The sequence below is a fragment of the Folsomia candida genome, unplaced genomic scaffold (assembly GCF_002217175.1).
Source record: "Folsomia candida strain VU population unplaced genomic scaffold, ASM221717v1 Fcan01_Sc024, whole genome shotgun sequence".
NCBI lineage: Eukaryota > Metazoa > Arthropoda > Collembola > Entomobryomorpha > Isotomidae > Folsomia > Folsomia candida.
The window spans coordinates 2071644-2215822 of record NW_019091216.1 but is presented as its reverse complement, the minus strand read 5'-3'; the positions used below and the strand labels follow the sequence as shown (position 1 = coordinate 2215822).

The 144179-nt window shown below is 34.0% G+C and overlaps 4 protein-coding genes and 3 long non-coding RNA genes across 8 annotated transcripts; 4 read left to right on the top strand and 3 right to left on the bottom strand.

The window, feature by feature from the left end:
- Positions 1-17285: 17285 nt before the first annotated feature.
- LOC118438688 lies at positions 17286-18414 on the bottom strand. Its single transcript, XR_004836996.1, has 2 exons — positions 18324-18414; positions 17286-17635 (listed from the first exon to the last, which is right to left on the bottom strand). It is a non-coding gene; the product is annotated as an uncharacterized LOC118438688 (long non-coding RNA).
- Positions 18415-22273: 3859 nt separating this feature from the next.
- On the top strand, positions 22274-24647 carry LOC118438703. Its single transcript, XR_004837006.1, has 6 exons — positions 22274-22339; positions 22598-22741; positions 22827-22928; positions 23005-23193; positions 23288-23347; positions 23420-24647. It is a non-coding gene; the product is annotated as an uncharacterized LOC118438703 (long non-coding RNA).
- LOC110859124 lies at positions 24468-27221 on the bottom strand. The gene is made up of 3 exons (XM_022107996.2): positions 27001-27221; positions 26017-26352; positions 24468-24760 (listed from the first exon to the last, which is right to left on the bottom strand). Exons 1-3 carry the CDS (start codon positions 27077-27079, stop codon positions 24567-24569), a joined length of 609 nt encoding a protein of 202 aa, XP_021963688.1. The 5' UTR covers positions 27080-27221; the 3' UTR covers positions 24468-24566.
- Positions 27222-50654: 23433 nt separating this feature from the next.
- LOC118438646 lies at positions 50655-50927 on the top strand. The gene is made up of 2 exons (XR_004836966.1): positions 50655-50743; positions 50868-50927. It is a non-coding gene; the product is annotated as an uncharacterized LOC118438646 (long non-coding RNA).
- A 6369-nt stretch (positions 50928-57296) lies between these two features.
- Positions 57297-59661, bottom strand: LOC110859148. 2 transcript variants are annotated; one of them, XM_035859214.1, is made up of 7 exons: positions 59525-59661; positions 59309-59377; positions 59092-59182; positions 58882-58967; positions 58663-58776; positions 58137-58330; positions 57297-57698 (listed from the first exon to the last, which is right to left on the bottom strand). In XM_035859214.1, the coding sequence occupies exons 5-7, from the start codon at positions 58758-58760 to the stop codon at positions 57466-57468; spliced, it is 525 nt and encodes a 174-aa protein (XP_035715107.1). In that variant the 5' UTR covers positions 58761-58776; positions 58882-58967; positions 59092-59182; positions 59309-59377; positions 59525-59661; the 3' UTR covers positions 57297-57465. The 2 variants fall into 2 exon arrangements, with proteins under 2 accessions (XP_035715107.1, XP_035715108.1); XM_035859215.1 differs by lacking the exon at positions 59092-59182.
- A 745-nt stretch (positions 59662-60406) lies between these two features.
- On the top strand, positions 60407-92388 carry LOC110859108 (membralin). The gene is made up of 14 exons (XM_022107978.2): positions 60407-60618; positions 60703-61393; positions 65244-65719; positions 66371-66493; positions 66919-67118; positions 67191-67237; positions 67665-67698; positions 67779-67835; positions 67915-67972; positions 68676-68762; positions 74296-74428; positions 77963-78062; positions 84397-85207; positions 90803-92388. The coding sequence occupies exons 2-14, from the start codon at positions 60771-60773 to the stop codon at positions 90862-90864; spliced, it is 2811 nt and encodes a 936-aa protein (XP_021963670.1). The 5' UTR covers positions 60407-60618; positions 60703-60770; the 3' UTR covers positions 90865-92388.
- A 35353-nt stretch (positions 92389-127741) lies between these two features.
- Positions 127742-128374, top strand: LOC110859079. The gene is made up of 2 exons (XM_022107942.2): positions 127742-127946; positions 128019-128374. Exons 1-2 carry the CDS (start codon positions 127776-127778, stop codon positions 128244-128246), a joined length of 399 nt encoding a protein of 132 aa, XP_021963634.2. The 5' UTR covers positions 127742-127775; the 3' UTR covers positions 128247-128374.
- The last annotated feature ends 15805 nt before the right edge of the window (positions 128375-144179 follow it).

Genomic DNA, 144179 nt, shown 5'->3' with positions numbered 1-144179 from the left:
TTCGATGCCCTCATCATCCTCCCATCTTATTTAAACCCGTCTCTCCCCTATCCTACAGTGCTAATATCTCCATATGTCCCCACGGCATCCGCAGCCACTGGGTGAATTGTGAATTCAGACTACTCAGATGTATAAACAAGGTACAGTGGCCGCACAAGCGGGGGGCATAGGGACAATGTCCCACCATCTGCTCATGTCATATAGATTCCTCCCTCACAATGTCCCCAGATGTCCCCATGGCTTCCGCGGGTACTGCATATGAGATAACGTTAGACCGGTCGTCGAATTTGCGTTATGTTTTATTATATCCTTATTTCCATTAATTGTCGTAAATGACGTGCAACTCCTACGGGAAAAAAAATTCTTAACATTTTTCAACATGTTAAAAAAACGAAATTATATTTTATGCAATTTTTTTCAGCTAATTAATCCAGGAAATTTTAACCCTTAATTTTGCAGTTAAAAAAAATATTTTATGTATAGTTCAAATTATTTATTTTAGTTGTGCATGTCCGAAAATATTTTATGCAAGCCCGATTTTTGCCAGAATTTCTATATAAATTAATATCCTTGTCCAAATTTTGTGCAAATAAGATTTGTAAACGGGAAATTTGTATTCAAAATTCTTTAAATCTTTTCCGATCTATATACAAAAAAACACAAATATACAAAATGTATAAACAAAGTATAAAAATTCAATATTTTGACCAAGTTGACAATTGAAATTTTGAATATTACCTGCAGATTTGTCATCCGTAATTCATTGATTTCCATAAAAATCTTCTGAAATATCTGGTAGATTACTTGTTGAACTGAAACTGAAATTATCGAAATTTTAAAAATATGATTCTTCCTCGCTAATCTCCAACTTAAGAATTACATTATTACTTTTGGCAAAATTTTATTTCCGACGTTTTAATGGTAGAATACTAAAAATATGTAAATATTTCCGCTATTTTTTCAAAATTATATAAAGTTATTAATTATTCACTGATTAAAAAAAACAATTATGAAGTTCCAAAATATTTTGAGCATTAGTCTTATAACAAAAAACAATTTTGAGAAAAGTACGTCCCAATACATTCAGTTTCTTTATTTCGTAAACATTTCTTAAAAATTTGATCATTTTGTCACAAATATTAAAGATAAATACAAAATTCCTCTAGTTTTCATAAAAATCTGCATAGTTCCTTGTAGAATTTAAATTGCAAAATTACAAAATATGATTTATGACTTTTTGGTCATACATACAAAATTATCCATTTTTTCGAAACTACGTAATTTCTGTCAATACTTTGACGATTGAAGTTTTGAACATTAAATATATTGAAATATAATGTAAAAATGCTCGGAATATTCATATTACTGTTTTCTTTCGTAAATATTTCTTAAAAAAAGTTTCAAATTTGAACTACAAAACCATTCCCGAATAAATTTACTCAAAGTCATTGAATTAATGAATCTCAAATTTGATTTTTCAACTATTTTTTCGCAAAATTTTGTTTCTGACGGTTTAGTCATACAATATTAAACCTATTATTTCAAAAATTTGCAAATATAATTACTATTTAATTATTTATTTTTAATAATATATAACTTTTGGTAATGTTTCAAAGATTTTAAGCAAACAAAAAGATTTTAAGCAAACAAATGTCTAACTTAAACTGCAAGACCTTTTAGTTAAATAAATTTACTGTTTACTTACTGTTTTATTTCGTAAATATTTCTTACAAATTTAACAATGTTCTTAGTAAACATTACAAATATGTATGTAGCGGGTTGGTTTTCATAAAAGCATTCCTAACGAAGTTTGTATCATGCAAAATTTAAATTCTCAAAGTTTCCAAGCGAAATCCAAATCGAAATCCAAAGGACACCTTAGGACTTGACCTAGTTACTGGCCCAAAAAATGCATAAGTTTGGAAATTTATTTCAGGAAAAGTCCATCGAGCTCCCCTTCAAAATTTTGCATAATTATGTATTAAGTCTTTCTAATCACAATTTAAAAAATCTGGAGGGGAGCTCGTTGGACTTTCCGAGGTATGGCCAAAATCCCGAGGGGGTTTTTTATGAAAATTTACGCCAAAATGTGCTCACCACGTCGTTGCTAACAACAAAATCATGCACAAATTAAAAATCAAAATATCTCCCAAAATAGCTTCGCGTAGCCCGAACCAAGATTTATTAGGAAATAAACCGTAGGAACAAAATGTAGCACTAGGGTGAAACAAATAATTCCAAGTAAATTCTGCTTCGACCGAACCAATTTAACTGGACAGAAACAAGCACTTTTATGCACTGGATTAAAAAATCTCAACTTACAGACCTACAGTACGTAGTTGTACACAGAGGTCAAAAGTATCTGCCGACAATTTCCTCGTTAGTCGTTGGTAATTTTTAATGTCTCAGATAGGTCAGAATTATTTTTTTGAAAAAATTTGGTGTCAAAAAAATTGTGGATAACTTTTTTAAAACTTTACAGTGAGGGTATTCATTATTTCTTCGCATCCTTATCTTTAGTATTCTTGGTATTGCAAAATAAATTACGACGGTTACGAGATTTTGCAAGTATTGTAAGATTTTGTCATAAAAATCGCGTCACAATTTTTACGAAGCTTGACTACATAATACAAGGTTACGACAGTTGCTCCCGTGACCTCAAAAACCTCTATTGTTCACTCTCAATAATTTTTTGAAGATATTGCTACCGGCGGAGGTACTATGCAACTCTTCCGCTCGGGTAATAATTTATCACCGAAGGGTAGCATATATACAGAGGCTAAATCCTGCGCGACCCCCATTGTCAACGCTCAGGTAATAAAAATATTACCGATACCGGAGACAATTTCTTACCCCCAGAAGACAATTTGTTACCATAGTGTTACCACGCGGTAGAGTTGCATAGTATCTCCGCAGGTAACAATTTTGTCAAAAAATTATTGAGAGTGTTGAAGTGCTAATACTCCAGGCATTTTGGCCGTCGCTAACGATAAAAAAGCACACACATTTCTGCTGGAGCGCCGAAATAACCGGCTTTACATTTACAAGTGCATTAATTCTTGTGCCCATGGTGAAAAAATTAATTCAAACGAACGAAATGTGAGTGTTGGCAATTTTTGGGCGTTTTATTTTGTGGGTGAAAATTTGTGCGGCGCACATTAGAGTCAAAAGACTCCAGGCTTTTCGAAAATTAGGGTTTTCTAAGAAATTGTCTCAACCTTGGAAGTATTGTTAAAGTTGTCAAGCATCCTTGACTTGACCCCTTGTTTTTTCTTCGTTTCGTATTTTACCATTGCAAAAAATAATCAAAACACTAACAATGAGTTGTTTTTAATGGATGCGACATGTATTTAGAAGAAAAAATGAGCAATCGTACGACGGTGTACGATTTTTCCGACGGCCACTGGATTTTTTTCTAAGAACAGGTTTCGGGTCAAAAATCCCTACCACGGCGAAAAATCGAACACTTAAATACATATTTGCATATACATATTTAATCTGTGGTCACACTTTGCTCACTTTTAACTTCATAATCGTCCATGAGAAGCCATTAGGTATCACGGTACCGAATTTCGGCTTTTTAAGATAATGTCTGAAAATCGGTATGGGTCGGGTACCTCCAATAAAAAAACTCTTGATGCCCCTTACGTTACGACATTATATTTACATTAGGACAATTGTACCGAATTCTAGAATTCGAATTTTCGAATATGCCTCATATGACTATTTGGAAAACTATGCATCAACGACCCCACCTGACATGTATGTATGTATTTGACCCCCATCGGTCCAATTACTTTTTGATCGACCCCATCTTTTAACTTGGTTGTTGCATTATGCAGACAAATGTTGTTACCAAATTTGGTTTAAATCGGTCAATGTATTAAAGTTATCGAAATACAGACAGACAAACAGACATGACGACATATAAAGCCATGGTTCGGGCTAAAATCTAAACCTTTGATTATTTAGCTGTAAATCACCAAGTTACTATATTTAAATACTCGAAAAATTGAGCAAATAAAGGGGCCGGGGATTTTGGAGCGAAATCGTCTCTAAGGGGCCGTAAAAAAGGGGAAGTTCGTAGGTGTCCTTTGTAATTAAATGCAAATTTAGGTAAACAGTCAAAATAATCTCTAATCTGCAATTGCACAATTGTTTTGTTTCTTTTCACAAAATTAAATTTACGACTTTTTGGTCATACAAAATTACCCATCTTGTAAAAATATATAAGCTCTGTGAATATTTTTACGATTGAAGTTTTGAGCATTAAATCTATTGAAATATAATGTAAAAATGCTGGGAAATTAGTTTATTTACTGTTTACTCATACCTGTTCAAAAAACTTTTTTCATTCAAAGTTCAGTCATCCCGATTTTTGACTTAAGGGTTTCATTCAGATTCAGTCAGTTTCTTTCAAACTCATTTTATTTAACTTCATCTGGCTTCATTTCTTACTTCTCCCCATATGTATTGAGCATAGGGTGAAAAATAAAATGAGTGATAAATTCTTCATTCACAGTTATTCATCCGAAATGACGGAATCTTTTACTCATTTTCATTCAAATGACAGTAAATTCATTTTCATTCACCATCATAATCAGTCATATGAATGAAAGTGAACAGGTATATGTTTGCTTACTGTTTTCTTTCCTAACTATTTCTTAAAAATTTAATAATGTTTTTATCAAATATTACAAATATGTATGCAATTCATACCGGTTTGGTTTTCATAAATTTATTTCTAACCAAATTTGGACAATGCAGAATCTGAATTTTTGGTCATACATACAAAATTACCAATTTTTTCGAAAATACGTAATTTCTGTCAATATTTTGACGATTGAAGTTTTGAACATTAAATATATTGAAATCTAATGTAAAAATGCTCGGAATTTCATATTACTTTGTTTGCTTTCGTAAATATTTCTTAAAAATTTAATAATGTTTTTAGTAAATATTACAGACATGTAGGTATTAATTTATAGTGGTTTGGTTTTCATAAAAGCATGACAAAATTTCAAAAAATTTCAAAAATCAAAATCAAAATTTGCTAACGAAATTTGAACGATGCAGAATTTAAATTCCCAAAGCATTACGAAATCAAAATCTGGAATTAAATTCAAATTTTAGGAAGATGGAACGATATCTAGAATTAAACAATAAACTTGCTTCATTTGACAAAATTTAATTTAGGACTTTTTGGTCATACAAAATTTGAAATCTTTCAAAAATACGTGAATACTTGACAATTGAAGTTTTGACCAATTGAAAAATAACGAAAAAATCTTCGAAAATTTCTACTCTTACTGTTATCTTTCGTAAATATTTCTCAACAATTGGTAATTCTCTAGCACACATTACAGATATGTGTAAATGTTCAAAAATTTAGTTTTCATTCATATGTCAGTCATTCATCCGGATTTTTGACTGAAAATTTTCGTTCACATTCAGTCATTTTCGTTCAAATTCAATTCATTTCACTTCATTCAACTTCATTTCATACTTCGCCCTATGTATTAAGCATAGGGTGAAAAATGAACGGAGTGAAAATCCTTTCATTCACAGTCATTCATCTGAAATGACGGACGGAATCCTTCAGTCATTTTTATTCAAATTAAAGGAAACTCATTTTCACTCATTATCATTCACTATCATAATTAGTCAAATGAATGAAAGTGAACAGGTATGCAGATATGTACGTAATTCGTGGATTTTTCATAAAAATTTTGTCAATGTAATGTTTCGATGATTTTGAAAAAAAGCGACATTAAATCCATGCTGATATTTAGCTTGCAGAATTTTAATTCTAAATTTTTTACTAACGTCAAATCAAAAATTACACAACCATAATGTCCGACAGAGAGTAAGTACGAGTCAGTGGGTGGCATCTTTAATTAAATAATGGTTGATTTCTTTTAATAAAATTTTATTTGTGCATTTTTTTAAATCATACAATGAGGGATTTCTTTCGTCAAGTTCGTAACTGCGTTTGTAAGTTTACGTCAGGGTATGTTACCCAGGGTTTTTGGGGTTTTGAGGGTTTTCGTGGATTTTTGGTAGCAAAAACGAGTAATACCCACGGGTAGTCGAGGTTTTCAAATTTTATAAAGTATTATAGCAGGGCTTTACTAACAATTTAATAATAAAACAAGTTAATAAAATTGAATTAATAAGCAGCTTTGTTATTGTTTGTTATTGTTATGATTTGTTAAATTGCTGAAAAAGCAGACTTCCTTCACAACTTAAGACATGAGGTCGTGACTCAGTTTGCCCCAAAACTCCGACTACCCCGGGCACCCCGACTACCCCGGGCACCCCGACTACCCGCAAAACCCAGGTAAAACCCCGGGGTATGGGTTTTCAAGAGCAAAATCCCGTGGTTCTCCTTGCCCTGGTTGACCTGAGTTGACTTTGTAAACATATTTTGCTAAAAAAAAGTATCGTAGGCGTAACTGTGATTTCAACTGAAAATGCAAATATCAAACACTCAAATATCAAACTCATTCCTGTTCACTTTCACTCATTTAAGTGATTATGATAGTGAATGATAGTGAATGAAAATGAATTCCCGGTGATTTCAATGGAAATGATTGAAAAATTCCGTCATTTCAGATGAATGACTGTGAATGAAAGATTTTTCACTCATTTCATTTTTCACCCTATGCTGAATACAGGGGCGAAGTAAGAAATGAAGTGGGATTAAGTGAAATGATATGTATTTGAAAGAAAATGACTGAATGTGAATGAAAATATTCAGTAAAAATAGCAATGACTGACTTTTGAATGAAAACTAAATTTTTGAACAGGTATGATTATGGCATTACTAATTTGTGAATCAAATGATTGAGTCAATTTTCAATGTCAGTCAATTATGATTCACATGATCATACCCAATTATTATAAACGATACGTCACTCGTAATTTATTCATAGAAATGTACGTGGTCAAATTTTAGTCACCAGAATGTAAATTTAAAAAATTGTACGAAATTTAAATCTTACGTAAAATAAAATTTTCCGAAATCCTACGTGATTAAACGGCATTTATCTTGAATTAAATAAGTGCCTTATTGCATTTAAATAAATTTTAATTTTTAGCTTTTTTTAGTCAGACATACAAAATTGCAAATTTTTCAAAAAACTACGGAAGTTCTTTCAATATTTTGACCGTTTGGATGTAAATATTTGTTGAATATTTCTACGATTTTTTAAAAAATGTATACAATTCTGTAAATATTTCGACGATTTAAGTTTTTTTCTAATTGAGGTACACAAGATAACAAAGTAAGCACAATAATTTTGTGCAAAAATAACGGGAAATTACATATATTTCTATCCTTTTATTTCGTAAATATTTCTTAAAAATTTGTCATTTTTCGTAAATGTTATATAGATAAAGAAGTAATTCGTTGATTTTTAGAATACAAATTTGCCTAATAAGATTTGCAGGGTTGAGACTGCTAAATTGAAATTAAAAAATTGTAAGTTTTTTCTTTACTAAATATGGAATTTTACGATCGCGTTATTTACTTCGATTAAATTTTATTTTCAATTACTAAATCATACAACCTTGCCCATTTTTCAAAAAGGCGGAAATTCTCTCACAATTTTTGTCATTTTGACGAATGAAAATTTGGACATTTAAATCAGTTTAACAAAATTACGTAAAAACGCCTTAAAATTTATATTTGACGATTTTACGTTCAGGTTTCTTCTAATTGAAATACGCAAAATTTTAGTATTAAATGTTTAAAAATACGAATTTTATGAAACAAAAACAGTCACTTTTCAAAAATATTACCCATAAATTGAGTAATTCGTCGATCTTTCGTAAAAATCAAATTTTTAGGTTGCCAAATTTGAATTTTAAAGAATTTTATTCAATCCACCCAGAGATAGAGATCTTGATCTTTTATTAGTTAATCTATTATTGCATTTAACAAAATTTTCATTCGACTTTTAAATCATACACATTATTAATTTTTAAAAAAAGTACCAAAATTTCGCCAATATTCTGACCAACTTGACGATTGATATTTTGAACATGCATATCTGTCATCCGTAATTCGCCCCGAGTTTTCATAAAAATCTGAATCAATTTGTACCTGGTGGAATATGTTGAATTGAAAGTTTATTTCTGGCTTTTTTATTCTACAATTTGCGGCCTAAATTTTATTTTAAAAATGTGTAAATATTTCCCATATTTTTGTTTTAAATTATATAAAGTTATCAATTATTTGCCGATTTTAAACAAAAACATTTGCTAATTGAGCTCCAAAATGTTTTGAGCATTGATTCTAACAAAAAAAAAAAACAATTTTGAGACAAGAACTTCCCGATACTTTCAGTTTCTGTATTTCGTAATTAATCAATTGTTCAGAAACATTAATTATAGATAAACACGAATTCTCGAGTTTTCACAAAAATTTACCTAATTAAATTAATACCTTGTAGAATTTAAATTTTGAATCCAAATTTTGCACAAGCAGGAAATCTTGAAGTATTTAAATGCGTTATTCTTTATCAAAATCTTTTTCTGACTTTTTATTGATACATAATTCAACTTATTGTTTCTAAAATATGTAAATAATTCCTGAAGGAAGGGAAACTTGAGACAAAAAAATTAAAATTTAAAAAAATCTACATATAAGTGCACCTTAACGCTCAAAATTTCAATCGGCAAAAAATACTGACAGAACTGACGAATTTTAAAAAAATGTAGAATTTAAAAGTCATAAACATTGTTTTGCTAAACGGCAACATTTAATTTAAGATGATCATTGCCTCTTCTTCCTACATGACGGCTTCGTAAAATTATTAATTTTTAATTTAAGATTTGCATTTCAACATAATTTTAGAATTTAAATTCTACGGAAGCTCAATTAAAATCAAGCACTTTGAGTTGATGGAAATATATTTGAAATTTGAAAACCGGATAATTTTTATAGACAATTAGAATTTTGGGTTCAAACTTGTTGAAAATCGTTGAAAATTCTACATATTTTGGAAACAATTTGTTTATTTAATACTGAATGTTTAAAAAGTCTAAAATAAACTTATGCTACAATCAATAATGCAATTATTTAATTATAAGTTTGTAACTGCCATTTCAGTCTGTCCCACATTACGGCTGGATTTCCTAAAATTTTATTTTAAACTCTAGATTTTGATTTTGTATTTTTTTAAGAATTTAATTAAATTACTCAAGCAAAATTTCTGGATTAATTTATTAGCTGTGAGTAAATATATTTTGAGTTCGTTTAAAATCAAAATTTCTTGTAGGTCAATTAGATTTTTCTTAATCGTCGAAGCATTAACAATATTTATATATTTTTGAGGAAAATTGCCGAAATATTTACATGTTTTTGAAATAATAGGTTTCATAAGGAATAATTAAAAAGTGAAAAATAAAATTTTACTAGCATAAATAACGCAATTATTTAATTCAAGATGCCTATAAAATCCTTCCGCACTTCACGTCATCGTCATTTTCGGCTCAAAATCAAATTTTTTCATTCGTCAAAATATTTTAATTTCCCACAGTGATATTTTCCGTGAACCAATGACAAAATCCGAATGAGCGAATGAAACTTTTTGGCATCTTGAATTAAATAAATGTGTTATTTATTTAAAAAAAAATATTTCTGACTCCTTAGTCATACAGTGTTAAACCTGAATTTCAAAAATAGGTTTAAAAAAATAAAAAAAATAGTTCGAATATTTTTTACGAACAAATAAATGTTTACTTAACTATAAAAGAATTTATAATTGAACCTCGAAAATTTTGATCTAAATGAGTTGCAAATGTACATCGATTAACAGTCGATGTACATTATATATTATATATTGAGCGTACTCACGTCAACCTTCGCATATCTCGTATATCTCGCAAATTGAGCATAGCAACATAACTTGCGAAGTTTTGCGAGATATGCGAGATTTCGCAAAAAATTTGCTGGAAAACCATGGGATTTTTTTTCGCAAATTTACCCAGCAATTGAGCATGTCCTTATTTCGCAAAATTATTTCGCAAACTCATCTCACCATCTCCAGCAGGAGAAATTAAAGAAATCCATGGAAACAATACCAAAATTGGTGGTTTTCAGTAGATTTGCGAGATTGGCGAGATTTGCGAAGTCATATTTTGCGAATCCCCTCACGACAGAAATATTTTGATCTTCACAAGTTTGCTAAATGAGTTGCGATGCGAAATAAGAAGTTGTCGTGAGTACGCCCATTATATAATAATTATATATTGTATATGTGCCGTATACAAATAAAGTCTTGCATATTTTTTTGTTTTTTTTTGTGCAAAAATACTTGCAAATCTTTCAACGGTGTGAGACCAAGTTTTTTTGCTAAAGAAAATTGGACCAAAAAATCCCGAACGTTAAATTCAAAAATTATTTTTTGTGTATTGTTTTTAATTCCGTTACAAAATCAACCGTCCTTCCCTGAATTGTAAGGTTTCGTTAATTTCTATAAAAAATACATAACGAATTTTCTTCTAATTTCCCGGAATGCTGAGTAAATCTTGATCGAAATCTGGCAAAATGAAGGAAAATGTCTCGCCCTGATTACAAAGTTGGATTTCCACAGTGACCCACGCGGAGGATACTCGTTTTTGAAACTGGATCGTAGAAATGGCCTCCTTCAACTCTAAATATCTCGAGTTGGCGTCTGCATAGTCAAAATTTTCAACAATCAAATTCAGAAATTTATATAATTTCCGGTCTTTAGTTTCTTGCACCATGTATTTCTTGCAGGTCAAAATATTTTCCTGCAAGAAAACGCTGCTGGAAATTTTCCGGTGGAAAATTTGACAATCGTTTTTTGCAGGTTTGTCACATTTCTTGCAGTGCAAAGAAAATAATGCAAGAAATGCAAGGTGCAAGAAACTGGGAGAAAGTGCAAGAAACTTGCACTATGAGATATACACTGCAAGAAATATGCACTATACAAATATGCAAATTGAATAATTTTAAGTAGTATTTTAAGTAGGAGGTAGGAGTATTTTAAGTCAGTTAAGCATGTAGACTTTTTTTGTAAGAGCCTATTACAAGTTTTCTGATTTTTAAAATTTTGAATTTAAAAAGTCATTTTCATTTCCCGATCTCAAGTTTTTTATATCCTTCTCTACAAGGTCAAAGGCAGCTATGTTCAGAAATTTGACCTCTGGAAATGGAAACGTTTTGCGCAAATGGACCATCAATTTAGCAGAATTTATCTTTTTTCAAATTTCAAAAAATTTCAAATTTTCAAATTTTGATACATACATTGGATCCTAATGAAAATAGGAATAAAATGATATAAAATAGCATCAGGTTTTGATGAATGGTTGATTCGTAATTTGAAAGCAATAATCAAAAAAACAAAATTGAAAATTCTCCATAATTTCGCTAAAAATTGAAATTTTGAAAAATGGGTTTGGCGTACAGTAGTATGTGTAACCCGATAAAGAATTAGTATAAAATCTTGAGAAAGATCTGAAATTTTGATGCGCTCTCCTTTGTCAGTACTTGAAAAAGACTGAGCAAAAGCCAACGTCACATGAATTTCCAATCTGCAATTTAGTAATTTTGTTATTGATTATAACCAAACTAAATTTCTGACTTTTTAATCATACAAAATTAAACATTATATTTCCATAATAATAGCAGAAATACGAATAAATATTTATATTTCTGAGAAACTAAAGAACGTTATCAGAGGGCTGATTCAACCCTCTGATAACGTTCTTATCGGCTCGATCTTCCTAAACACGAAAGAACAAAGTGACCAATCAAGACTAAAAATGTGCACCCAACGGCATCTCCGGCCAGGGCGATGTACCGCAATTTTATATTGTCGACATCCTCCATGTCCAAATTGGGCGCGTTTTTGCGCTTCAATTGCGCCCCGAGAGCGTTCAAATGGTCCGCGATGCCACCGTCTTTAAGCGATGTGTCAATCGTTTTAAGAAAATATTTCTTAAAAATTTTGCAATTTTTTCGTAAATATTACAAGCAAATAGATAAGTAATTCGTTGATTTTTTAAAATTTGTCGAATCAAATTTGCAGCTTGCAGACTGTGAAATCATAAAATTTAAAATTTATGCATCAGAAAAGATTATTGATCTGTAGTTTAGTAATTATTAAGTTATTATTAAAAATTTTATTTTTAACTTTTTAATCATACTTAATGTTCATATTTCTGAGTAAAAACCTAGAAATAAATCAATATCATATGATCAATATCAATATCAGATCAATATCATAGATCTCTGGCAACGTTCTTATGGGCTGTAATAAATATTTTTTTAGACTGGAATTTTGTATTCAGAATTATTTTAAACTTTTCCTATCCGTATTTCAAAGTAATTTTTTTAATAATATAATTTTCAAAATACAATTTCAAGTGTCAAAAGGATTATGTGCAAGAGTTTCTCTAGAAAAATGCGAAAAGAGTGGATTAGCATAAAATGCGATTTTTTAATCCTCAAAATTTCAATCCTTAGGTTGGTCAAGATATATTTTGGACGACTTAACGTATTTTTGAAAAATGGCTAAATTTTTAATAAATATTTATCAAGGAAAACAATACAAATTTGGATTTTCACACATTTTTACGTACTATTTTTATTTAGATTATATGTTCAAAATTGTAGTGGTCGAAATTACCAAAATATTGACAGGCTTTACATATTTTTGGAAAACGGGTAGTATTGTAAAGTCAAACATAAAATTTTGTTGAAAGAAATAAAACACATTTTTGTACTTTCACATATACATTTAATTCGAGATTTGGATTATATAAAATTTTGATAATTTAAATTCTGCAAGCTAAAAATCTTAATGGATTTCCGACTTAATTACACATTTATGAAAGTCAATTGCAACATGTAACAAAAAATCTGTGTACTGCTTATCTCAAATTAACTATTTCCATTATCTTTTTTAGCAAAATTTCATTTTTTACTTTTTAACCATACCCATTTTTCAAAATCTGCCAAAATTTTGTCAAAATTTTTACCATTTTGATGATTCTAACTTTGGGTATTAATCCATTAAAAAATTAAGTAAGCATGCCCCAAAACATATATTTTTACTGATTTATTATCAAAATAATTCTTAAAAATTTGGTCACTTTTCGTCAGGATTACAGGAAAAATACTCAATTCGTTCGATTCGCCGTGAAGATCTGCATAAGCAAATGTTTACCATGCAGAATTTAAATTCTAAAAATTTTACGAAATTAAAATTGTATTGCATCCAAAAATCGATAATTTTTTAGGTTTACAAAGTTAGACGGTTAGAATTTTGATTTTTTTTCTTCCATGAGCAAGCATTTCATTTGTAATGAATAATTTTTACCTGTTTTATTCCTATTTTCTCATGGAAGAAACGAATCAAAATTATAACCTTCTAACTTTCCAAACTTAAAAATTATCCGTTTTTAGATGCAATAAAATTTCAATTTTGCAAAAAACGCATGTTTCAAAATCGTCATTTGAATCCATGGAAAGTAGTAAAAATTGAGACATCAAATTTTAATTTCAAAACCTGCATACAAGTGCACCTTAATGCTCAAAATGTGAATCATCTCAAAATATTGGTAGAATTGACGTATTTTTTTTTAGAAAATAGCGTAACATTTGTAAATTTTTGTTAAATCCCAAAGTAACAATACACTCTAAATAAATTTGATTAAAATTTACTCAAGGTTGAGTAAAATATGCGATGACACAACTCTGTTGTGTAAAATTTAAATTTATCATATGCATAATAAAATTTACCCAAAGTTGAAGACTTTTCGCTCAATTTCGGGTAAATTTTACCTGTATAAGGTTAATTTTACACAACCAGTTTTACACTACCAGTTGTGTCATCGCATATTTTCCTCAACTTTATTTAGCGTGTAATAATTGCGAAATAATTGTTGAATAATTTCGGAAAGCCAATCAGGACATTGCGATAACGCGAAGATGAAAGAAAGAAACTTAAGGCTACTGTGGATGACACGTTAATCTAACTCAATCCCTGTCCAATGTCTTTAAATGCAAATAAATTTCCAAAATTTCTTTTGAATTGTATCTTGAATTAAATAATTGTCTTTTGCCAAAATTTGATTTCTGCCTTTTCAAAAACTAATAATTTTTAAAAAATACGCTAATTCTACTAATATTTTGATGACCTTGACCATTGAATTTTTAAGCGTTTAATCTATTCGAACATAAAAAGGTTTACTGATTTCTTTCGTAAATATTTCTTAAAAATTTAATAATGTTTTTAGTAAAAATTACAAATATGTATGTAACGGTTTGGTTTTCATAAAAGCCAAATTCCTAACTAAATTTCTACAATACAAAATTTAAGTTTCCAAACGAAATCCAAATTTGGAATTAAATGCAAATTTAGGTTAACCGTCAAAAGGATCTCCAATCTGGAATTAAGCAATTGTTTTGTTTCTTTTCACAAAATTAAATTTCCGACGTTTTAGTCATACAAAATTTCCCAAAAAATGATAAGTTCTGTCAATATTTTGACGATTGAAGGTGTGAACATTAAATCTATTGAAACCATACCTGTTCAACAATTTAGTTTTCATTCAAAAGTTAGTCAGTTCGATTTCTTACTGAAGATTTGCATTCAGATTCAGTCATTTTCGTTAAAATTCATTTCACTTCATCCGACTTCATTTCTTACTTCGCCCCATGTATTAAGTATATAGGGTGAAAATGAATAGAGTGAGAAATTTTTTCATTCACAATCATTCATCTGAAATGACGGAATCCTTCAGTCATTTTCATTCAAATGTAATGAAATTCATTTTCACTCATTATCATTCATTATCAAAATCCGTCAAATGAATGAAAATGAAAAGGTATGCAGATACACGTGTACATAATTTGTAGCTTGTTCATAAAAATCTACCCAATCAAATTTGCACCGTGCAGAAATTGAATTGCAAAATTTTTTATGAAATCCACATCTTGACCTTAACGCAATTTTACTATATCCAATTTAAATTCACAGAATTTTATGAAATCCGAATTCAGTTTTATTTAGAACTTATTTTCGTACCTATATCTTTACGAAATCCGACCGTAAAACATGCGAAGTAAGAATCTTGATTTAAATGATTGCCTTATTTCTATTAACATAATTTTATTTCTGACGTCTTGGTCAAAATTATCAATTTCTCAAAAATACGCAAATTCTATCCATATTTTGACGAACGTTACGATCGAAATTTTGAACATTGTACGTATGTATCTGTCACCCGTAATTTGTTGATTTTTCAATAAATCTGCTTAATCAACTCAGTTTGAACTGACAATGCGATGACGCCAGCGGTCTCGCTCCGATTTTGACGAAACGATTATAATTATGTAGCCTTAGATAAATAATTAGACACGTGTTTTGGGATTTTTCATAATGCTCAGCTTAAACGAAATTATGACGAAATCCGTGAGCGAGAATTGCCATTTTCACGGTGACATTTTTCTCACAAGGGAGAAAAATAAATTCTCCATTACGAATTCCATCATAATTTCGTCTAAACTGAAAATTTGTGGGCACGAAGTGGTTTTCTACGATTTTCGTTTGCTGCATTTTTCGAAACTTTCAGAAATTTTCAAAATTTTCAGAAATTTTCAAAATTTTCAGAAATTTTCAAAAATTTTAAAAATTCCAAAATTTGTGCAAGCAATATAAGTAAAATCGGAAAAAGACATTTCATGCTCACGCATTTTAAGCTTAAACGAAATTATGATGGAGAATCTGTAATTTTCTCCCTTGCGAGTAAAATGTCACCGTGAAAATGGCAATTCTCGTTCACGGATGTGGTCATAATTTTGTTTAAGCTGAGCATTATGAAAAATCTCAAAACACGTGTCTAATTATTTATCTAAGGCTACATAATTAGCGTAGTTTCGTCAAAATTGGGGCGAGACCGCTGGCGTCATCGCATTGTGAGTTGATTAAAGTTCCAAAATTAAAATTCTTCGTTATAACTCTACAATTTAGTAATTAAGATATTTCTGATACCACAATTGTATTTCTGACCTTTTTAATCAGTATTATTTGAAAAGTATGTAAATATTTCCGCTGATTTTTGAAAATTTCCAAAAACACGTAAATTTCGTCAATATTGTGTGACTATTAAAATTTCTTGAAAAAATTTTAAAAAATACAAAATTACACAACAATGCGTAATAATATTCAAAAATAATATTTTGACACTTTTCCCTTGTAATATTATCTTAAATTAACCGCGTTATTCGTTTTAACAAAATTATATTTATGACTTTAAGGCTTACAACATTTCACTTCACCCATTATTAAAAAATTCGTAAATTCTGCGAATCTTTTTTGACGATTAAACTTTGTTGTATTTTTTTTTAAATCACAAAATTACACAAAAATGCGTAAAAACAATCACAAATAATATCTTCACTCTTTTCCCTCGCAAATATTTCATACATGTTTCGATTATTTTGAAAAAAGCAGCTTCTACGAATCTTGAATTAATTAATTGGGTTATTATTATAAGTATGATAACAGGGCTTTACTAACAATTGTACAAATTAATTAGTTAAATTAATTGGTTAATTAATTAGTTAAATTAATTGGTTAATTACAAATTTTTCAAAGATACGTAAGTTCTAAGGTAAATTCTGTGGCTTGATTTTTTGATGTAACTCGCCAGAAAATCCCGGTGTAAAAAACGTTCTATTGTAAGTTTTGTACATTTCGAAAAATTAGTTTTTTAAAGTTCCATATAAAATATAGAGTTGACCGGAATGCTCATCTTCGTACTCAATTCCTAATCTTACATGATTTAAGCATGTGCAAAATTTCCAAAGACAGTTATCACAAGATAGACCGCCAGATAACCACAAGGAAAACGCTGATGCATAAACCTTGTGTCGCGATAAAAAAATATGTCTTCAAATAAACGTGCTTCAACTACTTATGTTGTACAACATTTTGTTTATGCACTCGAAGAAACCCGGTAACTAAGTTATTACCAGGCGGAGTATCTATGTGACTGTACCCCATGGTAATTAATTAATTAATTAATTATTGAGTGGTAGACAGCTTTGTTACCAAACCGGTAATAACCCCAATCACGAAATTTGAAAATATTAACAGCTGGTAACTAATTTTTTCCCACTCAATAATAAATTAACTACCATGCGGTAGTGTCCCATAGATACTCCGGCTGGTAATAACTTAGTTACCGGGTTTCTTAGAGTGTAGTTTAATCCAAAATAAATAATATATTCAATAATATAATAATATTTTCAAAAACAATTTAATTTATTTTCAAAAACAATGACACAGCTATATTTTTAGAGTGCTTTAAAACAAAGTTTTTCGCTTTAAGAATACCTACATAACTACCAATAGGGCAAACGCATGTACTGCAGTCTGTTATTTATAACCTTGTTGGGAACCTTCTTGCACCAGCTTGCAGAGCACGTGACATCTCTCTTGTGCAAATTATTCTGGAATTTGACGACTTCCGGCTCCCAGGCACCATCAGACGCAGGCTTCCCCGAAATGTTTGCAAAAAAAGGAAAAATGCCCAGGAGAGAATGATGAGTCGAAGTTCAAACATTCTGAATCCAGTTGAGTTTTGAGAAGACCTATTGAAAATTATTTTCTGAAAATGAAAAAAAACTAACAATGCGATGGTGCGTGCGAAGTGTAATCCTCTGATTTGTTTGAAATTTTGAAATTATGTGGTCCATGTCAATACAACCAGCGTTTCTTGAGGCAGTTTGTGCGATGGTCGGAATTTGGCAAAATATTTAAGGTCCAAGGTGAAAAACTGGCGATTTTTACCAGGCGGAGGAAGCAAACGCAACTTCCATGCTCTTTCCGTGCTAAAAATTGCACATTTTTCAACTTTAACGTCAAATATTTTGCCAAATTCCGACCATCGCACAAAATGCCTCAAGAAACGTGGGTTTTATTGACTTGGACCACATCATTTTTAAATTTCAACCAAATCCGAGGATTACACTTCACACCATCGCATTGTAAGATGAAACCTAAAAAATCATTTACATAAAACACACACTCTTAGAAATGGGGTTCCGATTAAAACCAAAAAGTAAACGTATGTGACTCTACCGCCGTGGTTATAAATTTGCCATCGAGTGGTTACAATTGTCACCGACTAATTATCAAGTCTCACCGACTAGGTACTAAATTGTCACCAGAGCTAATAAATTTATAACCAGTTAGTGACAAATTCATAACCACGGCGTAGAGTCACATACGTTTACTTTTTGGTTATAATCGTAACCCCATTTCTAAGAGTGTACTTACAACTAAAAAAATGTTTCCCAATTGTTTTCTAGCGATTTTGAGCTCACCGATGAAACCTGATAATGATGAAATAACGCGAGTCGCATCCTTATTTATAACGCGACGCACAAAAATTATATAATCTTTTTTTTTGCCCTAACTTTGCCGAATTAATTACCACTGCCAAGTTTTTTGCTCAATCCACGTCTAAATTAAGTATTACTAATTATGGCCAGATTTTATAGTTATGTACACGATAATTTGTTTGGTAAAGTAGTAAATAAAATCTGAAGTAACCTCGCTTCTTCTGGAATCACCTATGAGTATTACCTTTAAAGAATATATCACCATGTGACACTGGCCATACCTGTTTACTTTCATTCATGTGACTGATTATGAAAAAATGAAAACGAATTTCCTGTTATTTAAATGAAAATGAGTGAAAGATTCCGTCATTTCAGATGAGTGACTGTGAATGAAAGATTTTTCACTCATTTCGTTTTTCACCCTATGCTTAATACATGGGGCGAAGTAAGAAATGAAGTCAGATGAAGTGAAATGAGTTTGCACGAAAATGACTGACAATGAGTGTGAATGGAAATCTTCAATCAGAATTCGGGATGACTGAACTTTGAATGAAAAAAAGTTTTTTTGAGCAGGTATGTCCCTGCCTCGGGCCATAAATTTGTCTTATCTTAATATTCTTAATCTGCATTAATTGCTATTCATTATCAATACTGGGTTGCCAGCTTGGTTAGAGGTTTGATTCAAACCCGAACATTTAGTTGGTCGGGAACGACGACTGCAATGCGGACTCAGCATTTCAGGTTGAACTGGCATACTTAAGTTTCCCATCTACGCATAAAACAATGCTTCAATTGTCGCATACACTCTAATTTAAAAGATAAATATAAAGTGATAATTAATTATGAAGCGAATCTGCCAGTAGAATAAAAAATTGGATAATAATTGGATAATTGGATTAATAATTGGAGTTTAGTGGAAAAATTGAAGAAAAAGTTTGCTTTATTTTGTAAATATTTCGAATGCTATCTGCCATCCATTATCAAGACATTTACAAGAAGATGAGCAATTTTGAAAAAAAAAATTATAAAAAATTCGCACATTTTGGCTTGTATCGCCAAAACTGGCTAAGCGCCGCCCCCCTAATTTTGTTATAGTTCTTTATGTACCCGTATAAAAATGCCTCTGTCTGGTTATGCATAATCCTAAACATTCACCGTGCACAGTCGTCTTGTCATAAAAACATGTGGCATTTTATGCATAAAACTATCCCAAAAACGGCTCTATATTTTGGGCATAAATTATTGTGTACAATTGGTCATAGCATTTCTGTCCAAGGTTTTATGACAATAAAGGCTTGGCTAATTATGCGCATTTTGAACCCCAAAAAAATATGCACGATTTTTCTAACCAGACTTGCCATAAAATATTAAGAAAAACATCCAGAAAAGCATCAAATTAATTTATTGGTTTATTCAAGTTCTACTATATTCATTAATTCAGAAATTATTGACAAATTGTCATTGGTGTCATACATACAAATAAATTTCTTATCTTCTAAATTATTACTAAGCACTATCTTAGTTTTCTTACTTATACGTAGGACGTTAACACTTTTTACAGAATATTTGCCATCAGAAGTGGTACATTTTTTGGTTAAAAATATTGAAAATTGCTGATCGTCCAAATAAATAATTTTTTCAACTATAAAATATTGATTATTTGATTTAATGATATAATTAGCCCTGTTTTTAGTTGAGTTGTAGATTGTGCTATATAATTTACCGGAGACGATACAAGACTTGAATCCTAAACCTTGACAATGCGACAATCCAATTTTAATTAATTCTTTCTTTTCGCTGTCGCTAAAAAAATAAAGTTTTCCCGAACCCAGCAAAGTAGCATTTCCAATTTTAGTGGAGTTTTTTCGAAGACGTTGATTATGAATTAAAGATTGGTAAAAATCTTTTGCTACTAAGCAGTTGAATTGTGAATCTGCTAACGTGTACATTTTTTGGGCGCACAAAATCCGTCGAGAAATTTGTGAAGGAACTTGATTCGTTCCACTGAAGCTGTTGCACAAAAAACCATTATGGTTTTCAAATTGAAAAAGAGAATATCCCCATAAAGGACCCCAATTTTTGACACAATCTACAGCGTGAGTAAAAATATGCAAATTAAATGAACAAAAACTTTCATCATAAAGTTGTGGCATTAGCTTGCAGAATTTCCTTATCAAAGCGGTGGACTTCAATAGGTCTCCTTCAGTGATGGAATCTTGGTTTAAAATTGAAAGAGCACGAACAAACTTGGAGAAATGTTTTAGAAAACAATTGGGTAGTATTCCATTCAATATTGGGACTGCTAAAAGAATCCAATTTTTCCATTCGTTTGCTTTCCAAAACTTAATTTCGCTAATGGCTCGTACAATGCGCTGACATTCCGCAGGAATCTTGCATTTTGAAATTCTACCATTAATTTCGTCCAGCTTATTGCCGATATAATAAGGCTTTTTATTGCTCTTTGAATCCGTCCAGGCAAACAGCATCGTTCTTGCAATTCCCAGCAGGGCAGTGTGCATGTAATCAAAAACGAATCCTTTGACAATATCAAACTTTGGAAGACACAGAAGCTTCGATGCAGATTTAATTCCATAATGCGATGAAGTTGGATAATTACTGTAAAGTTTTTCTCTTAATTCGTTTAAATGTTGAACAAATAAGGTGTGATTTCTAAATTCAATTTTTTCAGACGAGTCAAATATCCACTTGTGGCTTCTTTCAGATATTTTGTAATTTCTTCCTTTACTTAAACACCATGGACAACTGTATGCTCCATTGAATTGATTTATTCCTTGAATTTGACACCTCGCTACAGAATCCGCTGCTAACATTGGAAAGTAAACTTTGCTTTTAAGGGGTTGGTCTTTATATTTCCATGAGATACCATTATTTGCTAAGTTCAAAGCCTGTTCCACAAATCTTCCGAGAAACGTGTCGAAGTTAGGTTTTTTTGTCCAAACCAAAGCGCAGCTAAAACTGTATATTTTCTTCGTAAACGGTAATCCAGTTCGTTTATTGATAGCAATATTGGCCAAATACTGAATTTCGAAGAGTTGAATATTGCGACTCCGTCCGTATTAACGCAGCATGTAATATCATGTTTCTGTAAGTTCAGACTTTTGTACATTTCACCATCCAAAATTGAGGAATATGACGATGGCGTTGGACTTGATCTTTTTTTAATATTTTTCATCAGGGACTTCTGTACATCTTGAATTTGAACTACTTGTTTAATCGATTCTGCAACATCAAAAGAAATGAAGAAGTCCCCGTCATGAATTGCACTTTTTTGGGACACTTCTTCTTTACATGATGAACATTCAGTATGATTTTGGTTGATGACTTCTCCGCAATGTTTACAGTAGGGAATTTTTTGAGCTGCGTTCAGCTTTGTTCCAAGGGACTTTTCTAGTAAATATACCGATGTCGGGATAGATTCACCATTAGGCAAATGGAAGTTGATAAGTGTAAGCAGATCATGTAATAATGTCTTGTTTACATTATGTCGTAAAGCCATGGCAAATATAAGCAAGGAGCTTTCCATCTTTGAGATTCTGGCCCCTGAATATATTGGAGTTGCGCTCTAAAATATTATAGTAAACGAAATTAAAATTTCATGGTAATGAAGGCAAGTTGGTAACTTGTGTATTTGTAATACCTGGCTATCATCAAAATTTTCTCCTTCACTGGAACACTCAGTCGAAGTAGCATCATTGTCGACATTATCATTCTGCGCATTTCCACCTGAAAAATTTTCCTCACTTCTAATTTCAGAAGATTCAGTTTGTGACCTTAATCCTCCCACGAACGCCAATTTCTAAAGGTAAATATAAGGAATAGTTTTAGCCAACGAAATTATTTCAAAAGAATTTTGTTTATTTCTGCCTTTAAATTGATTCGATGCCTTGTTCGTTGAGGAATTCGTCGTTCGCCAACTCCTTGCGGTGAAAAGTAAGATTTATAATTTGTAGACCTTGACATTATTTTACGGTTTTGATAAGTTAATTGGATAAGATAAACTTATTTTATTTATTTCCCACTAATGTGATGCTAAATGCTGCCCAATGAATACGAGTGGAGCGAGCAGTTGGGTTCATTCTCAAATTCTTCCCACATGCTCTTCCTATCTTCTCTTAAAATATTTATAAATTTTTAAACAAAATCTAGTTTATTTCAAAGTGAAATATTTATTAGTTGAATGGGTTAAAGATATTCCGAAGCAATATTCAGTTGTGAGCTTGGACCAATTAGTCGACAATAGTCATCGTTGTCAACCAGAACAAACTGTTGGTAAAATTGTTCAGATCGTATGGACGAGAGGAAAGATATATCCAGGACTAGTGCTGAAAATAGGTAAATTATTGTTTCATAATATATGTATATACATATATCTTGGTTAAGTGAACTCTTCGTTTAATGTTGTGCAACATTTTAATAGGTGATGAAGAGGGTAACCTGTCAGAAGAAGCAGATGGCTTAGCAGAAGCAGCTGCAAAAAATCCAACCAATCGGAAGACGGCGACTGGTGGGAAGAAGAAAGGTAAAGATATGCATGGCATCAATATTTGCTTACGTTAATGATTCGATGCTTAAATAATTGTTCTTTTATATTTTAGGTAAAAAACGTATAAATGAAGAAACCGCCGTAAAAATTGACCAAGTGCTAGCTGGAATTGAAGAAAGAGAAAGAATCGGAAACCAAATCGAAGGCGAGCCCCCAATGGAAATTGAGGAGAATGAAAACACCAATGGTATAGTCAACGAGAATGCTAGTACGGATAACAAGCTGGTGGATGATTATAAAGGTGTGCACTTTTATTTCATAGTAAATTTTTTTTATAACTAATAATATAATTGTCTTTATGATTTTAAGAAAAGTATTTTGCTCTAAAAATTAAGTTTAAGAGGCTCAAAGTCAAATACAGAGACCTGAAGCAACGAATTCCAGAAACTAATGAGGTATGGTGCTTAATTGCATTTAATTGTATAGAGATATTTCAAACCCGTTATTGTGACATATTGTGTTATTAGGTGGAACTGTATCCTGAAAGTGGCGTTACCCTCGCTTCATCAGATTTGGCTTCAATTAAAATGGCGTCGCCGAAGCCAACGATACTGGCGAGAAATTTATTCCGTCGACTTTTTTCAGCAGCCGAGCTATCAGGCCACTCGCTTCAGGGGAAAAAATGCAATGCAAATCAGGACAAAGCAACGCTGCCAGCAATTGACTCTGTCAGACGGGACGCAGTAATAAGTATGTTTGGGAATTAATTAATTACATATGAAAACGATTTAACTTAAAAAAAATTGTAATTATTTTGGTGCTTTTCCAGACTTCATCTTAAAAGAAGAGGGATTCGACGGACCTCCAGCAACAGGAAATCTTGCTGCGGATAAAATATTTTTGAAGTCGAAAAATACCACCAGGAAGGAAATTGTGAAATCTCTCTCCGAATTTCTTCGTGAGGAAAACAAAAAGCTGGTAAATCTTAACTAATGAGGACAAAAATTGTTTACAAAAATTTTCTGAAGCCTAAAATAAAGAAAATTTTTATGTCAAATTTTTTATGCCAAATTTTTTCGCCATGAAAAGCAGCCAAATTACGACATATTCCTTTTATGCATAAAATATTGGACATAAACACTGGCCATAATTAATTATGCATAATTACTTGGGTCAAAATACTTTCTGCATAATATATTTGCCATAAAAACCAGCCAATTTACGACACGCGTTACTAACATAAAATGCCACAATTTTTATGCATAAAATGAGGTAAAATTTTTATACGGGTACACAGAATTAAGGAAATTTTAAGCCATCAAACTCGAAAATCGTTAGAACCCGAGAAAAAAAAACGCTATTTCATTATATATACCGATCTTATCTATCTTAAAAATACAAATTTCGTGTGAATGGTTCCGTTACAAAATAAAACGTCCTTGTTTGAAGGTTTCATAAATTTAAAAAATATTTACAAACATTTTTCGAAAAATACATATTTCTTTTTATTTTCAAAGAAATTCGATCATAAAAAATCCAGAGGGTTATATTCAAAAAACAAATTTTGTTGTATAGTTTTTTTAAATTCCGTTACAAAATAAAGCGTCCTTCTTTGAACTGTAAGGTTTCATAAATTTCCCAAAAAATAAATAATAATTACGAAAAATTTGTTTCTTAAAGCGCCGTATAAAATATAGAATTGCCCGGAATGCTGACTAAATCTTGGTCAAAATCGGGCAAAATGAAGGAAAATGTGTCGTCCTGATTTCGAAGTTGGACTTCCACCGTGAGCCACGAGGAGGATTCACGTTTTTGAAACTGGATCGTGGAAATGGCCTCTTTCAGCTCCAAATATCTCGAGTTGACATCTGCGCACAAAACAATTTTCAAAAATCAAATTCAGAAACTTATATAATTTTCAGCATATTGTTTCGTTTCTTGCGCGTTTGTCACATTTCTTGCAGTGTAAAGCAGGAAACGGAAGAAATTAGAGGTGCACGAAACAGGGAGAAAGTGCAAGAAATAAGGGCCATCTAGCCAATACCTCACTCTCATTCATTTGAGTGATTATGATGGTGAATGATAGTGAATGAAAATGAATTTCTTGTGATTTCAATGAAAATGAATTTCTTGTGATTTGAATGAAAATGAATTTCCTGTGATTTGAATGAAAATGAATTTCCTGTGATTTGAACGAAAATGAATTTCCTGTGATTTGAATGAAAATGAATTTCCTGTGATTTGAATGAAAATGAATTTCCTGTGATTTGAATGAAAATGAATTTCCTGTGATTTGAATGAAAATGAATTTCTTGTGATTTGAATGAAAACGAATTTCCTGTGATTTGAATTAAAATGAATTTCCTGTGATTTGAATGAAAATGAATTTCTTGTGATTTGAATGAAAATGAATTTCCTGTGATTTGAATGAAAATGAATTTCTTGTGATTTGAATGAAAATGAATTTCCTGTGATTTGAATTAAAATGAATTTCCTGTGATTTGAATGAAAATGAATTTCTTGTGATTTGAATGAAAATGAGTGAAAGATGAGTGACTGTGAATGACATACCTGGAATTTCTTAGGTGAATTTGGAAGTCGATTTTATAATTTTTGCAATCTTGGAATTTAAATGTAGTAATAGATTAAGTCTTTCAATTCTGATGAAATTCACGGTGTAAAGAAAAATATTTCAAAATTCACCCCTAACCAATTGTTGATCACTCTAAAATAATTAACTGGAATTGAAACATATATTTATGTCCGTTAAACATATATTTAGGTTATAAGACAGAAGGCGTGTTTCGTTTTTTGGTGAGTTTTCCACATTTCTTGCACGTGTAAAGTAGTTACTTTCGTTCGAAACACTTGTAAAAACGATCAAAATTCGGGAAAAAATCTAGTCCAATTTGCTAAATTTCTGCAAAACAAGAAATATGCGCCATCAAGCCACGCGCCGTATGAATGAAGCATACCGGCGGGGCGGAGTTTCTTGCGCCTTGCATTTCTCCCAGGTCAAAATAAATATTCACCTGCATGCAAGAAACTACTTTCTCCCCGTTATTTCTTGCACGTGGTTACTCGCATCCGACCGAAACACTCATAAGTTCCCCATTTATTTTACCTTTCCCTTCAAAAACCAGGTGAATCGGGAGGATTTTGTCATCTTCTGAAGATATCAGATCCAGTACTTTTTTCGTAATTAAATTACAAGGATTTTTCGGCAGTGCGGAGATCGCTTTTCTGATAAATTTGGTAATATCGTCATCTTCGTCGTCCCCATTTTCCAGAATTTTTTCAAAAACGTCCGCATTTTCGTGGAACAAGTCGTCCAAATTGTAATCGCCTCTTTCCACCTCGCAGCTTAAGTGACCTTGGTCCCCCGGGGTTTCGACGCATTGATAACATTCCATCCCAGTCAGGGCGTCAATGTCGTCGTCGTAGGCGTCATCATCGTCACCTAAAAAACATAGATAAAAAATGCGTTAAAAAATTAGGCCATAATTAACTTAGGACTTAATTAAGCGTCATCAAAATCGTGAAAATTAGCACATTTTAAATAATTTCTCCGCTCTGGAAATATATTTCAAATTTCTGGATGACAAATTTGTAAAGAAGGGAGTTCCCAATTTATGGGCAATAATGATTCTGGTAGAAAATTGCTTGTAGAAATTTCTGTCATACTCGGTATTTTGAATTTTGTACAATTTCTAAAAATTCTAGACGTCCCTTCTCTCATGGAATATAACTCATCGAAATCGTCAAAATCTGCACATTATTAATCATTTCTCGCCTATGAGAATTTATTTTAAAATTCTGATCGACAAATTTGTAGTCAGTGAGTTGATTAATGGAATAGAGGTGAGTTTTAAAGTTTCGAAATGTTCCAATTTTTCTGAAGGTTTCTTAAACTTGAGATCTCCTCCTGCTGATAGTGTCAAAATTTGGAGTGTATATTTTTAAAAAATTAGCAACTCCCTGCTCTATAAATTTGTCGTCCAGAATTTTAAAATAAATTCCCAGAGCCGAAAAATAAAAAAACGTGTTGGTTTTGACGATTTTGGCGTTAAGTCATGGATTTGACTATAATTATATGTATGCAACTCACCACCACCGAACGAGCCATTAGACCCAGTAGAACAAAATAACAGCAAAATTACCAAACTTATCAAGTTAGAACAATTCATACTTAAATTTCTGGAAATATTTTACAAAAATGAGAAATATGACCATGAAATAAAAACTGCACGTTTACAAACACATGTTTCTCCGCTGAATAACTACATATGTACATACACGTCGGGAAGAATTTGTCGTTAAAATGAATTAATGCTTAATTTGCACAATCGCGAATTTCATTTTATCGCATTTTATCATACATTTTATGTACACACAGAGTCAACACTTCCTTCAAGTGCAAAGCGTAGCTGGCTAAATTCTGATAAAAACTGCACCCCATGCAAATTATTTATGCGAACTGAATCTGCACAAATCAATTATGATAACAAATAAATACACGTCTGCGATGTGACAGGTCGAGGGCCGGCTTGTACATATTTTTCATACGTATGTATTTACATATTCATAAAAATAGGAGCACCCAAAAATTAAAGATCTATATAAAAATTAGAGATCTATATAAAAATTAGAGATCTAAAAAAATTTAGAAAATATCTACGTATTCAATATTTATGAAAACGACGTCAAAATTAATAAAAATTTGCCGTTATCTTGTCAATCTGCATATTTCCGGTAAATCTTTTTCACATGTGTTTACCAACATGCATGTACTGTACCCTTATCATTGTTATATGACTTGATATAAAAAAATTAAGAAATTGAAATGTATAAAATAATTAAGAAATTGAACTTCAATATTTTCGAAAATGACGACTCCATTCAAATTATGATTTTACGTTGGTGAAAAACCATAAATTAGAAAAAATAAACCTAAACAAAATCATAAATCAATATGTGTTTTTTACCCAGTTTTTGTGAATCTGTACATTTTGGGACGTTTTTTCATACGTGTCTAAAAACATGAAAAACCTGCATGCACAAGTATCAATTCAATATTTATAAAAAAAATACGAAATTGAATTTTTAAATTTTCGGTAATGACGACCCCATGCAAATTATGATTTGTCTAACAATGCGATGGTGTGAAGTGTAACCCTCCGATTTGGTTAAAATTTTGAAATTGTGTGGTCCATGTCAATACACCCAACGTTTCTTCAGGTAGTTTGTGCGATGGTTGGAATTTGTCAAAATGTTTGAGGTCAAAGTTTGAAAAACTGGCGATTTTTACCAGGCGGAGGAAGCAAACTCAACTTACATTCTCTTCCCGTGTCAAAAATTGCACATTTTCAACTTTGATCTCAAATATTTTGACCAATTCGCACCATCGCACAAACTGCCTGAAGAAGCTTTGGTTGTACACTCTCAGCAAAATTGCCACCAAAATCGTCTCCTCGTGTAGGTACTATGCAACTCTACCGTAGGGTGATAATACACCTCCGCCTGTTGACAAATGTGTTTTGTCTCCCGAGCGGGGGTAAATATTATCGTCACCTGTCCGGATACATTTTGCTACTGCGGATTACAAGATGTATTCAATATGATGGTAAGTTGTCTCTTAGTGGAAATAATTTACCTACTAGTGGTGATAATATGGGTGATGAATTATCTCCGTCTTACACATATTTCTCTCCTTGTGGTGATAGTTTATTTCTCTGAGGAAGCAAATATGTATACAATTTCATGACAATTTATTTATTTATTTAACTGAGGTTTTATTAGAAACTAAATTTTCTCACATGTTTCTACATATTACAAAAACAAATAAGATTTAAATATTTAAATTATGTACATGTTTATATATATTACTTATACAATTATATTGGTTCTTCAATAAGATTAATTTCTAGCGTATTAAGAAATATGCACATCTTTACAAATGATGCCTAGTCGTCACAAACAAACCGTCAACTTTGCAATTTTTTTGAATCTCCATACAATCGTGTACAACTAAATCCTCAACATTAACTAAAATTATATTTTCGCCCATTACGACTTTATAAGCAAAGAAATGAGAATCAAAATAATTGACTGTCATCTCTTTGAGGATAAATAGGCACTTATTATCGTGAATAACAAGAAATTCCGAAATAATCCCAAATTTTGGGAATATTCCAAAACACACTACATAATTTGATCTGTAAGAATGTCCTTTATATTTGATTTTGTTGGTAGAATACACAAAAGTATCAGCCGAACAAAATTCAAACCCCTTAATTAATCTTAATCAGAGGGTTACACTTCACACCATCGCATTGTCATTGTGAATTTATGATAACAAGTAAACACACGTCTCTGAAGTGACAGGTCGACTCCTGTTTCGTACATCTTTTTCACACTTATGAATGTATTTACATAATCACAACAGCAAAGTTAATCTCTTCACCTTTAAAAAAAATTATTAAAATAGGACTATAATATTTACGAAAAAGACGTCAAAATTGATCAAACTATGAGTTTTTTTTAGCTTTTAGCCTTCTTTTTGTCAATCTATATTTTTCGGTGCATCTTTTTAATACGTATGCATGCACACTTATCAATTTAGAAAAATATGTATACAAATTACGAAATTGAATTTCAATATTTACCAAAAATGGCGACCCCATTCAAATTATACTTTGTGTAAGTGAATCCAATTATATTTTTAAAAAAGTAACATCAAATTCTTTAATATAATTTTTTTACAAATATCTACAGATAAGTAAATTTATAATAATTTATAATTTACAAATATTTCTAAGTAAATATTTTGAATAAGAAATAAATATGCTGCTGTTTTGTACAACTTTTTTATAAATTTTTACATTTTCATAAAAACATGCACACGAAACTATTCTGATATCTGTTTAAACATTTGCAAACCTTACGTATAAAATATTTCAGTCAAGGAAAGAGGGTAAGATTTAGCCGAAGAAGAGCTAAATTTAGCTCCGGCTTTATTTAGCCGATCCGGAGCTAATTTTAGCTCCGAAAGGTAAATTTTGCTCCAAATCTTCCGCCAAATTTAAATTATTCAATCTATAACTATGAATTTAAAATGACCTTCACGTTTAAGTTTCTGTAACCACGGTGGGGCCAGATCACACAAAGCTGGGCCATTGCTTATTTGTTAAGTGAAACCTGCTTAATTTACCTAAATTGACAAAAGCAACCGTCAGTGTATAATAAAGGCGGTCGGTCTATTCAAAGTCTGACCAAGCTAAATTTAGCCGAGGATCAGCTAAATTTAGCTCTTTTTCAGAGTAAAATTGAGCTTGAGGAGCTAGATTTAGCTCTCGGAGCTAAATCTAGCTCCAGGTCGGCTAAGCAAAGCCGGAGCTAAATTTAGCTCTTCTTCGGCTAAATCTTACCCTCTTTCCTTGACTGTATTTATGAAACTGGCTTCAAAATGAATCAAATTATGAGTTTTATTTGAGTTATTATTTGTTAACCGGTATGTTTTTCTGGTAGATCTTTGATCTGCACAAATCAATTAGGATAAGCAAAAATATGTACGTCTGTAATGTGACAGACTGTTTTGTACATATTTTTCATGCGTATTTATGCATTCGTAGAAACATGTACACGATTTGAACCAAAACTAGATCTATTTAAAACAATAAGTTAATATGAATTTATTCAATATTTCCGAAAATGACGTCAAAATTAGGGTTTTTGGCCATTTATTTTGCCAAGCTGTATGGTTTTTTTCTAAATCGTGTACATTTGGATTTACACATATCATGCAAACTTATGCATTGAATCCATCTATTAAAAAAAAATGCGAAACTAAATTTCAACATTGACGAACATGACGTCAAAATCAGGGCACGCCACCCCCAGGTTTTTCTGGGTTTTTGGGGTATCGAATCCCCAGAAAGACCCTAATGTTTAATGGGTTTTTGCGGGTTTTTATGGGTTTTTCCGGAGTTTTTGTAAGATTTTTGGGCAGATTGAAACAAACTTCTTTAGAGCACAATTTAAATCAATACTAATTAAATTTTCAAATCCACTATAACATTTTGAGAATCTTTATTTGCGACTTGAATTTCCAGGTATCATTACAGTATTTCATGTTTACTATTCGGTTAACATGTGAAAGATGAACTTTTGAGTTAAAAGTCCAAGACATTGAAAATATTTAAAATTTCATGCTGAATTGGAATCTACTCTAATAAAGTGGTAATATGATCCCTGGGTTCGTCTTCGCAATGCAAGTTGCCCCGTAGAAGAGACAAAGAAGGAAGCGTGCATGAATTTTCATACTGCATGAGTCTCACTTCGCCTGCACGTGACTTTCACGAACGTACGCTTGCACTATGTCCCACGGAGGTTAAAACTGCGAATTAATTATTTGAAGGTCTATAATTGTCCAATGGGAGTAGGAAAGCATAAAAATGCGGTTTATTTTATTTTCGAAAGGGGGTGTGTCCCTATGCGTGTAGGAAAGAGGCAACCATCGGGCAATTCTTCTAATTAGGTTCCTGAGAACAGCATTATTATTGTTCCGAGCAAGGTCATTATTTTAAAATCTAGGCTTAGTTAATTATAGTTTTAATGGAGTTTTTGAATAACTGATTATTGGATTTGTTCGAATCTACTAATAAATCGTTTAATATATTATATCCGTTCAAAATATTCTAAAGTTCTTCATAGAAACTGAAAGAATCATGAAAAAGTTGCAAATAATTCGCATGAAAATCACGGTAGAAATATGTGCAGAAATTGGTTAGGTTAGGTTAGGTGTTCCCGGATCGGGAACATAGGACTATCTTATGACATGACCTCGATCGAATCTGAGGCGATGTTTTTTAGCAAATTGAGGCTAAAGTTGGCTAAAAAAAAACGTCGCGAAAAATGTGGATATGTTGGGGTCTTTGAAGAGCCACTAAATCTTTAAGGGTAAACATTGGCAAGAACTGAACTTTGCACCTTAAGCTATGGTCTTATCACTCTGTAACAGCGTGACCCTTGCTCCAGTCTGGGGAAAAGCGGTCCTATAAATGCGTGTCAAACTTGGCTCATCTGAGCCCCGCAAAAACTCGTGAAAACCGCCCACTTTGAAAGGCGCTCAAATCTTTGAATCTGAAAATGCGCAAATTAGCTTGTATACACTTTGAAGTACTAACATAGGACTATCTTATGACATGACCTCGATCGAATCTGAGGCGATGTTTTTTAGCAAATTGAGGCCAAAGTTGGCGAAAATAGCGTCGACGCGATGATGTCGGGATTTTTTCTAAGTTTTTCGGTTTTTTTGGGGGAAAATTTTTTTATTGTGGATTTGCAGGCGAAGCGAGCCCAGGCGAATTAAAATTCTCTGGGTGGCGGAGGGAGCTTGTTTAATACTTTTAAGTGCACTTCCTCACCTTAGAACTTTTTACTTTTTCAAGCTATATTTTATTTAATTCTTTTTTTAGGTTTGACTTTTAAAGGCAAATATAGAACGTAACCATTATTGTGCACTATGAAGCAACATTTACACCGTTAGTCTTGCGGATATCGTAGCCAATTTAATTCGCTCAAATTTACATATATTTTAGAAGTGTCAGTTGAAAGATATCAAGTTTGATATTCCTAAACCACCCAAATTTGAGCTCGACTTATATGCAAAGATAAGACCATTTGTGACAATTTCTAAAAGGTGTGGGCTTCAAAGGGTTCCTCCACATGAAAATTTTCCCAATTCCAGTTCATATTCCATTAGGTGCGACTAGAAACCGCTGTACCAAATTACAACATCGATGATTTTGTGAAATCAGAATGGGTGACCCCATAGGGTCCCTCCAGATTAAAATTTTTCCAATCTGAATTTATTTTCTACCATTAGGAGCCACTAACAATCTGTATGCCAAATTTCAGCTTTCTATGACAATTTTGAAATCTGGTGCATAGCACCCCATCCACTTAGATGACCCCCACGGATCAACCGTTTGATTTCGCCCACCACCTTCGAGCTCGTTTCCTAACTTTGTCCAATATGCATATTGTAAAATTGCAAGTCTATCGTGCTCACGGACGGACCTCACGGGCATGGGCTAAGACTATAAACTACTCCATAGCGAGGGTGTAACTGTATAGTTACTATATAGCAACCACTCGGAAATTTTCGTTATAGGGAAAAGTCGCTGGTTTCTCACCCAATCGACCCAATTCTTGTTTTCCCTTATAGTAAAGTGGGGGCGATCTTTCATAAATTTAGATACCCAGCTATGTAGGTAGTCCCCTTCATACTTAAATTGCGATATGCAACCATTCACCACCATCAGAACTTTTTTCTGGGAGGTCATATCGAAAAATCTCTTAGGATAGCACTAGATTATGTCCGTAATTGATTTTTCGGTCTCTTTATTTTTTTCTCTAAAACGCACCCCCTTGGCTGTAGGGTGCGGTCAAGGTTTTCGAAGGGGGGTGAATGCATACTAAGGTGTAACTGTAACAAAAGTTTTTTACCTCACCTTAGAATTAGTTTTATACTAATATTTATGCAATTTTAGGAATTTTGCTTCAACCTGCCCCAAAATCTACAAAAAACCCACAAAAACCCCAAAAATCCTCTGGTCAAAATTAGTCTAAATTTTCGTTTTTAGACATTTTTTTTGTAAATCTGTATGTTTTTGGTACATCTTTTACATAATATGGATTCAGAACCACATTCATACTGATCGAGTGAACATATCTGTGAAGAATTGTGAAATCAAATATATTTATATTAACCAAAACGACTTCAAACTTAATCAAAATTTTAGGCATTTCTTTTTCCTAATGTGTATTCTGTGGTACATTATTTTCACACGTATTTACACATTATCATAAAAGTATGCACTCTTATCAATTAAGAATATGCGTGTTTAACCATTCTTTTTTTGCAAATCTGTATGTTTTTTGGTAGATGTTTTTCGTACATACTTTCAATATTTTACATCGTATATAAAAAAATACAAAATAAAACTTGAATATTTACAAAAATGAGGTCAAAATTATTGAAAATTTGCGTATTTTAGCCAATTTTTGTTAGTCTGTATTTATATTTTTTTGTACATCCTTATCACACGCATGAATGCAGACTTATCCATACAAAATCAAGAAATTGAATTTCAATATTTTCGAAAATGATGACCCCATGCAAATAATGATTTTATGTAGGTGAACCTATGATAACAAATAAATATACGTCTGTGATGTTACAGGTCGACTGCTGTTTTGTACGTCTTTTTCATACGGATTTGCATATTTGTAAACACATGACATTACAAAACATCGACTTCATTTTGTATCTACAAAAAAATTATGAAATGCATGTTTTTAATATTTGCAAAAATGGCGTCAAACTTGATCAAAATATTAGTTTTTACACATTTTTTGTCAATCTAAATGATTTTTTGGTACATCCTTTTCATACAACATTTAAATATCTATCTACGTCTGTAATGTGAAAAGCGGACGGCTGTTTTGAACACCTTTTCCATACGTATTTACATATTTATAAGTGCGATTTTAGATATTTTTTGTCAATCTGTGTCTTTCTGGTAAATCTTTTCATACGTGTTTAAAAAAAACGTGCACAATTCAACATAAATTTGACATCCATAAAAAAATACGAAATTTAGGATCAATATTTACGGAAATGACGATTCCGTGCAAATTATGAGTTTACGTAAGTGAATCTATAATATCAAAAAAATATATATGCCTGTGAAATTACAAGTTGACGGCTTGTTTTTTAACACCTTTTTCATAAGAATATACCTATTCATTACCGCATGTTAAAACTTTATATCTTTAAAAAAATCAGGAAATAGAACTTTAGTATTTCCGAAATCAGCGTCAAAATTAATCAAATTTTGAGTTTTTAAGCCTTTTTTGTCAACCTGGGGAAGAATTCAATTTTAATTTGCGCAAAGCGTAAGCACACATTTTGAATAAAAAATGTATGCTTACGCCTTGCGCAAATTACAATTCAATTCTTCCCCTGTAAATTTTTCTGCGGTATTTTTTATATGTCGTTTTAGAAATTTGTCTACACACTTATCAAGAGATATCCATAAAAAAAATGCGAAATTGAATTTGAAAATTTACGAAAATGACGACCCCATGCAAATTATGATTTTATGCGAACTGAATCTGCACAAATCAATTCTGATAAATAAATATACGGCTGTGACGATGAGACAAGTCGATTGCCCATATTTTGTACATAGTTATCATACAGATTTTCATATTCGTGACAGCAACAATTAATTTCTATTTATAAGTAAATACTTAATCATGAATTTCCATATTTGCAAAAATGACATCAAAACTAATCAAAATATGAGTTTTTACGCGTTTTTGTCAATCTGTGCGTTTTTAGTGCATTTATCAACACAGGAACAAAACCATACATATATAAGCAAAACCATAAATAACAAAATTAAAAATAGACAAAATAATAAATTAATATGTGCTTTTCGACCATTTTTTTGTGAATCTGTACATTTTTAGGACATTTTTTTCATACGTGTCTAAAAACATGAAAAACATGCGTGCACAAGTATCAATTCAATATTTATTTTTAAAAAATACGAAATTGAATTTTAAAATTTTCGAGAATGACGACCCCATGCAAATTATGATTTGTGCAAGTGAATTAATGATGACAAATAAATACACGTCTGCGGTGTGACAGGTCTACTCCTGTTTCGTACATCTTTTTCATACTTATGTATTTAATTACGTATTCACAAAAGCCACGTACACTTCATCTTTTAAAAAAATATGAAAACAGAACTTTAATATTTACGAAAATGACGTCAAAATTGATCAAAATATAAGTTTTTAACTTTTTTTTGTCAATCTGTATATTTTTAGTGAATCTTTTTCATACGTAGACATGCCCACTTATCAATTGGGTTTCTATATACAAAAATTACGAAATTGAATTTCAATATTTACGAAAAATGACGTTCTAATTATAATTTGTGTAAGTGAATCCATGATATTAAAAAAGGACATTTTTTTTTACAAATATCTATTGATAAGTAAATTTATAATTATTTATAAATTATAACTATTTATAAATAAATATTTTCAATAAGAAATACATCTACTTCTTGTTTGTACAACTTTTCCCCACATTTTTACATTTTCATCAAAACATGCACACAAAACAAACCATCCTAGTATCTATTTCAAAATTTTATAAAGTTACGAATCAAATATTTATGAAAATGGCTTCAAAATTAATCAAAATATGAGTTTTTAAGCCATTTTTTATTTACCGGTATGTTTTTTGGTAGATCTTTGATCTGTACAAATCAATTATAATAAATAAATATTGTTACACCGTGCTAAACACCGTAATGTACTTCTGTAATGTGGCGGACTGTTTTGTACAAATTTTTCATGCGTAATGCAATTTTTCAATACGAAACATGAATGAAAGTTTTGAAAATGAAAATCAATAAACACGACGATTTTATAACAAAACAAATACTTGTCATTTGTTTGAAATTTTCTTGCCGAATAATAATTCCGCACTACTCGATATGTAACATAACATCATGGAAACTTACGGAGTAAATCTTGAAAAATTGCAAAATTGAATTTCGATATTTATGAAAATTAATGACGTACAAATTAATCAAATATTTTAGCCGAATTTTTTTAAATTTTTATTTTCTGGTACATCATTTTCATAAGGATTTATATCTATACAAGCAACGGTCCCAAAAAGATGGGAATCTTATAGTTAGTGAGGCTTGGTACAACTACAGATATTAAATATATTTTCCGGAAGAGAATTTGCCTCACCAAGATTTCCATCTTTTTGGGACTTTGTTTATTTAATACTTGTAATTAATAGTTTTTTGGATGTTTTGTTGTCAATGGTGTTGCTATTTTATTCATCCAGTTTTTTGCACCTCTCATAGGAAAAACTTTGTCATTTATCAACCGATTTGGATTATTCTACCCTTAAAATTTGCACACAAATTTGCTCTAATTTGTGCAATTGGATTCTCGCTGAGATATGGCAATACACTCTAAATAAAATCATTACCAAATCATTACCAAAATGCACACGTATATGACTCTGCAGAAACGGTAATAATAACCACCGGCTGGTAAAGAAATTGATTGAACCCGAAGTGGTAATAAAGAACACTTTTCGGGATAAAATTAACACCATGATGTATGACAGATGTACTACAACATGTAGTAAAATGTCTACCGCCTGGTAATAATCCATACCACTTTGTACACGGTGTGCTATTCATGCCGGTAATAATGCTTTTTATTACGTATACCCCATTATTACCACATTTTGTGCAGATTTCCACCGAAAAGAATAGATTTTTTTGCTTTTCTTTACAATAATCTTTTAATCAATTATATTTGTTGTAAAATCATTTTGAAACGCTTATATAATTACAAAATTTAAGGTACCAGAAGAAGAAAGTCCCCTAGAAACGGGTTGGGTTTGTCCCCCCGATTTCGACAGTTTATGTAATTTTGAAAATTTTAGTCTTGAAGCAAAGTTGGAGTAAAATAATTAAATATTTTTTTTAAAGACAACACTAACTTGATCAGGTCAATTGTAGTCTGAAAATTTTACTGCAACCGAACAACGACTTAGTTTCGTTCAAAAATTAGCCAGTCATGAACCAATTATCCTAAAATGATGGTTTTGTGCTTAAATTGTGCCCACATAAATTACGCAGACATCGGTGGCAATCTTTTGTCGTGGGAATTAGCTTTAAGCCATTTATATAGCATTAATCATGATTTTTCCTGTTTGAATGTTGTCTTTTTATTTTTCATCGTTAGACTCGATCACCATTCAAAACCAGATTGCCACCGATGTCTGCGTAATTTATCTGGACACAATTTAAGCACAAAACCATAATTTTAGGATAACTGGTTCATGAGTGGCTAATTTTTGAACGAAACTAAATTGTTGTTCGGTTGCAGTAAAATTTTCAGACTACAATTGACCTGATCAAGTTAGTGTTGTCTTTAAAAAAATATTTAATTATTTTACTCCAACTTTGCTTCAAGACTAAAATTTTCAAAATTACATAAACTGTCGAAATCGGGGGGACAAACCCAACCCGTTTCTAGGGGACTTTCTTCTTCTGGTACCTTAAGTATAATGCAAACTATTGAGTTACATACATGCATATACATATTTACATAATTATTCTTCTATTCCCCCTTCAAATTCTGATAAATCGTCGATTTTCGATGAGTCCACATCGGTTGACGTCATCAAATAAAATGTCCTGCAGATTAAAAATTCACAATGTTTAGAAATTCTCAATACAAGAGCAAATTTAAATAATTCACGAAATTTTCACTCACCAGACCGCCCCCTGACTTAGAACATCTCAATGAAGGCAGTAGCTTAATTATTGCAGCTGCTAAGTGTTTCTGGTCGGAGGTTGTAGAAGAAAGTCTGAAATTTAATTTGTCAAATTAAATATATTATTAAATATTAAGAATGCTTAAGCGACTCAAACTTTCACCTCAATTACATAACTATGCTACAAATTCATTAACTAAAGTTGTCGACGACGGTTTATCGATTTTTCTGATTGCACTCTGCTACTAAACGGAAATTTGGCGCTCTCAGTCGTTGCAGCGTTTACTACCTTCAAAAATTAAAATTAATTTTGTAAAATTATTTTCGGATATCCAAGAATATCATTAAATGATTGTAACCTGACCGAAAATATCAACTTCATTGGAAATTTGGGTTTTTCGGAAACCATTACTTGATATCGACGTCTGATCAGGACGTGCAACTAGAAAGATATGATATGTTGTAGACTAGAAATAATTTAAGCTTAATAAATTACTGACCGTAAGTTATTGATGAAACTGGAGAGGCCGGATCCAATTTTACTTCGGTTTGTATTTCGCCTTTGACAAAGAATTCAATATTTTAGGTTATGAGGTTTTCAGCAAGGATAGGGAATACTTCGTCGTCGATCCCCGCCCCCTGCTCGTCTTGCAGAAAAATCTCTGCTCCGATTTCCAATTCAAATTTTCGTTTCACTGAAAAAATAAACATAATGTTCAAGGTTGTTATTTACCCGTTCCTATCAAGATGGTGCTCGATCACCATCTTGATAAGGCACCTACATATGATAATTTTATACTTATCTGTTTCCAAAAATCCTATTTAATTTCCAGAAGTTTTTATCAGTTTTTCCCACATGCAGAATTGGACACGCGGATTATTTCGGCATGTTGACTTGAGCTGAGCGGAAACTAAAACTGAAAAGAGCGCCGCTGCGTAGCGTCTCACAATTCATACAAAATGTATTAAAATTCTTACCACTATGGTAATAAACTACACCAAAATGTAGATCTCATCAGCACCACAACTTGTAGTGCACTTGATTAAAATTATGGTAAAGAGTGTTATATAAGTTTGCACGACATTATTACCGGCTGGTAGAAATTTATTACCAACCTTATAAAGATAACTTAAAATATTGGAAGAAGAGTTAATTTTCCTTTTGTATTGATTCAGTTCCTATACCCGTTGTAAAGAGCTTAAAAATTTTAGGGGTGACTTTTTGCCCAAATCTTAGTTGGGATAGTCATATAAAAAACATTGTTGCGAAAGCAAACTCTAAATTATTTCAGTTAAGAAAATTATTCAATGCTGGCTTCTCCAGTAAAGAATTATTTATAGCTTACGGTGCATATGTTCGGTGTAATCTTGAGTATTGTTCAGTTGTGTTTGGCTCTGCCTTGAACCAGAAATTAGTTTACAAAATTGAAAGTGTTCAGAAACAAGCTTTAAGTATAATTTTCCGAAAACGAGTTGATCATTTAAATTATGTTGAATGCATGCAGGAAGCTGAGTTGATAACTTTAAATGAAAGGAGAGAATTGGCTCTTAATAAATTTGCTTACAAATTATTTTTTGGTAGGTATAGGCACTTTTTGCCGCAATTCCAGCGTGCTTCGTGCAGTGGTGTGTCATTGAGGTCAAACAAGGATTTACTATTTCAACCGGTAATTAAGTCGTCAAAATTTAAAAATTCCCCCATTAATATGATAATCAGCAAAATCAATGACGAATGGAAATCAAAATCCACGGTTTTTGGCTTGTCATTTGAAGCTCTAACAAATTTGATAGATTATAGCTAACTTTGTACAAACTAAGAGTAGATAATATCTTACGTACATATATATTGTTAAGTTAAATATAGTAATTTAGCCCTTAGTTATTGTTATTTAATCATTTAAAGTAAGTTATTTCTGTTTGTAAGCTCACGAAAATAGGCTAGTGTGCTATGCTAAAATTTCATTTTGTGCATTCCCTAGTACTAGTAAATGAGGGTAATAAAGGCTATTATTATTATTATTATTAATATTGCGGTGGAAGGCTAGTTACCCGTTTGGTATTGATACGGTAATAATCCCGTATACTTTTTGTAGGACGAGTAATTACCAAGAGCTCGGTAAAGACGCTTATTAGGAATTCTTTACCAAGTTGCTAAGAGTGTAATTAACTATAAATATAAATGTGTTTCTAAGAGTACATTTTTGATAATAAGTCGGCTGAAAATCAAAAATTCGCTAAGTCGAATCGATAAACTTTTTTAAATTGTCTCAAAATGATCTGTGCAAAATTTCATCCAAATCGGTTGAGAAATGGCTGAGATATCGTAAAATGTCACTTTTTTAACGATATTAACTGCATACTTACAATGCGATGACGCCAGCGGTCTCGCCCCGATTTCGACGAAACGATTATAATTATGTAGCCTTAGATAAATAATTAGACACGTGTTTCAGGATTTTTCATAATGCTCAGGTTAAACGAAATTATGACGAAATCCGTGAGCGAGAATTTCCATTTTCACCGTGACATTTTTCTGGCAAGGGAGAAAAATACAGATTCTCCATTACGGAGTCCATCATAATTTCGTTTAAGCTTAAATTGCGTGGGCATGAAGTGTTTTTTCCGATTTTATGTTGCTTGTACAAATTTTGAAATTTTTGAAAATTTCCAAAGATTTCTGAAAATTTTGAAATTTTTTGAAAATTTCTGAAAATTTCTGAAAATTTTGAAAATTTCTGAAAATTTTGAAAATTTCTGAAAATTTCTGAAATTTTGAAAATTTTCAAAAATGCAACAAACCAAAATCGTAGAAAATCACTTCGTGCCCACCAATTTTAAGTTTAAACGAAATTATGATGGACTTTGTAATGGAGAATCTGTATTTTTCTCCCTTGAGAGAAAAATTTCACGGTGAAAATGGGAATTCTCGCTTACAGATTTCGTCATAATTTCGTTTAACCTGAGCATTATGAAAAATCCTGAAACACGTGTCTAATTATTTATCTAAGGCTACATAATTATCGTCGTTTCGTCAAAATCGGAGCGAGACCGCTGGCGTCATCGCATTGTTAGTAATTTTTTCGTTGTTAGGTATTTGCCTCACTAAGAAAAAACCTCTTCTCAATTAAACACTTTTTTAAATTGCGAAATAGAATATCGATATGAAAGTAATTGACGTCAAAATATGCGTTTTGAACCATTCTTTTCTGCCAATTTGGTACATTTTTGTCAAACGTATTTACATATTCAAAAAAAATACGACACCCCAAATATTTTATCTCTTAAAAAAATTAGCATTAGAACTTCAATATTTACTTAAACGGCGTCAAAATTGATCAAGATATGAATTTTAGCCATGGTTTTTGTCAATCTTTATATATTTTATTGTACACATTTTTTAGACGTGTTTAAACCCATATATGCACACTTATCACTTGGATACCTATGTTTAAAACAAATTACGAAACTTAATTTCAACATTTATAAAAATTACGACTTAATTACGACTAACGAAATTACGACTTAATTACTTAATTACTACTTCATACAATTTATGATTTTATATAAGTGAATCCATGATAACAAATAAATATACATGCGCCTGCGATATTACAGGTCGACGGCTGTACATATGCTTTTTTGAACATCTTTTTCATAAGACTACACATATTCATAAACGCATATTACAATATCTTTTAAAAAAATCATGAAATCGAACTTAATATTTAAGAAAGTAGCGACAAAATTGATCAAATTATGAGTTTTTAAGCCTTCTTTTGTCAACCTGTAAAATTTGTTAGTAATTTTCTGTTATAAATTTTAAATCTTAATTTTGAATTTCTTATGTTTTATGAAATTAATTATTGATTCCACGCCATTGAACATACATTGATATAGAAGATGTAGAGTGATAAGAATGCATAAACCACATTGAGCCCCGGAGAACCAATAACGCTGGACGGCGTGGTTTTCGACCACTCCCATCCGTAGACAGCCAATCAGAAAATTTTTTGTATTTAAATAATATTAATTATGTCTTTTTTTTTAATTTTCGGAGTTCAACTTTGTCAAAAATGCAGTAAATTGTACAGGTTGTACGCCAAAATCGAAGCAAATGTATATTTTTGATTGTTTAACAAGCTGAAAAAACTGAGAGGTTATGGTGGAATAGTGCGAAAACCTCGCCGTCGTCTGCTATTGGCTCTTAACGTGGCTTACACTTCCTTACGGAGTTAAACCTTCTAGGTCTCCTTTATAAGGCTTATCCACTTTTCTCTGATTCCACGCGATTACTGTTATTACCTGTAAAAGCAGTTAAATAATTATTTTTCTGCATAATTAATTTTTGACTTTGAAGCTTTTCAACCTAAAATTTTTTTTGCTGTATTTCTTAAATTCGTCGTTTTAAAAATATGCATGGGCACTGGACAACTAAATTTCGAAAATGACGACCCCATGCAAATTATGAGTTTATGTAAATGAGTCTACGATATTAAAAAAGTAACATGACATTTTGAATAAGATTTTTTTACCGAAAAATAAATACCTAAGTAAAATGACAAATTTATCGTAAATATTAAAAATAAATATACGTTTGCTATCAATGTATTCATTATTTATAAAAACGCATTTTTTTATTTTTTTTCCTCAATGTTTTTTATTAGGTTTTCATGCGTATTTGCGTATTCATAAAAACATGCCCAAAAATTAACTAAAAAGACTTGTTTATAAATGTTATGAAAATGAATTCCATTATTTATGATAATGGCGTCAAAATTTATCAAATTATGAGTTTTTTTAAAGCCTTTTTATGTCAACCTGTATGTTCTTTGGTATATCTTTTTCATACCTGTTTAGAAAACATGCATAGAGCGACTGACGGCTGTTTTGAACATCTTTTTCATATATATTTACATATTCATCAAAACATAGCCACTAAACAGATAAAGTTCATATGTACATGGGCCAATTACTGTAATCTGGTTCTGTTCTTCCAATTGTTTGGATTTGCAAGGCCTTTTAGAGCTGTACAAAGTTGAGAATCTAAGTACATGGAGACTACAATGGTCATGCAAAATTGCAGCTTTATGAACAAACTAACTTTCTATCGGTGTCAATTACTATACCTTCATACAAAACTCATACAAGATTGAAATTAATTGTTACAGCACATTTTAGTGCAAAATTTGGATGCGTAATTCGAATATAAATAATGAGTTTCTGTTTAACATTACAACGGATTCCTTATATGCAATGTTCCCAATCCGGAATTTTGTAATGGATGTAAAACTTTGATAACCAGTCGGAATTTTGTTAATGCCGGGTTGACTTGTTATATTTGTGATCGACTGACGGTAATTTGGTCCAAATCTGTGAGCATACGTGGGAGACCTCTATTGTTAGTCATTTTCATATTCATAAAAACATTCATAAAAATATATTAAATTTTTGCCAAAATGACGTCAAAATTAATCAAAATATGTATTTTTTAGTCGATTTTTTTGGGTCATATTTTCCATACGTGTCTAAAAACATGCATGCACACGTATCAATTTGATATTTATAAAAACTATAGACCTTTAATATTATATAGTAGTATATAGTATTTTGAACTTCGTCCTTCCCAAGGTTTGGATTTACAGGGTTGTGACACCCACTGCACATCATGAAAATTATTTAAGCGAACTGAATCTGCACAAATCAATTATGATAACAATAAATATACGTCTGTGACATGACAGGTCGACGGCTGTGTTACACACCTATTTACAAAAATACGGACAACCAAAACTTAAATAGAGATCTATAACAAATTACGAAAATATCCACGTATTCAATATTTATGAAACTGACGTCAAAATTAATCAACATTTGCGTTGTTTTACCCATTTTTTCTCAATCTGTATATTTTATGTAAATCTTTTTCATGTGTGTTTACAAACATGCATGCACACTTATCAATTGGATATCTATACAACAAAATTACGAAATTGGATTTCAATATTTTCGAAAATGACGACACCATGCAAATTATAATTTTGTGTGGGTGAAATAAATATGTCTTTGTGATGTGACAGGTCGACGGCTGTTTTGTATATCTTTTCATACGAATTTACTACACCTTCATTTACTTCACCTATTGCGGTGCATCGAAGTAAACGGGACAGAATTTCTACGCGCCAAAATCACGTGCCCACTTGATTAACATTGGAGGCGGGCTGAAATTCAAACCAAATCTGTCCCGTTTACTTCGAGAATTCACAATACACCTTAAAAGCATGCTCTCCATCCAACCAATTTTTTATCATCTTTCATCTTTTACAAAATTACGAATTTATAAATTCCAATGTTTACGAAAATGACGTCAAAATTAATCAAAATTTGTGTTTTTTAGCCATTTCTTGTCAATATGTGTATTTTTGGTATATCTTTTTCATAGGTGTATAAAAACATGGATGCACACTTATCAATGGGATATCTTCACTCAGAATAAGGTAGTAATGGATTATTACCATGCGGAATCACTATGTGTCTCTACCACGTGGGTTACGATTTGTCGTAGAAATGGTAATAATAAATTCAGGGAAATTCAAATTTAATACATAATGATATTCACTTCCTTAATATTTGGTAATGAATTTGAATTTCCCTGAAATTATTATTACCATTTCTACGACAAATCGTAACCCACGTGGTAGAGACACATAGTGATTCCGCATGGTAATGATTCATTACTACATTATTTTGAGTGTATACAAAAAAAATTACGAAATTGAATTTCAAAATTTACGAAAATGCGAATTATGCGAAAACAATGACCCTATGCAAATTATGATTTTATATAAGTTAATCTATAATATTAAAAAATATTGTGATGTGGCAGGCTGCAAGTTTTTCACATTTATTTATATATTCATAAACATATGCACAGTTATCAATTCAAAATCTACGAAAAAAGTCCTCCAGTATCACTAATTTTAATATTTACGGAAATGGCGTAAGAATTAATCAAAGTACGCGTTTTTTATTTTGTTTTTGCCTGTATGTTTTTTATTACATCTTTTTCATAAACATGCTCAACAATTAAATAAATATTTAAAAACTATTATGAAAATGAATTTCATTACTAATGAAAGTGGCGTCAAAATTAATCGAATTGTGAGTTTTTTTTAAGCTTTTTTGGTCAACCTGTGTGTTTTTTCGTAGGTATAATACGGGCAGAAGGACCCCTCTCCGATCGGGGAATGTGATACGTTAAAATGTCGGGTTTTTCATGCTGATCAAGAATATATAATTTTTTTGTAACCTTAATATACATTTGCCGGTCAAAAAAATTATGAGGGTATTCATTATTTCTTCGTATCCATCGTATCGTAAAATAGTTTACGAAGAAAAAACAAGGGGTCAAGTTTAGTAAAAATCGTAAGCGTAGTAACGTGATTTTCGATGACAAAATCTTACGACGCTTACAAAATCTCGTAAGCTTCGTAAGTTATTTTACGATACGAAGAATACTAAGGATACGAAGAAATAATGAATACCCTCTATATATTCTTGATCAGCATGAAAAACCCGACATTTTGACGTATCACATTCCCCGATCGGAGAGGGGTCCTTATGCCCGTATTGTTCCTTTTCGTATATCTTTTTCATTCCTGTTTAAAAAACACGCACAATTCAAAATCAATTGAATTTCAATATTTATGAAAATAACGACCCCATGAATTTTATGTGTGAACCGAATCTGCACAAATCAATTATGATAACAAATAAATATATACTCAAAACAAAAATTTGTGAAATCAACACCGCCGGTGTCAGTATATGACTTAACCGCCTTGGTTACAATGTTGAATCCGAGTTATGATGGTTTTGATACCGGTAGTTATAATGTTATGACCGGACGGAAAAAATTCATTACTACTCGGAATCACAATTGTAACCAAGGCGGTTAAGTCATATATTGACACCGTTTTGTTTTGAGTGTACGTCTATGACATGCCAGGTCGCCCGCTGTTTTGCACACCTATTTCATACGTAGTTATTTACCAATTCATAAAAATAGAAACATCCAAAAATTAGAGATTTTTAAAAAATGCAAAAGTATCCACGTATTCAATATTTATGAAAATGACGTCAAAATTAATCAAAATTTGCGTTGTTTAGCTATTTTTTTGCCAATCTGTATATTCTAGGTAAATTTTTTTCATGTGTGTTTAAAAACATGCATTCACACTTATCAAGTGGATATCTATAAAAAATTATGAAATTCAATTTCGAAATTTACGAAAATGACCACCCAATGCAAATTATGAGTTTATGTAAATGAATCTACGACCTCAAAAAAGTAAGATAACATTTTTAATAACGTTTTTGTACCAAAAATAGACATAAGTAAATCTATAGTAAATTACTATTAGTAATTAATGGTAAATATTGAAAATAAATATACGTTTGATATGTGACAAGTCGACGACTGTTTTATAGATGTTTTAAGAAAACACATACTCGTATAAAATGTTAAAATGTTAAAATGTTAAAATGTGACAGTTTTACATCGCCAGGACTCAGATTTCTCTGCTTTTCAGCCTCAGATGGCGACTTCTTGCCATAATTTCGTAGCAAGTTGTCTCATCCCCACAGAGAACGGACTCTGCTAGGGGCTGTACACAGTGACATTGCCATTCCGTATGGCTGGGCTCACCCTGTCACGAGACAGCACCTACCCCGTACTAACACCGAGCCGAGTAGGATTAGCAATAGCTTCCCGGCCAGAGGAATCGAACGTGTGACTGCGTGGTGACAATCCTACCCTCGTACCTCTGAGCCATAGGGGCTTGCTTATACGCGTATTACACTATTAAAAATCTGGTAGTGTCACATAGATACTCCGTGCTGGTATTGATTTGGTAATAATTTCCTACTGGATTGATAGTAAATTGTTCCTGACTGGTAAATTTTTCATTACCACAACATTACTGAACAGTAATTCCCGTTAATACCAGCGCCCGTAGAGTTACATATGTACTCCGGTCGGTAATGATTTAATACCAGTTTTCTAAGAGTATACAACTTTATATCTTTTAAAAATGGAGAAATAGAACATTAATATTTACGAAATTAGCGTCAAAATTGATCAAATTATGATTTTTTACGCCATTTCTTGTGAACCTGTATATTTTTTGTTGTATTTTTTATACGTCGTTTTAAAAATATGCATTCATACTTATCAATTGGACAACTAATTTTCGAAAATGACGACCCTTGTAGACTATGAGTTTATGTACGTGAATCTACGATATCAAAAAAGCAACATAACATTTTTAATAACCCTTTTTTACCAAAAATCAGATACAAGTATGCATACGCAAATTTATAATAATTTATAGTAAATATTGAAAATAAATATACTTTTGTGATATGACAAACAGTCGACGACTGTTTTATACATCTTTTTCATGCATTATTTGTTACATATTCATAAAATTATAAAAACATACTCATACAACAAACAGATGTGTAACATATTCAAAAACTTTCCAAACTATCAACATATTTAATATTTATGAAAATGGCGTCAAAATTGATCAAAATATGAGTTTTTAACTATTTTCTGCATATTTTTCTGTGCATATTCTTCATAAATATTTTCATACTCACTAAACCATGCTCACTGAAGAGTAAACTAACGAACATAATAATATGAAAAAATAGTCCAGGATCACTGCCTTTATTAAATATGAAAATGGCGTAAGAATTAATCAAAATACGCGTTTTTTAATTTTTTTTGCCGCTATGTTTTTTATTACATCGTTTTCATGCGTATTTGCATATTCATAAAAACATGCTCAACAATTAAATAAACATACTAATTTAAAAACGACGAAAATGAATTCCATTATTTATGAAAATAGCGTCAAAATCATCAAGTTTGTGACATGACAGGAAGATGGGATGTTTTGCACACCTATTTCATACGTAGTTATTACTATTTGCATATTCATAAAAATAGCAACACTCAACAATTAGATTGAATTGAAGTTTTACTATACTGATTTATATGAACACGTGATACACGCAATAATGACGAAGATAAATAAGTAAATATCTATAAAAAATTATGAACATGTCCACGTATTCAATATTTATGAAAATGGCGTCAAAATTAATCAAAATTTGCGTTTTTTAGCCATTTCTTTTGTCCATCTTTGTTTTTGCTAGATGTTTTGGGTACATATTTACCAGGGTTGGCCAAAATACATGGGTTTCAAAATACAAAATACAAAATGAAAATACATTGCTGTGAACCTTCAAAATACAATTACAAAATACAAAATACTCGAATCTCGTCAAAATACAAAATACAAAATACTTTTGCCCAAAATCGTCGAAATCTAAAAATACAAAATACAAAATACGTATTTAAAATACATTTCAAAATACAAAATACTACTGCCAGATTTGACCCTGAAAATGCAAGTCAAGCTCAAATTTCAAAATTGTGGCAAACTTATTTTATTTCACAGCGTTATTTGGAATTGAATAATTATGTTTCTGAGCATGTGTGCGTTCATTTGTTATCCAAAAAATGATAAGCCCCCCATAATTTCAATCTAATTAATTTTAATCCTTCTCGCATTATAGAAAGACCTTCTCGTACGACAAAGTGTCGATAGTGAAGGGAACATAAGTTTTAATAACCATCTTAACTATTTAAGATTAAAAAATTAATCATCTGCATAAATACAAAATATTTTACACAGTTTTCTGGCACAGCCGAGAGTCCAGAAACTGAAAATAATCGATGCTTCTTAATAGTTAAACTCTTGTTCTACTCATGAGTTCGTCTCATATTTGCCAAATGTATTTTGTAAAGTATTTTTGTATTTAAAATACTTTGACCGACTTGAAAAGTTAGAAAATATAAAATACAAAATACAAAATACCCGGCTAGCTTCAAAATACAAAATACAAAATACTTTCATCTGAACCATGGCCCTCAAAATACAAAATACAAAATTGTATTTTGTATTTTGTAATTTGTATTTTGTATTTCAAATAGTATTTTGCCCAACCCTGATATTTACATATTCATAAAACATGCCTAATCATCTGGACCCATAGAAAAAGTCCTACGATGACATAAATCTTTTAAATATTTCTGAAAATGACGTCAAAATTGATCAAAATGTGCGTTTTTAACTGGGTTTTGTCAACCTATACTTTTTTTGGGGACATTATTTTCACACGTGTTTAAAAGCACACTTCTCAATTGGATATGTCTACAAATTACGAAATTGAATTTGAATATTTTTTGAAAATGACGACCCCCTGCTAATTATTAATCAAGTACACCGCCCAACAATTAGATTGAAAGATCTATACAAACTTACGAAAGTATCGATATATTCCGTATTTATGAAAATGACATCAAAATTAATCAAAGTGTGACTTTCTTTAACAATATTTTGTCAATCTGTATATTTTTAAGTACATCTTTTTCATGCATGCACACTTATCAATTGGATATCTATAAAAAAACTTGCGAAATTGAATTTCAAAATTTACAAAGATGCGAATTATGCGCGAATGATGACCCTATGCAAATTATGATTTTATTTAAAGCGAATCTATGATATTAAAAAATATAAATACATCTTATGTATTCACAGATTCTGTGATGTGACAGGTCGACGGCTGCATGTTTTTCTGTGCATCTTTTTCCCAAGCATTTATTCATTCATTAAAACATGCACTTATAAATCCAAATATTTTTTAAGATCTACATAAAAAATTATGAAAGTATCGATATGCATATTAAATATTTTTATAAATATTAATATAAATATAAATATTAAATATTTTTTTTTAAATTACGAGTCTAATCATCCAAAATCATTAAAGGAATCTATTCCATTCAGTCAAGCTTTACGCATTAAGAAAATATGTTCTAGAAAAGAGGACTGTGAAAAAGAATTTACGGTGTTATGTAAAAAGTTTTTAAGCAGAGGATATCCCATTACAGTGATAAACGAATGTATAGAAAAGGTCAGAATAAAAAACAGGCATGAAGTTTTACAACCAAAAACCAAACTTGTGTTACATTCTCTTCAGAATTACTACCCAGAAATAATATGTAAATACCAAAACTGTAAAATCAAAGAAAACAGAGATACACAGAAAACATTTATAGTTATGCCATTTTACAATAATATGTATCAGTTTAAACATACTCTCATAAGGTATAGAGACAGAGAAAGATATGAGCACAAATAAACAGTATCGTGATATTATTGATAGCCTAAACTTTGTAATCTCTTATAAGCAAATAAATTCCTTAGCACAGTATTGTATGAAAAGGTAATTTATTATCTCAGTCTTGTACAAACCACGAAAGAAATACATTACATTTATTCAATTGTACACACAAATGAAAGACTCAGTCTCACCAAAGGTAATATAAATTTATATATTATGATTTATTTCTACTCTTGATGGCAGCATCTAATTTTATTCTAATTTTATTCTAATTTTAATTTTAATTTTAACAATTTTGTAATATTTTTTGATTGTAAAAGGTCTGATGAAGCATTAAAAAATTGCGAAACCGGTCACAACTGGTGATTAAAAACATCCAACATCGGTTGAAAGTGTTTTCTTTTCATAAAAAGTCAAAATTAATCAAAATATGGATTTTTAACGATTTTCTGTACATTTTTCTGTGTATATTTGTCATACATATTTTCATACTCACTAAACCACTCACTCGCGAATTTATGAAAACATACGCAAGTATCGCTGCCTCACGAAAATGGCATCAAAATATGAGTTTCTTATATATTTTTTGACAATATCTGTATGTTTTCTTACATCTTTTTAATGCCTATTTGCATAATCATAAAACCTATACTCAACAAAAAAATACCTATTTAAAATATTACGAAAATGAGTTCCATTATTTACGAAAATGGCGTCAAAATTAGTCAAAATATGATTTTTAAATCTTATTTTTTGTTAATTACATATGTATCCCCCCCCCAATTTAGAACCATCCAGTTCTTTTTTTGAAACCAAGACCCTTTTCTAAAAAAACATCATCAAAAATTGATAAAATTGATGTACTGCTTTATAAAGTGATGCCCTAAATAATTAGAAATTACTGACATCTATGATTGCTAAATATTTAAAATATCACCACCACCTAATTTATAATTTGTTCATTACAAAATCTTCCTTAAAATCAATCAGAATTATTTAGCAATTATATTATTACCAATTTTGTATAGATAGGAATTATTGCCAATCTTGTTCAAAATCTGAAGAATTCCGTCACAATTTTGCAAATCGTTTTCTACACTCTTAGAAATGGGGTTACGATTATAACCAAAAAGTAAACGTATGTGACTCTACCCCCCTGGTTATGAATTTGTCATCAACTGGTTATAAATTTATTAGCTCTGGTGACAATTTATTACCAAATCTGTGAAACGTTATAATTAGTCGGTGACAATTGTAACCACTCGATGACAAATTCATAACCAGGGAGATAGAATCACATACGTTTACTTTTTGGTCATAATCGTAACCCCATTTCTAAGAGTGTACTGTAAACACGATTTTAACCAATATTGGTACCATATCTGTTTAAAAAGATCGCACAGAAACGAGTTTATTCCATATTTACCAAAAATGGCGTCAAAATTAGGGGTTTAGCTATTTTTTGTCCATCTGTGTAATTTTTTGGTACATCTTTTTAATATGGATTTATACATTTACAGTCAGTGGAACAAGTATAGGCACCACCCACTCAAGTTAAATAAAATTGCCTATAACTTTGGAATGCATTATCAAATTAACATGAAACTTTGTACACATTTAGCCAATTTAATGTAGTGTTCGATTATAATCATGTTTTATTGATTAAAATTGGATAAACACAGTTTTTAAATAATTTGTTGGAAAATATGTAAAATTAACCCGTAAAAAGTATTGGCACCCTATAACTTATAAAATTATAAATCGAAGAATTGCCAATTTTATTACGTCACACTTCTTCTAATGTTACGTGGCACCTCCCCTCGACGCAATAAGAGCATAAATAGGCCGTGGAATTGATTCGACAAGTTTCTTTATAACGCTTTTCTATATGGCTGCCAAAACTTCTTCCGAACTTTTGACAAGCTCGTTTTTCGACGAGTGGTTTCCCATCAGTCCCTCTTTTCTCAACCCGGACAATCAAAATCATATCGGGAGACTGAGCGGCCAACGAAAGAAGCTTAATCTTTTCAGTCTATAAAAACTTGCACAGTTAATTTGGCTATATGTTTGGGGTCACTGCATTTTTGGAATATGAAATTCTTTCCTAGGTCAGGTTTTTGTCAAATGATTTCAAATTATGGTTTGTAATGATTACTTAGACCTCCTTGGTCATGATTTCGTCGATAATGACCAGGTAACTACGCCGCGACCTAGTCATTTAACCCCAAACCATAATCGATCCTACGCTGTGTTTAACTGCCATATGCACATATTCGTTTTTGTGAGCCTTTTATGGCATCCGCCAGACTTGGACCATTCAATTGGCTCCAAATAACTAATACTGGCTTATGTCGAAGCAGCAGACCGTTATTTACTCAATGAAAGTCTATTTAGGGTGATATTTACCCCATTCCAATTTATTGAGCTTCTTTGTTTTGAGGACCCTCGCGTTTTTCGGGCAACTGGACCCTGAAACCCCATGGCGTGATTTTTTATTGATCACCATATAGCATGATCTGTTGACCCCACAGCTCGTACTCAAATTTAACATGATTTTGGAGGTTGAAATATTCCGATCTCGAGTGATAATTTGCTTGATTAATCCGTTGATTTTAGGATTAGGCGGCTTTTTTAGCCGGATCATAAGAAAGCAGGAACTAAAATGATTGCTTCATGTTCTTTGGCTACATTTCGAATAGTAAATATCACGGAGCATGTTTCCTGTCTGAGTTTTTGATATCCAAGCTTGTTTAAGAAGGAGGCATGATTATTTCTCGCTCCGCCAAAAATAGCTCGTTTGGTGTCGCAATTTTGGCTCTAGACAATACCAATCTGGACTTACGAAGCAGATAAAGTTATATTTTGTGATCTGATTAACTTACCGTGACAAAAGGCAGAGGTTTATCGTTATAAAAATTTCGCTCAAATAATTAAGACACAAGGTGCCAATACTTTTTGCAGATTCCAACCTGACGTGTTCGTATCAAAATCAGAATAACGTTATGGTTATATAATTTCAGTCGGGAACATGATTATAATCGAACACTGCATTAGATTTGCTAAATGTGTACAAAGTTTCATGCTAATTTGATAATGCATTCCAATGTTATAGGCAATTTTAGGTAGCTTGTGTGGGTGGTGCCTATACTTGTTCCATTGACTGTATAACCACACTTATCGATTGAATAGATCTGTAAAAATAATTGCGAAATTAAAGATCGGTACTAACGGAAATGACGTCAAAATTAATCAAAATTTTACTCATTTTTTCTTAATCTGTATTTTGTGGTACATCATTTTTACACGGATGTACATATCATATAAACATGCACCCTCATCAATCAATTAAATTTATTATATTAAATTTATCTATTTAAAAATTACGAAATCGAATAATTACAAAGAGGCTCCCTCAGCTATTTTATATTTCTTAAAACAATTAAGAAATAGAACTTTAATATTTACAAAAATGTCAGCCAAATTGATCAAAATAAGTTTTTAGCCAGTATTTTTTTCAATCTGTATAATAACTTTTTCATACGCGTTTAAAACCACGCTTGCACACGTATTTATCAGTTGGATATCTATTTAAAAAAATAAGAAATTGAATTTCAAAATTTTCGAAAATGAGGACCTATATATGTTTGTGATGCGACAGTTTAATGCCTGTTTCGTACATCTTTTTGTACGGATTTAGTTCACCTTCATAATAGCATGCTCTCCAGCCAATTTTTTTTATATATATTTTAGAAAATTACGAAATTATGAATTTCAATCTTTACGAAAATGACGTCAAAATTAATCAAATCTTAATCAAATAACAATCAAAATTTCAGTTTTTACCATTTTTTTGTGTCAACCAGAGTCAACCTGTATATTTTTCGGTACATCTTTTTAAAAACATGCATACACACTTCTCAATTTTCAATTAGATACCAATAAAAAATTACAAAATTGAATTTAAAAAATGATGACCCCATGCAAATATAATTTCATGTAAGTGAATATATAAGTGATAGTGCAAAAAATAACATCAGATTCTCTAATATATAAGATTTTTAACAAATATTGATAAGTCAATTTATAATAATTTATAATCTATAAATATTTCTAATACTAAATAATTGTGCAACTTTTTCCTATATTTTTGCATTTTCATAAAAAAAAAAACATTAACATGAATCCAACCTGGTAATCTACTTTAAAACAGTTATGTCTCAAATATTTATGAAAATGGCTTCAAAATTTACCAAAGTATGAGTTCTTAAGTCCCCTTTTTTGTTAACGGTATATTTTCTAGTGCATCTTTTTTCAAAAGTGTTTACAAACATATACCCTTATAAATTCGATATTTATAAAAAAAAATACGAAATTGAATTTCAAAATTTACCAAAATGACGACCCCATTCAAATTATGATTTTTTTTAAGTGAATAGCGAATTAATGATAACAAATGAATATACGTATGTGATTTGACAAGTCGACGACTGTTTTATACACGTTTTTTATGCATTTTTGCATAAAAACATACTCACCAAGAAAGCAAACGTTTTATCTATTCAAAAACGAAAGTATCGAACTATTCAATATTTATGAAAATGACGTCAAAATTAATCAAAATATTCATTTTTAGCTATTTTTGTCAATCAATGTGTGTTTTTTTCTAAATCTGTCTCATACCTGTTTAAAAACACATGCACCATTTAAAATCAATTGGATATCTCTAATAAATTACGAAACTGAATTTCAATATTTAGGAAAATAACGACCCCATGAATTTTACGAATTTATGTGTAAACCGAATCTGCACAAATCAATTATGATAACAAATCAATTATGATAACAAATAAATACACGTCTGTGACATGACAGATCGTTCGACAGATATTTTGCATACCTATTTCATACGTAGTTATTTACATATTTATAAAAATAGAAACACAACAAAATTATGGATCTATAAAGAAATACTGTAATATATCCACGTACTCAATATTTACGAAAATGACGTGAAAATTAATCAACATTTGTATTTTTTAGCCATTTTTTGTCAATATGCAAATTTTAGGTAAATATTTCTCATATGTGTTTACAAACATGCATGCACACTTATTAACTTGATTTGTACAAAAAAAATTAAGAAATTGAATTTCAAAATTTACGAAAGTGCGAATTATGTTTTTTTTTTGTATATAAGTGAATCAAGAATTAATCCAAATAAGATCTATTTTAAAAAAAACAGTGAAAAAATCGATTTATTTAGTATTTTTGAAAATGACGTCAAAATTAATCAAAATATGACTTTGTAACGATTTTCTGTGCATATTTTTCATACGTATTTAATACTTACTCACTTGTGTACTCACTAAAACATGCTAACGAACTACCAACCACACTAATATATCTATGAAAAATTTACGCCGACATCACTATTTTTAATATTTACGAAAATGGCGTCAGAATTAATCAAAATATGTGTTTCTTTGTCAATTTGTATGCCGTCTTATGGATCAAAGCCATGATTAACTACTAACTAACAGGAGAAGATATTTCCTTATCTCTAATAAAATTTAATGCCTTATGAAATTGAAAATCTCGTCTTCGCACTAATTTATAATCGTCACTCTCATTTATTAATTACAAAATCTTCCTCACAAGCAACCAGAATTATTTAGCAATTATATCATTGCCAATTTTGCATCGGTCAGAATTATTGCAAATTCTGTTCAAAATCTGTAGAATTCCGGCACAATCTTGCAATGCTGATTCTACCGTATCCTCCAAATTTTTGAGCCCGTTCGCCGTCTTTTTCAGACAAAAGAGTCGAATTCTACACTCTTTTTCGCTCTTTGACATTGTCTGTTCCCACGTCGTTTTCGAATTGGCTGCCATCATGACAATGTTCCGCTTCACGGCGGTCCTCAGCTTATCCAGTTTTACGCGGTACTCTTTGAACACAGAGGTCAACAAGGTCATCTCTTTCAAACGGGAAGCGAGAGAGGATGCGTTTTCAAGGTCATCGTCCAGGCTGACAATTTGGTCAGAAAAGAAGATGTATCGAGTCAACGAGGGCTTCAGGGCCGTCTGCGTATCGAGAAAGGTGGACTCGAGGAGGTACAGGGGAAGCATCAGCGTCGACGACAGGGCGTCGCCATCTTCGTCGCCATGCAGCAGGGTTATCCTGCGTGAAAGTTTAAGATGCAAATTATGAGGAATTACCAAAATATTTCCACAAAATACAGCAGCATTTTGATCTCCGTTTTTCCCAGAGGCTGGATTTCTAGGGGAGTTACACCCACAAAAAGACGAAAATCAGCATGGAGAAGACAATGGTCAGTCAAAAAGTAAAGGTTTTCTGAAGAAATTTAAATTTTCATCGCTTTAAAAATGCATTATTTTCGGGATTTTTCGAAATTCAAGTATTTTTACAGCCATATAAAGTAAATTTCTTCACAAAACCCATATTTTCGTCTGACTGTTGTCTTTCTCCACGTAGATTTTCGTCTTTTTTTGAGTGTGTAACGGCCCCCGAAAATCTAAACCCTGGGAAGGACGCAGCTCAAAATACTCTATTTTAACAAAGCATTTTACTCATTCCTGAATTTTAAAATTTAAGATTAATTAGTGCATGCATATCATGATTGATAACCTACATTTTCTCGCTGCCATCTCCTTCCACCAATTTTTCCACGTCAATCGTGCACCTTGCCCGCATAATGATGATGAAACAAAATCAACAAAACACTGTGTTTTGACAAAAAATCTATATAGTTTTTATATTCTCGGAATATACAAAAATACAAAAAACGAGACATCCAGAAGGGACGGAACAAAACAAAACAAAACAAAAAAAAAGAATTTGTGTAATTCCATAGAATTACAACATCGTAAATTTTTTATGGAGAAGGACGACGAGAATTAGTAGAGGGCCGGCATTAGCGAAAAGGTTGGCCGTCCAGCAGCGTCCGCTTCGCGACCCCAATCCTCCTCATCCTCGTCGCTGTAGTCGTTCTCGTCGTAGGGACGGACGACCCGCGCGCGTGCCGCCTTCGCCTCCTCGGCCGTCTTCTCAGGCTTCTTGAACGTTTCGGCGTCAATTTCCGCCCGTTCCTCGGCCCAAAGCTTCCTCGCGCGAGAGACAGTGTCTGCATCTGCAATTAATTAATTAAAAATATTAATTAAATTTAGTAATTATTTGATTAAAATCATGACAAACATTTAATAATGGAGATCTACTCTGAGATTTTGAGCAAATTAGTGTTAATCGATCACAAATTTAGTTGCGATGAAATTTGTGAAGACACGATCTCTCAATGGGTTCGATTGGCCGAGATATTTGCATCAGAAGAGGAGAAAACGCCCAGTAAATTTGTAGAATGTAAAATTTGTCGACTTTATAACGCGTTTTCTCCTCTCCGGATGCAAATATCTCTGCCAAACGTGCCCATTGGGAGATCATGTCTTTCGCAAATTGCATACTAATCAAATTTGCCATCGATTTACACTAATTTGCTCAAAATCACGCTGAGAGTGTGCAGATTGAGCTCCGTTTCTCATTTCTTGCAAAACTTCACCTCCATTAAACTTACCGTGTAGATGCTCCTCGTCTGTGTATGGTGGTTTCAGATCACATATTTTCTCGTGATTTTCCAACTCTGGGCGCAAGACTTGCATCCCGCAGTCGAAGCGACATCCCACCACGACCGGATCCAGTCCGAGACCCTTCATCCTCTTGACGTAGTTCCTCTTACATTTGTAATAGTGGGTGAAAGCCCTCGAGTCACTGCAAAATACAAAAAATATGACAAAAATTAGAATCACGTGATAATCATTAATATGCAAATGCAACTAAACTAATCAGTAGCGACGGAAATTGAGGGGACAAATGGGGGCATTGATTGGAAGAGAAGGGACTTGTTAACATGGGCATGATATGATTTTGCTTAATTTCTTGGGGGCAATGTCCCCTTGTCACCCAACTTTCGCCGGTAATGACACTAATAATTAATTAATTAATTAGATTAAAATTAAAACCACGTGATAATCATTACTATACAACTATAATTAATTACATTAATCTGCATGATTAAATTTAGAATTAATTAATTAGCTTACATAATCCAATGGGACTTGTCGTACGGACACTGGACGAGCTTCTCTCCCTCCGCAAGACGGAAATTGGGGTGGAAAGGAGACTTCGCAGGACCAGCCATGACTCAAACGGGTGTCCTGAAATAAAAAAAATAAATACATTTAAAATGCATCAAAATTTCAGTAAAAAAATAAATGACCACTTTCTTCACACTCGTTTAAAAATAAATTCAAACAACTTACCGGACTTTCGTAAAGGTGACGAAACAATAAAAAAAGTCCTCGTCTCACTGGACAAGAATAATCTCAAACGGCTGTCCTTCCTAACCCTGAAATAAAAACAATTTAATTAAATGTAAACAAACCAATTAAAATGCCAAATTGCATTCAAAAAATGACCCCTGCTTTCAAACATTACTTTCTCTCGTAAACAAAAACCCCCAAAAAACTTACCTGACTTTCGTACAGGTGACGAAACAATAAAAAAAGTCCTCGTCTCACTGGACAAGAAGAATCTCAATTTAAACGGCTGTCCTTCCTAACCCTGAAATAGCAACAATTTAATTAAATGTAAACAAACCAATTAAAATGTCAAATTTCATTCAAAAAATGACCCCTGCTATCATTCAAACATTACTTTCTCCCGTAAACAAACCCCCAAAAAACTCACCTGACTTTCGTAAAGTTGACGAAACAATTGTCTCGTTCGACAAGAATAATCTCAAACGGCTGTTCCTCCCTGAAATAAAAAAAGCAATTTAAAGTGTAAACAAAACAATAAAATAAAATATGCACAATTCATACAAATTTCATAAACTTAAAAGTCCCCACTACTTTCAAACAGTTTACGATAAGCCCCCCCACCCCCTGCCCCCACAAAACTTACCTCACTTTCCCAAAGAATCCAAAAAATTGTCTCCCTGGACAAAAACTGTGGTCGCTGGGACTGGACACAAAAATTGATGTCGTTCCCCTGCTCGCTTTCCGAACACTGAGAACGCATCGTAGAACGAACGTTCATTTTATACGATTACACGTTGAGACGTGCAATCGTAGTGGTGGTGGTGGCTGGCTCCTATGCAAAGTAGGTGCCCCTATATACAACGTAGTAATAAAGTGGAGACGGTGGTGGTGCTATTCTATTACTGCCAATGCAATGAACATCAGCAGTGAGTGAATTTTTTGAGAATTGGTGACAAAAATCACGTCTGTTCTTGTCCCCTTAATTTCAAAATAATAATAAAAACGTACTCCTTAAAATTTGAAATGGTTTAATTTATTTCTGTTTCGTAATTTCGTTATTTTTCGCGAATTGAAGGACCGGTAAGGAAAAAAATTGTTTTTTCCCCTTAAAAATCATAATAACAAATAGAAAATAATTGTAATTAAGTAATTGCGATAAGTGACAAGACGATATTATGGCGTGATGATGTGAAGTGAATTAGTTTGATAATTCGGGAGTTTGATGCCCTTGATTTTTATTTATTTCAGAAATTTTCTTCTTCCTTTATCCTCATCAAAGTTCAAAGTTTCTCTTTCTTTCGGCTGGTTTGGTGTTTGGTGGTCATCAAATGATAAGAAGGATACATAATAGAGTGAAGATAAGGCAAGTGTAAATAGTTAATGCGGAAAAACTGCGTTGTTTGTTTCCAATTTTTTACATCGTTCGTTTGAGCACGGACAAAAAAGTAACTTTGTTGAATTCAGTAAATATGCTGTTTAATTCATAATTTACCAATATTTTGCTCATTATTGCTTAATTACAGAGTCCGCAACTTGTAATTAATCATCAATTTACTTCCAAATCAATCTGGATAAGGATCATCACGTGATTATCTTCTCTAAATAATTCCGAAATTCAGCCGTGCTTCCATCAGTAAATCGAATGAATTTGGAAGAGATTTTATCAATTTTTTGAGCAACACGGAGTAAAAAAAAGTTATAAATTCTATCGAATTTGTAACGAAGATCAAGTCGAAGGTAAAATTAATCAAACTAATAAAATCGTAATTTTATTAATCATAACTTTCCCCATAAAATTTATTTCCATATTTTTTATTCCAGGAAACATAAATAAGAAATGCCCCACTAAAACTATCCTTCATTTCACATCCATCTATTCAACTCCAAAAATGTCTACTCCAAACACAGAACCTCCCCAATTTATCCCCCCTCCTGCCGAACCATCCCCGCCAAATGCTGCTACCGCTGGTCGGCCAGCCCCTTCCACGCCCACGATTCGATTCGGCGTCACTGCAACCGTTAGAGCCACCCAGCATCAACTTCCCTCCTCAAATCGTACCAATTTAGGCGGCTCGTCGGGGGGCACCAACGTTCCCCCCGCGACGAACAATAACGCCGGCGAGGTTCCACAACAAACGCAGAATCTCTTTCAAATGAGGGATCGCCTCTTTTTAGCCCTGTTTTTCCGTGTTTCGCTCATCTACGCGAGAACATGTCCGAAAAATATACGCCGAGCGTTAGAATTTCTACTGCTAATGCAATCCATAATTTTGCTCTTTATTTTGGGATATATTCACATCGTGTATACGCGATCGCCGACCACGTGTCTGACCGAGTATAAGGATTCCTGGCCGAAAAATGGGGTGTTGAGGGTGGAAATCACGTACAATAATGAAGGATACGATTTGATGAAGTCGTACGGAAAAGAGGAGAGGATGCGGCAACGAGCGACATCGTCACAGTTTGTGCAGTATACGGACGAGTTCTTTTCAATGATGATGACGGCGGATTCGTGAGTTGGATATTTTGAAAGTTTGAAGTGTGGGTGCGATTTCTGGTGTTTTTGTTTAGTAAACGGAATAACGTAGGACTCGTCGCCAAAATGAGCACATTTTTAATCGTTTTTCTTCTCTGAGAATTTATTTTAAAGCTCTTGACGGTGAATTTACAGAGAAGGGAGTTGCATTTTTTTTTAAAATATGCACTCCAGATTTTGACACTTTTAGAAGGAGGAGATCTCAAGGTTAAGAAGCCTTCTGAAAAATTGGAACTCATCGAAACTGGCTAAAAAAACTCACCGCCATTAATTCCATTACTGACTGCAAATTTGTGGTCTAGAATATTAAAATAAATTCCCAGAGCAGAGGTAATGCACGATTGCTTGACCTTAAGGGCCCGGGGGAAGATTTACTTGATTTTATGTTAGCAACAATAATTGCCAGGGCCCCAAGATTATTATCGCTCTGTTAGGTTACGACCACAATTAATTGACACCGTTTCTATGGGACACTCACGTTCAAAAGCTTTGGTTTTGTCACTGCTTTTGAAAAAGTTTCCCTCAAGTCCCTCAAGTTTTTGAAAAAAGTTGTTTCTTTTGTTCCATGGATACTCAAAATGCAATTCCTGCCATTAATTTGGCAATTCTAAGCCAATTTGTCCTCACTTTACGACCAAATATCTCCACTGCACAAGAGGGCAGATCGTCAAAAAAAACTCAAGTAAAATCTAAAGATATGATTAACGCATTAAACATAATTTAAAAAATCTGCCCTCTTGTGCATTGCTGAATTTTATCGTCAAAGTTGACGTGATTTCTAAGCAACTTCCCCCAGGCCCTTAAGTATCTAGGTAACGCGTCTCCCGGTTGCGGCAAATGGTCGAGTTACAAATAAAATATTCATTTTTAGCCCGAGTCAGGGCTTATGGAACCGTCATGTCCGTCCGTCTGTCTGTCTGTCCGGCACGATAGAGCCAAAACGGCTGAACCGATTGACTTGAAATTTTTACCACATGCATATTGGACAAAATTAGGAAACGAGTTCGAAGATGGGCGAAATCGGTCCAGTGATTGACCGGTGGGGGTCATCGGAGTGGGTGGGGTCTTATGCACCAAAATTTCAAAATTGTCGTAGAAAGCTGAAATTTGGCACAGAGGTTGCTAATGGCTCCTACTAGATAAAAATGACTTCAAGTTGGAAAAATTTTCATCTTGAGCGACCCTATGGGGTGACCCATACCGATTTTTAAAAACCATCATATCGAACTGAAATTTGGTGGAGAGGTTGCTTATGGGGTTTAATGAAAGAATATGATATGATATTGGTAAAATTGTTATCAGGAGCGACCCTATGGGGTGACCCATACCGATTTTTAGAAATTGCTTTAAAAAGATGGAATCCGGCACAATGATACTTAATGGCTTCTAATTAAAGAATATGAAGTTAAAAGTGAGCAAAGTGCAACCAGAGTGACCCTATCGGGTGACCCATACTGATTTTTCAAAATCGTTATATTGAGCTGAAATTTGATATGGAGGCTGAAAAAGTGAAAACCACTGTACATGCATACAGCTTAGAACTTCATGATGTTAAAGAAGCCCACTGGTCATGGTGGTCAAGGCACATGATTTGTAACTAATTCAAAAATTTGGTACCAAATAGTAGAAACTATCTAACAAACTTTTAACCATCCACAACACGGAAGTTGGTGATATTATGTCGGTCGGAAAAAAATTAGAAGTGGGCTGTGACTTATTGATTCAGGGACTATGTCCCTGACTCGGGCTATATGCAGTCTGCACTGTAGGTTTTTAAATCGTTGGTTCAAAAATGGCGTTTGAGTCTCCAACTACTTTGACCCTTAATAACTTTTGAATGGGCAGACATAGAGACTTAATTATTTAGGATAAAATCATCGTAATTTTTAACTTGATTTTTTAAGCTGAAAATCTAGAGGGTACTATTTCGAATAGTAAACTTAAAATCTCCAGTGTGCAGCCCGAGTCAGGGCTTATGTACTCGTCACGTCCGTCTGTCCGTCTTGCGATAACTGTTGTAAAACTAATCCGATTGAGTTGAAATTTTGCACGCATGCAGTATGGGTCAAATGAGGAGTTAAGTTCAAAGATAAGCGAAACAAGTGGTTGACCGGTGGGGGTCATATAAGTTTGTCGGGTATTATGTATAGAAATTGCAAAATCGTCGTAGAAAGGTGAAATTCGGTACAGAGGTTGATAATGGTTTCTACTGAAAAAATTTAAAGTAAAATTGTAAAAATTTATATCTGGATGGACCCTAGGGAGTGACCCATACCTAGGGGACCATATTTGTCCTGACTAAAACCGGGACATTTTTTGGGCAAAACATTTTTCCATAATATCTAGTGCTTGGCGAAAAGATTTGCCATAATATCTAGTTCCTGGCGAAAAAATTTGCCATAATATCTAGTGCTTGGCGATTCAAATATCACCGAATTTTGAGAATGAGCCAGGAAAGGAAATTAAGTAAATATTACATGGATGTTACTAGTATTTATGTACTAAAATATACTTTTTCATCAATATTTTGGCGAAAAAGTGAAATAATTTAATTTTTCCCGTTGATTTAAAAAACCGGGACACTTTATCAAAACCGGGACATTTTCGGGACGCCGGGACAGGGTTTGGAAAGCGGGACATGTCCCGGCTAAACCGGGACGGATGGTCACCCTACGGCCATACCGACATCTAAAACTCATCCAATAGAGCTGAAATTTTTGTGGGGATTGCTAATGGCTACTAATGGAAGAGTATGAATTGAAAGTATTTTCATCTGGGCAGACCCCATGGGATGACCCATACCAATTTTTCAAATTCGTCACATCGAGCAGAAATTTGATAGAAAAGTTGGTAATGGCTCCTAATGTAACAATATGAATTAAAATAGGAAAAAATTTCAGAGTTTATTAAGTTCGTGTTTTGTAATGGTTTATGCCAAAAATAAAATATATGCACATGTTCGTTACGAGTCCTGCTCTTAGAATCAGTGAATAATGCAATCTAAAGGCCCCGCAAAGTTGCTTTCTTTTTAGCCTCAGTCAGTTCTTATCGAACCATATGTCCTTCCGGAACACGATAGACAAAATGGCTGGACAGATTTAAAAAAAATATGCACCCCACAAGTTTAAATGTATTTGGTACAATAAAATTTCATTGAAAATGTTTGGTTTGACCAATAACCGCAGTCTGACTCGGGCTACATAAAGGCTGGAGATTTTCAGCTTAAAAAATCAAGCTAAAAATTACGATGATTTCATCTTTCAGAATTAAGTCTCTATGTCTGTCCATTCAAAAGTTATTAAAGGTCAAAGTAGTTGGTGTCTGTGAGATGGACTTCAGACACCAATGATTTTAAAAATAACTATTTTATTTGTAACTCGACCATTTGTCGTAACCGTTAAGGGTAACTAGGCACTAAAAGTCAAGCAATCGTGGAGGTAATGATTACAAATGTTTTGATTTTCAGCCAGGTTCGCTAAGTTACAAGTTTTCTGAAGGTTTCTTAAACTTGACATCTCCTCCTTCAAAAAGTGTCAAACTCTGAAGTGGAGTGTATATGTTATAAAAAATTAGCAACGACCTGCTCTATAAATTTATCGTCCAGAATTTTAAAATAGATTCCCTGAACCGAGAAATGATTAAAAATATGCTGATTTTGGCGACGAGTCATTCAGTTCTACGTTAACAGAGATTCTCCAAATTTTTTTGAGGGGTCACATTTTGTGGGAACTATTTAACACATAAATCGCACCCACCGTTAAAATAATCGCATAATTGTTGACTTGACATTTAAACTAAATTCTTCTGCTTTAACTTTAACTTTTAGCGCCATCTTGGACAAAGTCGTCTCCACCGCGGGCGACATTTATGCCTCCGTCACCGGGGACACATCCACCCAAACCACCGACAAGGTCATCCCAACTTCCTCCGTTGACACAGAACCTCCCAGACACAGTTCGGGGGCTGGGGCGTCATCCACAACGACGACGGATTCTTCTCCGCCTTCCAGCACACTTACGCCTGGCGGAAATAGTCCAGAAAACGGCGACGTCGTCGACGAATCCGAAGCGAATAAGAAGCATGACGAAATTGATCCAAGCCAAAATCGAAGCGCGGCCGAATTGGAGGACGATATTCTCGTGCAAGCCGCAGAAGGCGACGAGGAGCGGAGTAGCATTGCTGAAGCTGACATAGACGGAATTTCCCCCTCAATCCCCATCACGGCGAGTGGAGAGGGCAGTAGTTCCACGGGGGCAGGGGGAGGCTCGGAAGGATATGAACATATTGACGTTAACAATCCGGGTACGTTTAATGAACACATTTCCCAGCGGATGCTCTCCCATTTTGACCAAATTAGTGTGAATGGATGAAAAATTTAATTAGGATGACATTTGCGAAAGACACGATCTCCCAGTGGGCACGTTTGACACAGATATTTACATCCAAAGAGGAGAACAATTTTACGATATTCACTTCAATTTCAAGTACCCAAAATCTGGATTAAATAATTATATTATTTCTGTGCACAAACTTTGAGTTCTGGCTTTGTAGTCATACAAAATAGCCATTTTTTAAATAGTTAAGTTCTGCAAATAATTTGACCATGTTGACGATTTAAGCATCAAATCTATTAAAAACGAAAGTAAAAATGTTCAACAATTTATATTTTTATAGTTTTCTTTTGTAAATAGTGCTCAAAACTTTAATATATTTTAGTAAATATTGCAGATAAAATAAGAAAAAATTATGAGCAAGTTTGCGAATAAGTTGAAAAAGTTGCAATTTTTTTCGTGACAAGAACCTTAATCTAAGAAATGAACTAATTCACTAAAAAGTCGACAAATTTATTACAAAAGTGGAAAAATTATGAAAAAAGTCGAAAACCTTACGGATTTTTGGGATAGTTCTATGATAAGTCAAATAATTAATTAATATATTAATTATCTATTTCAGATTCCCCATATTTCAACAAGACTCCGGAAGAGATCGAAATCATGAAGCTGCAAGAGAAGCATATTGAAGATGACAAATTATTAAATTCCAGTGTCACCGATTACGAGATGTTTTCAAACTCTGGTAAATATGTTTCTGAACCATACTTAAATACGTGGGACTCGATTAATTACCACCCAAATCACCAAATTTGTAATCATTTCTCCGCTCTGGGAATTTATTTTAAAATTCTGAACGACAAATTTGTAGTCATTGAGTGGATTAATGGAATGGGGGTGAGTTTTGTTTGGCCAGTTTCGACGAGTTCCAATTTTTGTGAAGGTTTCTTAAACTTGAGATCTCCTCCTTCAAAAGCGGTCAAAATCTGGAGTGTATATTTTTACAAAATTAGCAACTCCCTGTTCCACAAATTCGTCGTCCAGAATTTTAAAATAAATTCCCAGAGGAGAGAAATGATTTCAAATTTGCTGATTTTGACGATGCGGCATCGAGCCCTACGTTAATTTTGACGACATTTGTTAACTAAAATGTTGTGTTTTTAAAAATAGTGTGGATCCAGGAGCAAGCATACATTGTCGAATACGCTTTGGAGTACGGATTCCTCCGTCTCTCTCCCGACACGAGGCAAAAACTGGGAATTCCTGTAAAGCTCGTGGTCCTCGATCCCAGCAAGGAAACCTGCTTTGGCGATTACTTTAGTCTCTTCGTACTCGAAAATATTTTGGGTTATGATGATATTCTGATGTCGGTAAGGTTTAAAGAAACATTAAACAATGAACATATGGATCAAACGTAAATAAATATTTGTGTTTTATTTTAGAGCATCAAAAATCTGGCCGAAACCGAAGAAAATAAGGGTTACTTGAGGTATGATTTTATTATCAAGCCCTGAAAATTGGTGGGCAAAGTACATGTCAAAATACGGTATTTTGAGCAAGGTTCGGATTTACCATGCTGTTACACCCACAAAAATAAGAAAATCTATGTGTAGAATGCAGCAGTCACTATAAAATACGGATTTTTTAAACAAATTAACTTTTTATCACTGCCAAAATACATTGTTTTCACGATTTTTTAAAAAATATAGCGTTTTAACAGCAATAAAAAGTTAATTTCTTTGGAAAACCTATAGTTTTCAATATTTTCGTGTTCTCCACGTAGATTCTGTGGGTGTACTTAACAGCCCCGAGAATCCAACCCCTGGGAAGAACGGGCTCAATTTTCGCAGTATTTTGTCCACTCTTGATTTTTGTAATTCCTAATTTTATACATACGGTAAATAATTAATTTACAGAAACGTCGTGACCGGGGAACAATTTCGCTTCGTGGTAAGTTTGCCCAGTATATATAGTAGTTCATAATACGTTTATACAATTTAATTGGTTATCTTATTTAAAATTTCGTATAGCCGATGTGGATGGCTCGAACATCTTACATTCCTGCTTTGCTGATCATGCTAGTTTTTGTAAGTTCTTAACCATGGTCAATCTATTTACTATGAGATGATAATTCCTGTTACTAAAATTCTGTCCCATTTTTTACAGACCGTTTCAATTTCCATGCTTCTCCGGTACTCGCACCATCAAATTTTCGTCTTTATTGGTAAGTTTCTTATCTTACATACTTCTATTGTTTTTTTTAATAGGACTCGACGAATCGTCGCCAAAATCGTCAAAAACCAGCACATTTTAAAATCATTTATCCGCTCTGGGAATTCATTTTAAAATTTGTAGAGCAGGTCGTTGCAAATTTAAAAAACTGTATACTCCAGACTTTGATACTTTTTAAAGGATCAAAGGATCAATCTTTTTAAAGATCTCATATTTAAGAAACCTTCAGAAAAATTGGAACTCGTCGAAACTGCCTTAAAAAACTCAACGCCATTCCATTAATCAACTCACTCACTACAAATTCGTCGTCCAGAATTGTAAAATAAATTCCCAGAGTGGAGAAATGATTTAAAATGTGTAGATTTTGACCATTTTGGTCATGAGTCATCGAGTGTCATGTTAAATATCCAGCTACGCGTTCACACTTGCGCCATAGTTAAACTATTTATAATATTGGCGCAAGAAGCGAGTGCCCGTATAATAATTTATCCTATCCAATTCCTCCCTTTTGGCTAAAACTAGCCATCCAAGGAACGAAACTTGTTACATATTCTTCTTTCCAGTCTGAATTGTGATGAGGTCTGGCTGCTGGTGAAAGTCGAAGCGGAAACAAATTTGTTCCTGCTGCTTGCTTTCCCTGATTACACGTGACATTGATGAATGGCTGAATTTTTATTGTGATTTTCTTCTTTCAGTCGACTTGCTGAACAACATTGAGGGTGCGGCGGGAGCCATACATATCCCGGCCGCTCCATTATTCACCGTTATTCTCGCACTCGTAGGTACGTGTCGATTTTTTGTTTCTTGGACTAAAATCAGTCTAAAATTTATGAAACCATTCTCAAATTTGTGAACTTTCACTACTTGAGTTATTTTTTCTATGAAATTTTTTGAATTTCTTGGACTAAAATCATGTTAAAATTTAGGAACTTTCACTACCTTAAAATCGTTTTTTGGACACCAATCATTTTTCAATTTTACAACTACTTGGTTTTTTTTACGGGAAGAATGTCATCCCAAATTGTACAAAGTAATTCAATATCTGAGCCTTTGTCGGATTGCCGCAGGTTGAAAAGCAGTACAAATCCTAGCATAATTGTCAGAGGGTGGATATGTATTGCGGGTGTGTTCCCTAACTCGCATAGGTCACAAAAGTTTCAAAACATTTTTCTAGGTTTTATAAATATTTCCGCTATTTTTTGAAAACTACGTAAATCTTTTACATACTTTTTTTTTATTGCAAACAGTTTGAAAATAGTTCAACGGTGTGAAACGATCTTTTTCTCAAAGAAATTCGGCCACATAAAATTCGGCCTTCAGTTCGGTTCATTCGGCCTTCAGTGTATTAAAGTCAAAAGTAAAAAATTTTTCTAATATTCTAATTTTTATTTTTTTTTTGTACATATTTCGTTAACCCTTTAAACTGTAGCGACGACAATAGTCGTTTTATAAGAAATGGTTTAATTCGGGAGTACGACAAAAGTCGTCCTGAAAAATCGTGGTCATGGCGCGGAAGGACGACAATTGTCGTTTCTAGGAGGTCATTGATTTTCACCATTTTCTCTCCGCGACCTAAAATTTGTTGCAATTTTGAGGGATTTCTCCTATGCCAACACAATGCTAAATTTGAAGATTTTCTTCCCAAAAATTTGGATATTTCCCTATACAACGCAATGTTAAATTTTTGATTTTTCAGTTTTTCGAGTTTTATTAAAAACTCCTGAATTTCTCCTCCCGCGCCATGACCACAGCATACTTATAGTGTCCCCGATTTAATGCATTTTCTTGTCGTTAATCATACACGTTAAAGGGTTAAGATTAAATACCAATTTTAGCGATTTTTCGTGAATACATATACACCCTCTGATACATAATTGTACCTCTGAATAAAACCGGGTGTACATAAATCCCTCTTGAATTTAGCAGGTACTTTTACCTCGAAGAGAAAAAGTATTTTTCCATCCTCGTTCGTGGAAGAACAATCTCCATTTTCATTTTGCTAATAACCGAGATTTTTCTCAGGGCGAGAATTTCCTTTACTTTCACCAACGTGTGTATATCATGTATGTATGTCCCTTCCAGACAAATCTCTAATTTCAATTACTTTGATTGCCGAAGAAAACTTGCGACTTGCGACAAAAGTACTCTATTATCATCACATGTAGTAATTTATTCATGTTAGTTAAGTGTAGTGCATTGCATTGCATCTGGTGGGTTTTGGGATGAGATTTCATTTCTCCTGGCTTTTTCCATCTGCCCAGCACACCAGGTAATAAAAGTGAATAGTTTTTGTGACTATGAGGCGACGTAACGTACGTAATTGCCTAAACCATACATATGCTTTCTCCACTTGACTCTCATGAAGTGCAGATGGAGGGGATGGGCTCATAATGTGGACATATGTTCGAGAATAGACATGGGATGGATGGACGGATGGGTGTCGAAATTGTCGAATTGAATTGATCTCTCTCGTGGAATGGAATTGGATGAGATTAGATGGGAATCATTTCACGTCGTAAAAATGCAGAGGTCTGTCTCTTAGTCCGGCTTATTTGTGTAATTTGTTGCCCGTTTTACTTGTTGTTAGTCCCGGTTGTCTCTTGAACTTGCACATTTTTACTCTGTTAGTCCCTTTTTTGTGTAATTTGTCGACCTTTTTACTTGTTGTCTGTCTCTTGAACTTGCACATTTTTACGGAATGCAGCTATGTATCTCTGTTTGTCAGTTCTGGTTTTTTTTGTCGCCCGTTGCACATTTATTTGCACTGATAACTGAAATTAGACGGGATTGTTGCACTATATTTTTTGTCCTGAATTTGAATAAGATTTTCATTTCTGAAATAGATCAGGGTTATAAATATCACTCATATTACATACGAGTTTGTTTCAACTTGACACGTAATGAGCCCTGATTTGGGGTTGGATTGCATTTAATGGGTTGGCTTTTGCTCGTGGGCAGCGTAGAGAATGGAGAAAATTAAGTGGTACGCAATTACATGTGAATACATGTAAATTACTACGTAATGCTCATCTTCATACATAGATCTTCCCTTTGAAGCCTTGAATTTGAATTAGCCGAGTATTGTCCCTTTCCCTTGGTTAGTGGGCGGGTAGATTTTGGTCGGAAATCTGCCCATGCATGCAGCTTGCACTCGTTTGAATCATCTCTGTCTGTACAATTTGTGGGTCTCTTGTCCCTTAAATTATTATCCTTCCTGATTCCTGGTACTAGAGACGGATCATGAAATCATCATGGAGCTTGTTGTTTGCCTTAGTTAGTTAACTACGCGTTTCTGTCTCAAGTGCTCTCATTATCCTTTTGTTCGAGTCGAGTGGTTTGATTCCATGAAGTCTCGCTCGCTCCGTTTTTTTCCGGTAGGAAATTTCCTACAGAAATGTAGATATGTAACAAAATTGCTGGAATCAGATTTCGTTTCTGCAAGTATTTATTTATATGTACCAGGCCTACGTAAATTGGCGTATAAGTTCGACAGTTTTAAATCGATGGTATTTCATGAAATGTTGTTTTTTTTGTGTGGAAAATTTCCAACAAAAATGTAATCATTACCAAAAAAAATTCCTGTTTTACGGGAGGGGGGATATGTTTGTGTTTGCGAAAAATCACTGAAACACGTACTTAATACTTATGAAAGAAATGCCAAAATATTTACGAAATACGTACGAAAAATAAGAGTTTTCTAACAATTTATATTCTTGAATTTCATACTGTGGATTTTTTTATCCAATTTCTTTGACAAAAAAAATCCTCTCATGTCGTTGAAATATTTACAAAAATTTATATATTTTGAAAAAAATATGTAAATGTTTTACGTATTCTTCAAATAATAGCGGAAATATATAACGATATATAAAAACATTTGTAAAAAATATAATTTTCCCGTAGAAAATTTTCCCCAGAAATGTAACGATAACCAAAAAATCAACTGTAAGCAGATATTTTCATACATACAGCATATGTAAACATACCATCCTCGCACTCAGCCCTTGCACCTCATTTGCATATTTTAACGCATTCGCGAGAGCCATAGAGTTTATTCAACATGGAAAGCTCGTATCGCCGAAAATGGGCTATTGAGATTTATGCAAATGAGGTGCAAAGCCTAAGTACGGGGATAGTACATAGGCGCATGGAATAGGATCCGTGTAACCCCCCTGCCCCCTAGGTATCCACAAATGTCATCTTTCCCGTAGAAAAATTTCCCCAAAAATGTCATGATTCCCAAAAAATCAAGAGATATTTTCACTCCCAGACATGTAAACTCCGTTTCAAGCTGTCTGAGTTCACCGCCTTGAGGACATTACATTACATTATCCGAATGAGCCGAATTATTTTATTATTTGAGACCACTTATTTTTATTTTGGTGTTTAAATTATTCAATTTCGTGTGATTTCTACGCCAGAATTAAAATAAGTGATGTAAAATAATAAAATAATTCGGCTCATTCGGATAATGTAATGTAATGTCCTCAAGGCGGTGAACTCAGACAGCTTGAAACGGAGTTTAATCGGATTCGTTTAACCCCCTTTCCCCTAGATTTTTCCACAAAATGGCACAATTTTTCCCAAAAATGCAATAATTCTCAAAGAATCTACAGGCAGCAAGACATATTTTCATTTCCAGACATGTAATAGGATCCCTTTAACCCCCTGCCCCCTAGGTATCCACAAATGTCATCTTTCCCGTAGAAAAATTTCCCCAAAAATGTCATGATTCCCAAAAAATCAAGAGATATTTTCATTCCCAGACATGTAATCGGATCCGTTTAACCCCCTACCCCCTTGGTCTCTCTTTCCTTTTCTTCTCCATTTTCCTCTCCTCGCCCACTGCACTGCAGCCTGATTCCCTTTCATTTTCCTTATTCAATTAATTACTCTCTCCATCTAATCCTGACTTGGAGTTTGGACACCTACCGACTCGACAAAGACGGTACGACAATCCTCCTTCTCCTCGTGTTGTTTTAACACGAGGAGAGAGGAGAAAGGAGGACGACGAGAACAGCGTGACATGAAAGAAAGTGGAGAAAGAAAGAGAGAGGAAATGAGAATAGAATTAGACGCGTGTTCTCCTATTTATGGAGAATCGAGATGGATGAAGGGTCCCGCTGTGAGGTGACTTAAGACTTTGTTTTGCAATTCAAAATGAACGACACGACCAGAGACCAGCGCACGGAGGGAAAAATCGTACAAATTCTGGACAAAACCTGGGACAAAGTTAGTCTCAATTTTTGTTCTCTTAAAAAATCCTTCAAATTTTGATCTCATGATTTCTCCAATATAAAAGATCCCCCAAATTTTGATTTGTTATTTTCCCCTCAAAAAATGGTCCCCACATTTTTATCTCTTGTTCCCCCCCACAAACAAAGTCCTTCAAATTTTTATTACCCTTGTTGACAAATTTTTTACGGTGGAAAGCCGGGTTTTTCCCCAGTTTACACGTTTCAAATCCCACCCACGGATTTAGAATGTCCAAAGAAATTTAAAAGTGGTACAATAATTGACCCAAATTTTACTTTTTGTTAACACTAAAATTACAAAATTAAAAAAAAATTGACCTTGCATTTTTTTATCAGGTTATAAATAGCATCTAATTCTTTTTTGTTAGATTTTTTAAGGAATTTTAGGCACGGGGCATTTTACGACTAATTTTGTCCAGAATTTCACCGATCAGCCCCACTGTGCAGTCCAGAGAGTAGAATTTCATTCACTTTCTCCTCGAAAACTAAAGTAAAAGGGATAACTTAGTTTTAGATGAGATCTCACTCACTCACTCACTCGCCTGTCTGTTCACTTAATTATTTCGTTGTCTCTCTCTCTCTTATTTGTTCTGGATTCTGGGATGAATTTGAATTCTCTCTCTTCATTCGTCTTCATTCATTCATTCATGTACATACATACATATTTACTAATGGCTCGTCGTTTTAGGATTACGGGAAGACATGACTCTTGCCCCCTGTCGTATTTTTGCAGTAATTTGCATATTAATGCGATATATTTGTATTAACGGAAATGCTATTTACATGACTCTTGCTCCTTCGTTGTATTTTTGTAATATGCAAATTAATTAATGCAATGCGATATATTAGGATTAACGGAAAAGCGATTTTGATCGTATTTTGTTAATATGTCTCCGTAATTTACATAATTTGAAGAAATGACTGCGTTGGCCCCTGTCGTATTTTTGTCCCCTTCTAATTTTCATAATTTTTATTAACGGAGATGCTATTTTTATCGTATTTTTGTAATGTGTCGCAATAATTTGTATTAATGAAAGCCTTATTTTTATCTCATTTGCAGGGATGGAAGCAATCATGTCGGAGTTTTTTAACGATAGTTCGACCGCTTTTTACGTCATCTTGATTGTCTGGATTGCCGATCAGTACGACGCCGTTTGCAGCCATACCAGCATAACAAAGACGTTCTGGGTCAGGTGAGTTTATCCAAATAATTAACTTTTAAAATTTTATGTCCTCTTTAAAGGTAGTTTTGGTGCAAGTTTCGGATAAAATTAGGCGAAAAGTGGGAAAAATTAGGCTTGTTTTCTTATTTTTTTAGCTGTCATTTTATTATAAAAACCTGGTTACATATCCAGAATTATGTAATCATTGTCAGTAGTATTGACATTTGCAACTTTCTGATGCACAGTTTTGCCGCAATAATTTTCTTGCAAAATTTGGAGAAAAGTGGCCAAAATTAAACTATTTTTACTTATTTTACTCGACGTTTCTTCATATTTTGTAAAAACCTGGTCACATTCCATTTCTAGACGTGTCCTCCACTTGACAATATAAATACAGTCTTTCTTGTGCAGGGTTGCATATGCAAAATTCACGGTGGTGACAAATAAGTGGCATTTGTAATTTTATGCTGCACACATTTTTATGACAGTTTTCTTGCAAAATCTGACCAAAAAGTGGTCGAAATTAAACTATTTTTACTTATTTTACTCGACTTTTCACAATTTTGGTTTATAAAAGCCTGGTAACATTCCATTCCATTTTTAGACGTCCTCCACTTGACAAATGCATAGCTTCCTTACCGGGTTGCATAATACCCACTCCCGGTGGTGACAAATACATGGTGAAAGGATGACCATTTCTCACTTCCATGCACCACCACAATTTCTCTCCCCTCTCGTCTTCCCCCTCGCCTGTCTCTCCTCTGACCCAAAGAGAATGAGTCTCGGAGGCATAAAGATCTGTGCAAATTGTTACTTTATGACCGATCCGGGGAAGTTGTTGGGAATAAAAACTATTCATCCCCAGATTTACTTAATTGACAAGTGGAGAGGTTGCCAGAACGATTGCGGGGATGGGGGCAGTCGGAATATATATAGTGGGACATACTTGATACCTGAGGAGGATTTAGATTACTGCCGGTACTTTCTCTATCGGTATGTGCCCAGGGTTTCGTTACTTGCACGGCCATCATACCTGTTCACTTTCATTCATTCATTTAACTTATTATGATGATAGTGTTTGGAAATGAAATTCCTCTCATTTGAATGAAAATGACTGAAGGATTCCATCATTTCAGTTGAATAACCTAACTGTGAATGAAAGGATTTTTCACTGGTTTAATCCATGAGGCGAAGTAAGAAATGAAGTGAGATGAAATGAATTTGAACTAAAATGACTGAATGTGAGTGAAAATCTTCCGTCAGGAAGAGGGATGACTGACTTTTGAATGAAAACCAAGTTTTTGAACAGGTATGACAATGCAATGCAATGCGAGAAACTGGGCGCCATCTTGGCATTAGGGCGATGCGCAGTTTTTAGCGCCTCGCATTTCTCCCAGGTCGCAATATTTACCTGCAAAAAACACCACTTTCTCCCCCTTATTTCTTGCACGTGGTTCCTTACTTTCACCTGAAACCCTGTCAACATATGTCTACATACTTTGTATGTCTCTTCCTCTCTCTGAGTGTGGGTGGGTGGATTGGCCATATAGGAAATATATTTATGAGGTCATGTCCGTACATTTCCACTCTGTCAACACGAAGCTACCCACGTCGTCCGTAAGCTAAGCCATCCTCCTTACCATTAAAAAGCCATCCGTGGAGTTCTTAGCGGAGGAAATAATTGAATTGCGGAGCTCATTTAGTTCCACGGCGTGTGTGTCGGGAGGACCGTAAAAAAACCCAATATGTGTGCCCGCCACCCGTCCCTCGAGACATTCCTTCCTTCTGTCGGCTTCATTTCCACGACTTTCTCCTCATATTTTCCACCATGCGAGTTAGTCAACATTGCCTCCACTGCCATCATTTCAAACCCAACAACCACAATATGAAATGGGCTGTTTGAGTCTCATTGGTTTCGAATAGGCTGTCTTGTTTTTGGTGGAAATGCGGCTGCTGTTTTTGCCCGGTGAGGGCTTATGTGCCCGGCAGGTTGTCTGTCTGTCTATTGATTATGCACGTGAAGCTTATCCAGTTGATTTGCAGACACACGGAAAATTAGGAAGATGAAGAAACTGTGTTAAAAATTGTCGTGCATCGGATTGTACCCACCTTAATTAATGCGGACAACATGACTTGGGCTAAATAGGGTTTTTTTTAACTCGAGTCGGGGTTCATGTAGTCGTCATTATGTTTGTCTGTCTGTCTATCCATTACGCACGTAAAGCTTATCGCATTTAAATTTTGGAAACTAGGCTCCATTGATAGATTTTTAGACCGAGTCAGGGATTATGTACCTGTGATTATGGTTGTTTGTCTGTCCATTACGCTCGTAACACGTGTGCAATCGACTTGAAATTTTGCAGACACGTGGAACATGCACAATTAAGAATTATGAAGTAAGAAGATGTGTGGAAAAATGGAAAAATTGTAGTGATCGTATTATTAGGAAGACCCTGACTCGGGCTATGCAATGCTGTTTTTTTGTCACTGCATTATTCCGCTACCGACTACCTATCAGGATGATCATCTTCCCTCTGGAATCTTGAGTCGAGTTGCTCGCACCGCATTCAATTCGACTTCTCTCTCATTTCTAAAACATTTGGAGAAAACAGATTCCTCATGTTTTTTTGGTGGTGGTGAGTTGGTGACATCGACCATATTTCTCTTATTAGTGGATGGACGAGATGAAGGAGGAGGGGATGCAATGTCAAGTCGTATCCGCTACTTTTCCGCGAGACAGACCGCTGCTTTCTCTGGAAATCTGATGATTTCCAAAATTTCCTGAAATAGATATAAATAAATACGTAGGAATGCAGCAGTTTATTTGCAAGCATCATATTAAAAATCATATACTTATTTATGCATACAAACGTGCGAAAATTGTGCACTAGAAGAAATCGCAAATTATCTACTAATTGCAAAAAAAAGAGTCGCTCAATTACTAGTTTTTACAGTTTTTATAATTTACATATGTATTAGTGGACAGGATGTTGAATTTTGATGCATTCCTGTATATATACCGAGAATTGGAAATCTGGAAAATCTGGAAATTTGGGAATTTATGTATCTATTTCTGGAAATAATTATAATTAGCGAATAAGCTGACATATTCCCTGCTTTCTCCACAAATCTTATGATTTCCAAATTTCCGAAAATAAATTTTTAGATTTGCAGGATTTCTTAATATGCAAGAATGCAGCAAAATTTCTATTTTTCCCTTGCATCATATTGGAACCCTTTACGTATTTATTTATACCCGGGTAACGATGCTACGTTCGTTTTTTTACACGCTTTCCTTCATTTTAGGGGCTCATTTTCTCATGAATTTAAAACGCAGGGGGGATTATTACTACCTGCATAGCTTTCTCTCTCTCCCTGTGTACAAATTGGGTTTCCTCCTCGTCTCCTTGGCTTATCCTACTTTGTGCAGAAGATAAGATTTTGTGTTAGAAATTGAATTAGATGAATTAATATCCCTGCGAAACTAGGGATCTCCTCCGGATGGAAATGGGGTTTAATCTCTACCCGATTTTTTCTTAACCATGTTTCTTTTTTTCTCTCCAGGTTCTTCTACCTCTACCATTTCGCCTTCTACGCGTATTCCTACCGATTCAATGGACAATACGGCGGACTGGCGCTCCTCGTCTCGTGGTCTTTCATCCAGGTAAATTCATTCACTCTTAAAAATCTAGTTAATATGAACCCCGCATTGATTTGGTAATAATTTCTTATCGGATTGTTAGTAGTTTGGTTCCCACTGGTCATTACTACAATATTACTAAAGAGGGCAGGTTAACTGCCTGTTATTACTGGTGCCGGTAGAGTCGCATAAATCCATACGTACTCCGATGGGTAATGATTTAATACCAGTTTTCTCAGAGTCTGTACTGTCAAAAATCTAGTAGAGTGAGATATACACATATTAACTGGTATTTGGTAATAACTTCCTACCAGGTTGGTGGTGGTTTGTTTCGCAGTGGTAAATTCTTCATTACCACAACATTACTAACTGGTAAAACTCGTTTATTATCAGTGCCCTTAGAGTCACATACTCCGGTCAGTAATGATTTAATACCGAACTTTGTTAAGAGTGGCTAGAAAAATTTGCATGATTTTCTTTTTCATTACTTTACACCCATTGGAGGGCTGACCATGTCACATTTTTGTAATTAGTTTGATGCCACATTTTCCCTGAAGCGTTGTAGCATTAAATTTAAAGAGAGGGACTTTACATACACAGACTTATGACTTGTGTGCAGGGGCCGCGTATATAGAGAGATCATGTCCCCGTCATCTGTCCGTCTTGTATAAACCCCTCTCTCCCCTACACTACAATGCTGATGTCCCCACAGCTTCCGCGGTCACTGCATGCTCTTTGTGTGTGTACTTAGCCAAGTCACGGCTTCATTGCATCGTCATTATTCTTTTATTTGGACGAAAATACCCACAAACAAATGGCAGCGGTCGTGGTGGGCGAGGAGGGAAAGCATTTTTGTCGCGGGTAAAAGCGCCCTTGGGGCTTCATTTTATGAAACGGAGAGAAAAAGGGAGAGTGAAAGTGTTAAACAAAAGTCCAATCCTGAGGTTTGGCCACCAAAATATTTTCCTTCCCAGAAATTTTCTCTTTTTTAGACGACGACACAATTTATATCTGGTTTTCGTTGTTTATAATGGTCTTGGAATGATGACTATTGCCAAGTAACGGTACGAGAAGAAGAAGAAGAAAATAATCTTACGTAATGCACACTCACTCACTGCCCGTGTTTTCCAATTTTGTCCTTATTTTCTGACATGGGTTACCTCGGGCTATTAAAAACTAGAATATTTTTATATATACCTTCACTTTTTCGGGAGGATGTACACACATTTTTCTGTATTTTGGTCTCTTCTTGTTTCTTAACATGTGCTGCGATTTCCCTGCTCAATTGACATTATAAAATATCCACCCTTAACTTACTTATTATGGAGTGGGTGAGGCAGTCGTGTGGAGAGGGGTGGAGGTTTAAGTTGCTGTATCACAATCACATCATCAAGAGGATATTTCCTATTTTATTTTATTTTTTCTTTACTGGATTGGGTTTCATAAGAAAATTAATGACGTGATTATATCTATTTTTCAGTCCTCACATCTGTAATTTTTAGTTGGTGTAGTACTCCGCTATTCTTACTTTCTCCTCCGTATGCATTTAGACTTTTCTAATTTAAGACCGACTTAACTGGACGCATTGAGGAATTTCTAAACCAAGCCGCAACTAATTGTTAAGCGCATCCCTCTCTCGAGGCCACTTGTACCTTTTCGGTTTAAAAATACGATCCCCACGATTCGTTTTGCCAATCAAATAAGAAGCACAAAGACGGAATGGAGAGATGAAGTAGGTACGTTTTTGGATTATTTATCCTGAGCAGAATTGCACTCAAATAAATATGAGGATGGATAGCATTTTCCTCCCCGACTTAATTTCTTTTTATTGGACTCAAGACAGTGATCGGGCATCCCCTGATTCAATTGTTTTAATTACACGGGTGAGAGATTTATAAATTCCGGGAATTTAATGAATTACTCCCCATGTTAATTAGTTTTCTCCTCATCTGCTCCTACTCGTCGAGAACTTGTTCCAGAGAGAAAGTTACAGTTTGAAATTGCATTATTTCGTAAACTTGCGTAAACTTACTTATTAGTGAACTTGTTTATTTCAATTTGTGCGTAAGTAGATTTTGGATTGATTTTTTGTCCCTTATCGTCATGCCACCGTCTCATTAGAAACAATTGAACGACGATTTATGAGGAAATCGTGTATCTGATCGAGATAAGATCGCTACACGAGTCGAGTGAAAGCCACGAGGAGAAAGTTTGTAAAGCTGATTTGTCGAAATCATTAATTTGCATAGAAATTTGAATCTGTCGGTTCGCCTTATTACTAATCACTCCGGTAATTGGCAAAAGATAAGACGAGATGTCGTTGGATAAGTGTAATGGTCATGTTATGTCATGTCATATCTCGTCTCGTGGCTTGTCACTGCTGTTGAAGGAACTTCTTTGTAACGATTATGGGCACGATTTTGGCTGGATTAAGTCACTTGATTTCACCATAAAAAGGACGATTATGCCATGTTTATGTATGCATGCAGGAAGATACTCAAACTTGATGTAGATTCAATTACGGGGCACTAATTTTGAGGCATAATTTTTATTAGAAAATCGTTAAAATTTTGGATGCAGTTTTTTGGGGAAATTCCTCGTCAAAATTTGTATTTCTATTTTTTTATATAAAAATCATATCATTCCTACATGTTTTAATTTCAATTTGAATTTTGCGTCAAAAAAATTGGAAGAAAGTTCTCGTCATAATTTTCATTCTATTTTTATTTATAAAAAGACATGCTTTTTTGGGACCCTATTTTACAATTTATGTGTTTTTGTTTACAAAAATTTGAGAAAATTCTCTCGTTATAATTTTTATTATACGAAATCCTTCCGCAATAATATATCCTGTTCAAATTTTATTTTTACTTGTAAACAATTTCATGAATTTTTCCCTTAAAATTTTATTTTCTTCCCCGTACAAAAAAAACAGGTCTAAAAATTCCTCGGGCTTCTTTTTTCATGAAAATATGGCTCTAAATAATGCAATGAAGTGCCCGACTTATTATGATCGTCATCTTTCCTTCTCGTGAATACGTAATGAAGTTCAACTCGTTGTCGTCGTCGCCATCGTCACTTGTTCTTGTGCATTGCATTTCCTGTCTCATATTTTCCCTCATTTCGAAGGCCATGATGATGCGATGATGGATAATAATAGCATTACATTTCTGCTCAACCAAGTTTAACTGCTGTCTCACATCGCGTCAATTTAGCGCAGAACGGCACTCACAAGGGAGGTCGACCAGCGGATGCTATCTGATTTTGGGCAAATTAGTCTCAATTCTATGGAAAATTTGATTAGGATGAAATTTGCAAAAAGACAAGATCTCCCAATGGGCATGTTTGGCCGAGATGTTTGCATCCGAAGAGGAAAAACGCGCCTTAAAATCGATAAAGTTGACACTTTATAAGTTTATTTTTCAAAATTTTCTGAATCAAATTGGGTATCTGGTCATGTTTAATTATTTAAATTTGTTTTGAATATTTTTTTCTGACTTTGAGATATTACAAATTTTACACTTTCCAAATTTACTGCGCGTTTTCTCCTCCTCTGATGCAAATATCTCTGCTAAATGTGCCATTTAGATAAAGTGTCTTTTGAAAATTCCATACTAATTAAAATTGTCACCTGATTGATTTGATTTGATTTGATTTGATTGATTTATTGATACTAATCTTCCCTCGGGCCATGATCCCATGGAAGATATAAACTAAAATTGTCACCTATTCGCACAAATTTGCCCAAAAACGGATGGCATCCACTGGGAGACCTCCCTTATCGTGAGTGGAAGGAAGGACGATTCGGAATTGATGGGCGGCGGTGGTGAAGAAGTGAAGTGGTGATGGAAGTTATTTGCATTTTAATTGTTTACTGCTACTCCTTCCTCCACTACGGCGGCATATTGCCAGCCAGCCATCGAGCGAATGAGGGGCTGGTCGTGCAGGGTGATGAATATAAATGACAAATCTGTTAAAATTTTACGCTTACTTTCCCTCCTTCCATCCATCCGTCCGTCCACGGGATTAATGAGGTTGATAAGTTGAGACGACGGATTTGCTCGAGAGAACGGAGGAGGATGAGACACTTGTAGAATATTTTTGGAAAAAAAGAAAGTACAAGTTTTTACTTCCTAGGCTACATTATTTTTATTCGATTGAGGGTGAAAGGAGCAGAGATGGGCAAAATACAAGGATTTTGAGCCCGTTTCTTCCCAGGGTTAGGATTTCCGGGGGGGGGGGGGGTTAAACTTAAAAAGACGAAAATCTACGTGAAAAAAAGCAACAGTCAGTCCAAAATGCGTTTTTTTCTAAGAAATAAACTTTTTATCGGTGTCAAAATACAGAATTTTCAAGAAATTAAGAACTCGGATGAATTTAGAAAATAAATAATTTGACAACAAAATCTGTAAAAAAAAATCTTTCACCCTCAAAAATAACCAAAGGAGCATTGGATCTAATACTACATTTTAAACAATAAAATTTACCCAGATTTATTTCCGGTAACAAAATCTTGCAATTTTATCAAACTTTAAAATTTCGAAAAACTACATGTTTCATGACAAAATTAGCTCTTTAATTGCTTTCAAAGTAAGTATTTTATAAAAGTCGTATAAAAAATGTACTAATTTTGACACAAGTTAATTTCTTGACAAAATCCGTATTTTCTTGAAACTGTTGCCTTTTCCACGTGGATTTTCGCCTTTTTGTGGGTGTAACAGCCCCGGAAATTAAAACCCTGGGGCTCAAAATACAGTATTTTGCCCACCCCTGGTGAAACTAGACGGCACGAGTGAGTTAGTCCGTTAGGAAAATTGTTTCGGATGAGGGCGGTAAGTTAAGCGTTGTCATAAACGTTTTCATTATCATCCTCTACTTATTTATTACCCGGTTCTTCATTTCATCCACCATTGTAAATAAATACGTATGTATATTTTGAGAAGCTAGTGAAATAAAGTCACTACTTCCTCCCGAAATTTCGGTTTTACTTACTTCACCGGGTTATCATTAGCTTTTGTTTTACTCGGTTTGATATTGTTTTGTAAGCGGGGTTGCTTTCTGTAATGGAAATGAATGGTGGATAGATTTGTGTGCAGATATTATTGCATCAAGAGCACTTTAGCGGAGGAGAGAGGAGATGATGATACGGGTCGTGTGGGTAGTGACCGCGGAAGCCGTGTGGTGGGACATCGGGGGACATAAACATTGTAGGATGGGGGAGGGATGGGTTTACATAGAATAACCTTGGGGACATCATACCTGTTCATTTTCATTCATATGAGTTATTATGATATTGAATTAAAATGAATTTCCTGTGATTTGAATGAAAATGAGTGAAAGATTCCGTCATTTCAGATGAATGACTGTGAATGAAAGGATTTTTTACTCATTTCATTTTTCACCCTATGCTTAATACATGGGGCGAAGTAAGAAATGAAGTCAGATGAAGTGAAATGAAATGAATTTGAACGAAAATGACTGAATGCGAATGAAAATATTCCGTCAGAAAGAGGAGGGATGGCTGAACTTTGAATGAATGAAAAAGGTTTTTTAACATGTATTGGGGACATTGGCAGCCCCTCTGTCCCCACGGCTTCCGCGGGCACTGTGTGCTGGTGGGATGGGGGGTCGTATAAACTACATATCCATCCATTAGGAGAGCAGCTTGGGTTCCATTATTAGCCATTAAGATTACTTGTGAAGCGTCGTATTCATTGAATATGGTTGACAGCGTGAGACCAATATTAGTCACGGGATCAGACGCTCCGATTAAGTCTGGGCAGAAGTGGTCGTATTATTGTCCTCCTTGTTATTTATTTCCGACCAGTATTTAATTTTGGAAGGAAGAGGAGCCTAGCTGTACAACAAAAAGCCAATTTCCTGTAATGAAAATTAAATGAAGACTTGGCAAACGTTTATTTGTTGCTGAATATGTATTTTATTTGACGTTAAAATTTGCTGATCAAAATTTTGAACAAGACTTATGAAAAGTTAAGACATGTGTAAAATCACTTTCGTAAATTATTCAGGCAATTTACTTACGCAGTCCGTTGTAAACCATCCATAATTCCTGCGTAAACTTACAAACTTTGACAAATATTTTGAAGGGAAATTAACTTGCGAATTTTTGCAAATTTGCTAATTCAGGGCAAGGGTGTCTCTTTATTTTGTAAATAGCAGTTTGTAAATTATTTTAGGAAACGCACAGATTTTATAATGTTACCAATGAATAACTGCGTGAATTTCCGCATTTTTTTGTTGCAAATTATTACCATGAAATATATACTAAATGAAAATTTGTATAAAAAAAGGATCACATTTTATTTATGAATAAACCTATTTTTTTTTTACTTTTCAGCATTCAATGGTCTTCTTCTACCACCACTACGAACTCCCCGCCATACTTCGCCAAGCGCATCAAACCCACTACCCGACCAGACTCCCCACCACGCGACAAGCACGTGGCGGGTCAGCCCCACCAGACCCCACACCTTCCCCTGCCCCTCACCCCAATCCCGAACAATCATCTGTACCCCCACCCCCCACAAATAATCCCCCTTTAACAACCCCAACCCCCTCAACCCCTCTAATTTCCTCGTCATCCCCACTCTCCCCCACGACACGGCCACACTGGTCAACGTCCACCCGGGTAGCCCCCGTCATCACAGAAACTTCATCATCTTCAGACGTCCCCCTCGCCCCCACAATTTTTAACCGGGTATCACCCGAAAACGTCGCCTCGTTACTGCTCCAAAATGGTCGTGGAGGAGCAGAATCCAGCCCCCAAGACGTCGCCCCAACTATTTTTAATCATCGGGGAGAGTCCTCACTACTTCGAGCTGGTCAAAGTGGTGGTGGTGAAAGTAACACAGCTTGTAACCGTGTGAGCAGTGGTGGTGTGAATAATAATGAGTGTAATCCGACCCCAAAAGTCCACCACGATGTCGTCGTTACGCAAGAAGAAACTCCTCTTCCTCCTACTTCAAACCCCGCTCAAATTACGACTTCTCCGAATTTTAGTGAAAGTCAGAGTCACCACGACCAAGGAAATCTCGGCGGAGTGGTGAATGCTTCTGGTATCTCCTCCTCTGGTCTCCTCTCGCCGCATCAGGATGGTGACGGCTTAAGACATCGATTTCCTACGAGTGATGCTCCTGCTGATGGAGAAGGTAAGAGGGAGAAGAAGAAAGTTTGGGCTAATTAGTGAAATCTGAGGTTTCTGCGTGTAATCCTGATTGGAGCCAAATTATTATTAGAGTTGAGTTAGTTCAGGAAATTCGATCAGGGCATAAATATATTCCTAATTATAGGGGGAGAGACTCACCCACCCACACTAACTTTATCAAGTCAGTCACCCGGTAAAAACCAAAACATGAAAATAAAACGCGCCGTTATGGGATTTTAGGAGAAAGTTGGCCTTAATCAGATCTTAAAATCCAAAATATGACTACAAAACTGCTTTATTTTCGTGCAATATGAAAATAAAACTCTACCACTACATTTTGCATGGAGAAAGTCCGCCTTGAGGAGACCTTAAAATCAAAAATATGACTACAAAACACTGCTTTATTTTAGTCCTTACATTTTTTATGGGAGACTTTAAAGTATGAAAATACCAGGGTGAAAGTGGGTTCGATTTCTGATTAATCTTATGAAAACGGATTGACTTTGCAATACGTCCGTATTATTTCCTGAGAGACTTTACTTGTTGATTTGGTGAAATTTATTGTGAAATTTATTTAATTTGTTAGAGTCACTCCAAAGTTGTACAATTTGGCTCAAAATGAAGAGATGATTTTGGAAAGTGCTTCTAAACATGAAGTTGATTTTACCGTACGCACGATCCACTTTTCAAGCTCGACTACTCATTTATTTCCATCCGTTTCTATAACTTTGGTTTCTCCTTCTACCTCTTGATTATTTTGCATGAATGACGCCAGATAATTAGCTTTGTCTGACAAATCAAAATGTGTAATCTTTCACGTCATTAACAACTCTCGGCGGCCTCATTTCGGTTAAAACCTTAGCTCAATTTCGTCGCCTTCTCTGCCAGTCATTAAATTTCGAGTAATAGTCCACCTAAAATTTGGAAGGATTGGACATTTTCGCAGTGCAGGAATAATTGACATTGACCAGTTAATTTGAGGCATATGTGAAAAAATACCATAAAAATAAGAATTCCAGCAAAATTTGTAGTTTCGAATCTAACACTGGATTTTTATTGTCCAATTTCTTTGACAAAAAAATTTCGTCCCATATCGTTCAAATATTTACAAGTTATGCGTATTTCTAAAAAAACATGTAAAAGATTTATATATTTTTCCAATAATAGCGGAAATATTTTTATTTTTGAACACCTAGAAATATATGATATTAAAATTTTTGTTATTTATAAAAGTTAAGCAACACACGCACAAGTTAGTCGTCATCAAATGAAAAAGTTGAAAATAAATGCATATCCGCCCCCTACTTATCTTATTATTTCTCTCCCCACAGTAAACATATTTTTGAATTAAAGAAACAAAATCCCAACAAAGATTTACACAATTTTAGGCAAGAAAAAAAGTTAAAGAAAAAAAACTAATCTTAAACTTTTCACGGTCCAATCAAATCTTTCAAATCTCTACGAGCTACCTATTTTTGTCATACTTACAATGCGATGGTGTGAAGTGTAACCCTCCGATTTGGCTGAAATTTTGAAATTAGGTGGTCCATGTCATTACAACTAACGTTTCTTCAGCCAGTTTGTGCGATGGTTGGAGTTACTCAAAATATTTGAGGTCAAAGTTGAAAAAACGGCTAACCTTTTTCAGGCGGAGTGAGAAAACTTCACTTCCATTCTCTTCCCCTCGCATTGATTTTAACTCTGAAAAATTATAGATTTCATCAATGTTAATTTAATTTATGATAGAAAAACATTAATTATTCATTGCACATGCGTCTTGGTCTTTGTTTTCAAATGAATTGGAAATCAGAATAACCAACGCTTTCGAAATGGAAAGTAAGTTTTTCCATGTTTATTTCCCGTTGATGAATTTATAAATTAATGTTTGTCTGAATTTTTAATACAAAGAAGTAAAAAGCTCACTTATTCAATTACGAATTAAATTTCGCGAGTATAAGGCCTGTTAATTCCTATTTAAGCGGTAATAATAATGTTTTATTTTTGTTATTTTGCATCACTACTTATGCTTGTGTATGAAGGCGTATGCGTGAGCGAGACGCCTGAATAAAATCAAAGCGAGGGGAAGAGAATGGAAGTCTCCGCCTGAAAAAAGTCGCCGTTTTTGAACTTTGACCTCAAATATTTTGAGTAACTCTCACAATCGCACAAACTGGCTGAAGAAACGTAGGTTGTATTGACTTGGACCACCTAATTTCAAAATTTCAGCCAAATCGGAGGGTTACACTTCACACCATCGCATTGTTAGAAATCTCCACCAGGGTATTCCGACCCAGGGTTTTATTGGGTTGGGTTTTTTGGGTTTTAATGGGTTTTAATGGGTTGTTAACGAATAAAACCCATTGGGTTTTACCATGTTAAATGGGTTTTATTTGGGTTTTAATGGGTTTTATTCGGGTTTTAATGGGTTTTAACTGTGTTTCAGCTTAAAACTATACTCTAAAAGCTGAAAACAGCTGTCGTACGTTAGACGAAGTTGTTTCATGGCAGCTAAGCAGTTTATTTGATTAATACTGTAAGTTTTAAAAACCAGGAATAAATCAGCGAGTGCCATTACAGGTTTCAAGTGACAAAAATATTTAAAAATAATAATTTCGGAACGAGGTATGTTTAAGTGAGCATACATAATTTAATTGCATTTAATTTACATTTTGCTGTCATAATTAATACTTTTTTCCCGAATACTTCCTCTCATCTCAGCGAATAAATTAAACAAAATACTGTAGTATTTTTTAATTTATAAAGTTTTTTAAAATGTTTCAAGGCGATCTTAATTATCACCTCTGGAAAAATCGAGTACTTATGGACAGCGAAGTACTTTATTATGAGCAAAAGAAGTGTGTCTGTAAAAAGCACTTATTATATTCTCGATCATAATACATACGTACTTTCATTGTTCATAAGTACTCGATTTTTTCCAGAATTGATAATACACGTTAAGATCGCATTGAAATATTAAATTTTAAAAACTTTTAAACTTGGATTTCATTATGATGAGAGGAAGTATTCGAGAAAAAGGTAATATATATTCTCATAAAGTATTAAACTATGATCAGTTAAACAGGACCATTTCGAAACGGATACAAATTCTAACATGGACAAGTAGGATTTGCATATTAATTGAAATTGGATTGCAATAGTAGTGAAAATTGTTGTTCAATGTATTACTTATGTAAAACCTAATAAAACCCAATAAAACCCATAAAACCCATTAAAACCCAAAAAAAAACCATTAAAACCCCTGGGTCGTTACTTTTTGATTATGTATTATGTGAGGAGGATTCCTACCCATAGGGGTAGACATCCAGCTGCGCAGGTCACCAGTTGGACCTATTGCAGACTACTTTTTGATTAAAACCCTGGGTTTTTCCGAACCCTGATCTCCACGTGCTTAGAAATGTGTCCTCTATCCAAATGACACATTATTCCCCAACCTTGTAATTTGTTCTCCACATATTTATATAACATACATACACCCTTCAATTACATGCTTTTACCCACCTTCTAAAAGAGTCAACCCACGCCCTACTTACTTAGCTCCGTCTTCATGATTAGTCTCCCTTTGTACCAACCAAACCATATTTTTATAGAAATTTCCCATTATATTGCTTGATCCCTGTGTGACATTTCAGAGTCCACCTTACTTACTCTCACTTTTACCGTGTCAGTCAATCAGCCCTCTTAAGTCAGGCAGACAAAGGTAGCAGTAATATTTAGCTGTCTCTTAATAATGGATGTAATGTACTTATTAAGAAGAAGAAGACGACCATTCAGGTCGGATGGACGGATGAGTGACACAAAACGATGAAATAAAGACAGCCTTCTGCTTCTGCTTAATTAAAGTTTTCATCAGCACTCACTCTCAGGAAATTTCCGGGAAATTTCGTCGTATCATTTTTCTCGCATCACGGAATGAAGGTTTAGAAATCTGTGTTTCTTTGGAGGGATAAAGGTTAGGATAAAAAAGGTGAAAGGAAGGAGTACACGAGGAGAGGGAAGGATTTTTTTATCCCTAAAATTCAGAGGTGGGCAAAATATTTGCAGTATTTTGAGCTTCGTTTTTCCCTGAGTTTAGATTTCCGGGGGTGTGACACCCACAAAAAGACGAAAATCTACGTGGAGAAGGTAACAGTCAGTCGAAAATACACGTTTTCTGTCAAAATTAACTCTTTTACCGCGGCCAAAATACACTAAAGCAATTCACGCATAACCTTGTAAAATTCGTAAATTTTGTAAACTAATTTTCTTAGCTTTGTTTTCTAATAATACGTTTTTAGAGAGCATTTTATTCATCCTTGAAAACTGTATGCGCCCTTGGGATGGTCCAATCTGGTACTAAATTCATTTATAATTTTTCTTACAAAATAGATTTCGACTTTAAAGTGTTACAATCGTTTCAGAAATCTGGCCGTGCTGTTAAAAGTCTTGAAAATAAAATATTTTGACACCCACAAGAAGCTAATTTCTTCACAGAACCCGTATTTCCGACTGACTGTTGCCATCTCCACGTAAATTTTCGTCTTTTTGTTGGTGTAACAACCCCAGAAATCCAAAACGGTGCTTAAAAATCCTGTATTTGAACCAGTATTTTGCCCCCCTTTGCTAAAATCTGGGAGGAACGAGCCTCATCAATGCGCTACATAAAAGTGGAGAGATCTCTCTTTTTCGGTGTAATGACTGATCTCTGATGATACGAAATGAAAAGGAGGCAGAGAGATGAGAGCTGCGTTGCTAAGGATGTCACTCCGCCGTGACGTCCAGGTAGGCAAGGGATTGAGTTAAGGGAGTGAAAGTAAATGAGAGAAAGTACGTATAATAACGAGCTAGCTAGAGCTACAAGTGGATATGAAATGATGAAAATCAAAGCTACTTTTTCATACTTTGCTGCCTTCATTACTCGCACTTGGTGGATTGGATGAAAGCAAGAGATTTTCTTCCCCATTGTTTGCCAAAAACTAAAGGAAAATATTATTTTAAACCGTGATCGGAAATAAATGAGGAGGAAGTCCTCTTCTTATTACACGGAAAATGTGACACTAATCTCTTTCCGGGTAAAATAAGACTGCTGAAAGCAATGTTCTTCCCTAAACAGTAGCTTTCTTCGTAACCTTGCTCTTGTTTTCTTTCTCAAAGCGTTAGAAGTTCAAAAGCACCAAGTTTATTTAGTAGAAATAAGTAGAAATCACTGCGTCGAATTCTGCAATAAGCGACAAAAAATGGATACATATTGTAAATATTCTGCATAATTTTTCTTACAAATTCCTGTCCAAAATTTCGTTCGAGTTTTGCATATTCTTCGGAACCGTATGTGCATAATTCTGCATATTTTTCTTCAAAAATCTCTGTAAAAAACCGGACAAAATTTTCGTACAAAATTGGTCCAAATTTCCACACAGAATCGGGAAACAATTTCTGCACAAAATCTGTCCAAATTTCTGCAGAAAACCCTTTCAAATTTTTACTTGGAAGTATTAAATTCCTACCTCGTGAAACAATAACTACCCAAAATAAATACACGACTTCATGAAAATTACATATTTTCCGGCCCATAATCTTACAATATTTCTCTTTCTGCTTACAGCTGGGGAGGCCATCACCACTCCACGAATGAGGATGACAAACATGATGGAAGAACTGGATTGATCACACCAAACAGCCAACAAGATAATAATAATAATGATGATGACGGGGTGCAGCCTGCTTTAAGAAGAAGAAGAGTTGAAGAATTGCGATAATGACGTCGGGAGACGGAGCTTGAGATGAGAAGAAAACCGAGAAAATCATCAAAAACACAACCCAACAACCCTTCCCCTCCCCAAAAAACGTAAAGTTTCCTATCCCCTCTCAAAATGCAAAAGTTATATCATGATAAGAATTTTACACTCACCGGAGAAAGTCAAATTTCCGAAAAAATGCATAATAACTAGAAATGTTTGTTCTCTTCTCAAGTATTATTCATTCATAATCAATAAATATGCATAATAATTTTCAATTTATTACTATATTTACATTTACATAATTATTTATGCAATACTCAACTGGCTTGCGTTGCATAATTGTAAAAATAGTTAAGAAATATGTGTCCTTGCAATTTAATATTAACTTACATATGTATCCCTTTAAAGAAAAAGCTATTCTTGGAATGTGGAGGGAGATATGTATCGTCATTATTTTGCATATTATGTGATAAAATATACATAAATAGATTAAGGAATCGATCACGTACGTAAATAAGTTAGTTCGTCTCCGACGAGTTACTAAATATAGCGTGGAATTATTCGTGCTAGCCACCTCATTTGGATATTTTGACCCAGAATTCATTCAACATAGAAAATAGGCATTGTCCAATTTATGCAAATGAGGTGACACGCACAAATAATTCTACTTAATGTACTGTGGAATTATTGTTGTGGTTCACCTCATTTGCATATTTTGACGCATTCCCCCTCGAGTTCAACATAGAAAACCACACAATGGGCATAGTGGGATTTATGCAAATGAGGTGACACACACAAATAACTCCACCGTACTTTCAACCTAATAATATCCTACATACGTATTCTTGTTAAATTCCCAGAAACTAAAAGTGCTAAGTAATCTTGTCATTCAATTTTTAGCAGGTCTTGGCAAATACTAAATTTAAGAGTAAACTCTGTAAATATGTAAATTCAGTAAGTTTTTTGCAGTAAACTTATCATCGCTTCCACGTACGTAAATAAATCAACTACGCCATGAAATTGGGAGGAAATATATCTATATATTTTGTAACCTTGCAAAAACAATTCACGCAGCCAATAAATATTACATGTATTTACTTATTAATAAATAGTAAATTACACTTAATAGTTCATCATAATAAATAGTGTTGAAATTATTTAAATTACGTATCCGTAGTATTTTACTAGTAAACGAGAGATTGCGAAGTATGTAGTAAAACTACTAAAAAAATTGTAGCTATGTAATTTACATATGTACATCTTGTTAACTAATTTACATAAATAAATAGTCATCATGATGTCCTCTCGAGTAGAATAATTGCGTAACGTTGCAATGAAAATGAATATTATTGTGTAGCAAGCAGCTCTATGTTACTTTACTTTACTTGTTATCCATCCGGTCAAACGGTGGTCATTAAATAAAAACATAATCAATCTTCAGAAAAAGAAATTTAACATGTTTTTTTACATTCATTTGAGCGAACTTTTGGGCATGCAGTCGATTTCTGGTTTGGTTTGGTTGTTCACAATCACAATGAATGAAATGAATTAAAAAGCTGGAGGGGAAGGGAAAGGAAGCCGGCAAAGAATCAATTTCCTTTACCAGTTCCCACAATAATTTAGTCTTCCACTCCTTCCTTCAGTTCCTCTTCTGTGCTGCAATGCAATGGAGAAATATGTGTGCATAACTGGATTCGTGCGGTTCATCAGAGGTGGGCAAAATTCTATTCTTCCCAGGGATTCGATTTTCTGGGGCTGTTCTGTTACACCCACAAAATGACGAAAATCTACGCGGAGAAGACAATAGTCAGACGGAAATACATACAGATTTTGTGTAAAATGATTTCAAGATTATCTAAACAAATAATGTATTTTGCAGCAATGAAAAATTAATATCTTCAGGAAACCTGTAATTTCGACCGACTGTTGCCTTCTCCACGTAGATTCTCGCCTTTTTTTCTGTTGAAACATTCCCGGAAATCCAAACCTTTACATAACCCAAACCCTGTTAGAATCGAATCCTCAAAATAATCTATTTTGCCCCACTTTGCACTTCATGAATGAACACTAGTTGTGGTCACAGTAAGTAAATTTTGGTCTTATTCTTTCCCAATAAGAAGCACAATCTGTACTTTCTCCTCCTTCGCCCTATCCATAATAATAACCGTGGCTTGATTTCTCGGTATACATATTTACTTATATAATCAAGTGAAACCAGGCCAGTGACTTGGGTTACGTTATGTTATGTGTGTAAACATGTTGTTATTGCATTCGTTGTGGGTGGGTTGGAACGACATAAGTAATGAAGCCATATACATAACCAAACCAAACCACACAAAACAACGCCACACGGACCAACAAGATCACAAATTTACCACCCGGATGGTGTGTGTCTCTCACTTCGAGATTTCCATTACCTTATTTTCCTCCGGATTGGATTGGATAAAGGAAGTTGTACAAATTCGACTCCTACACAAACTCAAGATGATGAATTGAATGTTCCCGGAGAGAGAGAGAAAGTACAAAAATAAGTCAAATTACTTCATCCTTTTACGCAATTACTTGGGTAGCTTTAACTTTGTCAATTATAAAAATTTTCGTATTCTTTCCGAATAAATACAATTTCTGGAAATCACACACGCGTTAAATGCAGAATTATTATTTTTTTAGTCATAAATTGAATGGGAAAGTTCCAACTTTCCAAAAAAACCCTATTTTTTCAAAAATAGGTAAAACTCGTTGAAATCAAAGTCGCATTGATGAAAAATCTAGCATTTGCTATAAATTGGAGGAGAAAGTTAAAAGATTCATCCTTAAAACAGACTTAGGAATTTGTTTTGCTCCTTAATTTTGCTTTACTTTCTCAGAAAAATGCATATTTTTTTCAAAATGTTCAAAATTCGCTGAAATTATACATTCCTTTGAAAAATCCGGCATTTTTCACCCTAAATTGAAGGAGAAACTCTAAAAACTAATCTTTCATATTGCACACAGAGTTTAGTTTTAATTTAATTTCTCCAATTTTTATAATTTTTTCAAACTCGTCAAAAATTGCACAGAATGACAAAAATTCAGAATTCACCACTTTTCTAGGAGCAGCATACATACATTTCTACAATACTTTGGATATGTGACAATGGTTGAGTGAATTTGTAATTTTTCCGTAATTTCGAAGAATTTTAATTTCAGAAAAATTGTAAAATGAAAAAATGCTTTGTAATTCTGAATATTACAATATCATGAATTCGCTAGTCTCTCATCTTTAATTTCCCCATGGCACAATTTTTTTCAGTAATTCTTCCAACGTCGTCGAAATCACACAAATTGCGAACCAAAGTCAGTTTTAGTTTATTTTACAATTTTCCCTAAAATTCTTCGAAATCTGGAAAAAATTACAAATTCACTCGCCCATTTTTTTAACCTTTCGATATGCAAATTTATAGATAACCCGATACTCATCGATATTCGACATAAACAGATTGGCATCACATCAACCTTTTTGACTCACCCTCGCTTTTTCCTCCAATCTTTCGTTCCCATTTTGCATATGTTTTGCATTATATATAGAAAAAAGAAGAAAGCATACTAACCAATGGCCGCGGAAGGGCGAGGGGACAATGTCCTCATCATCTTATATAAACCCCTATCCTACAATACTAATGTCCCCAGATGCCCCACGGCTTCCGCCGTCACAATTAAAATTTAATTAAAAAATTTGAACTTTAAGAGTTTTCTACTGTCCCAACTAAATGTTAAATTTGAACATTTTCTTACCGAAAATTTGGATATTTTCCAATACACCGCAATGATAAATTTGTGATCTTTCAGTTTTTCAAGTTCTCTTAAAATCCTTGAATTCTTCCATGACTTCAACATAATTATACACTCAAAATAAGATAGTAATGAATCATTACCATGCGGAATGACTATGTGGCTCTACCACGTCGGTTACGATTTGTCGTAGAAATGGTAATAATAAGTTCAGGGAAATTCAAATTTAATACATAATGGTATTCACTTTCTTAATATTTGGTAATGAATTTGAATTTCCCTGAACTTATTATTACCATTTCTACGACAAATCGTAACCGACGTGGTAGAGCCACATAGTCATTCCGCATGGTAATGATTCATTACTATCTTATTTTGAGTGTAACGTCCGTAATTAATGCATATTCTTGTGGTTAATCATACCCGTTAAAGGGTTAACTTGCCCTCGTGTCCCCACGCCTTCCGCAGCCACTGAATTCTAACCAACCAACCAACAAACCCACCTTTCTTTCTTTCTTTCTTTCTCCAGACAAAAAAAATGTTTAGTTCTATTCCATTCCATTCTATTTTTTCCCCTCCTTCAGGTTTCTTCCTCTCGGAGAAAGAAAGCGGAGAAAGCGTAGAAAATCAAGAATACGGAATCAAACTAAAATTTCCGCCTCTTACGAAGCAACTCACTCAGCCACCCTGCACGACTTCCTGTCCTGGCATTTCCTCCTCCAATTTCAATTCCCGAAGACAAAAAAATGCATGGATTTTGCACCAATGATGACGGAATGGAATGAATAAAGGCAAAACCCGGTCCTGGATCGATCCCTGACTTCCAACTTTCTCTCATTTCTTACAAGGGACGTAAACCAGCGGATACTCTCCGATTTTGGCAAAATTAGTGTGAATCGATCACAAATTTAATTAGGATGAAATTTGCGAAAGACCCGATCTCCTAGGCGAAATTTTTGCAGAGATATTTGCATCCGAAGAGGATAAAATGCGCAGTAAACTTGAAAAGTGTAATATTGTTATATCTCAATGTCAGAAAAAATTGAAAACAAATAAAGTAAACAAAACATGACCAGATACCTAATTGGATTTTCCCTAGTAATCTTGGAAAGTTAAAAATTTGTGATGTTTTGTATCTTCGGATCATACCTGTTCACTTTCATTCATGTGACTGATTATGATAATGAATGATAGTGAATGAAAATGAATTTCCTGTGATTTAAATGAAAATGAGTGAAAGATTCCGTCATTTCAGATGAATGACTATGAATGAATGAAAATATTTTCACCCTATGCTTAATACATGGGGCGAATTAGGAAATGAAGTCCGATGATGTGAAATGAAATGAATTTGAACGAAAATGACTGAATATGAATGAAAATCTTCAGACAGTAATCCGCATGACTAACTTTTAATGAAAACTAAATTTTTTAACAGGTATGCTTCAAATGCAAATATCTCTGCCATTGGGAGATCGTGCTCTTTCCAAAGTTCATCCTAATTAAATTTCTGATCCATTCACCCTAATATTTTTTTTCAAAAATCCGACACCATCGGCTGAAAAAGTTCCATTCTAACTTTGAAAAATAATTGAGAGAACTTTTTTCCCTAAGAATTGCTATGATTTCTTTGGAGAAAGTTTCCCAAGAAAAAAAAATCACCTCAAAAAATTACACGACGATCATACCCTCTCCTTATTTACACGAGGAATCCAATCCAATCCAATCATTTTCTTCCCCTATGAGTGAAATCTGTCAAGTTAATAATAACGCAAAAGCTGTTATGGATTGTCTCATTTTTGTAATTGCGATGTAACAAAGTTTGATTAGAAAAAGTGAAATGTCTTGTTTTTTCCTGGTGAAAGTAAGTAATCGGAGGAGTCATTAATATCGAAATGTTATTATTACATATTATGAAACCATGTATGTGTAGGAGTTGATTGCGTTACAGAAAGGTTACATACGTACGTATGCTTTCTCCCAAAAAAGTTGTGTTTTTTGATGGATTTCTTTCTAAAAAAATACTTATGTACCAGGAAACAAATGTTCTTTTAGAAGTTGGACTCTATTTTAGTCGGCGTGTGTGTTTGTGCGTAGGCGAATTACAACCCCCACAATTTTTCGTAATTTCATCCCCTGATTTAGTACTTACAGTATTGGACATAATTTAGCGTAAACTTTTAAGACTTTTTGGTGGACGTAACGGTTTCAAATTTTGCGGGGTAATATTCTGAGTGGATTGAGTTCTTATATATTTTGCGAAATTTTAAACAGGCAAATGACGCATTTTTGGTGTAAAAGCTTGTTTTTTAAGCTACCACTACGATTTAATCATGCCGAACATTTCAAAAATGTTTTTTTAGACTAAAGATACGAGTTTGTGGATTTTTTATAAATCTGTTCAAATCTTGGTGATGGATAATCTTATTTAGTTCGAGCGACCTATGTCTTGAAAATGGGACAGAATTATCACAAGTTTTTTTAAAACAAAGTTATCAATTTTTAATGACCCAGCTTTTAAGCATTTTTCAAAAATCTGCCAGAAATCTGATAAATCATAATGTTTTCCTGATTACCATATTCTTACATATTTCATTCTGTTCACTCCGTTGATGGAAAACCGGTTAAAAATGTCACCCAATCGTCCAATTTAATTCATTCCCACTTTCTCTCCTCGCTTTCGTTACTAGTTTAGTTACGTATTTTATATGACTAACAACTTTAAATATAAAATTTCTCAATTTTTGTATGACTGGACTTGAAATCTATCATAAATTGTAGTATTAAGCTTTTCTCCAGATTATTATCATTTTATTTCATTTCATTATTTAATTGATACAAAACCCTGTTTCGAAAACGGGTCAAAAATGTCTCCCAATTTAATTCGTTCCCACTTTCTCCCCTCTTGTTTCGTTTGGTGTTTTATTTGGCTCTCAGTTTTTTAGAAAAGTTACCAATTTTTGGACGAGTCAACTTTTCAAAATCTGTCAAAGTAATACGTAATGTCTGCAGATCTCTTTATTACATTTTATGGATAGAAAACAGGCCAAAAATGTCACCCAATCATTAATTCATTCCCACTTTACCCCACTGCTCTCTCATCTCGCTGATATAGCGTTAGATGTTTTATTTGGCTTCGATTCAGGAAATTGTGCATTTACAAAACCTTTCAAAAATCTGTCATAATTTCTAACGTTAAACAAATTCTTCTTATTCTCATTTGATTTCATTTCATTATTTTACAAATACAAAATTCTGCCTAGAAAACCCACCAAAAATGTCACCCAATCGTCCAATAGTTAATTCATTCCCACTTTCTCCCACTGTTCTTTCCTCTCCTCTCGTCTCGCTCATATAGTTTTGGCTGGTTGCTTTATTTGGCTTCGTTTCAGAAAATTATACATTTTTAAAAAATTTCAAAAACATAGCATAAATAATTCTTAATGTCTCAAAATCTCCTTATTCCCATTTCATTTCATGATTTCATGGATACAAAACTCCATCTGCCTACCAAACCGGCCAAAAATGTCACCCAATCGTTAATTCATTCCCACTTTCTCCCACTGTTCTTTCCTCTCTCCTCTCATCTCGCTGATAAAGTGTTTTGGCTGGGTGTTTTATTTGGCTTCGTTTCAGGAAATTGTAAAGATGTCGAGGAGGAAACCTGAGGAGAGCAGAGTTGAGTATGTTTGTTTAGTGAATTACACTTACCACTACTCACACCACGCCATACGGTCCTTTCCTCTCTTTTCCTCTCTCCTCTCGTTCATACGTTCGTTGGTGGTCTTCTTTGTGCAAAAGTGATGATTGGATTGGATTGGTTCGGCCTTAATGCCCACCAACGCGGCGAGGATGCAAGAAGTGCATGCACCGAGTAATTTATAGGGGCCAAAATCCCCTTTATTTCACTTTATAAAATCTATCTCTCACACTTTTTATAGCCCAACCAAACCAGCAAACCAACCATATTGACCACCAACCCGATCTACATCCATACCAACAGTGGCCGCGGAAGCTTGGGGGACAGAGGGGGACAGAAACATACAATCTCAACAATTTTATTATGGGATTGTCCTGCAATTCAACCGTGTGGTAAAAAGTTGTCTTCTGAGGGTAAGAAATTGACTCCTGTGCCATGTCGGTTGTATTTTTGTTACCGGAGCGTTAACATAGGGGACTGAGCAGGATTTAGCCTCTGTATCCATGTTACCCTTGGGTGATAAATTATTACCGAAGTGGTAGAATTGCAAAGTATCTCAGAATCATATCACAAAATTATTGAGAGCGCATGTATCATTTGCCCATGTTATACAAACCTTGCCTCTCCTATCCTACCATGTTAAACTTAATGAATGTTAATGTCCCCAAATGTCCCCTCAGCTTCCGCGACCACTGCATCTGCATCCCCTCCCAACCAACAAAATGGATGAGCAGCAGAGCCAGAAAACCAAACCAAACCACCAAATAAACCAAAAACAGGACAAAAACAGAAGAAAGAAAGCACAGCGACACTGCCGCATCACGCTTTATTTATTCACTTCGTCCATCCAAAATCCCTCGTGATGCAGAAAGGTCGTAATGTGGTCAGCTATTATATACACATATGCATAAATTTCTTGGTTTCTTAGCTTCATGAAAATTTAGAAATTGTCAAAACTCCACTAATTTTCCTCCCCGAAGGACAATAATCTATTAATCGCCATTTTTTTCTAAGCGATTTATGAGAAAAATAACTTATCAATTTGCTTCAAAAATTGCTACCTTTCACCTGAACAATAAATGGCAAGAATTTCTCCACTATTTCCACAAAAAAAAATAATTAATTAATTATCAATAATTTTTTGATGATATTGTTACCGGCGGAGGTACTATGCAACTCTACCGCTCTGGTAATAATTTATCACCGAAGGGTAACATATATACAGAGGCTAAATCCTGCTCCGCCCCCAATGTCAACGCTAAGGTAATAAAAATATTACCGATACCGGAGACAATTTCTTACCCACAGAAGACAATATGTTACTATAGTGTTACCACGCGGTAGAATTGCATAGTATATCCGCCGGTAACAACATTGTCAAAAAATTATTGAGAGTGAACGAATTAATTAACAATTTCCCCCTTTATTTATAAAATTCGGTGAACCTTCGCTTTAAAAAATGTCACCAAATCTCGTCTGACCACAAACAAATTGCAGATTTTCTCCATGCATCACTTTTACTCTTTCTCTCTCCATGAAAGGACAACAGATAATACGTAATACGGATTTTAAGCACGATTTCATAGATCAATACATATATCAGGCCTGACCAAATAAACGGTTCGTTGAGCCGGGCATTGTCCATCCATCCGTCCACACGCGTCCAGTTCCCAGATTATTTCTTCTCTAAACTTTCCCCGTGATCACTTTCTCTCAAATATTTTCTCATGTCTCCTCTTCCTCATCTTCAGTGGCCGCGGAAGGGTGTGGGGACAGAGGGGGGGTCAATATCCCCACGGTTGTTAGATATCCCCATCATCTCCCCATCTTATACACTCTTATAAAACTGGTATTAAATCATTACCGACCGGAGTACATATGTGAGTACATATGTACCAGCACTCGTATTAACGGGAATTACCGTTCAGTAATGTAGTGACAATGAAAAATTTACCACCTAGAAACAATTTACTACCAATCTGGTATAACATTACTACCAAATCAACACCAGTACGGAGTATCTATGTGACTATACCAGATTTTGTATAAACCCGTCCCTCCCCTATCATACAATATTAATGTCCCCACCCCTTCCGCGGTCACTGCTCGTCTTCCTAATACTTCAAAAGTCTCCACTTCGTTAATAAATATGCACATGTCTCCTCTTCCTCTCTGCTTATTATTATTTTTAAGCCGACTAGCCATCCAACCAACAAATCCTTCTGAAGGACCACAAAATTCTGTCTCTGAACTTTCTCCTTCTTTGTGGGAGCCATTTCATTAAAATTTACTCTCTCGTCCTCCTCATCAAACAAAAACGAAGGGAAAATCAAACCTCAAAAATATTTAATTCTGCTCAATCACCACTCACTCACTCACAAATAGAGCATCATTTCAATACAAAAACAATAATAATTCTCCTTCTTCTGAAGATTGGAGATGCACAAAAGTAGCAAAGCAAACCCTTTGATACTGTGTTTATTTCCACTTTGAAACCAATGAACCATTGCTGTTTTCTCCCTCTTATTAGTTATTACGAGAAAGATCATGATGATGACGACTAATTCACAACATTCAAAATTATTCAACAAGTATATATAAAATTGGGAAATTTCTAAGTTACGTAGACATTTAGGGATGAAATCGGTGTGGCGACAGACAGACTTGGAGAAGAAGAAGAGGAACAAGTAGATGAGAGAGAGAGATAGATGAACTGGGAAGATTTGTTTATCGATTTTGGCTTATTTGGCCCTCTCTTCTTCTCGACGAAGGGGAAGAGGAAGAAGAAAGTAAGGAAGGAAGGGGCAGAGCTGGGAAAAATATTACAGTATTTTGAGCTCAGTTGTTTAGATTTCCGGGGCTGTTACACCCACAAAATGACAAAAAGCAAAAGAAGGAAACAATCCGTCGAAAATACAGTTTTCTGGGAAGAAATTAACTTTCTATATCGCTCAGAATACATCGAGGCAATTCACTGAATCCTTCATAACTTTATAAAGTCCGTAAATTTTGTAAGTATTTTACTAACTTTAAAAAAATGAAAAGTCACCCTTGATCTGAGTAAGTTTACAAAAATTTTGAAACTATTTTTATTCCACATATTTGTAAAATTTTTTAAAAGTTTGGAAGTTTACAGAAATGATGGATATTAGAGTTACCCAACACTAACAATGGAACCTTTTTTCAAGCTACACTGGGATCGATTAGCTAGTTATGTCAAAAAATCTAGCCAAAAATCAGAAGTCACGTAACACTTATCTTTCCGTTGAATGGCCCCTTTGAAGAAAAATATTGGCGGTTAAGTTCAATTTTTGAGCAAATTTTCTCTTGCGTTTTCCTCCACGGGGCGAAAACCAAGGCGCTCGTGTGAACTTTGACCTCCAATATTTTTCTTCAAAGGGGCCATTCAACGGAAAAATAAGTGTCACGTGACTCCTAATTTTTGGCTTGATTTTGTGACATAACTCGCTAGTCGATCCCGGTGTAGCTTGAAAAAAGGTTCCATTGTAAGTAAATTGACTGCATATTATATTAAGTTGTTTAACAAAATTATATTTCGACTGACTTTGAAACCAGTTTTTTTAAATAAATATTTTGTTTCACAGATTTTCATAAATTTTACATTTGATTCTTCTTAAACAATACGTTTTTAGAGAACGTTTAATTTATGACGAAATCATAAAACCATATATTAAATCTTGTTGAGTAAATTCGGCCGTAATTTTTTCTTACAAAATGGATTTCGACTTTGAAGTGTTACAATTATTTCAAAAATCTATTTTTAAAAAATTCACTTTTTTTAAGTCGTGAACTGAAAACAATGTATTTTAACGGCGATAAAACGCTACACACAAAAAAAGACAAAAATCTACGTCGAGAATACGAAATTCATTTGAAAATACAAGGTTTCTGGAAAAATGAACGTCTTATCGCTGTCAAAATACTATACATATTTTTAAAAATCGTGAAAACAATGCATTTTGACTGCGATAGAATGTCGATTTCTTCACAAAGCCCCTATTTTCATCTCACTAGTGTCATCCCGACGTTTTTTGTGCCTGTAACAGCCCCGGAAATCCAAACCCTGGGAAGGGCCGAGCTCAAAATCCTTTAAAAAAATATTTTGCCCAGCACTGCCACCAGCGAAGGTGGATAACTTCGCCCTCGTTTGCTTCAACGACGACGACGACAACTTCAACGACAACGACATACTTTTCTCCTTTACAGGCTAAAGAAGACCGCAGCAGTGTACTTATTTAATGCCGTATTATGCGCGTATGGACGGTGATTAGTAATTCATGCAAAGTATTTAGCTTCTTTTGAAGTCGGTTTAATTCTACCTTTTCAAAAGGATGGGTTTTAATGGTAATGCTGCCGTGGAGATATTAGTGGCAAGAAGATCTTAAGTGGTGTTTATGCTTCACGTCATCGTCACGTACTCCTTCAAATCCGATTTTTTGATTGGCTGAACGAAATGATCACTACGACAATTAACAATTTTAACCAATCAAAAAATCGGATTTGGAGGAGGACATGACGATTACGTGAAGCATAAACGCACCTTTAGGATTTACGGCTAATATCCATCCTTCTATTTTCGGACAAACATGGCGCATGACATATTTTTTAAAAAAAGTTTGGAGATATTTTTACGGACACATGTTCTGATTTTTAAGGTGTGGTGAAAGTTTGAACATCTGTACATATTTTTATGCGCCTAATTTGATGGAAATTTTTCCAATTTCTTATTTTTAAGGAATATCTTAACTTTTTTATTTAAATTAAATTGTTATTAATAAAATACAGATAATACCAAGTTTTGAATCCTAATTTTGGTACTGGAGAAGGTGGCGGATGCAATTTAAAGATATTTTTCTTTATTGGAAATATGTCTTCAATTAATAAGTATGTCTTAATATTTGGGATGAAAGTAACAGAAATGTTAACAGAATGTTTTTATCCGCATAATTTCATTTGTATATTTCCAAGTTTTTAACGAAACTTAACTTTTTGAGTCAAATGAAATCATTATTTTTAAAATAATACATCCTAATTTTGGTAGAAAAAAGCGGGTAATCTCTACGCCGTTTTGCAAAATCTTGGAATTTATTAATTAACATTAAATTTTACCAGATGTAGTAGTACTGATTTTTACTAAAACTTCGCTTGATGTAGATTTCATATTTTTAATTTTTTGACGACAAAACACAAAATTTGTAACATTGTTTAATTTTTTTTAATACACAATTTGAGACAGAAAAATTCACCTTTTTCCCCACAAAGCTTTCCACCAATACTGATACACAATTAGTTTTCAGAAATTTTGATGTAAGGGTAGTTTTCGCAGTACAGTTTAGTAATGTTCCTGTAACGAGAAATTTACCCCTCAGAAACAAACTACTATCAATCCGGAAAGAAGTTTTTACCAAATCAATACCAGCCCAGGGTAGATATTTGACTTTACCAGATTTTTAAAAGTATTCATAAAATTACAGTAATTCATCTCCACATAGATACATAATTCCAGCAAATTTCTCGAAACCCAGAAACTTGTACATATATTTCCGATTTCATTACCACATCCAACTAATTCGTTGCCTGCAGTAGCTAGTGAACAAATCCCCCCGAAAAGAAAGAAGACGGATGGAGACGGATGCGGAGATAAGATTGCGAGGAGTGAATTAAAGAATGAGCAGAAACATCTTGTCCCTTGTCACCAAAATCCCACAACACTACCCATTTCTCACCCACCCGTCTCATCCTCCCCCCCCAAAAAAAGCACTAATTTTTTCACATTACACTCTTAAAAATCCGGTATTAACCTAATATTGTGCATTTGACTTATGTTGACCAGCCGCTCAACAGCAGCCACACCATAACTTGGGGCGATATGGAACAAGTGCCGTATCTCACCTGATCTTTGTTTACTAAATGCGTGAAAACGTAACTGCCACTGTGCAAGTGGGAGTGATTTTTATCACAAGGCGGTGCAGATTTGAATTTAAAATTTGGCCATTAGAAAAGGGACGGGCAATACCAGGCGGTATTCATATGTTTACAACTCTACCAAACTGGTATTGATAAATACCAAAGTGTAGTGATACTACCTTGGTATTAAACTTTTGCTATATAAAAATTCTAAAATTTTGCAAAACGGCGTCGGTATTGTTTGCTATATTTTCGATTACCATTTCCTAAATTAACATCTTAATCGGACTTTTTATTATACAAATTGATCTCATTTGGCTCAAAATGTTAAGAACTTCCTTATAAATCAGTAGTTATCCATCAAATTAAGCGCATAAAAATAATTACTCTTTTAGAAATCCAGGTATTAAAATAGTACCAAGCGGTGTCAATAGTCAATATACGACTCTACCAAAGTGAATATATGCCTTGCAGTAATACCACAGAATTAAACTTTTCCATATCGGTAATACATTTTTAAGGTGCAGTATATATAATTTTGCATAATACCACGTGGTACAACTTTAATACCGAGAAATCAGTCGAGTAAGCTAGTTCCAACGGTGCACTCGTCTCATCCTCGCGGAAAACCCCACAAATTTCTATACGTTGCATAACCCCATAAATAATTTATGGGTGACCAATTTATTTACTTATTTACTCGTGTAGAACAATGCATCTACCCGTTGCTTTTGACAAAATTCGTCCCGACAATCTACTTACTTGCTAAATTTGATCGTTACTTGCTTCGTCTCGTAATATATTCTAATTCAAAAATGACAACGATCAATTGACATCCTAAACACGACACTTTCACGCTTCCGTTCCTTCAAGGAGTGCCACAAGGGAGCATCTTTTTCTGGAGAAAGCCATGTCATGATGGACCGTCTTTCGTACGTCTCCTCATTATCCGTCACTACTCCTTCAAATTCTAGGCTTCACTTCTTCGTCACCACCATTTTTTCCGGTCCTTCCGCTCTTGTCTTATCTCCCCGTCGTCTTAATCTCGTCTCATGTATGCAGTCTAACGTGATGATGTTAAATGTATGCAAATGTGTAAAATGAGTGAAAGTAAGTGCGTCAACTGCTTCCTAATCATGAAACTATGGGACCAAAATCCATCAGAAATTGTTGAGCGGACACAAATTTTTCTGACGCGTGAATTGACTTGTGAGAAAATTTCCTTGCAATTTTCATTCATTGTAATAAATTTCTGTGACATTTCGACAAGTTTATAACGTAACGAAACACTTGATCTCCTCACATGTAAATCGTAATTGTACATATGCTAATCGGCCACATTTTTGTGTAAAATTTTTAACTCGTGTTACAACTTCAAGTACTTTTTTCCTGCCCCTTTCTTTCATCCCGGAAGGCCGGGGGATTTCCTGTCAATTAGGCAGTCGGAGAAAGTGATGCGTGGATGTAGCTGTCCTTCTAATATCTCGGAGGATTTTCAATTTTCTGAGTGAAAAAAGGTGGATTTTTTTCTTTAACAGAAAAGACACATTTCCATGTTTCCTGAATTGGATAATAGAATTTTGCTCGTCATCATGTGTGACATAAAATTATGGAATTTTAAAGATTAGACATATTCTTCTTTAACTTATTTAACTTGTGTCGTACATTTAAAAATTGAGTTTAAACTTAAGGTGGCTAAGCTCTGACATACATTTTTAATCTCACTCTACCCTGGTTGAGAATTTTTAAGGTGACATAAATTTCCAGATAAACGCAACTCTTCATACGGTAATGGAAAGCTAGTTTTTTGTAGTACAAAACTATCGACCCGAAAAACATTAATTTTTGGGGAGATTTATTGTAAAATATATCAAATGTTTTCGCTTTTTTTTCAAATTGATACTTTTGTAGGATAAAAATTTAATTTTGCAGTAAAGTATCAAAACTAAAAATTCTGAGTGAATGAACTGAGTCCATTTTAGAGATTTACAGTTATGAGTTTAAATTGGGGTAGATTGAGATTCAAAATCCATGCCATATGAAGTCGTCATGATATAGCACCTTAATTAAGAGTAGGATTCATGTGTAAAACCATTAAACAACAAAAATTCATAAAATCCTTCAAAAATTCGTCAAAATTTCTAAAAATCTCTGTCATCAAATTCCCACTTTCTCCATCTCTTAAATTGTCTCCTATCATACAACCCTCTTCAATTCTCCTCTACCCGAAATTAATCCCTACCAATCCACGATATTTCTTTATTTTAACGACCTACAGGACAGCCACCCGTCTTCATTTCACTTCATTCAGAACCGACCGGGCAGGGGGAGGAAAAGAGAAAGTGCATTTCGCCGATTGAAATAGAATGGGCTTTAAATTTAAAAGCTTTTCGATCCAATCCTCTCCGCTCCTCTCACACCCCTCGTCGGAAAAATTGCAACGATGAGTTTAAATTTTTGCCATAAAATTGATGTCCATTGTCTCGTGTGACACGTATCTTCTTCTCTTCTCCCCCGCAACTTTCCCTCTGCAAACATTCACCTGGTGGAAATCAGTGTTTCGTTTATTGCGCGTTTGTTACAGGGTTTCGTCGTTGTTTTAACCACTGTGCAAAACAGCAGTTCAAACCCAGTTTTGAACAACGATGTTTGGTTTGGCATTGCAAAATGGCAAAATTTTCCAAAGTAGAAAATTTAAAAAAAGTTACAAGTTCTTCATTATTGAATCTTCAGATATTTCGGGGACGAATATGTAATCTCCCCTTAACTTAGAGCATTTTAACCTGTAATACAGCTTGGTTTTGAAAATTTCTTAATTTCTCATAAAAAATTTTAACACGCGTTTTTCCAAATTTGGTGATATTACCTAACAACCGAAATATTCTAAAATTTGTGGGAGATTAGATATCTGCGCACAGATTTTCAAGAAAAAGTCGTTGATAAAGAATTTCTAACATGTTTCCCATAACTATTCTAATACTGGACGCGTTCGGACGTTGCAAATTATCTTACACATGTTTGGACGCTTTTGGACGGTGTTGGACGTCCCGAACACATTGCTTTCGGGTTTGCTACATTTCTTACACTGCAAATAAAGCCAGGAAATCCGAGATGCAAGAAACTGGGAGAAAGTGCAAGAAATATGCGCCATCTAGTCACGCGCCGTATGAATTATATAGGCAGGAAGAAATTTTTTGCAGGTCAAAATATTTGCCTGCAAAAAAAACTTTTCCCCCTTTCATTTCTTGCACCCGAAACACTCCTCTGCCCCTGTTTGTGTATCGAGTACCGTCCTGTGCACCAGCGGAGTAAATAAATTTTCACTCTGCCCGAATAAAATATATCTCTCACTTTTTGTGTCCCCATTTCATCCATGATTTACTCGCAGGACATAAAATAAAATACAAATATTATTTCCCCCCTTTCCCTCCGCGCACTTAGTTGGGTAAATGTCGTCCTATCACTGCTTTTACAGCCTCTCCACACACCCAGAATTGTGTGTATTTTACACAACGCTGGGCTTAAGTTGGTCGGTTGACTTCCTTTTTTAGGAGGAAGAAATGGACAACTATAAAAATCATGGAGAAAGTCACACGAAAAAGACGGTATTTTGAAGTGCATACGAATAAAAAGTCAGTTTTTATTTTAAGAAATTTTAAAAAAATTTATTTTTTTAAGAAATCTGTGCAAAAAGTTATATTAAATATTTTTATCAAGTATATAAACCCAAATAGTTAATTTATAATTAATTAATTACCTGAAGATTTACTCTTTTCCAGTTATAAAGTCACACGAAAAGGTGGTTTTGTTGTATATACGAATATGTAAAAGGAACGTTTTTATGAGAAATCTGGGGAAAAACTTTTATTAAATTTGTTTAAAAATGCAAATATTTAATTAATAATTGGTTAATTAATTACGGATTTACTGATTTTTGTAGAGAAAGTTACACGCTAGACAGGTTTCTTCATTTAGTTGGATAAATGTCGTTCTATCACAGGTTTTACTCTTCACACCCAGAATTGTGTGTATTATACTCAACTGCCGGCTTAAGTTGGTCCGTTAACTTACTTTTTTAGATGGAAGAAATGGACAACTACAAAAAAACTGGGGTGATTTTCATGGAGAAAGTCACACGAAAAGGCGGTTTTGAAATGTATACTAATAAAAAAGTCAGTTTTTCCTAAGAAATCTGTGGAAAAATGTTTTAAATATCATTTTAAACTTAAATATTTAATTAATAATTAGTTAATTATCCAAAGACTTACTGGTTTTGAATCCGAAAATTTAATTCTCATTAATTTTATTTTATTAATTGTATTTAAAAAAAAATTAATTTCAATCTGCTCTAAAATCTTACAAAAACCCCGGAAAAACCCCATTAGGCATTAGGGTTTTTGCGGAGATTTGATACCACAAAAACCTGGGGGTAGCGAACCCTGGTTTGTACGTGAAATCTATAGAAAAACTTGTGCTAAATATTTTTATGGTGGTAAATATATATCACAGAATAATATACATAAACGCAAATATTTAATTATTCAGAGACCGATATGATACTGATTTTCATGGAGAAAATCAAATTCTCCGTAAATTAAAGGTTTTCACGTAAAGTATGTCCAGATATAGGCCAAGTTTTCACTATAAATGTGTATTTTGATAGGAGAAAAAAAAACCTATTTTTTCTAGTTTTGATTCAATTAAACGCCAACATTTAATTTTATTATTAACTGACAAAATATAAATAAGTATGTTCAGATCACCAAAACCTTACTCCTTCGATGCATATTTTATTAAGGGGTGAAGCCAAGCGAAATCTATTAAAGTGTCAAAAGAGATCAATTCATCACAAATTGGTTTACACACCATGACACAAATAGCATATATCTTTTTTTTAAAGCATCTAATCTAAGCACTTAACTAAATAATCAAGTAATCAAGCATTAAGAAACCGTCTGTCCGTATTCACGATAACTTTAGAATGGGTTCGAATTTCGATATCCGGTTTTCGCCAGCGTGCTTCTAATTTTTTGGGACGGGATGAGTTCGAAGATGGGCGCTGTAGGTCATAAGGTCATGGCGTCATGCTGATGACGCCAACGGTCAAAGGTGTCGATTTTTTTGTTTCCATCGTTTTAGAGGGCGGGGATTTCAGAAATCGCCATCATTTCGACGTGCGATGACCGTGTCGCTTCACCCCTTTGCTACATTTCCTTTGCAACGGTTTATGCATTTAATGTCTACATGCATACATTTTTTTAACTAAATTACTTACGAGAAATGATGACAAGGTTTAATAATAAGTGCGGAATTTGTGGAAAAAACTTAATGTTGGAAATGTTGGAAAGTATATAATGTATTAACTTAAAGGCGCGTTTTCTCCTCTTGGGATGCAAATATCTCGGCCAAACGTGCCCATTGGGAGATCGTGTCTTTCGCAAATTCCATACTAACTAAATTTATCATCGATTCGCACTAATTTGTCAAAAATCGGAGAGCATACGCTGGAAGACCTCCATCGTGAGAAAAATGAGTTATATTATGTTGTATATGTATATCTGAATTACATATCTTGTAAATTTTTAAACCCGAAATTAAAACTTGAAAAATTTTGCACAACGGCGTAGAAATTTCTCCAATACCAAAATTAGTGTATTTGGTACACTCTAAGAAACCCGGCAACTAAGTTATTTATTACCAGGCGGAGTAGCTATGTGACTCTACCGCATGGTAATTAATTTATTATTGAGTGGTAGACATTTTGTTACCAAACCGGTGATAACCCCGGTCGCGAAATTTGAAAATATTACCAGTTTGTAACTAATTTTTTATGACTCAATAATAAATTAATTGCCATGCGGTAGAGTCACATAGATACTCTGCCTGGTAATAACACCGGGTTTCTTAGACTATAGTCTGCATTGTTCATTTCACAATTTTTCCGATTTCCGAAACTCATGCTTTTTTACGGGTGACAAATAAAATTAAGCTTAGTTAATTACTCCCCTCCCCTCTGAGCTATTAAATTCTAAAAAATATGCTTATTACTAAATTTCCAAATTATTCTTATGGTCGAGCTGCTACATTCTGCGAGAGTTGTTAGACCATTAAAAAGCTTAATAAATATCGTACCACTGATTTTATAATAGCATGCATGTGATCGATTTGATCCCTCATTACCCACGGAGCTAGGCAATGGGAAAAACGATAAAAAAACCCACTGCCCTTACTACGAATTGAACCCAGTACCACATTATTAGCCACATTTTCACCACTACTTGTCCACTAAATTCGTCATTATTATCTCCTGAAATCTTTAACTTTTCACCAGATTTGCTACTCACACATTTTTTACCCTCTTTTTCCTCTCGGTGGACGAAGACATAATACTTTCAAATTTCCAACCCGTCCAAGAAGAATCTGCTGGGTGGGAGCCCTCTTCAAAAACCAAATCCTTTCTTCATTCTCCAAATCACGTTCAGATTTCGATCCTTCTTTTCATCTCCTCAGTCAGCAGCCCACTAGAAGAAGGCCATTCATTCTTTACTCATCCTTCCTTCCCACTTACATACTCGGCAGATATAACATTATCATTTCTTTCATACCCTCCCGATATGCGACCAAAGTTTAAATGCGATCATGCTAAATCTGAGCTGGGAAAAAAAAGTTTCGAAAGAGGGCACCCACCCCGATAAAAAAAATCCGAAAATCCGAATATATTCACCACCTCTTTCTCTTAACAGTGGGCAACATACTATTAAAATAAGTATTTTTCCTCTTCTCCACTCTTCCAACGGTTTGAATTTCAAGCTACAAACAACGAATAATACACGAAATCTGCATGGAATAATGCGAATATATACAGGTTTCTGAAGCCATCTCCTTTTTTATCCTGTGACAAATACCTTATTTAAAAAATTGCAGAAATAAAGTATCTTGACCGCGATAAAAAAGTTAGTTTCTCCAAAAACCTGTAATTTTGCATGACTGTTGCACTCACTCTTAGAAATGGGGTTATGATTATAACCAAAAAGTAAATGTATGTATGTGACTCTATCGCCCCGTGATTATAAATTTTCCATCGAGTGGTTACAATTGAACCCGACTAATTATAAAGTTTCACCGACTTGGTATTCAATTGTCACCAGAGCTAATAAATTTACAACCAGTTGGTGACAAATTTATAACCACAGCGGTAGAATCACATACGTTTATATTTTGGAAATACTGTAAACACTTTTCTTTACGTGAAGAAAGTAACATGGGGACAAGTTTTCAAAAATTAAGAGTTCCACACCGAAAAAAAGTTATTGTAAATTTCAGTATTTAAAAATAGGGTAGATACGTTCATCTGAACATAATAGCTGTGGTCAAAAAGCATTTTTTTTTGCCAAAGTTGTCCTCAAATAGTTGGATTTGTAGGGTTGAGACGAGAATCTACGTGGATAAGACAAAACGAATAGGAAAATAAAGGTTTTGACAAAAATTAAGTTTTTCTCGTTATTAAAATACTGCATTAAACAAATGTTGTATTTCGACAGCAGAAGAAAGTTAGTGTCTTAACAAAACCTATATTTTTGACTGATTTGCCCTGTCCACGTAGATTGTGGTCTATTTGTGGGTGTAACAGACTCCGAAATGCAAACCCTGATATTAATAAAACCAAGCTTAAAATACTCTGTTTTGCCCACTTTTGAACTCTTCTCCTGATCAAGTCCTCGATCCCTTCTGTTTTCTTTATTCTGTTAAAAACCACCCTGCTTTGTTCTTCTTTTTCTCCTTCTTCTGTTTCCCTCATGCCCACGGAAGAAGTTTGCAGTACGGAGTGAAAGTTATACGAAGTAAGTTCAAGTAGGGACACGGATGGAACATACATACATTGGAAATTTATGCAGTTTTTCCCTCTCTCTCTCTTCCTTCCTTTCTCTCTTCCAAGTGAAATGAAATGAGAAATCGATCAATAATGAATTGTGTTTTCGCCCAAAGAACCAGCTTTTCGAGTGGAGTGGAACCAAGCAGGCAGCCCCCAGATTATTGTCCAGTCCACCACTTTACTCCACTTTACTCTCGAAAGGACAGCCATTATTATCCGATTAAAAATTCAAAATAATAACATACGTCAAGCTCCTTACTCGTGTGCACTTATGTATGTTTAACCAGCAAAAAAGGAGAGAGAAAAAAAATAAAGTCGCCTAAAAAAATTGGGGTGGAGAAAGTTCAAAAAATAATTGCGGAAATTGTGTAAAAAAAGAAACAATGATTATGTGGACAAATTTTACGATAATATTTTCAGTTTCTACACTAAAAATCATGCAAATTCTTGAACAAAATTGTGTATTACATTTAAAGAAACAATAATCTTTTCAGGTTCTACACTTAAAATCATGCAAATTCCCGAAAAAAATTGCGCATTATACTTTAAAAAATTTACTCATTTTTACAATAAAAATCCGTTTTAAAAAAAATATTTTGCTTTCTCTACCCTTAAGAATACTGTGTGGAGAAAGTCCATGAAAATTCATAGAAAAAACTGGTGTTCTATTTAGATACATTCCACATTCTACATTTTAAAAGCAATAATTTAAGCATGTTTTACAATTAAACCCCGATTTTTTTTACATTTTTTCTTAATTTCTTCAGTATTTAGTAGGTAAAAGTATTAGTAGGTACATCTCTTCTAGTGCATAATTTGTTTAGCCGATCCTTGGCCTGGGCTGGCATTTTGCTAGGCAAGACCCGAGTAGTAATTCCAGCAATTAATTATGTTCTACTTGAAACCTGAGTGCGAGAACTGGATACCTCCATCCCCACATTCCCCATCCCCACCCTGGCATTTACTTCTGTATGAATGTACTACCCGAATTATTACGTGGCAGGGCTCATTACTCGTCTTGATGGACTTTCACTACTGGACTTTCACTACGGGAAAGTGGATCCATCTCAAAATGTAGTAAAGCAGTGTTTCAGGTGGGAGTAACCACCTGCAAGAAATAAGTGGTTTCTTGCAGTAAAAATATTACAGTTGATTTACATAATTTATTTTGCATAACACCCAAAAGAATTTGTCTAATTTCAAATCTCGACACAACAGCTAGCATAGCTTTAACCATAACGGTAACAAATTTGTACCCTCCAGTATAATTTTAATACCAAAAGCAGGAGCAAGTATAATACCGAGAATTCAATATCTGCGCCCTGCTTGACTATTCCAGATTTCGAACGGTGCAAAATTATGCAGTATACATTTATGGAAAAAATTCTTTTATGTCAAAAAGTGTTGAGCCAATAAGGATTATACCATATGCAAAACACCTCTATGCAAATCCACCTAGAAATATTTTGACCTACAGAAAATGCAACGCGAGAAAAACCACTTCTCATCTTCTTATAAGTCACACGGCGCATTTTTCTTGCACTTTCTCCCAGTTTTTTGCACCTCGCATTTCTCACGTTTCTTGCTTTACAGTGCAAGAAATGTAGCAAAAAATAACCACTTGCAAGAAATAACTGCAAGAAAGTGTTCTCTTTTTGACGTGCAATTTTGACGTGCAAGAAATTCACTTCCCGCCATTATATTTCATACGGCACGTGGCTAGATAGCGCACATTTCTAGCAGTTTCTTGCGTTTCCTGCATTTCTTCCTTTCCACTGCAAGAAATGGGACATCCCCGTCAGAAACGAAGCCCTGGAAATAGGAAGGTACTTGATGTAGTGGGCTGCTTCATTATTACGTAATTTTCTCTACAAGTGTAAACACGAGGTCGAAAACGGAGAGGACGTCTGCCTGCCTGCCAAGTGATCCTCGGAAGAAATGGGTTCATACATACATATTTACACAGTTTTGTTGTTTGTCAAATGAAGAACGTTTTTAGTTTGCTGAATCTATTTACATATTTTTATGTGCATGCGTGTAAATTCTTCCTCCTATTAAAATTTCTCTTTTACCTTGTCTCTCAGGAATTTAGCTCTACGTCAATTTCGTCATAGTTCTTCATGGGCTAAATATTCCAAGAAATTTTGAATTTTTTCTAAATATTAGCTTTTTCCAAAATTACTTGTCAAAACGTCGCTTGTGATCCAAATAATTCCAAAATTAAATATTTGTAACTAAAGGTTAAAAATAGTTTTTCAAATTTAGAAAAATTCAAAAATTGTGAAAAATAATAAAATTGTGATGTCAAGAATATAATTTTAGAAGAAATTTATTCATGTTTTTAGAGAAAGTTATACACCTAAACTTAAATATTTCAAATTTAGTAATATTATTTAACGTTATAGGTAACATAAATTTGTGCCATGAAAAGTTCTGAAATTTTGACACCTAGATTTTAAATATGTAAAGTAGTTTAACAGTAAAACTGTACCTTGCAGACAAAATAATTTTAATTGTTTTTAGCAAAATTGTGTAATTTTGTAAACCTAAATTTTACAATTTTTATTTTTATAGCAATATTTAACCTAATGGATTAAGAAAATAAGAGGTTTGCCAACTAAATTTTAAATAGTTAAAACCTAATGCTTAGAGATTAAATATATTTATTTTTATGAAATTGTACAACTTTGATACCTAAATGTTAAATATTACAAAAAAGTTTTAAATATTTAAAATTTAGGTATCAAAGTGGGTGAAGTAAATTTACTTTTCTGTATAAAAAATTGTGCAATTTTGAGGCTCAAAATTTTAAATAGGGATGAAATTGATTTATTCATGTTTGGGAAAATTGTGAAATTTTGACACCTAAATTTTACATATTTAAAATTTAACAGTAATATTTAACCTTACAGATAACGTGAGATAATTTATTGTTTTGAAGAAAAATTGTACAATTTGGGGACCTAACCTTTAAATATTTAAATTTAATAGTAGCAGGTAACCTTATCGAATAGATGCAGTAAGTTTATTTTTGGCTTACCAAAAATTTTACAATTTAAAAACCAAGGCTTTAAATATTTAAATTTAATGGTAAGTAGCATTCACACTTATCCAATAGATAACTAAATTAATTTTGTTGTTTACGAAAAATTGCGTAATTTGCAAATTCTGTGACACAATTACACATAATTTCGTCGACTCATTACTTTTCTTCTCGTAAAAGTATGCACACTACAAATCAATTAGAACAAATTAAATATGGTTTCACCACTTAAAACCACTATAAAAAACTCATTCCTCAATAAATAAATTAAACAAACACCTCATTTTTTCTGTTTCTGCTTATTAAGGATTTAATTACCAATTACAAATATGTATCTCCCAACGAAACCGGTATCTCTTCAACTCCCTTCCAATAGATTAGAGAGGATAAGGAGCAAAAGGATAGAAAATAAGGGGACGAAACGTCAAGCTTCACCACCTCATTGCCTTTTTCTGCTAAAATACAAGCTACAAAATCAATCACAACAAATTAAAACCGTTTTAGAAAATTATAAAAGCGCATTGCTAATTAAAGCAAACACTTCATTTTTACATTTCCCACACTCTTCTCCTTATTAAGGATTTAACCCCCTACTAAAATACCCCACAAAATTAAATAAAACCGATTCAGAAAATTATAAACACTCATTCTTCACACGTCATTTTTTCCACAGTATTAAAGACTTAATCCAGTATGTATATTACTTTTTCCCTAGAAAAATTCACACTACAAAATTTACCAAAATTTTGAAAAAGCTCACTTTAATAAGACAAACACCTCATTTTTTATAACTATTCTATTTATTAAGGATGACCAGGTGTGTTTGTCCAGAGGACGGATATGTATTTATTTAGTATTTTCAACTTTTCTATTTTATCGCAAATAACGGTCAAACTTTGTGGGCGTGTTTCCTAATGAAATAAGAAATTAGAAAGTTAAATCCTAAGGAATAAAAATTGGTAGGATTTGCGCGTCAAAAATGGGAAATTAATAATATTTAGTGACCAGAATGAGATGAAAGATATTTTGAGTCCTGTGTTCCTGGAGGAAATTTTACCACAAGTAAAATCAACAGCATGCATTACTTACAGGGTTCGGAAAAACCCAGGGTTTTAATCAAAAAGTAACGACCCAGGGGTTTAAATGGGTTTTTTGGGTTTTAATGGGTTTTATGGGTTTTATTGGGTTTTATTAGGTTTTACATAAGTAATACATTGAACAACAATTTTCACTACTATTGCAATCCAATTTCAATTAATATGCAAATCCTACTTGTCCATGTTAGAATTTGTATCCGTTTCGAAATGGTCCTGTTTAACTGATCATAGTTTAATACTTTATGAGAATATATATTACCTTTTTCTCGAATACTTCCTCTCATCATAATGAAATCCAAGTTTAAAAGTTTTTAAAATTTAATATTTCAATGCGATCTTAACGTGTATTATCAATTCTGGAAAAAATCGAGTACTTATGAACAATGAAAGTACGTATGTATTATGATCGAGAATATAATAAGTGCTTTTTACAGACACACTTCTTTTGCTCATAATAAAGTACTTCGCTGTCCATAAGTACTCGATTTTTCCAGAGGTGATAATTAAGATCGCCTTGAAACATTTTAAAAAACTTTATAAATTAAAAAATACTACAGTATTTTGTTTAATTTATTCGCTGAGATGAGAGGAAGTATTCGGGAAAAAAGTATTAATTATGACAGCAAAATGTAAATTAAATGCAATTAAATTATGTATGCTCAGTTAAACATACCTCGTTCCGAAATTATTATTTTTAAATATTTTTGTCACTTGAAACTTGTAATGGCACTCGCTGATTTATTCCTGGTTTTTAAAACTTACAGTATTAATCAAATAAACTGCTTAGCTGCCATGAAACAACTTCGTCTAACGTACGACAGCTGTTTTCAGCTTTTAGAATATAGTTTTAAGCTGAAACACAGTTAAAACCCATTAAAACCCGAATAAAACCCATTAAAACCCAAATAAAACCCATTTAACATGGTAAAACCCAATGGGTTTTATACGTTAACAACCCATTAAAACCCATTAAAACCCAAAAAACCCAACCCAATAAAACCCTGGGTCGGAATACCCTGATTACTTAGGAGGAGAGACCCTCTACATGTCATCTTCAGATCTTGATGCCCTTTGGATATGTGGTAGGGTCCGATGAGTGTACTAAAACCCTGAAGTGGTTTGATGCCATGGCCCCATTTGCGCCCGCCACACCCACTCAAAGGGATGAAAACCTCAAAAATTACCAACAAATTCACCAAAAATCCAATTTTGTTCGGATTTTGATAAAATTTACACTTTTGTGATCCCAGATACTTGTGTGATCATATCCAGTAGCAATCTCAAATTTTTGGAAATTTTCGAAATTTTTGAACATTCCACTGCTCATGAATTATTCGAAAATTTTCAAAATTTCAAAAAAGTTGAGATTGCTACTGGATATGATCATACAAGTATCTGGGATCACAAAAATGTAAATTTTACGAAAATCCGAGCAAAATTGGATTTTTGGGACAGTTGAAGTACATGAAAACAGCTTTTTTTGTGTTTTTTACACCTTTGAGTGGGTGTGGCGGGCGCAAATGGGGCCATGGCATCAAACCACTTCAGGGTTTTAGTAGACTCATTGGGTACTCCAACATATCCAAAGGGCATCAAGATCTGAAGATGACATGTAGAGGGTCTCTCCTCCTTAGCTCGACCTACATAAAGTTGAACTTTTACAGAAATTGGGTGAGCAACTATGCCCCTGCCAGTCTCAAATTACCTTAAAATTATGATGATGGGGTACTTTGAGACTGGCAGTGGCGTAGTTTCTCAGAAAAAAGTTCAACTTTGTATGGATCGAGAGTATATTCCGAAAACAAAATTTTGCGAAAATGCGTATTTTTTCGTACATATTTCGTAAACATTTTTGCATTTTTTTCATAAATGTCAAACACATCTTTCATTTATTTTTCACAAGTACATATCCGCCCTCTGATCATGTATCTCCGGGATTTCTCTCTTCAATAAATTAGGGAGGATAATGTTTTTTTTCACAAATATTAAACAAATTTTTCACCGATTTTTGTTTCATAAATACATATCCGCCCTCTGATCATGTATCTGCCCACGTACGTATGTCCGGTACCTCTCTTTTCAACCCTTCCAATAAATTAGAGAGTATAATGAGCAAGAGAGATGAAGAAAGTGGTGTGGATTTGGGATTTTTCGTAATTATTAAGCCCAAATTTCAGCTACTTTTTTTCACAAATACATATCCACCCTCTGACCATGTATCTCCGGTATCTCTCTTCAACCCTTCCAATAAATTAGAGAGGATAATGAGCGAGTAAGAGATGTAAAGAGAGGGAAAAAGTGGTGGTGGGTTGGATTGTGAAATGCATAAAATAGACAAGAGAGTAAAAGTAAAGGGAAAGCCACACCTTTGTTTGATCGCTTCTCGCCAGCAGAGAGAAAAAGACAGCCAAATAACCAAACCAGCCCCGTACTTTCACCTCCGCTCGCCTGCTTCCCTGCCCGGCTGCCTGTGACCATCGCTTGTTTGATTTCATAAAGTTAAAAGGAAACAAATGCATGAATAAAAATGAGCTTAACGAAAAAGTGCAAAGAAATTATAGGAATGCACAAATTTGCAACAATTGGTACAAGTTTAGCCACATTTTCCCACTAATGTTCTCAGGTAAAAATTTGTGGGATGCAAAAAAAATTGGTAAAATTTTTCTACTTTATGATATGAGAACAAATTGGATTTTTTCCTAATTTCTCAGAATTTCTGGTTTAAAGTATCGTGTGTTTTTCATGAAGCTAAAAGGAAACACATGCATACGCAAAATGCGCTTAAAGAAAAAATGCCAACAAATTATTAGTATGGAAAAAACGGTGAAACTTGGTACAAGTTAAGCCACATTTTCCCACTAGTTAGAATATTTTTTTTTCAATTTCTCACGTAAGAATTGATGGGATGCAAACATGCAAAAAATTGGTAAAACTTTAACAACATTTTTCCAATTTGTTCCCATATTACGAGGACAAATTTGATTTATTTCTCAATTTCTCAGAATTTGTTCACATGTTTCCTATAATTTTCTCACAAGTTAGATTATTTTTTTCAATTTCTCACGCATAAATTATTAATATACAAGTAATTGGTAAAATTTTAATTACTTTTTTTCTAAGTTTACGAGAACAAATTTGATTTTTTTACTCAGAATTTTTGGTTTAAAACATCGTTTGTTTAATTTCATGAAATTGAAAGAAAACGCATACATAAGTTAAAAATGAGCTTAACGGAGTTTTGAAAAATTATGGCTTATCATTATCACACATAAACTTGTGAAATTACAAAAATCGGTAAATTTCCTCGCCGTTAATGAGTTTCGGAGTGTTTTGATATAATTATTTGCGTAATAGATTTCTCTGAACACAAAATAACTGCAATGCAAACATTTGTAAAAAGGCAATTTTGAACAGAATTTTTCCACTAATTTTCTCATATTTCGAAAACAAATCAGAATTTTTTTCTTTACGATATTGGAGAAAATTATTACTTTTCACTATCATGCATCAAGTTGTAAACCTATAAAAATTGACAAGAGTAGCAACTTTGTAATATTATTATTTAAATAACGGATCAACTGGTAATAACTAGTTAAAACTTTGGCAAAAATTGGTAAAATTTCAACCACATCCCTAATTTTTTACATTACAAAAGGAACGAATTAGATTATTTTCTCGATTTCGAGGTTTATTAAAGGATTTCAGCTTTAAAGCCTTGTTTCTTTGATTTCCCAAAGTTAAAAAACGAAAAATTGGTAATTAAAAATGTACTTAACGAAATTGCAAAAAATTATTTACTTCATACTTTTCATTATCACGTATCGAGTTATAAACCTATAAAAATTTGACAAATTTATTTACCGTTAATGAATTCCACACTATGTGGATATTATTACTTAAATAATAGATTTTTTCTATGAAAACGTAGTAAATTTGCAACAACAAATTCAAGTAATTTTCTGATATTATGGAAACAAGTCGGATGTTTTTATTAACGAAATTGTAGAAAATTACTTACTTCATACTTCATCATTACTTTTCACTATCACGTATCGAGTTGAAAATCTGTTAAAATTTGAAAAATTTATTCACCGTTAATGAATTTCACACTAGTTGGATATTATGATTTAAACAATAGATTTTCTCAATAAATTGACAAAATTTGAAACAAATTTCCCCATTAACTTTCTCATATTACGAGAACAAGTCGGATTTTTAACGAAAATAGCAAAAATCATTAGTTCTCATTATCAATCATACGTAAACTTGTAAAATATAAACATCGGCAAACTTCTTCTCCGTTAATAAATTTCACCCTTTTTTGATATTATTATTTGTATAAAAGGTTTTTCGACGAAAAAATGGTGCGCAAAATTTTGTAAAAAAACTAGCAAAATATAAAAAAATTCCACGAATTTTCTCAAATTGCGAGAACAAATTATTTGTTAACGAAACTAGCAAACATGATGATCAGAGGGCGGATATAAATTTACGAAAAATCGCTGAAATATGTATTTCAAATTTAGGAAAAAAACGCCACAACATTTAGGAAATAAGTATGTAAAAAAACTATTATGCACAAACTCATAAATCTATAAAAATCGGTTCGGTAATCGGTAATCGGTAAAAATCACCAAATTTCTGCATCGTTAACGAACTTCATGCCTTTTTGGTATTATCATGTCTGGTAGAAATTGCCAGAAAAATTAGATTTTCTTTTGCTCATTACAGGATTACAAAAGGCGTTAGGACATGGTTTTGACGAATTCGCGGGTGAATATCTCTGGCGGGGAGTTGAATTTTGAACTGATTTTTGGTCAGTTGTAAGATAATACTCTCAAAAAGATATATTTAAAATTTTAGGCCGATAGCTTTATAAATGCCCCCTCCAGTGCCCCCAGAGTTGGAAGGAGCCAAAAAAACACTTTCCAAACTGAATTACTCATATAGCATGATAACCTAAGAGGTCAGAGGTGAATGATTGTTAATATTACAACCCTAGATAATCATTGCATGTAATAATAAAAGAATCCACAATGAATTACATAATGTTGGGCCTCCATCGTCGCTGATACTTTTTCATGAAAATTGATAAATTGGACCGTGCACAGGAAAATTGACCTGCTGACCTTGAACGCGGACCCACTCGGTCAAATGAAGATTGAGGGCAAAGCTCTAAGTGTCCCAAATAATATTAAATTAAACAGTGAAGATTTTGTGTAAACAGTTTTGGAGAACGACCCTAGCTAATCAGCTGTCGCGGAATCCTAAAAAACTCGTGAACTTATTTGGAAAATTAATGGTCAAATTTTTTAGAAAATAAATTTTACTAATCTTTTTGTGTCCCCCACTGCAGAACTATTTTATCTACAAGGTACAAGTGACAAAATAATAAAATTATTGCGTTTTGGTTAGTTAAATTATTTCTGAAGTTCGACATCGAAAACGACGGGAACTTTTCCAAAAATTTTATAAGGTCTGATGAAAACTCAGTCCGTGGGGTATAACCACTTATCAAAATTTTGTCAAAAGTACTTACAATGCAATATACTATATGTACCTTGGATAAAAACCACGTTAGGGATTTTTAGCATAAAATTCGTAAAATGTGGGGGCCTTAAAAGTGGAAGAGTTGCGTTAAAGAGCGCATTCCATTAAGACAAGTATGAAATTAGACTGCAAAACGGACTTAAAAGATACGCATAAGGCAAAAGTGGTTTTATATAGTGAAAAGCATGCTAAGTCCCTTGATAATAGTCGCAAAGACGATTTTTGCACCAGGACCTCAGAAAAAAATATTTTGTTCAACGCCATTTTGTAAGAACACTGGTTTGGAAAACTAAAAAAGGACACCTCTCCAAATTTGACCTTGCCTCATTTCGCAGAGTACACAAAATCGGAAGCCAGATATGCTTACCTATAGTTTGAGACATGGGCTTTCACATAAAACAAGTTAGGAATCTCTACGACTAAAATACATCCCGCAATTAAAGTTTGAATTCGTCAAAACCATGTCCTAACGCCTTTTGTACACATTCGAAATTAAGAAAACGACTATAAAAAATTTGTCCTTGCTAAAATTAAATATGTAGTCAAAAAGTAAATTTTAAAATACTGCTTAATTTTGTGACCGTTTATTGAATTCCACACTTTTATAAATTCTCATGAAGAAAAAATAGGTTTTTTTTAATTTCGAGAGAGAAATTGTGTAAATCGTGGTAAAATTTCAATACTATTTCCCCCAATTTTCACAAAAAATAACAATCCTAAACTTCTTATACTCTTTCAAGTATTGTTTTTTATCAAAATTTTATTTTCGTTCACCATTTTTAGCCTTACCGTTCTAAATAACTTTTACCCACATTTTCCCTGTAACTTTACCCCTAAAAAATTTCGGTTTTCCCCTAAAAAATTACAATTTTTCCCAAAAAATTACTATTTTTGCCCAAAAATTACAATTTTCCCCCAAAAAATTTGATTCCCCACCCCAAAAAATATGATTTTTCCAAAATTTCCTATACCTTTTCTCTCCTAATTTTTTATCCTACTTCCTTACTTTCACCATATCGAACTTCGCTTGTAAATAAATACACACCACACGGCATAGGTAATTCTCTTCTAGGTTGGAGAGAAAGTTTATCCTCCTGCCGACAGATATTTATCTGTTTTATTTTCTCCTTCATTTCACCCATCCAACATCCGCTCGCTCGCTTTCCCCCCCCTCCCACTACCTTTCTCCACTTGTGTAAACAAATCTCTCCTGTCCCTCTTAATACCCGGGCTAAGTAAGTAAAGAGAAGATCTCTCTACTCGCCCGCCAATACCTACAACGGATCCGTTTATCACTTTTCTTCCATCCATTCAACGTCTATTACCTTTAATGTCTGTCCATCCAGGAGCAGCTCTGACCAAAAGTTGGATGGACGGATTTGTTCTCGTACATAAATAAAATTCAGAGAGTCACATTGTCCGAAAAACCACCACGTTTATTCCCAGAGTTAAGCTTCTTTTCTTATAAAAAAAATCACGACATTTAAATCATCAAAGGTAATACGAGGATCATTTCTTAAAAAGTAAACCTTCTGATACTGATCATCATACAAAGGGAGGGTATAAATTTAGGAAAAATCACGGAAATTTGCATGGGTTTAATTTTTACTAAACAAAACAAAATCGTGGCAAAAAATTTCGTGGAGAGGGCGGATATGTATTTACAAAAATAAAAACTCGTGGAAATGTATTTACAAAAATAAATTGCTGAAATAAGTATGTAAAACAAAAGCCAACACTGATCGTACAAAGGTCGGATATGTATTTACGATAATACGTCAAAAAATTTAACAAGTTTTTGTATAAGATAAAAACATGAAAATATAAATTTCCGCAAAGTTTGTACTTTTGAATTTAATCCGGGGTCTTTTTTTGTGGTCGAATTTCTATTGTACAAAAAATCTTCTCTCACATCGTTGAAATATTCACAGAATTTCCTCATTTTTTAGAAAAATCGTCTCACATCGCTGAAATATTTACAAAATAGATGTTTTTTCAAAAATATGTTAAAAATGTACGAATTTAAATAAATATGTAATGGATTCCAAATAATAGCGAAAATATGTTCGTCTAATATGTCAAAAATATTTTTTAGATTTTTGTGATCTGTAACTGCTTAAAACACGAATTTCCTTAACTTCGGGATGTCAACTTATCATCTCATTTGGACTTCTCGATATTAATTATTTCCATTTTTGGCGTACAGACCTACCAATTTTTATTGTCCTCTCGCAAAAATTAAAATTTATATCATTTCCCCATAACAAAATTGTCCCAAAATTCTTACCAAATTTTATTCCTCTTCATTTCTTATCATATTCCTTATCGAATTTCAATCTAGGACACCTAACAATATGTACTAATTCATATTTTTTTCAATTTTTGTGCTTTATATCGTTAAGGAACGCACGGACAAAGTTTGATTGTCGGTTATCGTCATGAAATGAAAAAGTTGAAATTACATTAATCATCTATTCTCATACAGCCTTTCATCTCATTAAAATTCCTTAATATTAATAATTTCCAATTTTTGGCGTTAAAAATTCACAAAATTTATTCAAACAAACTTACAAATTTGTATTCTCGTGTCACGAAAACTAAATCATATTTCTCATTGAATTTCAATCTCGAAAATCTATAAATATGTAACAATGCTTACTATTAGAAATATTTTGAATTTTTTGTGCTTTATACCAGTTAATTAACATTTACACACGTACAAAGTTTGACCGTCGGTTATCGTCATCAAATGAAGAAGTTGAAAATTCGTAACTCATTCCTTCAGATATCCACCTTTCATCTCATTAAAATTCCTTAATAATTAATAATTTCCAATTTTTGTCGTTAAAAATTCACAAAATGTATAAAAAAGGACCAAATTGAAAAGATGTACTTTTTTGGGTGGCAGAAAAAACAATGAAGACCACGATCAATTTCACTGATTTTTTTGTATGATATAAAGCAAGTCTTTAGCTTGAGTTTGCATAAGTTTCAGGAATGTTACATTCCTGGAACTTTTGCAGTTTGGGTTTTGGTAGAGTGGGTTCTCCGTATGCTTTTCATGGGATGCATGTTGCAACGCCAATAAAAGTATCAAGACCACGAGCGATTTTCTTTAAACTTTGCACAATGATCATTCAGGTCATTGTGCAATACATGCATGATTTCTGGGAATGTTACATTCCCAGATAAAAAGTTTTAGTGATGCTGAAATTACAAAATGAGATTCAGTGGGGAAAATCAGAAAATGTTAATTTTTTCACTTAATTACGGGTTGCTAAGGCAGGGGTTGCCAACTTTTTCTTGGCGTTTTTCGCCAAATCAACAACGAAAATGGCATAAATACCGGAAAGACTGCACATCTTTTCATCATTCTCTTGGATGAATCGCTCCCGGATTTCTTCTGCTTTCTCAAGATTTTTGTCAACTTTCTCTGGATTTCTTCATCTCCTCCTCCTCTGGACACCTCAGCCTCGCTATTCCTTCCTGATTCAGTAAGTTTATACAAAAATAATGCAACTTATGCATTCTACGAAATCCTACTTCTGGTTGAAGAACATCAATTCAGGGCGCCCTAAATTGACGGGAGTAAACCCAGTGCAACAGTTGAAATTAGCGAGTTTCACCCTTTCTGTTGCACTGGCATTATTGAGGAAGTAGGTGGGGAGGACTGGCAACATTGAGATTGGTGTTGTGTAATCTTCAATTACATTTCTCTGTTTGATCTTGCAGAGAAATCGGTGGTAGTGGTGGTGATTTATTTGAGGTACAACTACATCATTACATATTATTTTAACCCAACTAATAATTAATTAAATGATAAAATGGTATCAATTATAATCATGAAATATTATGAATTATGAAATGTTATGAATAATAGAACTGTGCAAACAATAAATCCATCTAGAATAAACCAAAAATAATATTAAATATTGTGCATTTTCATTAAAAGTTTCCACAGGTGTCAAAAATGGTCAAGTTCACGTGCTGTGTGTGCGATTCCAAGTCTGGCGTCAGGAAAAGCATGCGCTCTGCTAATGAGGATTCGCTGTGGGGAATACTACGAGGGGCAATGCTGGACATCGGAAAAATTGTTCGGCCTGACGACCTTGTCTGCGGTGGATGCTTCGCATTTCTGCATGTGAATTCTAAACGAGGTGCGGTAAACCTTCAGCTTCGTCTGGATCAAGTTGCAAAATCTAGGCCACGTAGTTTTTCAAAACCTACCCCGTGTGAAGATCCTGTTGCGTCTATGGAGCTGGATACTGATGTGTTGCCACTACCTCCAAACACGGACCAGAATGTACCAACATCGCCACGTATTCAACACAACATTCCCCCACCCCATCAAGTTGTTCCCGTTCCCGTTGGTGTACTCAGAATTCCAGTCGTTGATGTCCCAATTCCTTCCGTCATTTCCACTCAATCACACTGTTTTGTTTGCAAGTCCCCAGTCAGAACCAGAATCAAGAAACGTGCCATCATCGAGGTTTTCATTCGTCGCGGGATCCTCATTCCAGAAAACAACCGCTGCTGCCGTGAACACTTGCATGGAGAAATGTTGAAAGAAGATGTGCTCACCTCACTTGTCATTGCAAGAGATTCTTCTTCGCTAACTGGGGAACAAGTCTCGAAGTGGATGGTGACCTTGAGAGGAATTATCACAGAGAAAAAACTTCCCATTGACTTCTCCAAGGATTCTCGCCTTACCAACTCTGATTATGAGATGCTTCTCGGGGTTTCGATGGACAACTTTGACGTACTACTTGCCCATTGCCAAGGCTCTGTACGGAATACTGCAAATCGAAGTGTGAGAAATTCCCTTGCCATCTTCCTCATGAAATTGAGATTGAACCTGTCCCAACGGGTCATTGCTTTCTTGTTTGGAATTTCGCATCAATCAACAATTTCTGAAACCATCTCTTCTGTCCTGAAGTCACTCCTTGCAAGTTTTGCCCCTCTCTACACTGGATACGGCCACAAAACTCGTCAAGAACTGTTCGACCAGCACATGAGACCCTTTTTTACATCTATCCTTGGCGTCCCTCCTGAATCTCTCATTTTGATTCTTGACGGAACCTACCTCTTCGTGGAGAAGTCCTCAAGTTTTCATCTCCAACGTCGTTCCTTCTCCAATCACAAGAAACGCAACCTCTTCAAGCCAATGATGTCAGTTTGTCCGGATGGGTATATAATAGAACCAACTGGCCTCTTCTATGGAGATAACGGCAACAACGACGCAAATATTTTACGCAAAATGATGGAAGAACAGGACTCCATAATGTCATTGCTTGAAGAAGATGACGTCCTTATACTTGACCGTGGATTTCGAGATGCCATTGAGTCGGCTGAAAGTCAGGGACTTGCATGTTTTATGCCAGAATTGTTGAAGAAAAACCAAGTCCAATTCACAACCACCGAGGCCAACAAATCCCGACTGGTTACTATGTTGAGGTGGGTGGTGGAAAGTGTCAACGGAAGACTCAAGAACAAATTCAAGTTTTTTGAAGATATTATCTGCGCCAGCTACTTCCCCAAGCTTCCTGGACTTTTGAAAGTAACTGTTGCAATACTCAATGCTTTCTCTCCCCCAATCTTCACTCAATCTCCGTGGCATGAGGATTTGATTGAATATGTTGCCAGCCGACTTGAATCCCCAAATCTCGTACAAGCTTTGGTAGAACAAAACAATCTTCAAAGAGGAAATGCTGCATGGAATACCGCCGATGAAGATGACGTGTTGGAGTTTCCAGAATTGTCATTGGATGAATTAAAATTAATAACTCTTGGTCCCTACCAGTTGAATATCGGAATACAGTACAATTGGCAGCATGCCCCCTCTGGTGGTGGGTACGACTTCCAGCTTCATAAAGACATGGACGATCTCCTCCGGATAAAACTGCGGTCACGATTCTCCAGACGTCGAACACACACAGTTTGGATTTTTTTCACTCCTTGGGGACATGGGTTTGAGTCGATTCGAGGATGGTACTGCCTTTGCAAGAGTGGATCCCGAACTTTAGGTTGCTGCGGTCATGTTGCGGCGGTAATAAAATCTTCTCTGAACTTTTGATACAAACGAGTTTTCCCTCTTAAAATATTTAAATGCTTTTCCCAGGTTCTCCGGTACTTATCCTACGATAGATTCCTTCCAATCAGAAGTCGTCGGAAGTTGGATTCCGAAGGTTACTTGGATACAACTCCCAATCAAGAAGTTCCATCTTCCTCTCAACCTGGACCATCTCATGGAGTATCTTTGGTCGCAGATGTCGTCGAATTGCTGGAAGGTGCCGATGTTAACGCCGCGGAGTCTTCTGATGATGAGGAATTTTCTGATGAGGATTAGTTGAAGAGTCGGCATATTTTTGAGTTGATTATTCTACAGTTTATAGTTTTTTTCGGCTTGTAAGCCTGTCCTCTGTATATTTATTTTGTATTGTTTCATGCACGTTCTTGTGTAAAATGCTTGTGATTTTACCACAATAAACCTCCCCAGTGTAATCTTTGTAACTTTTGTAACCTTTGTAACTTCTGTAACCTGTATAACTTGTATAATCTTTGTAACTTGTATAACCTTTGTAACCTGTATAACCTTTGTAACTTGTGTAAACTTATTAACTTCTGTAACCCGTGCAACCTTTGTAACCTTTGTAATTTCCAAAATTGAAAAATAAAACATGAATGAGACTAACGAAATAAGTTATGTATGCTATGTATTTATAGAACGAGAAAAGAATTATCTGGAAATCGAAAAACAAGTTGGGGTAGGTCAGTGGGACCAAATTGATCATATATTGCATCATCCGTCATCGGTTTAAAATTATTCTGTAAACCTCCTGCATTCGACATGATACTTGCATCACAACCAACATATTTTGCTTAAAAACTCTTCATAAATTGTTTATTCTGTGCCACCCAAAAAAGACCCCATAATTTTCCTGGGGGATAAATGGGAAAGGGAGAAAAATCAGCCCAGAACGATACCCATGGTAGATACCATCCTTTGCAAACTCTCCTGTCGGTTGTCACTAACAATGCGATGACGCCAGCGGTCTCGCTCCGATTTTGATGAACGTCGATAATTATGTAGCCTTAAGTAAATAATTGAACACATATTTCGGGATTTTTCATAATGCTCAGTTTAAACAAAGTTATGATGGTATAAGTGGCCGAAAATTCGCATTTTTCTCGTGAAGTTTTTATTTTTTTGTTTTTGAGGGAGAAAAATGGGAATTTTCGGCCACCTATACCATCATAACTTTGTTTAAACTCAGCATTATGAAAAATCCGGAAACATATGTTCAATTATTTACCTAAGGCTACATAATTATCCAAGTTTCATCAAAATCGGAGCGAGACCGCTGGCGTCATCGCATTGTAAGATTAAACCATATTCTTAATAAAATTCTTTTCAAATTCTTCTTACAAAATGTTATTCTTACTAGTTTCCCATCACACTTATTGAATTTCAATCTCGAAAACCTAGAAATATGTGGCAACACTTAAAAATATTTTTAAACAACACACCCCCATAGTTTGACCGTCAGTCGCAGGGTTCGGAAAAACCCAGGGTTTTAATCAAAAAGTAACGACCCAGGGGTTTTAATGGGTTTTAATGGGTTTTTTGGGTTTTAATGGGTTTTATGGGTTTTATTAGGTTTTATTAGGTTTTACATAAGTAATACATTGAACAACAATTTTCACTACTATTGCAATCCAATTTCAATTAATATGCAAATCCTACTTGTCCATGTTAGAATTTGTATCCGTTTCGAAATGGTCCTGTTTAACTGATCATAGTTTAATACTTTATGAGAATATATATTACCTTTTTCTCGAATACTTCCTCTCATCATAATGAAATCCAAGTTGTTTAAAAGTTTTTAAAATTTAATATTTCAATGCGATCTTAACGTGTATTATCAATTCTGGAAAAAATCGAGTACTTAACAACAATGAAAGTACGTATGTATTATGATCGAGAATATAATAAGTGCTTTTTACAGACACACTTCTTTTGCTCATAATAAAGTACTTCGCTGTCCATAAGTACTCGAATTTTCCAGAGGTGATAATTAAGATCACCTTGAAACATTTTAAAAAACTTTATAAATTAAAAAAATACTACAGTATTTTGTTTAATTTATTCGCTGAGATGAGAGGAAGTATTCGGGAAAAAAGTATTAATTATGACAGCAAAATGTAAATTAAATGTAATTAAATTATGTATGCTGAGCATACTATGCTCAGTTAAACATACCTCGTTCCGAAATTATTATTTTTAAATATTTTTGTCACTTGAAACTTGTAATTGCACTCGCTGATTTATTCCTGGTTTTTAAAACTTACATATTAATCGAATAAACTGCTTAGCTGCCATGAAACAACTTCGTCTAATGTACGACAGCTGTTTTCAGATTTTAGAATATAGTTTTAAGCTGAAACACATTTAAAACCCATTAAAACCCGAATAAAACCCATTAAAACCCAAATAAAACCCATTTAACATGGTAAAACCCAATGGGGTTTATTCGTTAACAACCCATTAAAACCCGTTAAAACCCAAAAAACCCAACCCAATAAAACCCTGGGTCGGAATACCCTGGTCAGTCGTTATCAAATAAAAAACTTTAAACCAAATACATAATCGTCCTCTATTTATTACTAACACAGAGCTTACAGTAGACTCCATATATCTGCATACCCTATGCATGTGCTATGCTCAACTACATGCAAAATCTCAACCGATTATCCGAATTTGGAACGAGTAATATTAATTTGTGCAGAATTTAGTGGACAACAAACGGTGAAAATGGTGTTTGCCATCAAAATTTATTACTCATTAAATTATTACTGTAGACAAACAATGCAAAAAAAATCGCGCAGAAGTCTGCGTACCTTTGAGCAAAAATAATTTAAAATTCAAATTTAGCAAGACATTTTAGCTTAAACAATTTTAATATTTAGTTGGACCCCCATTAGCCTTAATAATTGCTTCAAGACGCCGGGTCATGGAGCTCACTAAATTTCTGGTCACGTCGGGAGAAATTTCATTCCAGACTTTTTCTATCCTCGATTTAAGCTCTGGAATTCCAGAAAATGACTCTTCTCTGACTTTTCTTTCGATGTGTACCCAAAGATGCTCGATGGGATTCAAATCTGGACTTTGAGGAGGCCAATCCAATTTGACAATCTTATTTCTTTTGAAGTATTCCATGGTGGACTTCGCAGAATGCTTGGGATCATTGTCCTGTTGGAATGTATCTTCTCCCAAGTCCAAGTTGCCTGGCAGATTCCTTCAAATTTCGGTCAAGTATACCTTGATATTTGAACTGGTCCATAATTCCGTCCACGAATTCCATTTTTCCAACCCCATTCGCAGCCATGCACCCCCATACCATCACAGATCCACCTCCGTGCTTTACGGTAGGGTTGAGATTCTTGGGATTTAAAGCTTGATTTGGTAGTCGCCACACTCGTCGACGTCCATCTGACCCAAACACATTATATTTCGACTCATCGCTCCATAAAATGCTATCCCAAAATGATTGGCCTTTGGAAATGTGGTCCCGTGCAAATTGAAGTCTTTTGGTTGCGTTTCTCTTTGAGATGAGAGGCTTTCGAACTGCTGGTCGGGACTTTAGGTTTTGCTTGTGTAGTACTCTCCGGATGGTATTGTGGCTCACCTTCTTCCCAAACATCTCCTCGACCTCAGTTGCAAGTTTCGGAGCACTTAGTGAAGGAGATATTACGACCTTTTTCACGACATGGCGGACTTCTCTCTGGGTCAACTTTGGTTTCCGTCCACTTCTTCTCTTATTTTGCACTGATCCAGTGAGTTTGAAATTTGTAACAATCCTCTGGACCGTCGATTTAGCTAATTTGTACTTCTCGCCTAATTTTTTGTATCCCAGACGCCCATTTTCATCACCTTTCCAATCTTGGATAATCCGATCGCGGATGGCTATGGAAATCTCTCTCCGTGGTGGCGCCATCATGACCTACGGTAAAACGAGTGACAAAATATTTGTTATGAATCTCTGAAATGTATTTATTAACTTACCTTGGTCAAACAAATCAGGGGAAGTTGTTTACTTTACGAATTGCAGAAAGGTACGCAGACTTTTGCGCGCCGAAATTTTGTCATCTTATATTTCAGTATGTGTTCCACAACTAACACGAGTTATGGGCATTAGTTAGAAAAAATTCAAGTCCCCATTAAATTACCTGCAATTTGATACTAGTTGTTTCAAATTTGGATAATCGGTTGAGATTTTATATGCAACAGAGCATAGCACATGCATAGGGTATGCAGATATATGGAGTCTACTGTATTTCTTCCACCTTTTATCTCATTGAAGTTATCCTATTCTAATAATTTCCAGTTATGGCGTACAAAACTAACAATTTTGTGATTTATTAAAGTTCGGATCAGCACAAGGTCGATCGTCGTCAAATAAAAAAAACTTGGAAATAAATACGTAATAACCGTTGTTCTCTGTTTATTACGAACATGCATCGTATTCTGCTACCTTTTATCTCATTGAAGTCATCCAATTTTAATAATTTTCCGTTTTTGGCGTACAAAACAAGCAATTTTGTGATTTATAAAATTTCGGTTTGGTACAAGATCGGTCGTCATCAAATTTTAAAAAAACTTCAAATAATACAACATATCCGTTCTCTGCTAATCAAATATTGGACATCTTCCACCCCGACATATTCTCTGCATGTTACTATCTCTTTCCTTGTTTGGCGGGTGACGAAGCGAATAAATTGACAAGAAGTCTACCAATTTTCTGATCTATAAAATTTCTGTTCGACCTAAGGTCAGCCGTCATTAGATGAAAAACTTGAAAATAAATACTTATCCGCCCTCTGATAATCAAACTTTGGACATCTAACACAACCCCGACATATTCTCCGCTACAGCACATGTTCCTCTGTTCGTGTTGATTCTGGTTAGTGACGAAGCAAAGAAATTGACACGGAATCTACCAATTTTGTGATCTATAAAATTTCTGTTCGGCCCAAGGTCAGTCGTCATTACATGAAAAACTTGAAAATAAATAAATATCCGCCCTCTGCTAATCAAACTTTGGACATTTTCCACCACCCCGACATATTCTCCACTATTTGTAGCACATGTAACTGTCTCTCTCCTTGGGTGACGAAGCAGAGAAATTGACACGGAATCAAGGCTGAGCAGGGAGACAAATGAGACCCCATTTATTTTCTAGAAGGAGAAGAAGATTCTTTTTCTGAGAGGAGAAAGAAGCCAAATATTTTGAGAGATTAGTTGCGGCGGAATGGCTCCCAGGCAAGGAGCCCACTAATTCCTCCACTGCTCCTCCTAAAAGTCAATTTCAAGAGTGTCATCATGTCACGGGTGGAGCCGTCGGAGAGCAGTGGCCGCGGAAGCCGTGGGGACATCGGGGGATATTACCGTTGAGGAGGTTCATCTCCCTGGAGGGAGAGGTAACACGGAGAGATGATGGGACATCGAACCACCATGCGGACACTGTCCCTCTGTCCACACCCTTCCGCGGCCACTGAATCATGTTCATACATTGGAGTAGCCTGAATTCTCCAGGGGCCGCGGAAGCTGTGGGGACATATGGGGACATTGATATGGGATTGGGGAGGGAGGGGTTCATCTAACATGAAGAGATGATGGGGACATTGCCCCTTTGGCCCAACCAGCTTCCGCAGTCACTGCTTTCAAGTCCTTCCTTTCCCTTCCGCAGTGGCCGCGGAAGCCAGTGGGGACATATCTGGGGACATTAATATGATAGGATAGGGGAAGGAAGGAGTTTATATAAAAGGAGGAGACGATACAGACATCGAAAAACCGTGGGGACATTGCCCCTCTGTCCGCGGCCACTGTACGAGAGCCCATTGCAACTGGAACTGGACAAAGGGGGAAGAGAAAGTAGAAGAGGAGAGGAATTTTTATTTTCTAAGACTGCACATTGCATTGCATCGACGTTGCCACAATAATATTGAAGAAATCCGATATTACCAATTAGTTCGAACGAACCACACATTTTATTAAGGTCACAATTAATTTTGTCGACAAGATTTAATTATTGGTAGGTTTGTACGCCAAAAATTGGAAATTAGCAATACAAGTAAATTGAATGAGATGAAAGGTGTCATTGAATTTGCGATGTAAGTAATGAACAGAGGGTGGATATGTAACTTTTATAAATACCAAAAATTGCAAAAAATTTTGTCAAAAAAATTTGTCACATATTTCTAGGTTTTCAGACAAATATTTGAATTTTTTTTACCCGTATTTTCAAAAATATGTATATTTTGCAAATATTTTGAAACGAAATTTGTGTCCTCAAAGAAATTCTACGAAATATAATTCAAAGTATTAACGTTTTTAAAATTCTTGCATATTAGAACAATTTTTTCGTACAAATTTCGTCCATATTTTGGTCTTTTTTTCCATAGATAATAAACACCTACTTGTGCAAATTTTTCTTGAATAAATAACCGCGCTCTGTTAATTATGTCCAGAGATTTGCGACTTATGTGACTTATTAAATAAATCGACTGAATTTTTTCCCCAATCTTTCCTATTGTTTTAGCAAGAATAAGATAATAAAAAATACACAGAAAATACACTAAATGTCAATCGTCCATGTGCCCATGTTATGACATCCTTTCTTCCGAAGGGCTACATTTTTGTCCATCTGGTCAGCTTTTTTAAAAGGTCACTCACATGAAATCATGACGTGCAAAAAACTAACACAATGAGACAAGAGATGAGCTAAAAATGTCCCAAAATCTGGGGACCCTGCTAAATAAAATGATACCCAGTTTTGTTATAAAACATCCCAGCTTATTTTTTCGGGAAGCTGATCTTTGCTGCTGGATAAAATTCATGTGTAGTCAGTCGCCGTGGAAGGGTGAAGACAGAGGGACAATGTTCCCACGGCTGTTCAATATCCTCATCATCTCGCCACGCAAATGTCCCCACAGCTTCTGCGGCCACTACTACTAAATATTTTATTTCTTGACGGGTTACATATTCCAGGAAATTTTACACTTTTTTAAAAAATACTCACTTTCAAAAATTCCTGTCTAATACGTCCCTTATTATTTAAATAATCCTAAAATTAAGTAAGGACCTAACCAAAGGCTAAAAATTGTATTTAATATTTTAAACAATTAGGTAAATTAAAAAAAGACAAAGGGAATTTTGTTTTTAAGATATACTTTTATTTTTAAGACAAATTGTACAATTTTGACGCCTAAATTTTTATTATTTATCATTTAATCTTGGTAATTATTTAACTTTGTAGATTCAAAAAATATGGGATGGCAAATAATATCCTCACGGCTTCCGCGGCCACTGTGTGTATCCCAAACTTGTCCAGGTTTAGGTGAAAGCAAAAGCAAAAGCATGAGGAGCAGCAGGGTTAGCTCTTGGTCTTTCGAATTCTGGATTAAATTTGAGAGTTGAAGCATTTTTCTAAAAATACTCATTGTCAAAACATTGCTGGCTAAAACGTTAGTTGTAAATAATCTAATTCTAAGTTTAATAGGATAGGGTACCAAAGGCTCAAACTTGTATTTAACATTTTTTAAATAGGACAATTTTTAAAAAAAGACTGAAATTGTGACGGCTAAGGTTTTAACAAGCTATAATTTTGTAAGAGAATTTTATTTTCAAAATAAACGTATTTTTTCAAGAAAAATTGTACAATTTTGACATCTAATTTTGAATTATTTCGAATTTAATCCGTTAATCGTGATAAATATTTAATCATACAAACTTTTACTTATCAAGAAGTATCTCATGGCAAATAATGTCCCCACATGTCCCCCCCGGCTTCCGCGGCCACTGTCTGTGTATACCCCAAACTTGTCCAGGTTTTGGTGAAAGCAAAAGCAAGAGGAGCAGGTTAGCCTCCTGGCCTTTCGAATTCAGGATTAAATTTGAGAGTTGGAGAATTCTCGAGTTTTGCAGGGAACGGAGAGCATCGGGATCAAGACCGCCCGCGGAGGTGTATGGAAATCCGTCTGTTTATGACATTCACTGACAAATTTGATGATTTTGTCCGACCTCCGGCTTCTACTCGCTTTTCCGCCTTTCTCTCCTCTCATGACTCCACTCCACTCAGTTTTAGAAATCACAAACCTATTCTCTTTTACGGGTAGGGAAAATTCAACAAGGAAAAAATATGCAGTTTAAAAAAGTAAAAGCAAATTTACAGCAGAAAGTCGAAAATATTCACAGAAATGCTTGTCACCTATTTGAACTAATTAAATTCAACTATTGATCACTTTCCCGATTTGGCATAAAATTGCAATTTTTACCTTTGATATATTTTCAAAATTTTAAAATATCACGCAGCTTGAAAAGTGAAAATGTGCAAATTTATACTAGTTTTGTCACCTTTTTAACTTCCTTATTCAATTCAGCTGTAAATACATTTTCAATTTTGGCGTTAAAATTATTATTTTTTCAAAACTACAATGTTTAAAATTTTAGAAATCACAAATGTATTCTGAAAATTCAAGAAGGAAAAAACATACAGTTTAAAAAAGTGAAAGTAAATTTTCAACAGAAATTCCAAAATATTCATAGAAATATTCATCACCTTTTCAATTCGTTTGCTAATAAAGTTTTGTTTTGGCGTGAGAAATGTTTTCGGTTTTGGAGTGGAAATATCTAGCTATAATATTATCGCGTGATAAAAATATAAAAATTTCAAATTTTTGAAATCACAAACATATTCTAATGGGAAGGGAAAATTCAACTAGAAAAAACAAGAAGCTTAAAAAAGTGAAAGTAAATTTGTAACCAAAATTATAAAATAGGGATTCCCAACTTTGTAAAAAAAATTATTTTTTCGCTCTTTTCTCAAAACACTTTTTTTCAATTCCGCATGCGATTTCGTTCTTTTCTCAATCTTTTGGTCCAAAAATAAAATTTTCTTAACCTTGATTTTGTGTTTAAGCAAAAAATTTTTTTTTTTAATTTCGAAATCGCACGCGGAATTGAGAAAAAAGCGTTTTGTGAAAGAGCGAAAAAAGCGATTTTTTACAAAGCTGGAACTTGATGATATTCACAGAAAGAACCGGTCATCATTTTTTTCCATTCGTTTGTTAATAGCGTTTCAGTTTTGACGTGAAAAATGCAATTTCTATCGCCTGATAGAAATTTAACAATTTTTAAATTTTCCAAAATCTCACACCTATAGCTATCGTCGTTCAGGGGAGATGAAAACTAATCCTAAATGAATAACTGTAAAAGTAAGCAATTGTTTCTAAACTATGTTTTATCAAAAATTACGAAGGAACGGAATCTATTGCTAATTTGATAACTTTTTATAATAATTTTTCAATTTTGGCGTACAACGCTAGCTATTTTTATTCTTAGAATTGCAAACTTTTCAATTTTATTCTATTTCAGGGGGGATAAAAACTCAATAATATAAACGTGAAAATAAACAAAATTGATCTCGAGAATTTAAAAATATCCTATATTATCAGAATTGGTGACCATTTTTTTTAACAAAGAAAGGCAAAAACAAAAATTTTCCCAAAAATTTCTACTTTTGAACTTAATTATTTAGATTTTTTGGTCGGATTTCTTTGAGCAAAAAAATCTCGTCTCACATCATTGAAATATTTACCAGATGAAAAAAATATGCAAAAGATTTCCCTATTTTTCAAATTACAACTATGTGTGACATATGTGTCTGAAAACCTAAAAATATGAAAATAACATCATGTGAAAATTTTTTGAAATTTTTCTGGTCCATAAAAGTTAATAAACACATTTGACAAATTTTGACCGTCGGTCGTCATAAAATGAAAAAAGTGAAAACATGAAAATAAACACATATCAGCCCTCTGTTTCCTACAATATCGAACGCCTATAAACTACCTTTTGTCTCATTTAGTTTACTTAATATTAATATTTCCCATATTTGGCGTACAAACCCAGCAATTTTTATTCTACTGTCAGGAAAATTTAAAGTAATTCTTAATTAATAAAATTCTCCCCAAATTCTTACCAAATTTAATTCTTCCTCATTCCATAATCATTTTCTTCCCCGTCGAATTTAAATCTCACGTAATTAGTTCAAAAAATGGGAATACACTATCATTTCTTTCAGAAACTTTGATAAGTACACGCCCACCTTTTCTGTCTTCAAAACTTCCACATAACATTATTTTTTTCTTTTTTTTTCATGTCATCGTCTTAACGAAGCTCCCAATTTGAAGGTGACACGACTTTCTCTCTGGTGAAAGTTGTTAGGAGCGGTCGTCATTTTAACGAAATTTAAAATTCAGCTTACCAAATTTTATTGTTTTTCCATTCTTCATCATTTTCATCTCCCTGTCGAATCTCAATCTCACGTAATTAGTTCAAAAAATGGGAATGCACCATCATTTCTTTCAGAAACTTTGATAAGTGTGCACGCCCATCTTTTCTGTTACTAGTTACATGAAAAATGTATTTATCTTCCCCTCCAAGTCATCCACATAACATCATTTTTTTCTTATTTTTCTCCACGTCATCATCGTCTTAACGAGGCCCCCAATTTCGTGGTGACACGACTTTCTCTCCGGTGAAAGTTCTTATCGAAATTTAAAATTCATTCATCCACAAACAAAATTATCCTACCAAATTTTATTGTTTTTTCCATTGCCCATCATGATTTTCCTCGTCGAATTGAAATCTCACGTAATTAGCTCAAAAAATGGGAATTTATCATCGTTTCTTTAAAAATCCTCAGTACACGCCCATCTTTTCCATTACTAGTTTTTTTCTTAATTAGTTTCCATTTGGTTTCATAATTTTTTTTCCACGTCGTCATCGTCTTAACGAGGGTCCCAATTTCAGGGCTAAAATTCACCATTAAAAAATTGTCCTTACCAAATTTTATTATTTTTCCATTCTCCATCAGTTTCTTCTTCCCCGTCGAATCTCAATCTCACGTAATTAGCTTCAAAAAATGGGAATGCACTTTCAGAAACTTTGATAAGTACACGCCCATCTTTTCTGCTACTAGTTACATGAAAAATTTATTTATTTTCCACTCCACAGACGTCCACATAACATCATTTTTTCTTATTTTTCATGTCATCGTCTTAACGAGGGTCCCAATTTCTGTTGCAAGTTTTTGGGAGGGACGTGTATTCTCAAGCAATAACAGCCTCAAATGTCCGTGTCATTACCCAAGAATACCCCGTCCCTCGCTCAAAAAAATAACATGGCTCCCTCCAATTAGCTTGACATCCTCCTTTGTTTCGTCTTTATTGTCACATCGTCACAATTGTTCTCGGTTGGAGGAATTCTCTGTGCGAACACCTGGAAGATAAGGAAAAAACAAACAAAAATGAAATAATTAGACTGCATTTTTGTTAACGACCAGGTGGAAACTTATGTACGTGCCAAGAGTTAAAGTTTTTTTTTCTTTTGTATTGTATAAGAAATAGAAATTCTTTTTTAACGGTATGTTTTCTTAGATAAGTTCCCAGGAAAGGTGGGGCGAAACATGCCCTGAAGTTGGACATGTTAAAAGTCTAACTACTCCAGACGAAAGGCAACGCTTACAATGGAGGTTTTTCAGATGTAAAACTCAGATTTATTATAAAGCATCAAGTTTTTTTTAATAGAAAAAAAATAAACATATTTTCTTATTCTTAAATTGTAAGACTTAAAAGCCGAAAATTAATATTATGAAAAAATTCTTTACTTAAAATTATTTAGATTTAGTGTCACTCCATGTCTGTGGTTGGGACAAAGGTTTTAAAAAATCCCGAAATATGTGTGTAAAAAATGTGTATAAAAACTTTCTTAATTCCTTTTAAATTAGCTCAAGTTAAATTTATTTGACTGTAAAAATGCCAAATAAACAGGTTTTACATGTCATTGTCATTTCTAGAGTGTCCTAATTTGAGTATTTTCTACCCAAAACATCGCTTTTTCAAAATCTGAGCTTATTATTCCCGTACACTTTATAAACTACCAGAAAAATCATAAATTCAAATTTAGACTATTACATACACTTAAATAACCAACCCCACTCATTGACGTCTCCATTATCTAAAAAAAATATTAATTCCCCCAATCTTTTCTCAACGTTCTTTGCGAATTAACCGAAAATTAACTGGTTCATCGGGTTTAGTATTTAGCAAATGACGCTTTCACATGCCCAAAAGTTGTCATTGATTTCTTAACAATCTAACAAAAATTATTATTTTCCCTCTTATTTCAAACTCATCCCTCTACAGAAAAATATTTATAGTTGCAACCAAAACCGTCAAAATTAACCAGTTAATCGGTTCATGTTACTAGTAAAATATGCTTTCACCTGCCCAAAATTGTTATTATTTTCACTAAAAAGTTATTATTTCTCTCCAATAACTTAAACTAACTTTACTAACTGATTTCACATACCCAAAACTTTCACTCATTAATTTCCAAATTATCTAAAAATATTATCCCTGCTCAATTTTCTCTCTCCAAGAAAGAAATTAATTTTAAGTGGCAACCCTACTTTCTCCTTTGTCAATCGTACCAGAAATCGGAGAGAAAGCAAGAAAATAAAGACGATTTTTCTCTGTAAAAAAAAAGTTGGGAAAAGAAGAAGCCAACTATTTTTTCAGATAATAGCTCCCAGCAATCAACAGTTGCTTCAGAAGAAGAGCAACAGTTATCCAGTAAAAAAGGAGAAGGAAGGAGAGCCGAGCAATAGTCGAGATTCGAGATAATGGAGAATCTGGAGAGAGAAAAAGTGGTCCTAAAACTGCTACAGGTTGCTCATATATTTTATTTCCAGGATACTCACTCACTTAACTTTCACTCCTTCTTTTTCTCCTTCGCCATCGCCCAACCAAAACTTTCCAGAGGTGGGCAAAATACTTTGACAAAATACATTGTTTACTTTATGAAATCCGGTAAACTTTTACAAATTTTTCAAACGAAAATTAACGTATTTTTGTAAACGTATAAATTGATGCCGTCTTTTTAGTTTGTAAAATTAGACGCGTCACACTATTTTACAAAATTTACTGATTTTGTAAAGTGATCAAAGACTATGTAAATTTCCTCATATTTTGGGCCCCGATCTTCCCAGGATTGGATTTCCGGGGCGGTTACACCCACAATAAGACGAAAATCTACTCCCGAATACAACAGTCGAAAATACGGGGTTTGTCAAGGAATTAACTTCTCAAAATACTTTATTTTATTTTAAATCTTGAAAAAATTGGGACTCAAAATACTTTACTTTTTAAAAAATCGAACAAAACAATATATTTCTATAGCAATAAAAAGTTAATTTCTTTACAAAACCTGTATTTTCGACTGACTGCAATCTTCTCCGTGGATCGTCGTCTTTTTGTGGGTGTAACAGCCCGAAAATCCAAAACCTGAGCTCGAATTACAGTATTTTGACTATACCTCTGTTTCTTAAAGTCCTTAAAATTCAGTCGCTTCTAAGATTCAATTATTTCAATAATTTCATTCGACACACAATGAGAGTAATAGATCTACCACATTTTACACACCTAAAACTCACCAGAATTTTTTTTGGTGTCAAACTCTTACAATTTTACAAAATTTTCAAATTTTCAGCAAATATATTCCTTCTTAAGAAATTATCTTCTCATCCCTGTCAAAATATTAAGAAGTCGTGAAAATAACGTATTTCGAAGGCGACAAAGTCACTTTCTTCCCAAAACCAGCATTTTCCTACAATTATTGCATTATCCACGTAGATTTTCGTCTTTTTCGTGTGTGTAAAATCCACAAAAGGAAATCCAAACCATAGGAAAAAATCAGCTCAAAATTGTTGCCAAAGTATTTTGCCCACCCCTGAAAACTTTCTCTATCCGTTCCACGAAACGGAAAAAAGTGAGCAAGCAACAATCTCTTGGTTTCCCTTCAGGTGATGTCTTTTCCACCAGCAAGACACAACATTTATCCCTCTTACACTCAGCCAAAGTATGAATATTCATTTCTTTTCTGAAATCATCATCATCACCGCCGTAAAGCTTATGCCCACTCCATTCCGCTCCACCCTCTCTTTGGGCTGATTAATTTCCACCCAATCAATAAACAAGACCAGGCACTGGTAAAAATTTGGTAAAGTCAGATATAATCTAGGTATTGGCTTGGTAATAACTTCCTACCGGATTGGTAGCAGTTTGTTATTTCTCTGGTAATTTTTTCATTACAAAAACATTATTACGAAGTGGTAATGCCCGTTTTTACCAGGGCTGGTAGAGTCATATATGTACTTCGGTCAGTGGTAATTTAATACCAGTTGTCTTAAAGTCTGAAGTCGCAATTATACCCCGTTCTGGTATTGATTTGGTAATAACTTCTTATCGGATTGGCTTTGGTTCTTCGTGGTAAATCTTTCCACAGCATTACCAAACTGTAATCATCGTTTTTACCAGCACCGGTAGAGTTAGACATGTATTTCAGACAGTAATGATTTAATACCCGTTTTCCAAGAGTGTACCGAAATAAGATTTGGTAATAACTTCCTATCCGATTGCGGTAATACTTTCTTTCTCCGTGGTAAATCTTTCATTACCAAAATATTCCTAACCGGTAATGCCCATTACTACAAGTGAAATGTATGTTCATATACTCCAGTCAGTAACGATTTTTGCCAGTTTTCTAAGAGTGTCCCGAAAATACTTACTTAATTGGAGAACCAAAAACTTTTCGGTACACGATTGCATAATTTTTTCCCCGTAATGATACGACTTATACAACTTTCTCTCTCTCTCTTCCATCTGATGCTCCATATTTCGAAATATTTATCCAAAAAATTCAAATGGGGAATTAAATGTAGTCAAAATAACGAAATGTCTGTAGTCTGCGTAGGAATGGCATCAGAGTTAAGCAACCAGATTTTCAATTAGCCTGAGCCCCTCTTTTCTCTCCCTCCTCCTCCTCCTCCTCCTTTAATAAAATGAAACCAGGCACAACCAGGGTGCTTGGGGGGAAGGAACCGTTTGCACAAAATAGCGGGGAGAAAGTGGTTTTTCCCAGGTAAGTATTTTGACCTGGGAGAAATTCAAGGTACGAGAAACTACGTCCCGCTGCTACACTTCATTCGCCGCGTTGCTAGATGCCGCCAATTTTTTGCGCTTTCTTTCACCTCGAATTCCCTGCGCTTCTCGATTGGCAGTGCAAAAAATGCGGAAAATCAACAAGAAAGGAGATCCGCTTGCAAGAAATACCTGCAAAAGTGGTTTCTTGCAGCGTAAAATTTGGACCTGCATGAAATTAAAGGCAGGAGAAACTATGTCACACTGCTAAAAATAATTAACACGGTGGGTTGCTAAATGGCGCTTATTTCTTGCATTTTCTTGCATTTCTTCCTTTAAAATTCCAGCAACCACGTGCAAGAAATAACGGGAAGAAAGTGGTTTCTTTCAGGTAAGTATTTTTGCCAGCAAGAAATTGTGGGGAAGAAAAGTATGAGTGAGATTTGACAGGTGCATTGATATGGTGGTCGCGTAGTACAAAGGAGTACGTCTGGAGCTATGCCGGAATATGTCTTCTTCGATGGAGACCGGGGTCACCAAATTTTTGCACTATACCGTTATTTCTCATTCCTACAAAATGCAAACCGCAAAAAACTATTTCCCGGCGCGTGGCTAGATTGCGCATATTTCGTGCTCTTCTCCCAGTTTCTTGAGTTTCTTACTATTCTTACTTTCCAATCCGAGAAATATTTGTAGAAAACCCATAAAATTCGAAACACTGCAACGGAACCCTGCTGAAAGGCAGCAGCGAGATCGCATTTATTCAAATATACGTTCCGTACATATGTACGTTCAGGTTTTCATATTTTTCCCTTTTTCGGCCTGGCCTGGGTGAGCCGAAAGCCTGGAAAGTGATAGATGTGGTCTCTGGTATGAGAGAGAGGTGAATCCGGTTTATTTCAGCGACTTTCACCCCACAGGCTTTCACTTCATTCAGTCCTTGCTTGCTCTTTACGCCAACCGACCCAGCAAATAGATCAACTTAAAGGAGCAACCAACCACCACAACAAATATATTGCTCTCTCTCTTTCTCTATCTCTCTCTCTCGGAGTACGTGTAGTACGAGAACCAGTGTTTCGGGGTGAAAGTGCAAGAAATAAATGGGAGAAAGTGGTTCCTTGCAGGTAAATATTTTGACCTGGGAGAAATGCAAGGCACAAAAAACTACGCCCCGCCGCTATATATACTTCATACGGCGCGTGGCTTAATGGCGCTTATTTCTCGCACTTTCTCCCAG

Coding starts and splice junctions, on each gene's coding strand:
- LOC110859124 (XM_022107996.2), bottom strand. CDS start 27,079: ATGAATTGTTCTAACTTGATAAGTTTGGTAATTTTGCTGTTATTTTGT. Junction 26,353..27,000: donor TAATGGCTCGTTCGGTGGTG/GTGAGTTGCATA, acceptor TATGTTTTTTAG/GTGACGATGATGACGCCTAC. Junction 24,761..26,016: donor CCTGGTTTTTGAAGGGAAAG/GTAAAATAAATG, acceptor TTTTGTGCGCAG/ATGTCAACTCGAGATATTTG.
- LOC110859148 (XM_035859214.1), bottom strand. CDS start 58,760: ATGGCTGGTCCTGCGAAGTCTCCTTTCCACCCCAATTTCCGTCTTGCG. Junction 58,331..58,662: donor GACAAGTCCCATTGGATTAT/GTAAGCTAATTA, acceptor TGTATTTTGCAG/TGACTCGAGGGCTTTCACCC. Junction 57,699..58,136: donor AGACGAGGAGCATCTACACG/GTAAGTTTAATG, acceptor AATTAATTGCAG/ATGCAGACACTGTCTCTCGC.
- LOC110859108 (XM_022107978.2), top strand. CDS start 60,771: ATGTCTACTCCAAACACAGAACCTCCCCAATTTATCCCCCCTCCTGCC. Junction 74,429..77,962: donor ACAAAGACGTTCTGGGTCAG/GTGAGTTTATCC, acceptor TTTTCTCTCCAG/GTTCTTCTACCTCTACCATT. Junction 78,063..84,396: donor TCTCGTGGTCTTTCATCCAG/GTAAATTCATTC, acceptor TTTACTTTTCAG/CATTCAATGGTCTTCTTCTA.
- LOC110859079 (XM_022107942.2), top strand. CDS start 127,776: ATGGACGATCTCCTCCGGATAAAACTGCGGTCACGATTCTCCAGACGT. Junction 127,947..128,018: donor GCTGCGGTCATGTTGCGGCG/GTAATAAAATCT, acceptor TGCTTTTCCCAG/GTTCTCCGGTACTTATCCTA.